The 144,179-nt window shown below is 40.8% G+C and overlaps 2 protein-coding genes across 8 annotated transcripts in view; one reads left to right on the forward strand and one right to left on the reverse strand.

Moving 5' to 3' along the window:
* Window positions 1–642: 642 nt before the first annotated feature.
* Window positions 643–80,382, reverse strand: Pias2 (protein inhibitor of activated STAT 2). Of its 7 annotated transcripts, none has more exons than XM_075968232.1 (16): window positions 80,204–80,361; window positions 68,047–68,152; window positions 67,899–67,939; window positions 49,060–49,534; window positions 40,434–40,518; window positions 33,874–33,924; window positions 33,680–33,770; window positions 28,404–28,538; window positions 25,966–26,071; window positions 25,206–25,279; window positions 21,366–21,526; window positions 20,586–20,719; window positions 18,425–18,596; window positions 10,277–10,416; window positions 5,534–5,571; window positions 643–2,925 (listed from the first exon to the last, which is right to left on the reverse strand). In XM_075968232.1, the coding sequence occupies exons 4-16, from the start codon at window positions 49,529–49,531 to the stop codon at window positions 2,746–2,748; spliced, it is 1,839 nt and encodes a 612-aa protein (XP_075824347.1). In that variant the 5' UTR covers window positions 49,532–49,534; window positions 67,899–67,939; window positions 68,047–68,152; window positions 80,204–80,361; the 3' UTR covers window positions 643–2,745. The 7 variants fall into 7 exon arrangements, with proteins under 7 accessions (XP_075824347.1, XP_075824345.1, XP_075824343.1 ...); XM_075968230.1 differs by having other exon boundaries at window positions 643–2,928; window positions 80,204–80,335; XM_075968228.1 differs by lacking the exons at window positions 67,899–67,939; window positions 68,047–68,152 and having other exon boundaries at window positions 80,204–80,372.
* Window positions 80,383–95,762: 15,380 nt separating this feature from the next.
* Katnal2 (katanin catalytic subunit A1 like 2) overlaps window positions 95,763–144,179 on the forward strand; it is a 52,994-nt gene continuing 4,577 nt past the window's right edge. The window contains exons 1-13 of the mRNA XM_075970806.1: window positions 95,763–95,888; window positions 106,059–106,129; window positions 107,368–107,534; window positions 109,077–109,122; window positions 115,458–115,572; window positions 116,311–116,409; window positions 119,050–119,148; window positions 119,334–119,411; window positions 122,453–122,551; window positions 125,100–125,163; window positions 125,273–125,391; window positions 130,063–130,154; window positions 135,170–135,280. Coding sequence (XP_075826921.1) covers window positions 95,838–95,888; window positions 106,059–106,129; window positions 107,368–107,534; window positions 109,077–109,122; window positions 115,458–115,572; window positions 116,311–116,409; window positions 119,050–119,148; window positions 119,334–119,411; window positions 122,453–122,551; window positions 125,100–125,163; window positions 125,273–125,391; window positions 130,063–130,154; window positions 135,170–135,280 — 1,211 coding nt within the window. The 5' untranslated portion in view covers window positions 95,763–95,837. The remainder of the gene's footprint in view (window positions 95,889–106,058; window positions 106,130–107,367; window positions 107,535–109,076; window positions 109,123–115,457; window positions 115,573–116,310; window positions 116,410–119,049; window positions 119,149–119,333; window positions 119,412–122,452; window positions 122,552–125,099; window positions 125,164–125,272; window positions 125,392–130,062; window positions 130,155–135,169; window positions 135,281–144,179) is intronic.

Consider the following 144,179-nt stretch of genomic DNA (forward strand, 5'->3'; position numbering starts at 1 on the left):
TGAATCACATTCACTATCTCTGATAGCATTACCATGGTTTTATTATAGTATTATAGAACGAATAAAATACTAGGCCATACATTTAAATTCACCTGACCTATTTCATCTGATCTTTAGAATTATCCTAGGACATATACCAAATATTTTTAATTTGGGGGCCAAAACGGAAATAAAATCTAAAATTGATTCTTCTGGGGGTCAGAAGGCTAGCTAATGAAAGCAGTCCTCATGAATATAGAGAGAGCTCTGTGTAGCAGCTACATTGTCTCAAGTTACCAAAGCCCTTCAATATTTCTAAGTGGGGAAAAAAAGATAAAGATGAAAATGGAGATTGGCCAAGTGACCATAAGCATTAAGCACAATTCCCTAGGTGAAGATATCTGAAGATAATGGCCACATGGCTGACACCTTACAAACACCAGGATGACCTCTTTATTCTATCTGGTTAAACAGAAATTTGCATTAATAAGACACTGCTAAGCAGCCAGATCTTCCTAAGAATGTGACATTAAGGAGAGACTGGCTTTACAACCACAGAGCCAGGAGCGGAAAGAAAAGTACATACCTTTAAAGATACCTGCAAAGTAAGTCCCAATATCAATATGAAAAATTTTTAAGTCTATTTTAAAGGTGCTAGTCACCTGAGATAAAGTAAAACTTTTTGTAATTTCATTAAACCCCCGAAAATGAACACTACAACTGTTCCTGTGAAAACGACAAATGTACAGAGGTATTCATAATAAGAACTAGGTAAATAATTTCTATTACCATCTTCGTTACTAATAAGACTTCATTGATTCATTGTAAGGGAGTCTTTGATACTCTAATGGGTAAACAAAATGGTAACAACTCTGCATCATTTATTAACAAATTATACTACAGAAGCCAGGCTAGGCTACTATTTCTGATTACAGAGGTAACAGAAACTGCATCTGTACTTACAGTAGCAACATAAAGTCCTACAAGAAGAAATTCGCTATCTGGACTGGCTAAGAAAGTAAAAGCCAGGGGCCATAGGGTCAAAGTACCATTGCCTACTGTGATCACAGGGGCTGTTTGAGCTTTCCTTATCTTTGATGATACAAAAGTCCTATCAAAAGGAAAGAACATAGGGTGCGGGAGGCAAGTAAGAAGCAATATGGAGAACTACACAAGCATTTTGTACAAAAAGTACACAAAGGCCACGAAAACTTGAAAGATTAAAACACCAAACAGGGATAAGCCAGCTCTTTAGAACTGTACCAATTCTAAAGTAACAAGTCCCTGTCATGAGTGGAAGCAGAGAGTCCTTATGCAGAAACTTATTTGAGAAATTAAGAGTAGCCACTAAAAAAACCTATGCGTTAAGTTAGACATAGCACAGGTAGAGAAAGTACTACATCTTTGAGAACTGAAAATTAAGAAACCCAAATGACGCGAGCGGAAACCAGGAATGCTGAAAGCTTCTACAGTGAAACCCAGTTTTCTGAGTGACTCAAACACATTGGAGGCACAGTACTTTCCAAAGTTCACCCAGAACAGTCACATGAGAGGTGTGTTTTAAAGGCAGCATTAAGTGGAATTTTGGGCCCCTTTCCCTCACTTCAACTCAAACATCCCTAATTTCTGTGTCCGTGTCTTCACAAAAAAGACTTCATTTAAAAAAAAAAACAGGAATATTAGATCTGGTATGACCCTCCATTGACTTTTCTTTAAACTTGAAAAAAAAAAAATCACTGCTGAAACTGAAATTACATTTGAGGAATTATGATCAAAGACTTTAAATATAATTTCTATATCTGTGACATTAAAATGTGAAAAGTTTCAACCAACAAAGTATTCTGTATTAGTATATAAAATATATGAAACAAATTAAATTCATAGGAAGAACTTAGTTATTTCCACTTCTAAATAAGTTCTGGTTCCTCCCAAGTATTAAATATTTCTGAACATTGTAAAGAAAATTCTACCAGCTATTCCAGTCTTAACTTGAGCACATTCCATCCAAACACTGTATACTTTTTCTTTCTAAAAAAAAAAGTCTCAAGATTGTAAAAATTCTAGAATAAGAATGTATAGTAACCAAAAATAACACATTATATCATAGGATAAAATCTGCCTAGTGTTCTTAAACATAGTAACTATAAAGAGCAACCAAACCTCAACACTTAACTCTGCATACACCAGCATATAATGTCAAAGTATAAATGACAAGAGAAAAACACAGAACACAAATACCATTTTCTTTGATGCTATCATGAAGAGTGGTGAACTGAAAGAAGAAAAGTGGAACCAAGTTCTGGCTAGTTACTGAAGCTTCATTACTTCAACAAAATAGAACACAACTCTATAGAAAGTATTCATTCAGCAAACATGATTTCTTCCCTTCATTCTGGATTAAACAGAAGTGGCTGTTATTATAGATCAGTGATTACATTTTCTTTTAATTAGAAAAGTTTAAGTATTTACATAACTTTATTGCTGTTTATTGTAACAAAAAATTGTTTGTAGAATCCATCCAGTAATGTAGGAACTGAAATCCACTGCTCAAGAAGACACCTTCATAGATGATGCTCAGTGTACGGCATAAGAAAAGTCCTTGCTTGCCATCTGGTTCTTGCAGGAGTCATCTGTGTTCATTTCTCAGAAAGCAAAGAATCCATCTGACATTTCAATAAATATTAAATTGCAAAAAAATAGCTTCCATGGACTAGATATCCAAGAGTAGTTCTGATGAATGATTCCCAGAATCAAGTATGGCCGCCTTTAGTCCAGTGAGATGATGTCAGGGATGTTACTTCCACTGCTGGCTATGACCCCTGTGTCGCTCCTGCTGCTGGATGAACTAACATGAGTACTGCTTTCATGGGGGCTGGTGGTGGTGACGGACGTACTGCTTGTTGTTAAGGGTGAGGTGAGACTATCCAAAAACATAGGAGGACAGTACTGCTTGAAACAAACAATGATGCTGATGAGGAAGAGGCTACATTGGTTTAAATAAATAGACTAGAAATTGTTAAAATACTTAAAAAGGACAGGTACAAAGTTAAATCCTCAGGGGATTTAAAAATAACAAATTTTGTATTTAAATAAAAGGTGATAGGGGCTTAGCTATTTTATATTCATGAATGCCACACATTTTTAATTGTCTTGAATGTGTGGAACTTGTTTGTTGGCCATATACACAGGGAAAACGCAATGTCAACCCTTACTGAAATCATTTCATGTTAAATACTGACACCCCCAAATTATGACTAAAACTGACCTCAAAAACAACGTAATAATTGAAACAAAGTTCACTGATTTTTCAAAATTTAGAATCAAACAGACCCTTTAAGAGTTATGTTAAGAGCAACAAGCTGAATGATGGCATTGGAGTCGGCTTTAAACAAAGACAGCAATACCTGTATAATTAGCATGTCAACATTCATTCTGAATTTGAGGCTATATGGTAGCTAATTATCACAGGATGTTGAGAGAATAATATCACAACCACAAATTTAATATTCCTTATAACGCTTCTTAAGATCCTTCTCCAAATATTCTTATTTCAAGTACCCTTCCATCTGGATAGCGGATTCACATAAAATACAAAACCTGAGCACAGTAATCTAAAATCATAAGGAATTAAAATAAGAGCTAACTGGAATTTTATATTTCACAATACGATGTTTTACATGAGGCACAACTGCACTGACTTTGGTACAGATAATGTCTAATGCTATTAAGTTTGTCTTCAGTTAGACTACAGGAAAAAAAACCAACAAGGATACATAACATTATGTATCCTCTATATCATTTAGACTTTTAGAGACAATGAGTTATGGATAGCAATTCAAAACTAAACTGTTCAGATTACATGGTTTTCAAGGCGCATTAAAAGAAGAAAAAGAAAACAGCTGAGAGAACAAGTAAAATTGAGGCTGCCTATCCATTTATTTATTTATTCATTCATTATTGATTGATTGATTGTTTTTTGATTTTTTTTTTCCAAGACAGGGTCTCACTATATATCTCCGGCTTTCCTGGAAAGCACAACATAAGCACTACATAAACCAGGCTGTCCTTGGACCTCAGAGATCTGCCTGCCTCTGCCCCTCAAGTGATGGATTAAACAGGTGATCCACTATGCCCGACTGAAGCTGCCTTTTGACAAAGAAAGTTACTGGTTTTTCAGATGGATAATTCCTGGCTTGTCTATAAAATTAATGCCACCCATGAAAAATTCGACAGACATTCATAAGAAGCTCTGAAAGTGAAATTGTCAAGTATTAAAAATTCTCTAAAATCAAGTTAATTATATTGAAACTGAAGAAAAATATTTTAAAAAAGCCTAGATGATTCCATTAAAATCTGCTACCATTCAAGCTTGTTTTTTCCTATATCATAGCACTACTCTGTAAAAATGCTAAAAGGTGCCATCCTGTTGCCAATGGACTCTGTGCCTTGAATAATTAAGACTTGGGTTGTAGCCATTGCAACTTTTACTCTAGATCCCTTAAGTATATACCTGCAAAAGGATAACAGGAATTATGGAACAACATGGAGATGTAAGAGGAAACCTATGGATTCTATAGTCAATAGAAGTGAAGTCACTCTCACCTTCCTACCAAGTTACCAAATAAATCAGTTTCCCACTAAGCATATAAATAAAACTATGAAATAAAAACCATGGGTTCCAAGATTATTTTTCTTTTAAACCACTGTTCACATAAAAGTATATAACTCTCTTAAGCTTGAAGAACTTACGTCCTAGAAAACTATGTAACTTCCCCTGTAAGGTCTTACTCATAAATAAAGTCAGGATGAGAAGAAAATCCTCAGTCCGTTTATATCTTGGACTCAAATTTCCTGTGTTGTTTGTGCAATCAAATGCAGATACTGAGGAGATAGGAGGCTCATACTGGACCTGCAGTTAGTCAACTCTGAAATTGCTGAGACAGGGACAATTCTTCCACCCCTCCCTAGGTACCACTCAAGTGCTTTCTTTGGCTGTTCCACCTCGCCCCTTTCACTTTCTGTGCTTTGTCTCTGCTGTTAACGACTGTCAGCAGAATCCATGCTCACCATGCAGTGACTGGAATTCTGGGATACTCCTGGGATCTCTTTCCTTTGATTGGAAACACAGCAACTTTCAACTGAAGCCTTTTCAAAGCCTGACTCTGTCTTTCAAACAATGATCCAGTCTCAGTCAGTGATCCAGATCTGATGAACTTTAGTTGACTGTTGTATGTAAATCTTTTAATGTGTAAAGCCTTAACTTCTCATGCATTTAGTATTGCTGTCCCTCATTCTAATCACTTAAGCCCTTGTAAGAAAGATCAACTGTTTGTGATAAATAAAAATAGAAAGTTAAGTAATAAGAACAATAAAAAATAAATTGAAAACCAGTAACTTTATTCCTTCGAATAAAATCGTACAATTTTTCTATGGTACTTCCTTTCTGTCCACATGAGAATCAACTGTCCTGATTTTATGCAACTGGTCATTTTCAGTTAGTATGACATAATCAAAAACGAAATACAAATTAGTTGCTTAAATTCAGGATACATACCTGTGGATCAACTGGAATAAGGGAAAGAAAATCCAAACCTAGAACAAAAATGCTTTGTTAATAGTTGTCTCAATTGTGGAGACAAGAATTATTTCCCAAGATCATTATAAGCCAGGGAACATCTGTGGCAAATGCTCACCTCTCAGCAACACTGAAGTTCTATAATCATAATTGGTGATATCTAATGCATCTAAAATGAAAGGTGAATATATGCTCTAACCAAACAACTGGAAAAACTGCCTCCTGACAACTCAAAAGCAACAGTCCAAAAATTTCCAGAGTTGGGCTAGTTGACCAAAATCTTTTCCTTTTGTAACTTAATATAGCAAGAAGCAATAAAAAAGAAAAACATGATAATTATCTTTGGACCATTAAAAAACAACATACTTAGGTTCTTATGATACTTCACATTTATTTTTCAGAAATACACGTTAAGTGCGAATAATACCAGTTCTTTAACAGATCCCACATCAAGAATTCTACAGAGTATAATGCTCTGCACAAAGCAAGCACTTGGGAACTGCTACTCACTACTAAACCAGTTAACACCCATTACATCCGCACTCAGCCAATGCAATTTCTAAACCAAGGAACTGGAAGGAACTCTACAACTGCATTCTGGAAATAGAAATGTGAAAAAGAAGTTCCTTAAATAAATACTCAAGTAACAGTAAGCTATAGGAAAAACATTGTCTGAAAAGTTTACCAATAATCTTCAAAGTAAACTCTGAAGACTTCCCTGTGTGATCAAATGCTTCTAAGTTATTTTAAAACATTTTAAAAAGCACATCCTGGACAGAGGCCATTAAGTTAGGGCAAGGCTGCCCAGCAATTTGGAGGCAAAGACAGGCAGGTCTCTAAGAGTTCCAGGCCAGCCAGGGCTATACAGTGAGATTCTGTTTCAAAAAGGACAACAAACAAACAAACAAACAAAATAGGCCAATGTCTATTCAATTCCATAAATATTTATATGCTGGCATTTACTATACCAACCACATGGAGTGAAATTCTAATATAATACTATATCACTATGAAAATAGAGATTAGTAAGAAAGATAATGGACACATTTAATAAAAACTATAAACAATTTTAACTAAAAATATTTAAAGTGTCGTTATTTCCTTATTTACAAATGAGTGTATTTTAAACACTTATGATACAAGCAGTAACCCCAGCCACTGGGGAGGAATTACTGAAACAATTTCTAAAGCACATTTTAAACTTATTAGTATAATCTGTTAATTAGCTACATAATATAGAACTTTAAACTGATGAACCAAGCAAGCCACAATTCACTATTGAAATAATTTACCCATTAAAATGATAACCAGAAGGTGATATATTTAAATGAGAACACTTTAAATTATTTAATAAACCTCTCTGCTTTTAAATAGGAATTCAAAAATGTCTAACTTTTTTATGCCTTCTGAAAGTTTTATATGACCAAGTCATGGAATATCATTTAGTAAACCGGGTTGATTTTTATTCATTGTTGCTCCAAGTGGCATAATAATTTGTTCAATTTTAAAATAGCTCCTACTTTTTCAAGACATTTTAAAATCTATTTATTGAGTTTGTCCGTGAGTGAATGTGTGTGCAAGAACCCACAGTGTTCAGAAGAGGGAGCACTAGATACTCTAGGGCTGTAGTTAAAGGTGCTGGTGAGCTGCCACATGGGTACTATAAAATCAAGTCAGGTTCTCTGTAGGAACAGTAAGTGTTCTTGTCACAAAAGGTCCTACTCTGTAGCACAGGCTGACACATGAACTCACTCTTTCTTAAGTGCAGGGATAACAGGCACAAGTCACCATGTCTGACTTTCCATTTTTACGTTGATTACTCAATCTATTTTAATAACAAGCTAAAAAAAAGCTAAAGAAAATACTACCATTTCAGAAGATGTACCACAAATCGAAACAAATTATTTGAGAATGCTCACTTTCCCCAATGTTCAACTGTTGCCACTTCGTGACTCTAAGTGGACATGAAAGTTTGATAAAATATTACTACCATCTCTGTGCTCTCCTATTACAGAATGTACACTGAGCGCCAATGGTTCCCAATATTGGTTATTTCAACCCAGCTTTCCAGATGGACTGACATTTTTTTTTTACTGGTTCCGCGTGTCCCAGCAAATGCAAAATCTACTTTTAAAAGTTTTTAGATGAATTTGATGTATTTGTTTTAATGTCTTACCCACAGATAACTAGACTACAACTTACACATGCCCATAAGATGTATAAACATTTTCCTAAAGCTTCGTTAAAATTCAGATTGCCTTCCAAGAATCACAAACTCCAAAAAGGGTTTAATGTGAATATTCCTCAATGAAAACATTCCCATGTAGTTTGAAAGTTATCCCTACTAATAAAATAGGCTATCATCATTTTTATCATTTAGGAACATCATTTTGCATATGAAATGGTTTCAACAGTAAAATTTTGCTGCCTTGTTAGGAATACTATTTTCTTATTTTATTATGTTTCAATTGTAGCAACATATTGACAGTTTCTTTTTTGTCCTCATTTTAGTTGAAAATGCTGTTATCTTTAACTAATAAAAAAAGATGCTATTAAGAATGCTAACAATACAATTTATGCTTTCAATTAATACTAATAAAATTGTAATTTTTAAATTTTAAATTCATTAATAAAAAGAGCTGATCGTTTACTTGTCCCCTCATTGACAAACACACAATTTTTCCTTACTTGATCCATAAACTTCACAAAGAATAAATGCTACATGGTTGAATATGTAAAAGATTTTAGCACTTTAAAATTTAATCATACAACTTTTGAGCACCATTCGCACCTGACAATATGGCACTAGCAATAATAAGGCAGACATATTTTTCTTGAAATAATCAAGCTGTTTTCCACTCCATAAATACAAATTATGTTTTATTTTGTATTCACTGTTGCACAGTATCAGAAGATGTTCCAAGCTGCACTTCGTTATTAATATCATTTCTTCTTTGTTCTCCTGCAGATTCAGAAGATTCAGATTTATGATGTTTAAAAAGAATGTTAGAATCTACGAAAACTGTCTTCTCTCCATTCTCGTTGTTCTACTTAAATTTTTACTATAAAATTATTAAATTTAGCAATAGCGAAACTGTACATTATGACTAATTACATAAAAATTATATAGCAGATCACTAATTACCAGAAAGTGCATAGACAATAAAACAGGAGTAAAAAGCTAAACTTCTTACATGTCTAATTGCTATACAACTTTTAAGAACTAACAATTTTTCCTAAGAATAACTTGTCCTATTCTATTTAAGCTTTTTCAAATGTTAAGAATGTTTTTCGGTGTTTAACCAGATTATTGGTTTATATTGGTCAATTATCAGCCTTGAATATAAGTGTGATTTCCACAAGCTTAATTTTTTTTAAAAATATAAAAGTCATTTTAGAAAGACATACCACCACAAAAAAATTCACTTACGCTCAAAATCAGAATATTAATTCTCCCAAATTTAAAGAAACCATTTAGACTCCCATGATATGCAAATTAGCGGGACTAGTGATTCATACCCTTTTTTTGGTATTTCAACGAAATAGAGGTTCGTTTTAGTAAATGGAAATGTTCACTATCAAAAACTAACTTTCAGCTAAAGGTCTCAAGCAAATCCTTTAGAAATACATACTTCTAAGACATATGAAGACAATGAACATTCATTCGTCAGTTTAGCCAAGGTTCCAACACATTGATTATTAAGAACTCTATTGTGAGACTGTGAACCCTCACATCTTTGTCCTAGCAGTCTCTGCACACAATGAATATGTTCTGACTGGTCTTAGATAGTCTCACAAGGAATGTGAAAAGTACAAAAATCACAGGCTACAAGTGAAGCAAACATATGTTAATCTCCAATGTCCTTTGATGGTTTTTAAAAGACATTTTTGGTATTATTTTTCATCTGCTGTTTTCCACTAAATTTTATTCAGATAAAACTAAATTCAAGAGAAAAAACTGTACAAGAATAAAACTATCAATTTAAGAATAAAATAAACCAAAGATCAAAACCAACTTAAAAAAAACAGGAGCAAAGTGTATTAAATTAAAATTGTTCATAGATAGAAGTCATAAATATATGATATACTAGTTCTAACTTTGCTCAGCCTTGACTGACAAAAGATATTAAAAGAAGCATCTTAGCACAGAGGAAGGAAGAAAAAAGACTGGGAGACTGTGGTTAAATTTTATATCATGGTCTTGGCTGCATAAATTCTTGTACTAAGGTAATTAAAGCAAATTTGAATTGCTAACATGTGATGATTATACATATAAAAGTATCTCCAAATATTAAGACCTACTTTAGAGAAATACATGATTAACCCCATCCTTACAGAAAAGAAAATTAACAAGGTGAAGATCACTAAACAAAAATGGGCCCAAATGTATAGAAGTTTTGAAGAAAGCCTTTTAAGGAAACTCTGTCCCCTAAGATTCCAAGAAAAAGCCTGGGTACAAATTTTCTTCAATTTTACAAAAACTTCCTACTTTACTTCAATATATCCTATCATCAGAAATCTATAGATTCTCATTAATTAAAATAATAACTGAATATAACATACTAAGACAGAAATACTTCTACATGAGGTCTTGAAGTTTTCTTGAGCATTTACATTCAAAATTAATTTATTTATATGTATATATGTGTACACACACAAACATATATTTGTTGTGTTGATTAAGATTAAAAAAATCAAAGGAAAGAAAAGTTCTCCACATACCTGGCAAATCTGATGACATGCTTGACACTGGCGTATGGTGGAATGGTACTGAGTAGTCTGTTAATGAAGGTGGAATAGCAGCAGGATCAACCGAAGTCACACTGGGCACCCTTACAGAAGATGGCTGATACATGAGAACCCTGTTTTAAAAAAATATGGGAAATTTCAAATAACCAGGCTGTTAGTTCACAAGAAAAAAGAGCTAAACTACTGGGCATTCTCAGATGTATGATCACTTAGTCTCAATCATTCACTACATAATACTTCTCTATCCTATTTTCTCTTTCCTAACACCCTTCATTCTAACATGAATGCATCTTGGTTCTAAACACTAACTGCTGGTGTAGGAGCAAAGTGGAATTAAAATAGACCAGAAAACAGTGGTTCTCACTCTATGGAGGTCAAATGGCCCTTTTCACAAGGGTCACATAGCAGATACTCTGCATACCGTTATGATTTATTTAATTATGATTCAAAACAATAGCAAAATTGGTTATAAAGTAACAACGGAAATAATTTGATGGTGGGGGGGTCACAGCATTAGGAAGGTTGAAAACTATGCTGTAATAAACAGTACTTTAATTCAAAAATAAAAAAAAATACATTTTCTGCTAATATATACATAACATATATATATATAGATAAAATAACTGGTCTATAAAGACATTTAAGACTGTCAGGTGGTGGTGGCTCACACCTTTAATCCCAGCACTTTAGGAGGCAGAGGCAGGTGGATCTTTGAATCTGAGGCCAGCCTGGTCTACAAGAGCTAGTTCCAGGACAGACTCCAAAGCTACAGAGAAATCTTGTCTTGAATTTTCCCCACAAAAAAAAAAAAAAGAAAGAAAGAAAAAAGAAATTTAAGATTAAAATAGATGGCAATTAAGGTTTACTTAAATTGCTGGGCACAATGCACATGCCTTTAATCCCAACATTCCCCAGTATAATTTACATAGTGAGTTCCAATCCAGCCAGGACTACATAGTGAGATCTTGTCTCAAAGACAATACAAAACAAAACAAAAAAGAAATAATAAAAAGATTTTAAAATAAGAACACCTTTATGAAAATACTAATACCAGTTCAATCAGTCTCTTCAGTTTTAATTATCTAATCAATTTCAATTACATAATTTGAAATCTAGATGTGATCTGAACTAAATTAATTGATTCTAAAGCTAGCCAGTCTGGTGGTGCAATGATACAATCAGAAATTAAGAGAAAATGACCAGTCTTTGGGATTTAAGATCTTTATGATGTCCAGAAATAAAAATGTTGGCTACTACTGTGATATACTGCCACTCTACTTAGAGTACCTATGCCTCGAGGAGTTATTCAGGATAGTACAAACACAAATCGAGCACACAACAAATACTTTACAATCTACTTTATACAAAAATATACATACTATATAATTAAGCAGTATAATTAATAGTTTAGCCTATGTTTGAAAGTCTAGGCTTACAGAGAGATTTCATTCATATTTACCCAATTTTTTTTCTTAGCTTGGAAAAGCCACAGCAACATTATGAACTGTTTACAATGGAAATGGGTATTTTAGCAACAAGTATGAAGATATGAAAGGGAGTAAAATATCTAAATTAGCATCCCACAGCTGCCAGTTAACACCAAATTCAAAATTAGTATGAGGATGAAGGCAGCACAATTCTCTGGGCAGGGAATGCACCACTACAAAAATCTAAACACTGACACAAGTCTGAAACCCTAACATTAGCAGTAATTGAGATGCAAACATCAGAAGTTCAAGGTCAATGCTTTCCCAAATAAACAAAACAACAAAACAGGAGGGAAGGAGCAGAGAGGTGGGGGCAAAAGAGAAAAGGCAAGGGAAAAAAAGGAAAGAAAAAACTACAACTTCTTTAGAAACTTTATGGAAAACCATGGTGACAAAGTGGGACTAGGATGATAATCCGGGCATCTAGACTTCTATTTCCATAGCTGAAACACGTTTCAACTATCATACTTGCATGATTCTTCAGTCAAATTTAACCAATAAACTTCTATAATCTTGACTTAGTGTGAAAGCCTTAAGTAGTTAGAATACAGTTAGACAAGAGTCCAACTGGTTTGTGTCATGATATAAAGACACTAAAACCTCCCTAGCTGCTACTCCACATTTATTTGTCAAAAACAGATAATGGAAATGCAAAAAGAATACATACATGATTATATTGATAATTATGACAACGGCAAAAAAGGTGGGTAATAAAGGTTTTAACAGTTCAGACATTCTGTAGGGCCATATTATACAGGCCCATATTTCTACATTATATGGCAGCAAGAATTTCAGGCCACAGTTTGCACCTGCCACACAGAAGGACCTACCCTTTCCAGACAAACTGACACCATCCTAAACAAAGGGTCAGGTTAAGCTAATGTAGCTCTGCTCCTTTTTTGTAAATTTGGGAGATTGCCTGGGGAAGAGGTATTAATTTAGGGACATTAGATATGGTGTGTGGGGGGGGCATTGGTTTTGATTAGATTTGAATGTAACTATGTCCTGGTTAGCCCACCTGGGAGTAAGAAAGATTTAATTTATTTCATAAGAACACACAATTATGAGACCATGGCTATTTTAGAGACACTCTGGAGTTTTAGATAAACTTTGAACTTTTTAAGTCTTGGATTTCTTTAAAACCTGGGACTTTTAAAAGTTTGAGTAGGGGCTGAAAGGATAGCGCAGCAGTAAAAAAATCTCTGGTCACTCTCCCCCCAAATACAGCTTGATTCTTAGGGTCATGATAGCTAAAAACTGTAACTCCAGCTCCAAGGGATTCTGGTCCTGAGATAACTGCCTGCATACAGGGCATAGACATATATACAGACAAAATAACCACACACACATAAAACAAAATAATAAAAATTGGATTATTTTATTTTGTGATACTACAGTAATGTCATCTTGGGAACAGATGGTTGTGTTTGAACAGTGGTGTGCTTGTGTATCAGGATGACAAGGGATCAAATGTGCTGGTTAGTTGTCAACTTGACACAAACTAGAGTCATCTGAGATGAGGAAACTCAACTGATAAAATGCCTTCATAAATGACCTCTTATATGAGGGCACAATACTGAATGATCACTATGGGAAGGCCCAGCACTGTAGGAGGTACCACTGCTGGGAAGAAGGCCCTGAGTGGTGTTTAAAAAAAAAAAAAAAAAGGCAGGATGAGGAGGTCAGAGGAGCAAGTCACTAAGTAGCCTTCCTTCCTCCATGAAATCTGCCTCAGTTCTATCCCCAAGTTACTCGTTGAGTCCCTGCCCTGACTGCGATGGTGGACTGTGATATGAAGCTCTACTCTGAAACAGGCCCTTACCCCTCTACGCTGCTTCGGGTGCTCATCACAGTAAAAAGAACCCTAACAAAGACAAGTGTTTTCAGTGAATAGGCACAACAGAAATAAGATGAAGTAGTAAAGAGGAAAGAATTAAGATAATGCCTATGACCTGAAGAGGAACTTAAAATATTGATTAATCTCACTGTCTCACGGTATTGCTTTCTTAATCATAATTTTTAAAAATGTAATCTAAGTGAAGAAAACCTCATTTAATAAAATGTCTCCAGAAAAAAAGAAAGGAAGGAAAGAGGGAAGGAAGGAGGAAGGAGGGAATTAAGAGACACTATTTTAAATGTACAGTGTGTTGACTGCATGAAGCGTGAGTGCCTGGTATCAGTGGGGGCCAGAAGAGGGCATCACAACATCTGCAAGTGGAGTGTTACAGTTGTGAGCCAACATGTGGGTGCTGGCAAAAGAACCCAGTTCCTCTGAACAGCAACAAGTTTTCTAAACCATTAAGATATTTCTCTACAGCCCTCAGAAAATGAAATTTTAACTCAAAACAGCAACTACTAGTGATCAGGAAATTTTCCATGTATTACTGTTCTACTGATCTGGACTCTGCTAACTGTCATATAAAGAAAAATTCAGTCAATAGTTTTCTTTAAGAATCAGAATAGTTCTGGGGGCTGGAGAGATGGCTCAGTGGTTGGTCTTCCAAAGGTCCTGAGTTCAATTCCCAGCAACCACATGGTGGCTCACAATCATCTGCAATGAGATCTGGTGCCCTTTTCTGACCTGCATGCATATATGCAGGCAGAACACTGTATTCAAAATAAATAAATAAATAAATACATCTTTTTAAAAAAAGCAATCAGAATAGTTGTGACCATCCCCTTTTTTGGCTTAATATCATCAGTCCTAACAATATCCACTCATCCATCACATTCCAGGCTTCACACTACTCACTTTCCTGCTGCTTCCTCTAGGCTGCATTCATGGGCATTTCTCAATGATCAACACTGGCTAAAATACTAAGTACAAACACATGCCCTAAATGGAACAAAACTGGTACGGTATGTATACTATACACTGTTTCTTTTATTGAAGCAATCTAATAAGAACTCAGTTTAAGCAGAGAGTCTATCATCAAGTTTATCAGGACACACTTACTGAATACTTTTAAAGCATCTGTTAACTTAGACAGCTGTCCTTATGACAAAACCAATCATCAATGTAGTTTCCAATGCTAAAGAACTCCTAGAAAAAACTTTACTTATCTCATTTTAATACATAATTACTAACTTCCTAAGACTGAGTTCAGAATTCTCATTATATGAGTTCATTTTTTGTGTGTTAATGTGCAAATGTGATTTAGGTATTATGTATTAGGTATTTAGGATTATGTCAACTTTATGAAAATAATCAAGTGGCTGAAATTTAGACTTTTAAGATATAAACTTTCAAGTATCCTTAATATAATTACAAATTTTCACCTTATATCTACCCGTGTTGTGTTTTTCTTTTCAATCTCCATAAAGAGTCTTAATATCTACCTCTGTGGTATGTGACCACAGTATAAACTATCTCTATTCTGATGCATAAAGTGGTCATTTTGAACCTCTCTCACCTCACGTATGTGCTATCCCTCCAGTCTCATGTCATCCTCAAGTACCGGGTTAGCAGAGTACAGGACACATGCGGAAGACCGTTGTAGAATAAAACCAGGCACCGTCTATAATTGCTTCAATTTATGAGTCAGAATTGCTACACAATTTTCAGTCACACATGAAATGAACCATAAGACCTGTCACTCAGTATTCCTCATCTTATAAAGTACAGTTTCTTTAACTACAGGTAATGTCCCCAATGGGCTTACAGGCAAAGGTGTCTGAATAAACACCCAAAATTAAATTTGTAAATAGATCATAATTCAAGGTGTCTTTGGCAATAGTCACCCACGTCCCACCATGTGACTCCATTTAAACCATTCTTAACACAAATACACATGCTATGCACTGCACATGCAGTTAAACCATTCCAACATGACAGCTGAAATGCCTTGGCTCAATTTCATCACTATTATGACCTGCCATGTTTTTACTGTACATATGAGTTTTCTACTGTTACTAGAATAATTATGAAAAATAAAACTTAAGTTCTTTATGTCACCGTTTCTCAGGATATAAGAAATTATAACATCTTTGGATAATACTGTATTACACAGTTTGACTTCAAATATTTCTTTTAGAGTTGCCCATTTGAGGTTCATTTAAAAAAATTATTAAATGAATTTTGAAGTATGATTAGGAAAATTTTCTCAACAATTTCTGAACTGTTCCTTAACATACTAACATAATTTGATGCTATGTATTTAATGTGAATGAATGTTCTTGGCACTGATTATAAAATTAAAAGTGATCAAATCTAAAACATGTTAAAGATGTTCTATACTCAGCAACACCAAATATTTAGCCAAAATTTAGTGTGTTTGTGTATGTACTCAACTGTGTATATGTAGAAGTCAAAGGCAGTTACCAAGATGTACTCTTCAATCTTATTTTTTAGAACAGGATTTCTCATCCAACCTGGCACTCACTGATTCAGCTAGACTGGATGGGCAGCTAGCCTCTGTTATCTGCCTGTCCATCCCCTCAACTCTGCTCTGAATCACAGACGCATATAGATCAGAAATTTACATGGGTGCTGGGGACCTAACTTCAGAATCACAACCACAGAACCATCTCCTTGGCCAACCATTTAATTCTTTTTTTTTTTTTTTAAGATTATTTATTGTATACAATGTTCCTCATGCATGTACACCTCTATGCCAGAAGAGGGCACCAGACCCCATTACAGATGGTTATGAGCCATTATGTGGTTGCTGGGAATTGAACTCAGGACCTCTGGAAGAACAGTCAGTGTTCTTAACCTCTGAACCATCTCTCCAGCCCCAACCATTTAATTCTTTATGTAAAAGAATACTACCTCACTAGTATCAATGTTTCCATTTTTAATAAATGGTAGTTATATATATACTAAAGAACTGCTTCTAAATAAGTTTATGACTTAGTATAAGTAAATGATGTGCATACTTAGTTCATTATTCCTGGGATCACATAACAATTTCTCAGGCAAAAACTGATCATGAGGGGCTGGAGATGGCTCAGCAGTTAAAAGCACCAGCTACCAGAGGACGCAGGTTCAATTCCCAGTACACACATGGCAGCTCACAATTGTCTATAACTCCAGTTCCAGGGAATCAGACATCATCATGTAGACATGCAAGTAGGTAAAACATCAATGCATATAAGATAAAAATAAATCACAAAAAAGCCAAAAGAAATATTTTAAACCTTGAATAGAAAAACATGAATAGAATTTTAAACATGAATAAGTATGAAACTCTTGTAACTATAAACATTTAGTTATACTTAAAATGATAGGGTAAAATTTGGAAATACTTAAAACATACATTGATTCTACACTTCAGTAAGCATTTCAAAACTGGATCCTCATTTGTTTATCATCTGATCTTCAGAAGTATCAAAGAAATTATGCAAAAAACAGCAATAATCAGTTAATATCACTAAAAAATAGTACATAGTTTCCTCACTTTGTGTTAAAAATAAAAACTTATTCTAATTAAATAGGTAAAAGAAAACATAAGCCTGTGTTCTTCATAGTGTGATATATAAATCAAGTCCTAAATATGAATACTTTATTTTAGGATTTTTGGGGGGCAGGAGCCTAGGTTGGTCTTAGATTCATGGTGATCTACCTACCGCAGTCTCAGAAATGCTACTATCACAAGTATTAGCCACCATACCAGCTTAGAATAAGTGCTTTAATAGCACAGAAAGCAGCTCAATAGTTTTAAGCTTAACATTTTTTGTTTGTTTGTTTTTGTTTTTGAGACAGGATTTCTCCATATAGCTCTGCCTGTCCTAGAGCTCATTCTGTAGACCAGACTGGCCTCGAACTCAAGAGATCCGATTGCCTCTGTCTCTCAAAAGCTGTAATATAAGTAGAAAAATTGACACTGCCTACATATAGAGGAAGTGCGATAACAAACAAGTGAGGAAGTGGGGTTTGCACACTGGAAATATGCTGAAACTGTTTTGGAGTACTGAACGTACAATGATATGATGTATGCTGAAGATGGGTAAAATTTTGTTATTAAAAAGATGAAGAAAATACTAAATAGGCTGAGGACACAGTTAAGACTAGCTGGGCTCCAAAGGTCCCAATACCTTCCCCATATTAGTCACAGAATGTACATGATAAGGTGCACCCATATGCTTGTCCGTATTTTGATTTGTAAAGTGGAAAGGAAAGATGATGAATTTTCCTTAAGGAAATACCATGTTCCTGACATGATGGCCAGGTTATTTTATAATCTCATGAAAACCTAATAGTGATTCTTTGAAGCAGGTATTTTTCCTCATTTTAACAGAACAGAAAGTGGGTAAAAGTCAATCAAGGAATACAACCTAAATCACCTCACAAGTATACAAGTGCCAGAAATGATCTGTCCTTCCAAGCCTCCTGCATCTACATTCCATTATACCAACATCCTTACACTGGACTGAGATACCAAATCATACAAGTGGGTTCAAGAATATAACACAAGGTATAAACACTTAAATTTCCACTTCCCAGAGACGCTGAATATTTCTATCAAAGTTTGATTTCCTGTAAATAATGTTCTTACTTGAAAATATTTCAACTATACCAAAAACAGATGAAAATTGTCTTCGATAGTGACTCTGCACAGACATATTTCAAAGCCACCCCAAGAACAACTAGTTTTAAGTGCAATGAACAATAGTGAACTATAAACTGACGAACCCTTTGGTTGGACTGCTTTGTGTTTCTGACATAAAGATGCATTTCCTTTTGGCAGGAGGGTCGTCTTCTTCATCAGAAGAGCTCTCTATTGTTAGATCAATAACATCTATCTTCTTCTTGTTTGCATCACTGGATATAGTCATTGAACAAGGTTTACTAAAGACACTTGTACCTGGAGGTGGATCAACAGGAAGAAAAAAGAAATATCAAAGATAAAACACAAACGAGCTCTAAGTCTTAAATGCCTACATATATACATGATAATACACATCCAGGGAAGCCGTTTCACTCTAGTAGGGACAGAGTCCAGGTGCCTACCTTGTCTGTTAAACATTTATGTCAAAGTCAGGGCCATTCCAGACAGAGATCAGAGCCTCCTTCACAGTACCCTTATTCTCTCCAGGACTATCAGTAGGTTAGTACAGGGTCTAGTACTGCTCACGCTGTCTGTCTGGTTAGTAATTATTATACAGACCGACCTTAGGGGTTAGGGAACTGATATCATGCCATGTGACAACAGTGTAGAATGTGCACAGTCAGCTGTGTGTTGTTATACACATGTGGCACCATTAAGTCAGAGACATCTGGCCTCGAGTATGCAGTATCAGCAGCTGCATATTTTTACATGTAGCATCACTGAGTCGGAATCTGACATTTCAACTATAGCAATCTTGCTCATATTTAAAAAAAAATCTCAAATTAGTTACCTAAGTAACTGATATGAATCATCTAATCATCACCCATTATGTTAATATAAGCAGTCACGTTTAGCATGTTATGTAACGTTACACCCTCTCATCTATCAAAAAAAAAAAGGAAGAAAAAGCATCACATACTAATCAATAAAACTGTGTCTGCACACTTTTTACATAATAAGGGCAACCCTGGCAATCTAACCCCTAAGAGATCCGTGACGATCATAAGAGAATAACGAACATAGCCATAAAGTCTCTATTTCTAGTATTCAGAAAATCTATTACTTTTTTTTTTTTTTAGAATTTCAACACAGAAAAAAGTCAAATGCAATGAATTCAGAGGTTGAATGTATGCGTGGACTTCACTTCCTCAAACTCTTTCAGTGTGTCCTTTAGTGCAGGTTAGAGTAGGAGATTAAAAACAAGTGCACACGCTGGGTGACTAAAGCTATGAAATCCCTCTACCAAAAACAAAAATAGAAGAATTTGTTCAGTAACAGCTAATTCCTGACCACTGTCTTCACACTAATAAATAATACGTAACCTCCCTAACCACACTGGCTTCTGTACAGATACAAAAAACAATGTCTAACTTTTCTTGTTTGTTTCTCAAGTATGTATACATAGTATGCATGTACACATATGTGTGTCTGCACATATGTGAGCATGCATGTGAAAGACAGAGGTTAATATGAAGCCCATTCCTCAATTGTTTGCTATTTTATTAACGCATATAGACTGAACCAATTTGATTACTTAGTCTAGTTCAATGGTTCCCAACCTTAATGGTTCCTAATGCTTTAACACAGGTCCTCATGTGGTGGTGACCCCCAACCATAAAATCATTTTCGTTGCTATTTCATAACTCTAATTATCCTATTGTCATGAATCATAATGTAAATACCTGTAAACTTTGATGATATTACACAGACTCAAAGGAGTCTTGATCTACAGGTTGAGAACAGCTTTCCTTGGGGATTCCTGTCTCTGCACTGGAATCATACTAGGCTTACACATGGTCACCCAGCCTTTATGGGTGCCCAGAATCTGAATTCCAGTCTTCAAGCTATATCCAAAGCTTCCTAACTTTAGATACCTTTACTTGTTTTGCACATAAAACACTATTTAGAAGCTGGTAAGATTTGTTTTTTAATTTTTTATTGAGAAAAAAAAGTTTCCGCCTCCTCCCAGCCTCCCATTTTCCTCCCCCTCCTCCCGCCCTCCTCCTCCTCCCCCCACTCCTCTCCCCCTCCCTCTCCAGTCCAAAAAGCAGTCAGGGTTCCCTGCCCTGTGTAAAGTCCAAGGTCCTCCCCCCTCCATTGGTAAGATATTTTTAAAAGAAGAAAAAGAAGGGCGGATGGCCCAAAGATAAAGCTAGCTAATTAAACCCTAAAAATATTCTTAGTGGTTAAAGTTAATATTTAATAATTTGCACTTCTTTGGGAACTCCTGCTTACAGCACATACTTTCGATTTTTGTACAAGGCTGGCTGGTTACTTTCATAGCTTCTTTCTTGGGTCTCATTGGACACCAAGAACCATCTTCTTGAAACTTGATCTCATCTACATCAGAACAGTCACTGAGAATTTCCATGAAAAGTCTGTAAATCAATTAGAAGTACATACATGTCATAATAGTCAAAGATGGAGTAAGAAAATAGTATACACTAAAAACAAAGTAATAGTGCAAAACTTAAAAAAAACTTTTTTGGAACTCCAATTACTTTACACTTTATGACAATTACAATTCCTATTTATGGGAGGGAGGCAAAATGATGGATAGACGGATGGGAGGGTGGATGGATGGACAGATGAACAGGAATAGAAATCAGGCCTATTACTGCATATGATCATACTTAGGCACACATATATACACATAATTTAAAAAGTAAAGCTTTACTAAAAACACTTATTAAAAATCAGTTCATATAATTTGCCCAATTCTAAAACAAACAATATAAGAAATAACATTTAGAACTTAACTCCTGAGTCAAAATAACCTAAGCACAGCCTTAAAACTTAGCAGCTATATAATGTGACGGCATTAACCACTTGCCCTATTACTACTTAGTGCTTTGACTTTTTAAGACAGCGTCTCATTATACAGTCCTAACTAGCCTTAAATGCAGAGATCTGCCTCATCAGCAGGCTGTGTTTTGTTGTGTGTCATCCCCGCCCCCTATTTTTCCACCTATTTCTTTTTTGAGTTGTTTGGCCACAGTTATACCCATAGATACACTTACTTACCCATCTAAGATTAGACTTTCATAGGCAGCCTTTTTGTCACAAACAGGACAAATCCAGGTAGGCTTCTTCTCATTCATTTGAAGATAAAGGGCAGCATCAAAACACTGCAGATGTGTACAAGTCACTGCACGGCATGGGATTGTCAGCCTCATTTTTCCTAACTACAAAACAGAGAACACAACATGAAAATGAGCTCAAATAGGACAAGAAAGCCTTCAGGAGAAAAAGGGTATTCATAAAGGTCTTAAGAACCAACCTAAATTTGTTTTCATAAAGATATTTTTATAGTTTTATTAATGGGTAATCTCAAGATTTCTGAAAGATCATTTCACTTTAGTAATGTGCAAGTCCAAAGGCAGAGAAAGACACACACCAAAGCAAAACAAAACCCAAGCCTGCATCTTACCTGGTCCCTAATCTCTCTATTAAGGAAATCACTGTTAGACATTTCTTGCATGCCCTTTCGTGAAAGTTCTAAGCAGAAATCGAATATATATTTTACAATTCATTTTCTCACAAATGATGGTGCATTTTACAAAATTTTGTACCTTACTGTTACCCATGAGCTACTACATAAATCTGTATAAAAAAGTAACCACTAGAAGTTAGAGAGCAAGATCAATGGTTCAAAGCACATACTGAAGCTGAAGTGTCCTTAGTTCACCTCCCAGGAACCTCATGAGGTGGCTCACAACCACCTGTAACTCCAACTCCACATGCCTCTGACCTTCATGGGCACCTGCCCTCATGTGAACAGGAACACATGAACACACGAACGAACACACACACACACACACTTTAGAAAGTAAATCTTTTTTTAAGCTACTACAATACAAAGACATCATGGTTTACTTAATTAGTACACTAGTGGTGCAGACACTTAAGCGTTTCCCACCTTGTATCGCCATGATGTTATAAATTAAGTACCTCAAAATGAAATTATTTTTGGATCAAAAAGAATTATTTGTGATCTTTGAACATTGACAAACTACCTGAAATAGAGTAATCTAATGATTTGTAAAAATCATACATTAACGGGCTTGACTCCATTCAACCATTATCACCAGTGTTAATGAATGTTTGATTTCCACCAGTCTGGCTGGTAAGAAATACTTCAAGACAGTTATGAACTACATTTCTCTTATTTTCAGTGTGAACTGAAGCTTCTTCTACTTTTAAGAGCTATGTATGTTTCTAAGAACTCTCTATGCACACTCTTTACTGATTTTTTCACACAGTCACTAAACTTATTCAGAGCTCTTTACATATAAGCTTCATGTGTAACATAAATTTCAAATATTCATGAAAACTTTTACAATTTACTATTATATAATCAAATGTGTCAATTTCTAGTATGTTTCTATATAGCTATATCTATATTGCTCTGCTTACTTCTTAGAGAAGAGGTCCACTGACACCCACACCTTCATTAGACCAGGTGAAGTTTCCTTTTATAACCCTTAAGACCTTCCCACATGTCATTACAGAAAACATCTCCATTTATGAGCAGTTCTAACAAAGGATAGTATCTGTGTCTATTCCTGTATTTCCCCAGTGCTGGCTCAATACCAGCTCAAAGTGTTCTTGGTGTTTGTTGACTAGGTAATAGAATGTATAAGACTAGAAAGGAGACAGAGAAAACAAGGGCAGGAGAAAGGATTCTTAAAAAGTTAGTAACCTAAGCCAGGCTGTGGTGGTACACACCTTTAATCCTAGCACTTGGGGGCAAGAAACAGGCAGAAGGGTCTCTGTGAGTTTGAGGCCAGCGTGTCTACGGAGTGAGTTCCAGGAAAGCCAGGTATACATGATGAAACCCTGTCTCTAAAGAAACAAAAAAGCTAGAGACCTCACCATGTAGAATTAACCTGAGTTTAACAGAAAATCCAGTCTGTTCTCTTAAAGCATGCATTTCCTTGTTCTTTCTTTGAAAACAGATTACCCCTTCGCTTTCCAGACTCTACTAAAGTTAAGAGCAACTCATAGTCCAGGAGCCACAAACTTTGTTTCTATTTTGAGCTAAAGCTGTAAATATTACAAGAAACTACAGATAACTAGACTCCTGAGAGAGTCTAGTAGAGTCTAGTTAGTAGAGTTACATGCATATCCAAATGTTCCTCATTGCCATAATGTACCTCTAGTTTTTATAACATTAAATAGAATCCTGACCTAAGAATTTAATCCCTATATTTTCTGATTTTATTAAATTTATGTCCTACTCAGAATCGAAGCTGACTAGATATATAACATTTTCAAGTATAAGATAAACAGTTATAAGAATTTTTCTAAAACCAAACTATCTCTGCAATCTTAGAAGGAATCCCTGTATTTATGTAGTACTGGTATAGTCTCTGGAATAGTCATATTCAATTTAGGAATCCTGCATCAATATTTCTTTACACTATTTGTGTGTGGAAAAAGTCATGAAAATAAGCTGAGTAAGTTATACTAACTTACTCAACAAAACAGACAGAAAATAAGACAGTGTAACTACTAATACATTTTGATAACTGAAAAACAGTTTTTAAAAAATGGGCTGGAGAGATTTTAAAAAAACAAAAAACTGGGTGTAGTAGCATGTTTGTAATCCCAGTGCTGGGGTGGCAGAGATAGAAGATTACTGGGTTCACTGACCAGAAACACTGCCCAGCAGGCAAATACCAAGTCCCAGGGAGATCTTGGCTCAAAAACTCAGAATAAATAGTTCCTGAAAAAATGACACCTTAGGCTTAGGTTGCCATCTGGCCTGACATGAAGATAGACATGCTCGCTCACACACACACACACATACACACAAACACTTTCCAAAAAAGCTTCATAAAGATAAATAAACAAACAGCATTTATCAAGACAGCAGAAAAAAGCCTATTAGAAACCAGTGCATTGACATTTTAGCCCAATCTGGCAGCAATTGTTGGAAACAAAATTGGAAGGATGACAGTTCTATTTGTGACCCTTTGATTTGTGTTAACTATGCTTGACCAGGATCCTCATCTACAAAATAAATATAATGCTTCACTCACACCTTGCTCCAACATTTACATGTTACAGAACCCAACAATTATTTTCTTCCCTCTCCCTCTAACATAACTTCTCTATTAAATTTTTACAAAGCACGTCTTACAAAGGTAGCAATCACCAAATGTTATCTAAACTACACTAGAAAGTCATGACTCACAGCTTTTCTCATAAAGATCTTCTTGTCTGAAAGGCTTTCTTCCACACACTTCATTTTACAGAAGCTTCAGCCACATCCTGACACTCCTCCACCCCCTTCACTTATCACTACATGTAGTCTGCCTCTTTTGCATGGGATGTGTTCTCTAACTAGACTGTTTTCTCAGTTAGCTCAGTGCCAACCACACATTACGCAGAGGATCTCAGAGCGACTGAATGATTTCTCACCTTACTCTATGTAAGGAGATAAGAAATAAAAATTACTGTGTAACTTTAAGAGTGTACTAAAAAGACAGTCCACACATCCTAACTCATTAAACCAAGACCATCAATTAGCATTTATCAGACTCTAGTAACATTGCTATTTATAGTATTACATGCATTCTGATAAAAACAAACTCTTAATATGCAAACGAAGCTGCATTCTTTACATCATTAATTATGACAGGTTTCTGAGCCTAAGGCTTCTTCTCTTGTAAGTTACTGCTTTATAATTGCTTAAGATACAAAATACCCTAACACATACTCATGAAGATATCTAATAGAAAAGGCAAAAATTTAGTATTCTATCAAAATATTCTTTTATCTATACCCACCCTAACTTTATAAGATAACTAGTCATTTATGAAATGCAAAATGATCAGAATATTTTGTCAGCTTACTTACAGGACACATCAAGGACACTCGAAGACTAGTTGTAGCAATTTCACTATCAGGATCTGCAGTAAGTTTTTCTTTAACTTTAAAAAGAAAATGGTATTAAACTTAGAAATTATGATAATATTAGAGAAAAATTACAGAAAATATTTGAAAAGTTCCAACCCCCTTTGAATAGGTGAAGAAAGACAAAATGTTGACTATTAATGTAGTAAAAACACAACCACATTTCCATTATTAGATTAAGGAATCACCAACAGGTTAAACTCTGTATCACATGCTGAATTTTTAAGATTTTAAAAATTAAGGCCATTGGGAGGGAAGAGTTACAAACAAAAAAAATCATTGTTTTAGGATTTAAGAACACAATTAGGAAAGGAATAAGGAATGGAGCAGGGGCCTGAAATTTAATGTTTTCCAACACATACTCATTACATTTTTATTAGACTGCATTAGCTGTTTCCAACAACTGGTAAACTTGCAGACAGAAAAGCTATATTCTTTATTTCTTCTAACAACTGATAACAATGTAATAATGTGTCTGAGGTTTCTTTCACTAAGTAACTAATTCAAGTTACTTGCTACAATCACACGAACATATAGACTATGCATGTGGGGGTGGGATGTGTCTGTGTATACATATATAGTGTATATATGGTATGCATGTGTATGTATATATTAGTGATTAATATTACTGTATATTGTTATGTATGTAAGGACTTTCCTTCATCAATGTGTCTCATATGTTTAGTCTTAAAACATTACTTACTTAGCGCTCTGGAATGATCAGGATTCCTAATACCTTTCATTTTTAATCTCTGTAATAACATGGCTGATGTGAGCTGTCGTACAAGATATACAGACATGGAGTAATTCTATAAAAAAGAAAATCTGTTTTAAGGACAAGACAGTTTTTTAAAAACTTATATAAAATACAAATGGAAGAAACTCCAAACTCTACAGGTAACACTCAAATAACCCCCCAAAAGAGAGTCAGCAACTGTGACAGGAACAACATCAACTAAGCATTTGGGGAAGCACTGTTTTTTCTCACTGTGAAATTACATTCCAGTCACTTGTCATTTTAAGACTTCCATGAGTGGTAAATAGCGTGGACAAGTGATTTCAGATTATGTTTTCTAACTTAGCAAAATGAGTAGCTTGGGGCCACCCTGAGAACATTCCCTCCCATGGCAACTAAAATTTTGTTTTTATTTACTAATGTAACAATGCTTGCTTTCATACTTTCATTTGAAAACGGTTCACATTGCATAAACCAAGTTCAATGACAGTGTTCTAAATTAACACTTCAAATTTAGAGTGCTAAAGTTCTAATTCTTTCAGAAGAGACTACCTGTTACATGACTTCAGGCAAATTACACCATAAAGTCCATATTAGCTTTTTCTGAAGAAAAGACTAACAAGTTAACTCCACTGCTAAGGAGCATTTTACTAAGGAAGGACAAATAAAACACAAAAACAAATTACAAAGATAAAAACCAGGAGCAGAAAGCTCCTATGTCTGATTCTAAACCTAGATATTATACAAAGAAACTGCTGCTAACTATTTATACAGGCCTGAGGGCTAAAATACTCTGCTCTGCCTCTTCACTGCATAATTCCACTCAATTTCACAATGGAGAAACCATTAAATAATTGCCAAACCAAATACTTCTAAATATTTTTGATGTTCTTTTAAGTATCCAAATTCCAACAGCATTGCTTAAATTTTAGGTTCAGTGATCACCTTAATTAAAAGTGTTCCCATTATACAACAAAACTAGGATGTCTGCAAATTTATTTAAAAATTTAAGTTATTTACAGATCTCTAATTACCTTTGTAGCTAAAATGAAACAAATAAAAAAAAACCTACAATAAACATAGAGCTCAATTTCTGGCCATGATACAGGAACATCACATTTTATTTCCATGAAATGGGAATACGACAGTTAATACTCAAAAATGTTTCTACTGTCTATTGTATAAACAATGAACTCAATACAAACTGTCTGCTTTAGCCAATATCATAATTGATATCTTCATTTTGAGACTGAGCATCAGTAGAAAGTCATGCTCATCAACCTGAAGCAATTCTGATTATTTTATGACATGGTCTGTATCTTATCTGACCTACTAGTTGCTTATTTAAAGGCAAGAACAGATACCTGATTTTTAGTGCTTTTTCTTTTGTTTTTTGAGACAGGCCTTGGCTGGCCTGGAGCTTGCTTTGCAAACGAGATCTGCCTGTCTCAGACTCCTTAGTGATGGGATTAAGAGTTTGCACCACCAAACCAGTCTAAGAAAAAGTTGGGGGGGAGGGGCTGGAGAGATGGCTCAGAGGTTAAGAGCACTGGGGGCTCTTTCAGATGACCTGGGTGCAATTCCCAGCACCCACATGGCAGCTCACAACTGTCTGTAACTCCAGTTTCAGGGCACACAGGGGATACAACACCCATGACAAAACACCAATGGGAAAAAAAAAGCTTCTAAGGTTTTGGTTTTTTTAGACAGGTTTCTTGAACTCACAGAGATCCACCTGCTGCTGCCTCCCAAGTACAAGGATTAAAGATGTACACCACCAACCAGCTAAGAACAGGTTATTAACAGATCATTTTTAAGTATGAGTACTGTTAACCATTTCCCACAAAGACCAATAAGCTGTTTTTTGATCTTCATAAATACATTTTCAGGTTATAAAAATACTTCTTAGACACATACCAAGCTTAAACTAAACCACTATTTGAAGAAATATAAACATACATATATTTTCACTGTAAAATGAAAACCAAATTCATGAAATATTAAAGTTAATCTCCACATTATCATCACTGCATAGAAAAAAACTGCTTTTCAGAGGTTATAGTCGGAAAACAGAAGGAAATAACATTCTTCAGTTTCAATGTGAAGCATCCCTCATCAGCCCACGTGTCTGAAGCTTGGTCCCCAGGTGGGAGTGCTGCTTTGAGGCTGTGGAACCTTTAAGGGGTAAAGCTGAGATACAAATCAAGGAGCTGCTTTTCCACCACACCATGGTGAACTATATCAACTCCAACTATGAATCACAATACGCTTCTCTTCAATGAAGGTACTTTTATCAGGTATTTTCAGAGTAACAAGCAATCACTATACAAAGCTGGCATCCTAAAAAAAGAAATGAACTCCCAATGAAGACACGCTTTCATCCTACCCAGGAAAACAATTCTTACCTTTCCAATTTCTGATGCCCAAGAAATAGAAATCTGATTTGGCACAGCTGAAGACAATCTAACTAAAGATGTAATATTCAAGGGACGTCCAGGGCGCTTCTGTTCAATCCCATTTTTAGGTGGTGGTGCATAGCCCTATAACAAAAAATTAATTCTAAAGGTTCTGTATGACTTAACCATTTTCTTCAAGATACAAACAGGACCTTGCTTAATTTTTGTTATTATTTTTATTTTGTCTTAGATACAAATATACCAGAAAAATAAAAACCCATATTCCACCATTTAAATTAATGTTGACATTTTGGCATACTGGCTAATGAATCTTTTTACAGAAAACCAATCTATACAGATAAATTGATACCTCAATAATAGCTCATCTAAAGGGGGGCTGTCTCCTCTTGCCTTATATTCCGCTCTCTACCCAGCTATATCACATCCTGTTTTCGCCTCCCAAGCACTGGAATTAAAGGGGTGAGCCACCACCACTTAGCTCTGTTTCTCTTTTAGATTGATTCAATCTCATTTAGCCCAGGGTTACCTTGAACTGCCTCTGTCGGAGTGCTGGGATTAAAGGTGTGCACTACTGTCTGGCCTCTATGGCTAACTATGGGACTAATTCTGCACTCTAATCTTTGATAAGCTTTATTTGCTACAGTACAAAGTATCACCACAGGTTTCAGCCATGTTGAATTGTATACCTTACAAAAGATAAAATTCAGACTGGTACAAAAGCAGAGCTACAGAATATACCCAAGTAAAACAGATCTTGAGAACATCCTTCACTGTGTCTTGTCATGGCACAGGTGTTGGGTTCACAGGGTCCATGGAAAGAAGACTCAGAGATACCTTAAGAATGAATTTAGCAGTTGGAGAGATGGCTCAGCGGTTAAGAGCATTGCCTGCTCTTCCAAAGGTCCTGAGTTCAATTCCCAGCAACCACATGGTGGCTCACAACCATCTGTAATGAGGCCTGCAGGAAGAATACTGTATGCATAATAAACAAATAAATATTTAAAAAAAAAAGAATGAATTTAGCATCTCACGGCTGTAGGGAGATCCCGGCTCTAAGGACCGAAACACTTTTCCTTCACCCAAAGCATTACTATTGTCCTCTGTATTTACACTTTAGCCAGGTGATTTTCATATGCTCAAAATAACCTGGCAAGCTTCCACAGGGAAAATGCCAAGTGTAAATTCCCAATAAAGGAAGGTTTCCGTTCCCAACCAACTTCTGCATAGGCTTTGTATCCTTTGGAACTTTCTCAGACAAGATTCTCATAGAGCACCAAGAGAAATAAAAATGTATCAAAAGATAGATTAGGGCTAGGTGTTAGCACTCTGGAGCCAGAACAAAGCTGTTGGCTCAATCAACAGTATTGCCTCATTCTCTCCAGTCTGCGTAAGGCTCAGCTTTTATTTCTTTAATCATTTCTAAAATGTAGCATCTGTAGAGCCAAGAAGAATCTGAGGCAAGTGCTGGAATCTGGCACTGGAGTTCCAGGCCATTCAATGTGACTTGCCCTATGTGAAAACTGAAAACTAAACCCAGATCTTCTGCAAGAGCATCAAGAGTTCTTAATCACTGAGTTATCTCTCTAGTCCTTGGGTTTGGACTTTTGGATACAAAATTTCATAGGGAATGTTGTGTCCTTCTATGGTACCACATCATGAAGCAAATGAAAGCTACTTGTCCCATTTTCAATGATTCATCAACCCAAGAACTTTAATCTGCACAATAAGATTTCCCATCAAGGAGGAAATTTCTCCCTCAAGCTGCTTTTACCCAGGTGTTTATATTATAACTGCAACAGGAAAAGAAACTCAGACTGTTGGTGAGTTCCAGTTTAAGCAAGAGACTTTGTCTCTAAAAATTAAATGGAGAATAGAGGAAAATATCCCAATATCAACCCACACAGAAATTTAAAAATTAAACATGTAGCCAGTGCAGTAGATAAACACTTGCTGTACAAGTATGAAGACCAGAGTTCTGGTCCCTGGAACACAGGAAAAAAACAGGCTGGCATGGCAGCCTCCTAGGATCACAACACTCAAGAGGAGAGACAAGATTCCCGGAGCAAACTGGCAGGAATTGGTAGCTCTGGATTCAGTTAGATGCCCTGCCTCCAAACATAAAGTAGAGAGTGATCAAACATGAACTTCAGGCCTCTACATGCATAAACATACATCAGTCTGAACACATGTCAACATGTGAACATAAAATACTACATACTTGCACATAACATATACATTTAAAGAAAAAAAATGAAATCATCTTGAAGTGGGTAAAATAAAAGTGCTTTTATCACGTACTTGATATGTGGGAGTTTGAGGACACAATACTATCAAAGCAATTAATATTTCTTATTCCATTTACTTTGTGCATGCAATATAGCAGCCATCTGCAATGGGTCTACAATGACTGGATATTGTAATAGAGACACATATGTAAGGACTTATGCTAGGTCATAGACAAGTTATGTTCAAATTTACCATGGAAAATTCCATAATCCTATCAAGATTATCCCTGCAGGATCTGTTTTCAGCAAACTGAGATCAAGGCAAGAACAAGTCACAATCTTTTGTGCCCTATTAATGCCTTTTACAATAAGGTTAAGGTCCCACAAGCTCCAGAGCTCAATTCAACCCCCTGCATCTTTGAGGCTGTAGTATGCTTACAGGATTTGATGAACCTCAGAACCCTGCTAAGTACAAAGAGACACTACATTTCATTATCCCAATGACCAGTAATTGGGGAGCAACAGGTATTTTGAGCAGTTTTTCATCAGCTCCATGTGAGCTTGTCATCTGTTCCCTAAGATTTTTCACATATGGTGACACACATCTGTAATACTAGAACTCAGAAGACAGGCAGGTAAATTATAACTAGGACAGCCTAGTCCACATACCAAGTGTCAGGCCAATCAGGTCTCAAAATAACAAGAAAGAAACTTTCATGAAGCGTGTGGAGTTGATGCAAAATGCCAAGCACCTGTTGCTTTCCCTCTTTGAAATGTGTCTGTCTTTCTCCCAGTAGTCACATTCTTCCTGATAGTATCCCTGGCTCAAGGGTGAGTGTCAGACTCTTCAGACAAAGGGTGCTGTATACAGAATTGCTATCTACAAACAGCCTAACGTAAGGACTTAACAGTCGTTGGTGTTTTAGGGCAGACATCAACATTGTCTTAACAATGTCATAGGAATACTCCAAATATCTCATTTATTTTGTCTCAAAATGTCTAGAAGAGTAACAGAGACATGTCATAGTGAAGTTACAGACCTCATCCATTTAAATACTAAGCCAAAGCATGGTACTGACTGGGCCATTCAGAGTTTTGTGAAACTTACACAGATACACTACAGAGCCATCACAGTTACTATAAAAACGCCAACAAGTTTAGGAAGCTCTGATACACTGCAAACAAACTCCATCAATGGCAGTCATATCACAATGGATAGGATGAGACTGAGTCTATAAACACTCAAAAAGGCTCCACAGTTTTATCTTTCTTCAAGGATAGTAAAAGAACTAGACAATGAAGAGTCCAGCAATCTTAGCACATACTACGAATTAAAAAGTAAATGTAGGGGGAAAATAATCACATAAAGTATGCACAGAATCGTCCTATGATTTGTGATTTTGCCAGGCTTCCTTTTTTCAAACATCCAACCACCCAACTGGTCATCCTTCAGCTCAAAGTAGAGGGGCTTCCTCCCCTGATTCAGATGTTTGTGCAATACACTCAGAAAAAGATAACTCTTCTGACTGTTAATGCTGAAGTCAGAAATCCAAGAGGCAAAATGTCCAATTGGGTTTTCGAGTCTCACAATGTATCCCAGACAAGCCTTGAACCTTAGATCCTTCTGCCTCAGGCTTCCACATGATGAGATTCCAGGTGTGTTGCCATGTCTAACTCATGGCTTTTGAACATGTACAGATCATGTAAGGTAAGCAATCCTCCCAGACGTGGGGACCCAGATCCTTTAATTTCCCCTTTTGTCCTCAAAGGACTGTCTCAGGCTTCAGTCTCTCAAACTTCTTCTACAAGAGTCAGTTACTGGTATAGTTGTGCTTAAGCTCTGTAAAATTAATTGAGTAGGCCAATAAATGTATTCGTCAGGTAAATGAGCTTGCCATATAAGACTGGTGATCAGAGTTCAATCTCTATAACCCATATAAAGATGGAGGGAACTTAGTCAAAACTGTCATCTGACATCTACATGTTCACCATGGCACTCCTATGGAAGCACATGCGCGTGCGCACACACACACATAAAATTCAAGGGACAAGTAATTTTTCAGGTCCCATATCAATGAATAAGACAAATGGCACACTTAGCAACTATGGAAGGTTGGTTTTCTTGGGGGTAGAGGGTAGCTTAGGTCATGAACAGTAATAAGCACTTGGTTCTTGGAGAACCTAGAATTCCGGACTGCACTGTATGACTTGCTCAGCTACTCAAAGGAATTACTCACATAGTCATTCAAAGTCAAGTCTCAGGCCTAGCAGGGATGTCACATAGCTTCCTTGTCTTTAATAGCTGCTTTTGCTGAAAAGGCAACTTGGAATAGCAGTGGAGTCATGGAGCATTTCCATGACAACAAATGTACACCTCTGCTTTGTAGTGCTCAATAACTAGGCATCCCCCCCACTCCTGAATTACAGTATTGGTAGCATTCTACATCCAATTTAGTCATGTATTCCAGTCCACAGTGGGAAATAATACATAGTACAGTTCAACAACTGAAGAGTTATTTTAAGACCCAAGGATTTGAACATTCCAGTAATCTCATCCAGAAACATGCTATCCAAGTTCACACTATATATATTCCAGAAGTTGCTTCATTGTTAGACAACAAGCCGCCAATCAATTATTCATTCCCTGGGATCCGAAGCATGATTCCTTAGGATCATCAAGGCCAAGCTTAGAATCCTGGATTCTGTTGCTATTTCTGCTTTCCTTGATAGACTCTACAGGCCAAACACAGCTAATCCAGAAATTCACTACAGCATGTTTTTGTATGCTCAAGTGCCCAAGTTCAGCAGTTAGATATGACCCGAGCCAGTGAAAACTTGCTTGAATTCTAGAACATTTCAGGCTTATCCTTTTTAATCTTCCTTAGGCCCCCAGTCAGCCATTTAGTTATCCAAGAAGTTACAAGCATGTCTCTAAAGGTGGCTAGAAATATTAATTAGTACCAAGTTGTCACTGTTCCCACCCTTGCCAGTGTTTACACTAAACTTACATAAAAATCTGGTGAACTGAAAGCAACTTACAGGCAAAGGGAAGAGTTTCCCATTTACTTTTATACATAAACTATTGGGATAGTTATCTTCTTGAGGGCAACTGGTCTCTGCCAAGCAAAGTCTGTATTTAAAAAAACATAAATAAAAAATTGTTAGGGAACCAAAACATGCTTACATGTTTAAAATTCCAATGCACATAGCAATTAGGAAAATATCAAACTCACCGAAGCTGAACTTGGACTGTATAATCTCTCCTGCCACCTGGCAAAAAATCCCTATTGGCAAGGGGAAAAAAAAAAAAAGAAAGGGAAAAAAAGAGGTTAAAAAAGAACAATAAAATTTCACAGACCAAGGGCTGAGGACATGACTCAGTAGGTAATGATTCAGATCCCAAGCACCCTGTTAAAGCTGGGGTGCTGTTTCAACAGTGAGCAACTACACCTACCCTATCCCAACCCTTGCAGGGGGCAGGATTTATGGAGACAAAATAATCCCTGAGACTTGTTGCCCAGTCAGTATAACTAGAATAACAAGTTTCAGGCTCACAGAGAGACCCTGGCTCAAAGAACAAGGTAGAGACAACAGAGGAAGAAAACCAACACTGACCTCCGGCAACCACACAGATTGTCATGAGTGAGTTCATGGGTGATCATGTAGACACACAATTTTTTTAAAAAAATATTCAAAATGACACTAACCAAACAAACAAAAACAATGCAATAATTATAACTCCTACTTACTAATCATTCTTCACATCAGTTTTGAGGTATATTTTCAGTTCATGGGAACTTTGGTGATAAAATATTTGCTTTAATACATAACAAATTTAGCCTGAAAAGAACATTCTAGTTTCTGGAGATATTTACCGAATTAATCTATATGCTTAGTTGTTCTTCACCTTGATTGAACATTCTAACCACTTGGAGACTTTTTTGTAGACTACAGTTTCATTCATCAGGTAATTCTTATTGGCTTGAGTATATCATAGCTTTTAGAGCTACACAGGTGATTCTAACATAGAATTAAAACTAATGCCTACAGTTTCAAAATGATAAGGGTAATTTCATAACCATGTATCAAACCACAAACACAGAATCTTTTATTATTTCTGGAATATTTAGTATCAGAATGGAGTCTAAACTGAAGATGAACTGTTATTTTTTAGGAAACGATTAATCATGCAGAATATCAGGTCTTGTCTCAGACCTATACAACTAGAATCTGCATTTTCACAAGATCTCCATGAGCTGGAGAGATGGCTCCATGGTTAAGAGCACACAATGCTCTTCCAGACACCCAGATTCAATTCCCGGCATCCATATCAGATGGCCCACAACCACCTAAAGCCCAACTCCAGAGACTTCCAACTCCTCTGGTCTATGTCGGCACCTACACACACATACTTAAATCAAGAAAAAGAAGAAAACAAAACAAGATCTCCAGGTGACATGTATGCACACTACAATTCAGGAAGTATCTTTCCTTGCTGGATTTCTTAGGGTTACTGTTGCTGTGATGAAACATCACAACCAAAAGCGATTTGGGGAGGAAGGGGTTTATTTGGTTTATATTCCTGACCCATAGTCCATAGAGAAAAGTCAAGGCAGAAACCAAAACTGGGCAGGAACCTTCAGGCAGGAGCTGATGTGATGCAGAGACCATGGAACAGTGTCATTAATTAAGAAAATGCCTTACACTCTTACCTACAACCCAACCTTGTGGAGGTATTTTCTCAATTAAAGTCCCCTCCTCTCGGATGACTCTACCTTGCATAGAAAAACAAAAAACGAAAAACTAGCCAACACACATGGTAGTATATGCCTGAAATCCCAACACAGAGGTATGAAGATGAGAAATCTAAAGTTATCCTTAGCTAACCATCAGCTTTGGGTCAGCCTGGGCCTATATGACACCCTGTCTCAAAAGAACACTTTTTAAATTCAATATATAAAATCTGATAAAAATGAAGTATCACTTTTAACCATTGTTCTACATGTTGGATTGTACCAGGAAAAATATTAGAGTAGTCCTTTAGCCTTCACCTTGCTCGCTATTTTTTATTCTGTAGTTCCCTGGAAGGCACAGCAGTAACTACTTAAACTCCCTAAACCCATATTTTCTGACCTGAGGCAAAAGAGTCAACCTTTCTATATTCGATGTCTTTACATTTAAAGACAGAAAATGACTACATCACTTCATCAAGTTACTGTGATGACTCAAACACAGTCATTCAAATAAATGCCTGGGCTTAAGGTGGGCACAGGAGAGTAAGCAGCTGTCTCCTGTTCCTGCTGCTTCCCTTTCTTCCAATGGCCTACATCTTCCTCAAGCATTTCTTCAAAATATTCCAATATTCTATATATTACTGACCCCTTCTAAGCAATTCTTGATTAAATCATTCAAATATTCCACTTACTCAAGTCAAACAATTCAGTCTTGGACCTGAAGATTCAAAGGCAAATGAAACAGTTATCCTTAAAGATGCATGCTAGTAGATACAACCAAAATAAAATGTGACAATTACTACAGGAAAAAGGGAAATCTGATTTGTCTTAAAAGATCAAGCTACGTGCCACAACCAAATTAGAACACATGACTGTACAAGAATAATTCTCTTTCTGTTTAGTGCTTCCAAGCATGAGGGGATTCTCAACCAGAGACAGACTGATGGGAACTTTGTGAGGTTGGGAGCACATGAAAAAGAAATACCAAGAGGCGACTGCAGAAAGGCACAAAATGCACAGCGCTGGAGGAGAGAAGACTGGAAGCCATGCCCCAGCCAAGAGAGGGAGGGCACAGAAAACAGGTGAGAGGAGCTGCAGATGACAAAATACAAAGAAGTCCTGCAACACGGGTTTTTAAACACCAAAGGGAAGAAAAAAAAACAGATTTTTTTGATTACATGGTTACTGGGGGCTGGAGAGATAGCTCAAGTAGCTTGCAACAACTTACAACTGTGCACATGCAGGCACACACACACACATACTAACTCAGTAAAGCTTCCTAAGACACAAAGATTAACAGTGATCGTATCTCCTCACAGCCATGACTAAATTAGTTTTTTTAATATAACACCTTGCAGTGCCAATGAAAATTTTATTTAAATGATTCAGTTCATTAACAAGACTGCAATCTGCCATTAATTCCAACATTTAAGAGGCAGAGACAGGTAGATTTCTGTGAGTTCAAGGTCAGTCTGGTCTACAGAGTGACTTCCAAGACAGGCAGGGCTACAAGGAGAAACTATGACTCAAAAAACAAAACAAACAACAAGACCGCAACCAGACGTGAAAAAGTGATTATGTCATTCCATATCTCACCTTGTTCCTAGCAATCACTCAGTGTTGACCTTAAGCAAAGATTTATCACTAGATAGATGTTAACGATACATTTTTATATAAAATGTACTTTTTTCTTTGTTGGCTTAGTAATATCTCAAAACTATTACAAACCAGTTTATTTATGTAAACATTACCCTGTGAAACCTTAAACTTTATAGATTATAAAATCTTGAGGTTTTTTTTAAGATATATAATTTTGTAAGGCGGTGGTGGCACATGCCTTTAAATCCACTTGGGAAGCAGATGCAGGTAGATCTTTATGAGTTTGAGGCCAGCCTAGTCTATAGAGTTCTCGGACAGCCAGGATAAACCCTGTCTTGAAAAACCAAAAAACCAAAAACAAAAAACATTATGTAATTTTAATTAAAACACTATGATTAATCATCAAATCTACACACTTTCAAATGTTAGGTGGATATAATCACTTAGAAGCTCAACAATGCACACTTACATAATAAGGACTGAAATATCTGTCTATAAATACATATATGTTAAGCACAGAATTTCCCAAAGTTACTTGCTACAGTATCTTTTCTCTTTTCTTAAAAAAAAAAAAAAAACTCATGCTAACATCTCAAAAACATTCTTAAGGAAGAGGTAATAAAAGACCTCTCATTTGATTTCAAATTTTCCCTCTACTTTTCCCGATGGCCCCAGGACATAATCTAACCTGCGAACCCTCAGTTCTCTAATGCTCAGTCTTTTAAGAAGGCAGTTTTGGTGGCTGCTAGTGCTGCCCTGCAATAGAGCACTTTCTTAGCCACCTCTGAGGTTCCCTAGTGCCACAAGGGAAAGAAAAAGGCCATGAATAATGTATTAACCGCAAAAACAACTGTCTACTTTTCTCACCCTTTTAGAAAAGGTTGTTTTTCTGAGTATTTTGCCAGCACTTATGTAGTGTACTACTTGTATGCTTGTAAGGCACCAGAACCCTGGAACTGGAAATGCAGCTGGTTGCGAACCTGGTGAGAGCTACAAACTAAACCTGGGTTCTCTGCAAGAGCAGCAAGCTCTGAACCATTGTGCATTTCCCGAGGACCTGCAAAATGACTCCCTCTTTAGCTGGAAATGATCGTACTACAGATTTCCCTTCTCTTTCCCTTTTATCTCTTAAGTGCACTTTTGCAGAGAAAGAAAATGACTTTGAGTTTCTTTTCACCTAAATTAAATGCCACAGGACCTCTTTTTTCCATCCAAAACTGACAAGATTAACAACAGTATTTCTCCTGATTGGGGGTATTTAATATTTAGGCCAGGGAGGGTGACTGCACAGCTAGTTTTTCCCTCAACTATTCTGGGTTTTGTGGTTTTACTGGTTTGTGGTCTTAGGGTTTCTATTGTGCTGATAAACATCATGACTCTAACAATCTGAGGAGGAAAGGGTTTATTTCAGCATACAACTTTTTTTTCCCTCACGTAGGATGGGTAATGTGCCCACTTCATAACAAGGTTTAATGGGCGGCATGCTCATGAACCATGAAAGGATCCAGCATATAACTCTTTTTTTTTTTTTTTTTTTTTTTTGGATTTTCGAGACAGGGTTTCTCTGTGGCTTTGGAGCCTGTCCTGGAACTAGCTCTGTAGACCAGGCTGGTCTCGAACTCACAGAGATCTGCCTACCTCTGCCTCCCGAGTGCTGGGATTAAAGGCGTGCGCCACCACCGCCCGGCTCAGCATGTAACTCTTAAGTAACAACATTTCACTATTGAGGGAAGACAGGGAATGAACTCATCAGGGCAAGAACCTGGAGGCAGGCAGTGATGCAGAGGCCAGAGAGAAGTACTGCTTATTCAACTTGCTTTCTCACAGTACCTACAAACTGCACCCAGGGGTGGCACCATCCAGAGAAATGGCTGTCCTGAATCAATCAGCAATCAAGACAATGCATTGCAGGTGTGGTGGTTTGAACGCTTCAGTCACCAGTTAGAGGAACTATTTGGGAAGGATTAGGAAGTGCATTCTTGTCAGAGGGGTGTGGCCTTGTTGGAGAAGGTGTGTCACAAAGGGTGACCTTAGAGATTTCAAGACCCTGCGTCTGCCTCCCTCTTCCTCTCTTCCTCCTCCAATCTCTTTGCCTACAAATCAGGCTACCAGTTTCTGCTCCAGTGACTAGATGCTTCCTGCCATGATGATCACTATGATCACTGACTAAACCTCTGAAACATAAACAAGACCCTTTTAAAGCTGGCTTAGTCACGGTGTTTCACCACAGAAACCCTTAGGCCAATCTAGTGGGACTTTTGAGTTCTCTCTTCCAAAATGACTCTAGCCTGTGTCAAGTTGACATAAACCTGGCCAGTACTTTTCTTTTTAAGACAAAGTGTCAGTATGTAGATCAGGTTGGCCTTCAACTCACAGAGATCTGTCTCCTGAGTGCTGGGATTAAAGACAAGTGCCACCATGGCCAGTTCAGCTTTTGTTCTTAACCAAGAATCATTAATGTTATTCACATTTAGTCTCAAAAATGTTTGTTTAGTTACTTTATCTTTGGGCTATTATCAAGTTCATTTTTACTCTGAAAGAGAATCTCCAGTAGCCAAAGTTGGCCTTGAATTTCTAATCTTCTTGCCTCTACCTCTGGAGAACTAGGCTCACAGGCATGCACCACCATGCCCAATTTTCACAAGATCTTTTATTATGCTGACCTATTTGTAATAAAATTTCCCTTTGAAATATTGAGGGTGATAGGAACCTTTGACCAGCACACAGAAGTTCCAAGGTTTGTTTCCAAGCACCAGAAATACAAATAAAACAAAAAAATATTCTGGCGTATGTGACTAAAAGATGCTTGAGGTTTAATTCAAAGGTTACAACATTTTCTAATATACAGTATCTACTACTTGACTAATCTTTGTCAAACTATACTCATATTAGTTAAGAAATAGTCCAATTGGGACTTGGCAACATGGCTCAGTGGCAAAGGCACTGGATTCTAAGCCTAACGATCTGAGTTCAGTTCCTGAAGCCACATAACAGAAGAGAACTAATTTGAATTCTTGATATTCTGACATCACACATGTACCATGGCATTTACCACAAACACACACACACACAAATAAATGTATAAAAAAGTTTTTTTTAAAAAAAAAAGTAATAGTCAACCTTTATAGACTGAAATGTGAGCCCCCAAAGTTTATACATGGAAGTCTTCACTCACAATGACTGTATTCGTAATTGTCATCATCGATGCAATTAAAATTCTTAAGGTAACAGACATGGTATCATGACACTGTCATGTTGCATAGTGGAATGCATTACAACAGAAAAAATTCATGTGTGACACAGGAAATGTATAAGCTCCAAGGAAAGGCTTTTGGAGTAACAAAACATCAATACCTCAATCTTGGAACAAACTTCTATTTAACTCACCCAGTTATTAAGATAACTCTAGAAGATACACACATAACCTTTGAGAGAAAATGTATTTAAAATATTCATCTTACCTTGATATGCATATCTCTCTAACTTGCTGAGGTGTCAAAGCAAAAATAAAAAACTTCTCTTGAAACCGTTGAATACTGCTTTGAACTGAGGAGGGAAAAAAATTTATTAGCAAATAAGCACCTGAAATAACCAGGAACTTGAGAAAGTGTTGGCTAAATCCTGAAATGTTCAAGGTTAAATTTAACACTCTAAACTTCAGTATTGTGTGAAATTGCATTCATATTTAATTCTAAGTAGTTATCCAAATGAGCTTACTTTTAAATACTTGATCATTCAGTATTCTAAAACATCAAGATGACATTTCATTCCAGACTATCTCATGAGAGTCAGAAAAACTCTCTCCCAGTAATGCAATACAAAAAACTGATGTTTTGAGTAATTTCTTTGTTGTTTCCTATTTCAGTACTTTATATTTAATTACTCACAACAAACAAAAGAAAATCCAAATTTTCAGAACTTTAGGTAAATGTGGTAAATAGCAATTATTGCTTATAAAAGATAACCTTATAAATTGCTTATAAAAAAAGAATTACATGGCAAAGTCACACTGTTAAACTACATTATTAAAGGCTAAAATGTACTGATAACTTCACGAAGAACTGTAACATGTCAATACTGCTGAATTCATTATTCACTGATGTTCTAATGTTCATTATAGGCACGGAGGCACATAGCTGTAATCTTAGCACTCACGAGGCTGAGGCAAAGAGATCCTGAGTTCAAAGCCATCTTGGGCCATATAGTGAGTTCAATGCTACAGAGGCCCTGTCCAAAAATAAATAAATAACAGAGGCCACTGACACATAGGAAGGGGAATTGACCATAAAATACTGCAACATCACCCAAGAGAAAGCAAAAGTAACTTCTGTATGTTAGTGTTGTAATTATCCCAGATCATGAACAAGGTGACAACTAAAATGTCTAAGGTCAAAAGGCCCTCCTTGTCAGTCATACCAAACCAAGAAAAATACTAACTTATTGAGTAAAAAACATGCGCACCTTATTGCAGAATTTATGCTTCTTAGAAATATAATAATGCTAATTCATATTTTCTCAGACTATCTCTAAAATGAGGAAAGAGAGGGGCTGTTTAAACATTACATGTGAAGCAGCTTTACATTACACGATATAATTACAGGACATAAAACAAAGTAAGAGTTTCCACTTCCTCAGTTCCTTCTTGCTCTTCTGTCCCTTTTGTATGGTTTTCCCTTTTCCTCTGTTAATTGTTAAGTTCATCCACGACCTCTTAACTATCAAATCTAATACAATAACCCATATTATGATATTGTAAGTGACCACAAAGTGATTAGAGGCTATAAAATGATTGCTTAGTACACACAAGGCCCTAAGCCTAATCACTATCACAAACAAAGTGAACCAAGTAAACACATACAGTGTTTTCCATCTTATTTAATAGGATAAGCACTGGGTTTCTCTAGTCATAAACCTGAAAACATATAACACAAGTGCAGAGTGCCCAAAAACCAACAAAGTAAAAATGAGGTGTGTGCACGCACGCATGCAAACACACACACAACATAAAAGTTTAAATCTTTCCCAATTAATATGAGAATTTTTTTTTACTTTTTATGACTGTTTTATAAACCAAATGTGAAACACATGTGAAGGTGTATATTTCTGGTAATCTGTATTAAGTCCTTGAGAGAGAGGGATGGAGGAGGGACGGAGGGGGGGAGGGAGGGAGGGAGGGAGGGAGGGAGGGAGGGAGGGAGGGAGGTGAGGGATCTGTCAAGATGGTACAGTTGTTAAAGAGTGCTCGAAGTTCTTACAGAGGACCAAAGTTAGACTTTTAACATCCACATCAGTTCCAAAAGGTCCAAGACCTCCTTCTCACTTTGATGATACCCGCACGCACTCAAAAAAAGTAAAATTTGGGCCAGATGGTGGACACCTTTAATACTCAAAGGCAGAGGCAAACAGAACTCTGTGAATTTAAGGCCAGGGCTACATTGTGAGACCCTTGTCTTAAAATAAGTAAATAAATGAAATGTTTCGACGAAAAAAGCTATTGTCTGTTATATGCATTTTGCCACCTACTTGACAATAATGACTCTGGCTTGGTAAAATATTTATAGATAAAAAATTCGCATCTTAACATACCTTGTTAAATATTCTAAATAAAATATAAAGTCTGTTATGCCATCCAGTTCATTCTCTGGAAGTATTATATTGACATATTGTATTAAGCTGGCTTGTATTTTGGTCAAGACTGCTCTCTAGAAGTTGTACTCAGGTTGGGAGTGGTTTGTAAAGAGATGTAATAATTAGTTTCACTAGGAGCTGAAGAGATGGCTATCAGTTAAGAGCACTAGTTGGTCTTCCAAAGGACGGGGGTTAAATTCCCAGCATCTACATAGAGGTTCAACAATCTGTAACTCCAATTCCGGGGGATCCAATGGCCTCTTCTAGCCACCATGAGCAACAGGTATGCATATGGTACACGGACATAAAACTTTAAAAAATTTTAAAGTCTGATAGGTAGATTTGTGGCTCAGTTTAGGCTAACCTGAAATAGTGAGTGAGCTAATGTATTACATCATCTAAGACTGTGCTTGGCTTCCATCCCCATCAATCACTACACCTGTCAAAGATCACTCTTTTGTTCTTTATTAGAATGTATCTCTGAATCAAAAGTAAATGGGTGTTAGAAAGAAGACATGGTGAGGTCCTCCTAAAATTCAACAATGAAAATAAAAGTAGCCCAATTCAAAACTAGGCAAAGAATTTGAAAAAACTTTTCTCCAAACAATGTACACTATAGCTATTAATCACGTGAAAAGTTCTCAATTACTACTCCTAATTAGAGAAATCCGAGTGAAAACTTTAATTCTATGCTACTTTATATCCATTGTGTTGGCTACTATCCAAAATAAAGCACTCCTCCCAAAAACCAGAACATTTTGGCAAGGGTGTAGAGAAAATTCTCATGCAAATCTGAGTTCACAGCAGAGCAAGAAAGTATACTTGTTGTGGAAAACAGTACCGTAATTGCCTAAAAATTAAAAACAATTACCATATAACAATTCTACTTTTGGATAGAGATACTTATTGTCATGTTCATGAAAGTATTATTATTCATAACAGCTAAACTGTGAAAGCAACCCCATGTCCAGACAGACAAGTGGACAAGAAAAAGGCAGTATTATACAGTGGTTTGCAGCTTCAAGTGCTAAGGACAAGTATGGAGGACATTATATTAACTGTGAAATAAGTCAAGTACTTACATGAGGTACTTATAGTGAAAATCAGATAAGAAGGCAGAAATGTGGCTGTCAGAAGCTGGAGGAGAAATAGAGAATGACAGCTCTATGGGCTCAGAGATTCAGTTTCACAAGGTGAAAGGAAATAGAGATGGCATGCTGATGAGTCACACGAGAATACACTCTGAAAGCCAGGTAGTTGTGGCTAAGCCTTTAATCCCAGTACTTGGGAGGCAGAGGCAAGCTGATTTCTGTGAGTTCGAGGCCAGTCTGGTCTACAAGAGTTAGGTCCAAGACAATAGCTACAGCAAAGTCCTGTCTTGAAAAACCAGCTGAGGAAAAAAAAAAACAAAACACTGCTTGAAATAAAAGGTGGTATTAAAGTTCAAAAGTTTATAAAGATGCACAAAGGCTAATATTTACATACAATGGTAACTGGAGAAAATAAGGCCATTATATTATCAAATGCTATCAAAGTATCAAATTATATTTTTGATAATTTGGTTCTTCCAAACAACAGATGTCATCACTCTATTAATAACCAACCACTAAAAAAGTCAACTAAAGAGGCCAAAGAATTGAGATTTCTTGTATCTGAAAAATAGTAAAATGACATCAGAATTATGAAAAGAAGGAAATAGCTACTAATAGTCCAATTCCAGAAGTCCTAATCTTGACTTCGGTATTCTTTATCTTCCAGAGTCCTGTTGTTTGACGTCTTCATCCCTGTCACTGCCCGTTCTTACTGACATCACTGCTCATGTCTACCACGCCATCGAGTTCCCATGAGAACATGCGTGGAGTTAGTCCTCTTCAGCATGAGCTCCATCACCATTCCTCTGCTATAGGCTCCCAAGTCTGAATAAGCCATGTCTAAATTCCATTCGATACAGCCCTCCATCAACAACAATCTTGGCTCTTTTCCTAGCAAACCTGTACTTCACAAGCCTCCTAAAGCCTATTTACTTTCTTCACTATTTGTTTTTACAATTATCCACTACAATTTCAACTTCTTTGATTAGTAAAAGCTCTCTCCTTTCTTGACATAAATTCCAATTGTGTGTGTGTGTGTCATTACAAGTTTCCTCAAGTCTCTATAAGAAAGCTTAGTTGAATTCCCCATTAGCTAGGGCAATACAAAATCTGAGCATAATTTATAGTACTTAATCATAACTACATACTCAGTTATTACTCTGATCTGCTCACTTTTCAGTTCTGGGGATCAAATTTAGGGCCTCACATATGCTAGTCCTTGAACCCTAAGTTCCAGTCCAGGACCCTGCTACAGTTTTACACACCCTCTCTGACATGTCTTGCTGTGTAGTCCTTTTGCCTCAGCCTCTCAAATTATAGGAATGTATACCTTGCCCGGCTTTGTTTTTCCTTTTTCCCTATTAATAACTCCTAAACTACATAACATTCTCCATAAAGTCATCTCGTATTTCTTCTACCTTTCCTACGATTAGACTACATGGCCACCTCCAAATTAATATTAATTATCTGAGTTATTAAGATGTTTGTGTTTTTATTTATTCAAATAATTTAAGCCATTCATTTTAATGGATTTAACATTAATGAGCATAACACTTTATATTCGTTTGATCATACTCAGGAGCTTACTGAGCATATCCTAATATGAAAGACTTAAAAGATATGAAAAGAAGCTAACCTACTAAAATGACAATCTTTGAGATTAGCAAGGATTTAAAAAACAGTAATACAATGTGAGGAACCAAGAAAAACAATACAAACACATGCTGTTAGAAAAAATAAATTAGCACAAAGCCTTTGAAGCTGTTACTAAATTTCACTGAACATCAAAAATTTAAATATTCATGCTCTTGGGCTCAACTTTTCATCTAGGCATTTTTAAATCTTTCATAAATATATATACTCAGAAATATAAGTAAAATGCTCAAAGATGATATGTATATAGAACTGTAGGAATAGTGCCTGACATTTCATATACTAAAATATTCTAAGTGAGCAAAAACTGTAAATGTACACCAGACTTCTGATAGCACCAAGGTAACAGACCAACTATAATTTAAAGACAGAATATACACTTCCAAAAGCACTAAGAGACTGTCCTGGTGAGAATCTCTATAGGGCAGGAGTCACAGCTATCTAAAAAAGAATAATAACCCTCCTCAACAGGAAGACAACGCAATGGCCCTACAACTGCAAGTCTTTTCAAATAGAGAATAGGAAAAAAAATAAACAATACATTTAGACATGGCCAATTTTGAGATGTCTCTGCCTGAACCAGAAATGAGATCCTAGGAGACCTTCCCTTCCTGTGTTTCTGATGTTTATCATCTGAGAAGAATGGAAGAAAAGGAAAGTAAGTATTTGTTTATGGAAACAGTAACAAACATGAATACAGAGAAACATATGAACAGATTATTTTAGCTTGAGGATAACGATAAACAGATTATACACATTTCTAGCATTATAATCTGTTTATGAGCAAGATACAGGCTTTCTTAACTACTTTCCAAAATAAAGTATCTCCAGCTGAGCATAGTGGCACACCCCTTTAACGCCAGCACAGAGGCAGCAGTAGGTGAAATTCTATGGCCTTGAATTCTAGAACAGCCAACGCTACTTTGAGAGACCCTGTTTCAAAAAAACAAAACTTGGAATGCCCAATATAAGTTTATTTTATTAAGTTTATTAAATAGAAAAATAAAACCACTTTCCTGGACAGATGGTGGTGGCATAAACCTTTAATCCCAGCACTCTGAGTTCAAGGCTACCCTGGGCTACACTAGGTGATCCAGAGAGAAAAAGCCAGGTGGTGGTGGCTCACACCATTAACCCCAATACTTGGGAGTCACACACCTAAAGGCACTAGGAAGGTGGAGACAAGAAGGAATATGGTTGGGAGGCGAGAGGAATATAAAACAGGAGACAGGAGCTCACGGCATTCAGTCTGAGGATTCATGGAGACAGAATTTTGCCTCCCTTCAGTTTGAGAATTCAGTAGAGGTAAAAAGTCTCTCTAATGAATGGTTCCTTTACTTCTCTGACCTTTCAGTATTTACCTTAATTGACTCCAGGTTTTTTATTAAGACCAATTAGAACTAGTGTTACAGGCATGTGCCACTCACTGTATTCAGCTTTCTGTTACAGTGTTTTGTTTGTTTCTATTGTATATGCACACAACAGAACACTTGTAGAGGTCAGATGGTAACTTGAAAGGACCAATTCTCTCCATCGTGTGGATTATAGATATCAAACTTGTGTCTTAAGGTTTGGCAATAAGTGTCTTTGATCCACTGAGGCATATTGCTTTCCCTCTAACAATAATTTTCAAAATAAAAAGTTTAAAGAAGCAAGTTTTCATATAAAAATTTCAAGGATATGTATTTTTTGTGGTGTTGGGCATTACATACATCTGTATGTGTTCACACCCATACACACAATCAGAAACAACTTGCGCTAGTCAGACATCTACTATGTGGGTTCTAGGCATCTCGGTTCAGGTTATGAGGTTCCACAGCAAACACCTTTTACTCTCTGAGCCATCTCACTGTTGTCAAAGATCTGTTTTTAATAGCATTAATAATGGCAAAAAGGCCAATGAGTTTACACAATTTAAACTGTTAAAAATAAATAAATGAAACAAAGTAAGATACCAAGTAGCCATCTTGGTCTGTCAACAATCAGACCATCCTAACCTCATTACCAGTCCTGTCTGAAGACTTCATCCTGAGTCACCAAGATATATTGTACCACCTACATACATACAAAATAACAAATAAATACCCTTTCCCACTTTAGAAAAATATGTATAAAAGGCTTTTTTTTTTTAGATCAATTCTTTTAATTATGTGTACGTGCTTGTGTGTGGGTATAAAGGTGTGCAGGTCACCTGGAGCTGTATGTAGTGCAACTGCTGTGAGCCACCCTGATCTGGAAACTAAACTGCGTCTTCTGCAAGAGCAGTACTTACTATTACCCACTATGTCATCTCTTCAGCCTCTAACAGATAAATATGTGTTAGGAAAGCAGCTGAGAACTACATTAAACAAAAGTTAGAGCTCTGGAACACCATCAAAAATATGATAGAGACATTATGGCCTTAAGTCTATTCCCAATTCACACAAAATTAAGACATAAAAAGAATATAGGAGGTAGTTCTAGCCACAGGAATTAAGAGGGCAGAAGAATTAAACAAAAGACACACAAATTTGAAAGAAAAAAGTTAGCCAGGTGCAGGGATAGATCTGTAATCTAAGTTCTTGAGAGGCTGAGGCAGTAAAACAGCATTCCAGTCTAGCCTGGGCTACACACTAAGACTCCAAAAGGCAAACAAACAAAACAGTTGAGGATAAGCTCTATATTGGCTTTTAACATCCCTCCCTACTCAACTCACACACACACATACACACACAGCTCTTAAAAATTAGAAAGAAAAAAACTAAAGGACATTCAAGTGATGTATGTAATATTTTTACATTAAATTTCAGACATGACTACAATAATTCTTTACTTGTACACTTAAATATTCAGCAACAATACCTCAATTTTTTAGTTCTAGTTTGTTCTAATTTAGTTCTAGTTTAGTTGTCTCATTTTGCCTTTGACACGGATCTTACTACGCAACCCTGGTTGGGCCAGTACTATGTATCCCAGGCTGGCCACATTCTCAGCAACCCTCTTGTCTCAGTTTCCCAAGTACTGGGACTACAGGCATAAGAAACATGCCTGATTTTTTTTTTGTATTTTTTTCAACATTTATCTACATTCACATGTGCCAATGCAGGCAAGGGCATATAAGTTAGAGCAATACCTCTGGTATAAGTCATGTGTATGTATGTCTAAGATTTTCCATCTCCATTTCCCATTTCCCTGTAGGAACACAGAGATTACAGAAGCATGTGTCATCAAGTCTAGATCTACATGGGTTCTAGGTATACACACTCAGGTCCTCAAGCTTACTGCTTTTATGCACCAGGGCATCTATCTCCCTAGTCCCTTGATTTTGGGGATGGGAGTGATTTTGTTTTTGCTTTTGAGATAAGGACTTACTATGTAATCCTGACAGGCCTCAAACCAAAAGATCTCTTGGGTTACTGAAGACCACCATGCGTGGCTATCAGCTCTCTTTAATATTTGTAGCATTTATTTATCTGTGAGAGCGTGCAAGCTGCGATACGCGTATGCAGGATCAGAGAACGTGTTCCAGGAATAGGTTCTCTCCTCTCACCCTGCGGGTCTTGGTAACTGAGTTCAGACTCTCAGACTGGGCAGCAAAGGTCTTTACCCCATGAGCCATTTTACCAACCCGACGGTATTATTTTTAAGGTATTAATAGAAAATCATTAATAAATAGTTGGAGGCTGATTTCTTTAAAACATTGTTTAATTATAAAGTAATTTTTCTTAATACTTACCTAAACTTGTGGGCTTGATGAGAACATCAAGGACATCATAAAAAGGCAGGTTTTTTAACTGCACATCAGGATGGACAGGAGGAATGGGAGGAGATTGCTGCTGCATCTCAAATGTGGGCTTAGTGTCCTGAAGCAGCACAGAACCAACAGGAGATGATGGTGAATGAGGTGTAATTGAAGTAGAAGGCAACGAGTGGATTCCAGCCACAGCCAAGTCAGGTTCTACTGGTGATGAACTACCATCCAAACTGAAAACTGATGATTTGATTGTGGATAAATCAGAAAGTCCTTCAAGTGTCCGTGGGTATCGGCGTCTATATAATTCTCGAATTTTAATCTGAACCGCAGGGCTGCAGCCACTCTTCAACAAATGCAACGCCCTCATCAGGAGGTCATGTTTGCGCCCACTTTTATTCCGTCCAGCAAAGCCTAGCAACACTTGTAACTCAGAAACCCTAAAACTAGAAACCATATTCTAAAAGGGAAGAAAAAGAGAAAAAAAGACAAGTCATCATCAAGTATATTTTAAAAACCCATTAAATCATACTGTAAAATAAGATTTTTCCTGATAGTAATCAATACTTACATATACCACACCACTTAGAATACTAAGATTCAAAAAGTTATCTTCTCTTGAAACTTCCATTTGAGTTATGTTAAATCAGATTTTGTTTTTTCTCTTTATGTTGGAAACCCACTCTTGGTTTTAATAAACATCTTATTGTCAGACTATGCTCCACTATAAATACCTATTTGTTTCTTCACTATAAATTCTTTAGCCAATGACAATGTTCTTTTTCAAAACTGAGACCTCATAATATAAAACAGTATTTGTACAAAATTGTTCACTAATTAAACAAACAACAAGCTGGATTTTTATGTAAGATAAAACTTTTAGTGTTGCTTAGTAAATCTACAAAATCCAGCTGTAACTGGTATCCAAAGCCAATGCACTTTTAACCCATATTCAAATATTAAGGAACAGACAATTTTTTTTTGTTTTTTTGTTTTGTTTTGTTTTTCGAGATAGGGTTTCTCTGTGGTTTTGGAACCTGTCCTGGAACTAGCTCTTGTAGACCAGGCTGGTCTCGAACTCACAGAGATCCGCCTGCCTCTGCCTCCCAAGTGCTGGGATTAAAGGTGTGCGCCACCACTGCCCGGCTGACAAAATATTTTTTAAAGAAACTTTAAAATATTAAGAATAAGCCAGACTGATGACGCACACATTTAATCCTGGCACTTGGGAGGACGAAGTGCTGTGGAACAATGGTTTTACCCTGTAAACATTTGTTTCTTGTACTGGCTTAATAAAAGGCTGATTGGCCAGTAGCCAGGCAAGAAGTAGAGGCAGGGCAAGAAGAACAGCATAATTCTGGGAAGAGGAAAGATTCAGTCTGCAGTTGTCACCCAGACACAGAGGAAGCAAGATGAGAATGTCTCACTGATGAAAGGTACCAAGCCACATGGCTAACACAGACAAGAATTAAAGGCTAATACGAGTTATAAGAAGCCTGATCTAACAGGTCAACCAGTTTATAATTAATGTAGACCTCTCTGAGTTTCTTTGGGGCTTGTCGGCTGTGGGACCAGGCAGGACAGAAATCTCAGTCAATAAAGAAGCAGGCAGATCTCTGTGAGTTCAAGGCCAGCCTGGTCTACAAAGTTAGTTCCAGGACAGTCAGGACTACACAGAGAAATTCTGTCTCAAAATACAAAAATAAACAAAAAAATAAAACATTAAGATTAAAAATCACATACATCCTATTTAACAGTCATCCTTCAAAAATGATTAAAAATTCCAACTTGGTATTCAAATGAGAATAAGATCTCTACCAAGTAAGGAGCAGAGTAGATAGAATTCTTAAAAATCAAGAGTAATCTCATATACTTACTGATTCATACTTGAGTGTAAAACAAACATAATAAGCAATTCCTGCTTTACATATCTCAACTATTCAGTCACTAAATCTAGTAACTACTCTAAAGCTCTGCTACCTTTTAGGTCTAGCTATGAAGTAATGCTCAGTCAAATCTGAACAAGAGGTAAAGCACAGAGGTGAGATTTACCTGTGGCACACATGAATCATCTTCAAGAGAAAGGAAGAAACCTGAAGCCACCCATCCAAAACCTACTCTCTGGAGACCCTCGTCTCTCTGTGGCTTGGGGTCTTTCCTATCCTACCTCATCAGTTAGGCATGAGACAGCCTGGATTCCTTTCTTGCAAGACTAAAGCTCTTAACCCCAGGGGGAAGGAAGTACCAACTAAAAAGACGACAGGGTTAAGAGCTTAGAAATAAGAATGTGGAATCACAGGACTCTGAATTGTACAAGATAGTATTTACATTGAAAATTCTGCAAAGACAATGGTGTAAGGGTCTAGGAGACCCAGTGGAAAATCTGGAACCCGAAGTCTACATACAGGCGACAGGGACCAAGACTCAGAACCATGGATTCTTAGACATGGTTTGGTAATTAAGAGCACTGGCTGCTCTTCAGAGGATAAGGGTTCAATTCTCAGCACACACAACAAGCAGGTCACAGGAGATCTCTCTCGGCAGACACCTGCACTAATATACACATAGCTATTTACATATCTGTGTAGTTAAAAATAGGACTTTTTAAAAGATGCTCTCTTTTTTAACTTGGCTTTAGCAGCAACTTTCATCCAGGTACTTTGGGAAGGGAGTGTAGTCAAGTCATCAGAGGCCTCAAGGGGTAAGGTTAGCCTGCTGTGATAGTAGCTCACGAATGGATTTTTGGCTATTTTTCTTCACCAATGTTTGATGTGTGTATCTTTAGTATACTCTTTTAAGCTGATTTTTGTTAGCTTTTTATTCTTATTCTACACTATGTATTTGGCTTCTACTTACTCTGAAAAAAGTAATTTCTCTACAGAAAAATATTTGATTTTGTTTGTTTTTTAAAGATGCACAGAACTAGGGATAACTCAAGAGCAAGGCCTTTAAAGTCCTATTCACAAGACCCTGGTTTCAATCTGCAATACCAAAAAAAAAAAAAAAAAGGAGGCAGGCAGGTGGATCTCTCTGAATTTAAGGCCACACTGGTCTACAAGGTGAATTCCAGGGTTATATAGAGACCCTATCTCAAAAACCAAAAGCCACAAAATACAACAAATTACAAAGTTAAAACTAGGAATATAATCCTATAATCCAATCTAATCACATTCAGTTAAAAACGAACTATAGAAAATTTTAAAGCTGTAGTGTATATGAAGACAAGTTAGACGCACCACATTAAAAAATATCTCATTAAGTAGGAAAATATTCTAGTTATCAGTAATCATCAATACACTGTTTTCTTGAAACTTTCCAAGTGTTAGTTAAGTATGAGACAGAACTAACAAAAAGTCTGAAATTTAGGTAAATTCTAGTTGATTAGAAATTGATACACATACAAAGCACGAACACATAAAGTAAAAGTAAACCTTTACAAAACAACATATTAGATTACAAAATCTATAAAACCCACAGCTCTAGACATCTCTCTAAATGTTTATCTATAATTATAGAAAATAGTTCAAGAAACAAATGGTATCAAAATCAACCCAAAAGCAGAGGAATTGAAGGATAAAGCAAAAACAATTAACTAGAAGACAAAATAAAGTCAAACCCAAGAACAAAAAAGTAAACAAATGCATATTATTATGAATAATAAAAAGGCCAGGCATGATGACACATTCCTTTAAATCCCAGCACTCCAGATGCTGAAGCGGAAGATCTCTGTGAGTTCAAGGTCTTCTTATCTAGTTCTACCACAGCAAGAAATACATAGAGACCCTATATCAAAAACAAAGTGATGATAGTCATGATGATGATGATGATGGTAAAAGAAACTGAGCATGGTGATACATACCCGCTATCCTTGTAATATAGACATTGAGGCAGGAGGACAGCAAATTTTGAAAGCAGTGTGGGCTATGAAAGCTACTCTTCCTTAAAGAAAAAAGTACACGCAACAAGAACTTTTCAAGTTTCATGCCTAATACTCCAACATTGAGAAAGTTGAAGCAAGAGTATAATCTCAAGATCCAAGGTAACAGGGTGAGCTACAGAGTATGTCATGTACACACACACACACACCACAGAACAGAGTCAAGCTGGAGATAGAACAATTGCTTATATGTACACTGTCTGAAGGAGGGAAAAAGGGATAAAAGTACTTTACTAGAAAAACGTAAAATATGTCATCTGATTCACTAAGAGGTAGTGATATTTTGTCTCCCACCTCCATCTATAACATACACAGACCAGGCAGTTTAGTGAGTAAATCCTGCCAAACCTCCAAGGAAAAGAATAAATCCTATTTCCTGGACTGGTCAAGAAACTGTAAAGTTAATATTGAGCACATTTTAGCACACACAGTAATCGTCTCATTCTTACAGGGGAACTAATATATAGCAGAGAGACTATTTTAAATAAACATGGGTCAGGCATTGGTGGCGCAAGTCTTTAATCCCAGCACTTGGGAGGCAGAAGCAGGAGGATCTTCGTGAGTTTGAGGTCAGCCTGGCCTACAAAGAGAGTTCCAGGACAGCCAGAGCTGATAAACAGAGTAACCCTGTCTTGAAGAAGGAAGGGAGGGAGGGAAATGGAAAAGATGCTGAACTATGTAAAATATTGATAAAACTTCAGCAAGTGGGGGTTATGTGTGACACGACCTTTTCTGTCTTTCATGAGAGACAGAAACAGGTGTCTCTCATCCCAGATAGGGATGTACAAATACCAACAAAGTAGAATTTGGTGAATCAATGACCTTTATTGTTATGGTTTTGGTCCCTTTAAGAGACAAGCCACACCCATTCCCCTCCCCATCGGCTGAGGCAGGCTGATCTTCAGCTTCCGGCCTGAGCTCTTTCTCTTTTCCATCTTCCTCTCAGAGAGGCAGAGGCAGCTTCGCTCCTGCCTCTCTCCCCACTTCTCTGCTCTGCTTCCCCCCTTCTCTGTCTCTTTCTCCTCTTCTCTCTCTCTCTCTCCCTCTCTCTCCGTCCCCCACTTCAACCTTCCTCCTCCATAACCCCCTGAATAAACATTCAACCTCACCCTGCATGTCGTGTCTATCCATGTTTCTGTCTTCTGCCCGCCCGCCATGTGTCTCTCTACCTGGAACCAGCCATTGCTTGGGGACCAGCAGCCGTCTCTGCCTGGGGCCCACTGTCTGCCACCACAGAGCCCACCGCCTGTGGGACCGGCAGCCACTTCTGCCTGGGACTGGCTGCTCCCAGAGCCCGCTGTCTGCTGCCACATGGCCTGCTGCCACCACATGGCCCACTGCCACCATTTGGGACCTACAGCATTTCTGCTGCCTACTGCCACCAGAGATCTTGCAGCATTTTTAAAAAAGAATAACATTTATTGGTTACCTACACAAGTATGGGTTAGGTGTTGCTTGAGGAGAAGAAATGATTCTAAGACAGCTGTATCATCAAGGCCCATACTAGCATGGATGACAGCTCACAAAAGCTGGGAAGCCTGGAGCACACTGCACAGCCTGTAGGCAGCTCAGCAGGTTAAGAGTGTCCTTTCTCGTCTAAACCTCTTCCAGGAAGATGGTCTCATCTCAGTCTGCTTAGCAGCTCAGTTTCCTTTCCTCTAAGAGGGTCTCTCAGATTTTATGTTTACTCTGTCAGGGAAAGACTTGGTGAATCTGTTCAGTTTCAGGAACATCCTGAAGCTCTTTTGAGTCTTATGCCTTTCTACTTAAGGAGCTCCGATGCAGAATGGAATGTTTCAATCCCGGAGAAAATAGACAACAGAGATGTAGATCATTCAACCAAACTTTCAGGTAAAAGTCTGACAAAACAATAGACTCACAAACAACTTTTTCGTTTCCCAAGATGAAGCACAACAATCTACTTGCTATGGTTTTAATTAAGTGCCATCCAAAGCCACATATTCTGCCTTTTCCTGTGGTTGGTCATCAACTGGGTCCTGCTGAGCTTATTTGTCCAAGCTTGGAGGGAAGCAGGAGGATTAAGAAATGGCAGGTAAAAAATGATAAAGATACAAAAGAAAAAACAAAGAACAGAGTAAGAGTCTGGAGGGCAACCCAGTGAATACCCCAGTCCAAAGAGGAGGGAGAAAACAAAAGACTTCTTTACCAAGAAGCACTGAACAAAATAATCACCTTCTCAAATACCCAAAGCAACAAGTAACCACACCCTAGATCAAAACGTCCTGTTAGTAGCCACGCCCTGGGTCAAAATTCCCAGTCAATAACCTTGAAGAAGCAGAACAGGCCTGACCTCTCTGACCTTGTGGAAGGAATCCTTGTCTGTGGGCTCACTAGCCAAGATGATACAAGAAGATGGTAATTAAGCCTTTAACAAGTGGAGGGTTGGTGAAAGGTTGGGGTTGAGGCCACTTTCTTTCCTGGCTGCCATGATGTAAGCAGCTCAGCTTACACACATTCCCTGAAATGATGTTCTTCCTCACAAGACAGAAAGAAGGTATCAAGGAACCACTGAGAGAAATCTCTAAAACCCTGAGCTAAAATAAATCTCAGGTTGATTACCTCCACTATGAGTATGACATACACAATGACATTCTTTCAAATAATTAAAAATGATTATAGTTGATAATTGTTTAAACTGAGTAATAAGAACAGACACTTTGCAGTCTTTGAAAATGCAGGAATGTTTCCTGGTTTGATTAAGCATGTCAAAGTTGGGACAAGACACACAAATGCTATTAGTTTCCAAACTTTTATTCAAATAAATAAAAATATTTATATATTTTAAGATGGGGTAAAAAAGTTTAAGCCAAATACCAATTCATATAAAAGGAATGCAGGCTCTTTGGAGAAAATGGTTCATTATAGGTACTACAGGTTTTGGTTTAAAACTATACAAAATAAATTTACAATATTTTACAACATTTTATCATACTAGAAAACAAAAAATTATACAAAACTGAGGAGATATTATTAGGACACAGAGTGGTCTCAGCCAGAATGATATAATCTGAGAATTGGAAAAGAGTAATTACACTGGGTTGAAACATTATATATACAATAAAATTTGCTCATAATGACGCTTTAAAACCTCACTGATTTCCTTTAGATGACATGAGAAATCAAATTATTCTAATGCTTATGAAAACCATTTAAAAAATTTACTGTTTTAAGAACGAAAGCCAGAAGACTTAGATAAATGACAGAAAAGCATCTGATAAAATTTTATTTATTCATGATATAAAAAACTTTAATTAGGTAATGAAAACCTTGTCAACTGTCAACATGATAAATGACATGAGAAATCAATAGCAAATATCCTATTAAAGATGAAACAATGAATCATAAATCTAAGGCCCATAAAATGAATATTATTTTGTCATTAAACATTATTCCATATGTAGGACCAAGCCACAACAAGCTCAATAGAGGTCTGAGTCTCAGTAGTTTATCCTAAGGCAATACCTGCTTCCAAGTAAGACCACAAACTGAGCCTACCCAGGCATCACTCCAGAAAAGACCATCCAAAGGAAATTCCTAAAGTTCCAAATGTTGTAGATAGGATCACCTGCCAGCACACACCCATCGCTTTTAACCAGGACACCCCAAGACAAATGTCAATCAGGATTGAACCGGTCACCCCACACACTGCTAATATAACTTTTCTGGGTTTTGCCTTTAAATAGTGTCCTCTAGAAGGGCAGGATACCTCCTCTAGCTGCTGTGCTGACGAAGTCCCTGCCAACTTGTAACATACACTATAAACCTTGCTTTTGCATTTCAGTGTGTCGGTCTCCCAGGTGGTCTTTTGGGGGTCCCCACAGACTGGGCATAACACATATATTCTAGGTAACATAACAAAGCAATAAAGTCTTTAAAGTAGGAGCTGGAAATGTAGCTCATGTAGTAGAATGTTTGCTTAGCATGTATGATGCCCCAAGGTTCCATCCCCAGCACTGCATTAACTAGGCATGGTAGCACATCTGTAATCTTAGCATTTGGAAAACTTCATGGTAGCACATCTGTAATCTTAGCACTTGGAAAACTTAAGGCTGTAAGACTCCCTCACAAATACAATCAAAAATTTTAAGAGAATAATAGTAACTAAAATACAGCAATATGTAGCAAAAAATTATGGACATAGCATGTGGGATTGCTAGGGAGGCAAGGCGGGGTTCAAGAAATTAACATAGGGGGCTGGAAAGATGACTCAAAGGTTAAGAGCATTGGCTGCTCTTCCAGAGGTCCTGAGTTCAATTCCCAGCAACCACTTGATAGCTCACAGCCATTTATAATGAGATCTGGTGCCCTCTTCTGGCATGCAGGCATACACCTAGGCAGAGCACTGCATATATAATAAATAAATTTTCAAAAATAAGGAAATTAACATAGTATTGCATTTTAACAGCTAAAAAGAAAAGTCATGTGAACACAATCAACACAGAGAATTATTAACAAATTCATGGTTTTATAAAGGAGGAGTGTTCTCAAATGGGTGTGTGGTGCATGACTGTAATCATGGTGATGGAGGCTGAAGCTGAGTCAGCAAGACTGTTACAAGTTCAAAACCAACCTAAAATACATAGTCTGTATCCAGCCAAGGACATACAGCAAAACTTCGTCTTAAAAATAAGAATAGAAGGGCCGGGCGATGGTGGCGCACGCCTTTAATCCCAGCACTCAGGAGGCAGAGGCAGGCGGATCTCTGTGAGTTCGAGACCAGCCTGGTCTACAAGAGCAAGTTCCAGGACAGGCTCCAAAGCCACAGAGAAACCCTGTCTCGAAAAAAACCAAAAAAAAAAAAATAATAATAATAAATAAGAATAGAAGGAAAGTACTCATTTGAAAAATAGTACTTTATACAAATAGAGGGTGTAATGGTCTGTCCTGTCCCCCACAAACAAATGGCGAAGAAATCAATCTATTCCAGTTTACAACATAGTTTCAGTAATCAAGTGTAGGCGTAAGTCGCAAACAATGCCACACCAGTTTGGAATTATGATTAATATGGTGATATTTATTTAAAGGGGAAAAAACTTACAGATCACCGTCCCAGACAACAGCCCTCTGTGCAACCAGGAAGGGAGTCTAGTCACAGGCGGAGCAGGAATTGAAGAGAGCGAGGAGAGGGAAGTGGCCGCTTTTTTAAAGGGAGAGAGACCACGCCCCAATGGGCTGGTATCTCAGCGGCTATAGGCTGGAGGAGCCGAAGGACCTCCCGCAACAATCAAGATGCAAGATTGAGTTGTGAAACCCCAAACAGAAAGAAACACAAACAAGCCTAAGTTATTTTTGACAGTAGTGTAAAAACAACTTAATGAATGGCATTAAAGCAATTGGACACCCATAGATAGCTTCAAATAGATCACGTCTGTATTTATTTGCAAGAACAAAACCAAATGACTTGTTCCTTGGGGGGTGGGGAAGGGAGGAATCTTCAGGATCTAAGTCAGTATGACAGTAAAAAGCAAGACACATAAAAAGAAAAGTGACATATATCTTAATTAAGGGATCTAGCTTAGGGTGGGCAAGAGACCTGAACCTAGAGGGGCTCCCAGGTGCCCAGGGCAGTGAGGATAAGAAACCTGAAATGGCCCTATCCTATAACCACACTGATGAATATCTTGCATATCACCATAGAACCTTCATCGGGCGATGGATGGAGATAGAGACAGAGACCCATATTGGAGCACCGGAATAAGCTCCCAAGGTCCCAATGAGGAGCAGAAGGAGGGAGAACATGAGCAAGGAAGTCAGGACCACGAGGGGTGCACCCACCCACTGAGACAGTGGGGCTGATCTATTGGGAGCTCACCAAGGCCAGCTGGACTGGAACTGAAAAAGTATGGGATAAAACCGGACTCTCTGAACAATGAGGACTGATGAGAAGCCAAAGACAATGGCACTGGGGTTTGATCCTACTTCCTGTTCTGGCTTTGTGGGATCCTAGCCAGTCTGGATGCTCACCTTCCTAGACCTAGACCTAGATGGAGGGGAGAGGACCTTGGACTTTCCACCTGACTGCTATGACTGTCTGGAGAGGGAGGGGGTAAGGAGTGGGGGGAGGGGAGTGGAGTGTGAGGAAGGGGAGGGAAATGGGAGGATGGGAGGAGGCGGAATTTTTTTTTCCAAGAAAAAATAAAAAAAATCAAGATAAAAAAAAGAAAAATGACATGCTTGACTTCACCAAAATTAAAACTTATGTTTCTCAAAAGGCCCCTTTATAACAAAGAAAAGGCAGTTATCGGGCATGGATAAAATATATGCAAGCTACATATCTAATAAGGGACTGGAATCTAGAATATACTTAGAACCATTATCATTCAAAAGGGAAAAAAAGGGAGGAAACAATCCAATTAGAAAAACTTCAAAAGAAAGATATTCCAATAATAAGAACATATAGGCAAAAAGGCACATAAAAGTTAACATAATTAGCCATCAGGGAAATGCAAATTAAAACCTCACTAGCACATCACTTAGATACCTACCAGAATGGCTAAAATGAAAAAGTATTAACACCAAATGCTGGCAAGAAGGCAGAGAACCTGGATCAGTCCATACATTGTTTGGTAGGGATATAAAATGGTACAGCAACTCTAGAAAACAGCTGAGCAAGTTCTTTAAAAAAAAAACAAAACCTACACATACTATAGCCATAGACCCATCAATTATAATCTTAGGAAGAAAAGTGAAAATTTATGCAAGTACACAGATGAATTATGATTAAATCTTTATAAAACTTTCATTCATAATAACTATTAACCCAGATGTCCTTTAACAAATGACTAAAACATTGCAAAAAATACATACCCACAACTACTCCTTATTTAAAAATAAAAAAGAATGAATCATTTTTTGTATATTATGGACCAGATGACACCCAGAGAATTAATTATGAAAGAGCAACACTGGGGAGATATGACTCCATGGAAAAGCTGCCACACATGAATGACTCAGAAGGTGGAGGAGACAGACTCCACAGAGCAGGCTGTCTAGCATACTGGCAAAATTTGAGTTTCATTTGAGATCCTGCCTCAATAAGATTGAAAGAATTGAGAATGATTCCTGACACTAGTCTTGGGCTTCCATATACATACAAATGCATGGACACAACACATCTACACAAAGAAACAAGCTGGGGAAAGGAAGGGCAGAACCCAATAAGCAATTTATGATGCATAATTATATAACATTTTATATTTTTTATGACTGGTGGTGGTAGGCAGAACAACATGGGTACTGGTAACAAAATCCAGGTCCTTGATAAGAGCAACAGTCACCCTTAATCACCTCTCCAGACTGCATGTAATGTTAAAAATAAAATGAACCCAGAAATGAAGAACTGATTGGTAGGTCTCTGAAATTAAGGTTTAGGAGTTAATGAGTAGGAGAGAACTAAGTGTGGCTATCTATAACATACTAGGTAAGACATCACTGTTTTGGATTTTTTTTTAATGTTTTAGGTTTTTTGTTTTGTTTTGTAAGATAGGGTTTCTCTGTACAACAGCTATGACTGTCCTGGAACTCACTTTTTAGACCAGGCTAGACTTGAACTCACATAGATCCACCTGACTCTGCCTCCTGAGTGCTGGAATTAAAGGTGTGCACCAGCCTGTGAGGTATTTTTGTAATGACTAAAAGAACACCTCACCCTAATAACAACTGGTTTATAAGTCGTGCCTATGCCAACTGTAATGCAAGCTGTTACCAATGAGTATATTGCATGAAGATTACATGGTGCTGGGAATACAGCTCAGTAGGTAGAGTCACAGCAGGTTTGAAGCCAGCCTAGGATTCATTAGACCCTGTCTCAAAGAAAATACATAAACTAGGCAGTGGTATCAAAGAACTTTAATCCCAACACTCAGGAGGCAGAGGTGGCCTTGTCAAAAAAAAAAAAAAATCCCTGAGGGTAGGGCAATAGAGACTGACTGCCTATTTTAATTTCTGTATTCCTGTGGAAGAAGAGAACAGAGTACATACACCAAAAACACTGCAGTATATACACACACTCATAAAGTTTTTGTAAAATGTAGCGGCACTATTAGAAGGTTCAAGTCAACCACTGGGGTGGGAGTCTTTGAGAGTTCTTATGCTCAGGATACTGCCCAGTGAGTCAGTAGACTTACTGATGCCTACAAGATGTAGGACTCTCAGCTACTCCTCCAGCACCATATCTACCTAAAGCTGCCATGCTTCCACTATGAAGACAATAGACTGAACCTCTCAAAATGCAAGTAAGCTACCTCAATTAAGTATTTTCCTTAGCAACAACAAAAAAGCTACTCAGAACAGTTACTGTGGTCAGAGTGTCTCTTCATAGTAATAAAAACCCTAAGACAGAAATTAGTACCAGGAGCGGGGTATTGCACTGATAGGCCTGACCATGTGTGTGTTTGAAGGAATTTGACTTTGGTACTTTGGGATTGAAAGTAGTAGAAGGCTTTATGCCATCATAGTAGAAGTATGGAAGACAGTGAGTGGTGTTAGTGGTGTTAGAAGTTATTTGAACTGTCAGGAGCTCATTCAAGAGATTTCAGAATGCCGGGCGGTGGTGGTGCACGCCTTTAATCCCAGCACTCGGGAGGCAGAGGCAGGTGGATCTCTGTGAGTTCGAGACCAGCCTGGTCTACAGAGCTAGTTCCAGGACAGGCTCCAAAGCCACAGAGAAACCCTGTCTCGAAAAATCAAAAAAAAAAAAAAGAGAGAGATTTCAGAGAAGAATTTTAGTATGTTGTCTAGAGATCATTCTTGTGATATTTTGGTGAGGTACGTGGCTGCCTTTAGACCTTGTCAGAAAAGTCAGTCTGAGGCTAAAGTTAAGAATTTTGAATTCCCTTGGCAGAAGAAATCTCAAGACAGCCTAATATAGACTCTATCGTGTGGATTTTAGTGGTAAATCTAATGAAGTTTTGTAATGAAACAGAGCAAGCTGTGCAGGATAAATTACAAAAGCAAAATTTTGAGGACAAAAGGAGCATGAAAAGTGGAATGGAACTAAGTCCAGTGTTCAGGGAGATAAACAGATTAAGAAATGAAATGAAGGGAGTGGTGACCTCAAGGCAAGATTCCACCCAGCTAAATTTCCAATTTGTGAAAAGAAAAGGAAAGTTTAGAGTTGGTGGTGCACACCTTTAATCCCAGCACTGAGAAGGCAGAGGCTAGTGGATGAGTTTGAGGCCAGCCTGGTCCAAGATCAAAAACAGTCAAGCTAAGGCAGTGAAAGCTGGTGAAGATGTAGTTTAACAAGAGGCCCATATTCCAACCACAGTAAGGTACAAAACTTGGCAGCTTTGACCCCTTGGTCATGACTTTAGAGTTAGAATGAAAGAAACAGGTTATGGAATTTAAAAAAACAAGCTATGGAATTGAAAAGAAACAGGTTATGGAATTTGCTTCCATTCCTAAAGAAAGCTGCATGTGTTTGGGGTGTTCCAGAATGGAGGAACACCTAGTAGAAAAGGCATTGTGTGAAGTTATGAAATTGCAGCCTTGGAAAACCCAATATGTCAGAGATGCCAGTCATGAGATACCAGCCCAAGAGAAAGAAGTGTATTGCAGTCAACAAAGCAAATTGATGTTAGATATTTGAAGACCATTTCAACATCAGACATGAAGATATAGTTTGGAGCTTGTCCAGCTGGTTTTTGGTCTTGCTTTTGTCCAGTATTTCCTTGCCATGCTACCTATTATGTTTTGAAATGGTAATAAATATCCTATGTCATTATATGTTGGTGATCTGCTTTTGCTTTTACTTTTTACAGGGGATTACAGTTAAGAGACTGTCTTGCATCTCAGAAGAAACTTTGGACTTTGAAACAAGTTTGAGCCTGTTGTAGACTGTGGGGACTTCTGAAGTTGGTCTGAATGCATTTTTTTGGTTGTTTTGTTGTTGTTGTTTTTGTTTTTGTATTGCTATGGCTATAAGCCTTTAGGGGCCAGGGAGTGGGATGTGGTGGTTTGAAAGAAAATGGCCCACAAAGGGAATGGCACTATTAAGAAGTATGGCCTTGTTGAAGGAAGCCTGTCACTGTGGAGGTGGGCTTTGAGGTCTCTTTTGCTCAAGTTTCCCTCAATGTGATTTACAGTTGGCTTCTGTTGCATGCAAAATGTAGGACCCTCACTATTTCTGCAGCGCCACATCTGCTTGCATGCCTCCATGCTCCCCACTACGGTGATAATGGACTGAACCTCTTAAATTATAAGGAAGCCACTCCAATTAAATGATTTCCTTATAAGACTTGCTGAGGTCATGGTGTCTCTTCAAAGCAATAAAAACCCTAAGGCACTGACCTAAAGAAAAACACCCAGCAAAATAGATTCAAGCTCTAATGTGATCAGGTGGTGGTGGCACAAACCTTTAATACCAGCACTCAGGAGACAAGAGGATCTCTGAGTTCAAGGCCAGCCTGGTCCTCAGAGCTAGTTCCAGGACAGCTGCAGCTATTACAGAGAAACACTGCCTCCAAAAGAAAAGAGAAAAGAAACAAAACCGAGGGCTGAAAACAAAAAATAGAAACAAAGAGAATACAAAGAATCAATGAAGCAAAGTGTTGGTTCTTTGAGAAAATTAACAAGATAGACAACCCTTACCCAAACTAACTCAAAAGAGGGAGAGAGAATATCAAAATTAACAAAATCAGAAATAAAATGGAGGATATAAGAAGAGACACTGAGGAAATCTAAAAAACCATTCTTCAAAAACCTATACTCCAACAGACAGTGGTGACCCACACCTTTAATACCAGCACTCAGAAGGCAGAGACAGGAAGAACTCTGAGTTCAAGGCCAGTTTGTCCAAGTTCCAGGACAGCCAGGGCTACACAGAGAAACGGTCAAACAGAGAAACAGAAAAACAGACCAAAAAAAAAAAAAAAAAAAAAAGCCTGTACTCTACAAAACTGGGAAATCTCAAAGAAATGGGTGGATAACTTTCTTGATAAATACCACTTACCAAAATTAAATCAAGATCAGATAAAAATTCAAACAGACCTATAACCCATGAAGAAATGGAAAAATTAAAGGACTTCAAAGCAAAATAATAATAATAATAATGCCCAGGGCCAAACAGTTTTAGCACAGAACTCTATCAGACTTTCAAAGAAGAGAGAGCTAATACCTCTTGTGCCTATACCACAAGAACCCCAAACAAGAATACCAAACGCTTGGTCCACTATCCAACACTCCAGCACAATGGGTGGAAGAGAGCAGCCCTGAGCATTTATAGATTAGGGTTTATATAGGGAAAAACCACAAGGGAAAATCACAAGTGGGTCACAGCCTTCCTTGTCAGAGGGTCTTGGGGTAGCTGACATTTAACCTGACCAGTTACAGTGAGGGGAAGTACAGAACTAAAGAGTAGTTAAAAATACATCAGGCATTGTTGAGCTGTCATTAGCCGTGTGATTAGTGGTCATCAATCATACCCTCATCTGTCATACCCAGGTGGTTCGACTTGTTTTAAGAACTTGGGTGAACTTGGGATCTTGGAGAGTGTATAGGAGGGGTGGTCTTCGTTTAGTTCAAACTTGACCCTCCCATACCAATACTCCTCAAATTAATCCACACAACAGAAACAGAAGGAACATTGCCAGATTCACTTTATGAGACCACAGTAATCCTGATACCTAAACCACATAAAGATTCAACAAAGAGGATCATAGAGTAGTTTCCCTCATGAACACTGATGCAAAATAATACTGGCAAAGTGAATCCAACAACACATCAAAGAATTCATCCACCATGATCAAGTGGGCTTCATCCTGAAGATGTAGGGATAGTTCAACACAGGAAAATCTGTCAATATAATCCACCATATAAACATACTTAGATGCCAAAAAAAGCCTTTTACAAAACTAAACACCCCTTCATGATGTAAGTCTTGGAAAGAGTAAAGAACATACCTCAACATAATAAAAGCAACTTTCAACAAGCCTATAGCCAACATCAAATTAAATGGAGAGAAAATCAAATCAACCCACTAAAAGCAGAAACAAGACAAGGCTGTCCACTCTCTCCATATCTATTCAGTACTTAAAGTTCTAGTTAGAGCAATGAGAGAACTAAAGATCATGGGGATACAAAACAGAAAGAAGTCAAAATATTGTTATCTGCAAATGATATGATAGTATACATAAGCAACCCCAAAAATTCTATGAGGGAACTCCAATAGCTGATAAAAAAAACTTTCAGCAGGGCTGAAGAGATGGCTCAGAGGTTAAGAGCATTGCCTGCTCTTCCAAAGGTCCTGAGTTCAATTCCCAGCAACCACATAGTGGCTTACAACCATCTGAAATGAGGTCTGGTGCCCTCTTCTGGCCTTCAGGCATACACTCAGAAAGAATATTGTATATATAATAAATAAATAAATAAATTAAAAAAAACTTTCAGCAAACTGCTGGATACAAGATTAACTCAAAAAACAAGATATTAGTAGCCCTTCTATATACAAATGACAAATGAACTGAGAAAGAAATTAGGAAAACAACCTTCACAATAGCCACAAACAATATAAAATATCTTGGGTTTAACTCTAAACCAAGCAAGTGAAAGATTTGTAAGATTAAAAGCTTCAAGTCTCTGAAGAAAGTAATCAAAGACATCAGTAGACAGAAAGATTTTCCATGCTCAAGAATGGGTAGGATCAACGTAGTAAAAATGGCCATCCTACCAAAAGCAATCTATAGACTCCACTTAATCCCCAGTAAAATTCCAACACAATTCTCTTTTTAGAAATTTATTTAACTTTATTTCATGTACACTGGTATGAAGGTGTTAGATCTCATGCAACTGGAGTTACAAACAGTTGTGAGCTGCCATGTGGGTGCTGGGAATAGAACTCGAGTCTTCTGGAAGCGAAAGCAGCCAGTGCTTTTAACCGCTGATCTCTCCAGCACCCCACCCCTCAACACAATTCTTTATAGACCTGGAAAGGATAATACTTACTTAACTTCATATGGAAAAACAAGAAACCCAGGATAGCTAAAACAATCATGAATAATAAAAAGAACTTCTGGAGGTATCACTATGCCTGAATTCAAGCTGCACTACGAAGCTATAGTAATAAAAACTGCATGGTATTGGAATAAAAGCAGGCACACTGATCAGTGGAATCAAATCAAAAACCCAAACATAAATTCATAGATCAATGGACACCTAATTTTAGATAAAGGAGCCAGAAAGACACTATGGAGGGGAAAAAAGCAACTTCAATAAATGGTGCTGGTCAAACTGGTTATCTGCATATAAAAGAGTGAAAATAGATCCATATCTATCGCCCTGGATAAAACCCAAGTCTAAGTAAATTAAAGACCTCAACATAAAACCAGATACACAGAACCTTAGAGAAGAGAAAGGGGGGAATATCCTTGAAAGAATTGGCATAGGAAGCAATTTCCTGAACAGAACACTGATAGCACAGGCACTAAGATCAACAACCAGTAAGTGGGACATCATGATACTGAAACGCTCTGGAAAGCAAAGGATGCCATCAAGAGGACCAAACAGCAACCTACAGAATGGAAAAAGATTTTCACCAACTCCACATCAGATAGAGGGTTAATATCCAAAATATATATAAAGAAACTAGGTTATCAAGAAAACAAATAATCCAATTTTTAAAATGGGTACTGGGGCTGTAGCGATGCGGCAACGGTTAGGAGCACTGGCTGCTCTCTTCCAGAGGACCCCAGTTCAATTCCCAGCACCCATATGGCAGCTCACAGCCATCTAAAACTTCAGTCTTGGGGATCCAGCATCTTTACATAGACATATATGCAGGCAAAACACCAACAAACATAAAATAAAAATAATTTTTAAATGGGATACAAATCTAAGCAGAATTCTCAATAAAGGAAACCAAAATGTCTAAGGAACAAAGAAATGCTTGACATCCTTAGCCATCAGGGAAATGCAAATCAAAACTGCTTTGAGATTCCATATTACACTTGTCAAAATGGCTAAGATCAATAACACAAGTGACAGCTCATGCTGGCAAGAATGTGGAGCAAGGGTGAACACTCTTTCATTCCTGGTATGAGTGCAAATTCATACAACTACTATGGAAATCAATATGGCATTTTCTCAGAAAACTGGAAATCAATCTTCCTCAAGACCAAGTTATACCACTCTTGGACATATACCCAAAGGATGATACATCCTACCACAAAGACATGTGCTCAAATATGTTCATAGCAGCTTTATTCATAAGAGCCAGAAAATGGACACAACATGGATATCTCTCAACCGAAAAATGAACAAAGAAAATGTGGTACATTTATACAATGGAGTATCATTCAGCTATTTAAAAACAAATATGGCATCATGAAATTTGCAGGCAGGCAAATGGAATTAGAAAAAACATCCTGACTGGGTAACCCAGACCCAAAAAGACAAACATGGTATGTACTCACTTATAAGTAAACAGTAGTCAATTATAATCATGCTACAATCCACAGACCCAGAAATGCTGAGTAACAAGGAGGGTTCTAAGAGGACATATGAAACTCCCTGGGAAGGGGAAACAATAGATTTTGCAGGTGAACTGAAAACAGGAGAGATCAGGCAGAGGAGGGGAGGGAGTACAGGATTGAGGTGGAAACCTAGACCAATAGAAACTCTCAGTATTCAATAAGGGTGACCCCAGAGAGGGCTTCTAGTAATGGAGGAGTCAGAGCCAAAATCGGAAATTCTCTATACCAGGCAAGGCTCCCAGAGGTGGAAATGGGACACCAGGCCAGCCACAAAACCTTCAGCATATAATCTATCCCACCTACAAGATGTACTGGGAAAATAGACACACAGAACATTGGGGAATGGCCAATAACTGCTCTAACTGCCCACACAAGAGAAAGCCCATGCCCAACACTACCTGGATGACCAGAAATGGGAGGCTGGATATAGCCCAGAGACCTATGATGAAGGAGAAAGAAAAAAAAAAAATCAATAGAATGATTCCTAACAATATCCTTATATACTCATAGATCAGTGCCTAGCCCAATCGACATTAAAGAGACTACCTCTGGCAGCTGATGGAAGCAGATGCAGAGACCCACAGCCAAATTAGGAGAGAGAGCCCAAACTGAAGATCTCCATCAGGTCCTTCCCCTTGGTGCTTGGGGAATCCTGTGGAAGAGGGAGAGGAAGAAATGTAGGAGCCAGAGGGGTCAAGGATAACAGGAGAGAACATGGCCCACAGACTTCAACTAAGTATGGCTCGTAGGGGCCCACAGGTCAGTGCTAAATACTCTGCCTATATGATATGGTTGTTAGCTTGATATTTTATGAGGCCCCTGAAGGTAGAAGTAGAGAATGTCTCTGATTCTTTTGTCTGCTCTTGAGACCTTTTTGTTCCTATTAGATTTAATGCCTGTTATTAAAAATCATACTGCTCTGTATGAAAGAACAGCTTCAATAGATTAAAAACTTTCAAGAGAGATCATAAAACAAATATTTTGATAAACTTCCATAAATGATCAAAGACCAAAGCTAACAATACAAATAAATGGCATTGAAATTGAGGGTTTGGTAGACTGAAGAGTAAAAACAACAATCATTTAAACAAAATCTTAGCATTCAGTTTAGCCTCTTCAGAAGGTAAATGTTCAGCTTCCAGGAATTGGAACTTTATCTCAGGTAAAACAAAATGCAAGATGGGTTGAGTGTATAGGGCCAGAAGGACAAATAGGAAAATTAAAACCATATGTTGCTAACATCGCAATGGATTGTGGGGGAGAAGGACATGATTTTTACAGCAATGGAAAACACAGATAAACATTCCTCCAATCTCAGAAACAAACCATAAACTAACATGTGCTTCTGATAAAAAATATTAAAAGGGATTATCAAGGATGTACATGAGCAGGGCATAACAGCTACTGGTGTATCAAATGGTTAACTGAAAAACCTGTGTAGGAAGAACAATGGCCTTTGACCTCAAAGAAATTACAAGCATTAGAACAGCTCATACAGGAGCAGTTAAATGCTCAACATATTAAAGAATCAACCAGTCCTTGGATTTCTCCTATATTTGTTACTAAAAATAAATCTGGAAAATGAAGAATGTTAACAAATTTAAGAGCCATAAATAAGGTGATTGAGCCAATGTGCTCTCTACAGCCTGGAATTCCCTTGCCTTCTTTATTACCTAAGGGATGGACTAAAACAGTGATTGATTTTAAAGACTGTTTTATTACTATACCTTCACAAGAACAGGATAGAAAAGTTTGCCTTTCATAGTGTCTACTTATAATAGTTTCCAGCCTGTTAAAAGGTACCACTCGAAGATTCTTCCACAAGGAATGTTAAACACTCCCAATTTATTTCAATATTTTATACAATAGATGTTAGAACTAATTTGTGAACAGTTTATTCAATCTACACTGTATGGATGCTATCTTATTGGCTGATTCAGAAACAGGTAATTTTAGAAACAATTTCTGAATAAGTGAAGAGAATTTTACCTTGTTGGGGATTATAAATTGCTCCTGAAAAAAACACAAGAGATCCTATTATTTAAGATATAAGGTAGATTTACATAAAATTAAACCACGGAAAGTACAAATCAGAAGAAATCAATTACGAACTCAATAATTTTCAAAAATTGCTGAAAGAGGGGTCTGGAGAGATGGCTCAGAGGTTAAGAGCATTACCTGCTCTTCCAAAGGTTCTGAGTTCAATTCCCAGCAACCACATGGTGGCTCACAACCATCTGTAATGGGGTCTGGTGCCCTCTTCTGGCCTGCAGACATACACACAGACAGAATATTGTATACATTATATATATAATTGCTTAAAGATATTAACTGGCTATGGCCCACAACTGGATTTATAACTCAAGAACTAAGTCATTTACTTCAAACGTTACATGGTGATAAGGACTTAAACAGTCCAAGAAAACTACCAACTGAAACTCAGAGAATTGGCTCTGGTAGAAAAAAACAAAGGTTGTGCATGCAGGTCACCTAGATCCAGAGCTTGTCTGCATTGATTACTTTACCCTCTACTCATTCTCCTGTAGCAATTCCTATGTAGGGAAAAGATGATATCTTAGAATGGATATTTATCACATAGAGTAAAAGCTTAAAATTCTGTTTAAAAAAAATGGTTTCTATTCTGAAAAGAAAATTGAGACTTTAACAAAGAGCAGAAATAGGCCCAGCAGAAATTGTAGTACCTTTAATTAATGCTGAAATTGCTTCATTATGGGCAAAAAATGAATATTGGCAAAGAGCTTGCAGTAATTTCTAGGGAGAAATTAGCAACAAACATCTCAAAAGCAAGAAACTTCAGTTTGTAAAAAGAACCAATTGAATTCTCCCCCATATAGTAAAGGTAACATCAATTTCTGGAGCCCCTACACTCTATACTGATGCAAATAAAACAGGAAAGGCAGGTTATGAGTCAGGAAAATTAAGAAAAGTGGCTCAAAACCCTTGATTCGGTTAAGAAATCAGAATTATATGCTGTTCTCATGGTGTTATTAAACTTTCCAGAACCTTTTAATACAGTTATTGACTTTCAATATACAGAATTGTTTTACATATTGAAGCTGCTGAACTTATTCCAGGTGATACAGAATTAACTTTGTTCTTCCTCAACTTGTGGCCCTTGCTGAGGCCCATGGCCATGGGTAGCTCAGGGCCATGGCTGCTGCTCTCCAATGGCAGCTACAACAGGAAGCAGAAGACTTTTACAATCTGTATACTTCAGTGATTGACCATTCTGTTTCAAGATCAATCCTCCCCTCCAGAGAGACAAATGAATGAATATATTTTCACACATCTGTTTGAATGCATAAAATACCTACCACAAGGGCAGCAAGGCCAGAGACCAAAATTCTAAAACAAAGGAGTCTACAACGTTGAATCTTTGGACTTTTCCCCAGAGAATGGGGAATAGAGAGGTTGAGAAGTCAAGCAGGTCACATATGGTGGCACACACCTTTCTTTAATTTCAACACTGAAGAGGCAGGAGGATCTGTAAGTTTGAGGTCATCTTGGTCTACACAGCAAGACCTTTTCTCAGAAAGAGCTCTAGAGACAGACAGACAGATAGACACAGAGAAAGAGATATACCAAGCGAGCATTGAGATGAAGCTTCTAGACATTCGCTCAGTTATGAATGAGAACAGTAAGGACTGAGTTGCTAAGCTATGATACTCAGTAAGTTAGGTTTATTAAATGCATTTACTTGATTATAGAACATACAGAAAGCATAAAGGTAGCATAGATTTTTAATTCTTTAAAAAAGACTTTCAAGCCGGGCGGTGGTGGCGCACGCCTTTAATCCCAGCACTTGGGAGGCAGAGGCAGGCAGATCTCTGTGAGTTCGAGACCAGCCTGGTCTACAAGAGTTAGTTCCAGGACAGGCTCCAAAACCACAGAGAAACCCTGTCTCGAAAAAAAAAAAACAAAAAAAAAAGACTTTCAAATATTTTTAATTATGTGTTTGTCTGAGGGGGATATATGAATATGAGTGCAGGTACACATAAAGACCAGAGGTTTCAGACCCCCTGGAGCTGAACTTACAAGTGGTTGTGATCTGCCTCACATTAGTGTTAAGAACCAACTTGGGTCACCTGGAGAACAGTGCACACTTTTAAATAATGAGTCGTCCAATAAAAATTTTAATTTTTTTTTCAAGTCAGGGCTTCTCTGTAGCTTTGGATTCTGTCCTAGAACACACTCAGTAAACAAGACTGGCCTTGAATTCACACAAATCCACAGGCCTCTGCCTCCTGAGTGCTGGATTAAAGGCATGCACCACTCCCGGCCGGAGAAATTTTTTATTTTATATATAATATATTATGATCAAATTCTTTCCCTTCTCATAAATCCTCCCAAATCCCTCTCCAACTCCCTACCAACCCAATTTATGTGCTTTTCAGTTAAATTTTTTAAAAAACCCATTTTGCATTGGTCAACTACTTCTGAATATGAGATCTAATGTGGGTGGTAGACCCAGTGACACTCCACTGGAGAAATTGATTTTCTTTCTACAATTGTTTTTTTTATTGATATTTATTGAGCTCTACATTTTTCTCTGCTCCCCTTCCTGCCTCTCTCCTCCCCCTTCAATCATCCCCCAAGGTCCCCATGTTCCCAATTTACTCAGGAGATCCTGTCTTTTTCTACTTTCTACTTCCCATGTAGATTAGATCTACGTAAGTCTTAGTGTCCACATTGTTGTCTAAATTCTCTGGGATTGTGGTTTGTAGGCTGGCTTTCTTTGCTTTATGTTTAAAAAATACCTATGAGTGAGTACATGTGATAATTCTTTTTCTGTGTCTGGGTTACCTCACTCAAAATAATGTTTTCTAGCTCCATCCATTTTCCTGCAAAATTCAAGCTGTTGTTATTTTTTTCTGCTGTGTAAATGTACCACATTTTCCTTATTCTTCAATCGAGGAGCATTTAGGTTGTTTCCAGGTTCTGGTTATGACAAACAAAGCTGCTATGAACATAGTTGAGCACATGTCCTTGTGGCACGATTGAGCATCCTTTGGATATATACCCAAAAGTGGTATTGCTGGGTCTTGAGGAAGGTTGTTTCCTAATTTTCTGAGAAATTACCACACTGATATCCAAAAGGACTGTAACAGCTTGCACTCCCACCAGCAATGCAGGAGTGTTGTTCCCTTTAGCCACAGTCTCTCTAGCATAAGTTGTCATCAGTGTTTTTGATCTTGGCCATTCTTACAGGTGTAAAATATAATCTCAGAGTTGTTTTGATTTGCATTTCTCTGATGACTAGGGTGTTGAACATTTCCTTAAGTGTCTTTCAGCCATTTTAGATTCCTCTGTTGGGAGTTCTCTATTTAGGTCTGTACTCCATATTTTTTTATTGGATTATGCGATCTTTTGGTGTCCAATTTTTGAGTTCTTTTTTTATTTTGGAGATCAGCCCTCTGTCTGATGTGGGGCTAGTGAAGATCTTTTCCCATTCTGTAGGCTGTCGTTTTGTCTTGCTGACCATGTCCTTTGCTTTACAGAAGCTTTTCAGTTTCAGGAGGTCCCATTTATTAATTGTTTCTCTCAGTGTGTGTGCTGCTGGGGTTGTATTTAGGAAGGGGTCTCCTAGGGGCTGGAGAGATGGCTTAGAGGTTAAGAGCATTGCCTGCTCTTCCAAAGGTCCTGAGTTCAATTCCCAGCCACCACATGGTGGTTCACAACCATCTGTAATGGGGTCTGGTGCCCTCTTCTGGCCTGCAGGCATACACACAAACAGAATATTGTATACATAATACATAAATAAATAATAATAATAAAAGAAGTGGTCTCCTGTGCCAATGCGTTCAAGTGTATTTCCTACTTTCTCTTCTACAAGATTCAGTGTGGTTGGCTTTATATTGAGGTCTTTGATCCACTTGAACTTGATTTTTGTGCATGGTGGTAGATATGGGTCTATTTTCATTCTTCTACATGTTGAAATCCAGTTATGCTAGCACTACTTGTTAAATATGCTTTCTTTTTTCCATTTGATATTTTTTGCTTCTTTATCAAAGATCAGGTGTTCGGAGACATGTGGATTAATAGCCAGGTCTTCTATTCAGTTTCATTGGTCCTCCTGTCTGTTCTTATGCCAATACCAGGCTGTTTTCAGTACTGTAGCTCTGTAGTAGAGTTTGAAGTCAGGGATTGTGATGCCTTCAGAAGTTCTTTAGTTGTACAGGATTGTTTTGGCTATCCTTGGTGTTTTGCTTTTCCATATGAAGTTGAGTACTGTTCTTTCGAGGTCTTTGAAGAATTATGCCAGGATTTTGATGGCACTGCGTTAAATCTGCTCACTCAGGTAATATCTTTTCTTGGGTCTCTGATGGACTTGAAGATTTTATAGTTATAGTTTTCTTTGTTATCAGATTCAGAAAAGAAATTCATTAAAGAGGTATAAAGTGTATAATATTGAGAGACACTAAAAGATAAGTTTTGGTAATACAAGTTAGAACAGAAACTGAATTAAGTACAACCTTTTGAACTTATCAAGATAGGATAGATAAGGAGTCTTTTCTCTGAATTTGTCAATTGCTAACAGACTAAACATTGTTGATGTATTTATTGTCCATATGTAGTTATTGTACTTACTGAATATAGTTTTCCTTATAACCTTTTATTTTAGAGAAAAAAGGGGGAAAAGTGGTGATACTTTGGTGATAGTTTGTACTCTAATAAAGCTTGCCTGATGATCAGAGGGAAGAGCTAGCCACTAGTTAACCACAGAGGTCTAAAGGGCTGTACAAACAGGAAATGTTATGACTGGGTAGAGAAAGGAATATAAAGCGGAAGGAGACAGCAGTTCAGTCCTTTTCGGCTGAGGAGTTAGAATGTAAGAGTTGGATGTGACTTGTTCCTTTCTCTCTCTGATCTTTCAGCATTTGCCGATATCCGGCTCTGGGTTTTTACTATTGAACCAATTAGAATTGTGGGCAACAGAAGTGTGTGGCTGGGAGTGGGCTTTGAGATTTCAAAAGCCTAGGCCAGGGCCACGTGTCTCTCTCACTTCCTACTGTGTATCAGCATATAAAGTTCTTAGCTCAGCAGTTCTCAACCTGGGGTTCAAACTATCCTTTCACAGGGGTCATTAAGATTATTGGAGGGCTGGAGAGATGGCTCAGCGGTTAAGAGCATTGCCTGCTCTTCCAAAGGTCCTGAGTTCAATTCCCAGCAACCACATGGTGGCTCACAACCATCTGTAATGAGGTCTGATGCCCTCTTCTGGCCTGCAGGCATACACACAGACAGAATACTATATACATAATAAAATAAATAAATATTAAAAAAAAAGATTATTGGAAAACATAAGATGTTTATTATCTGTAATAGTAGCAAAATTAGTTATGAAGCAGCAACAAAAATAATTTTATGATTAGGAAGGTTGAAAACCACTATTTTAGCTACTGCTCTAGCCTATGACTGTCTGCTTCCCACAATAATAATGGACTACCCTCACGAACTGTAAGCAAGACCTAATTAAATGTTTTGTAAGAGCTGCTTTGGTCATGGTGTCTCGTCACAGGAATAGAAGAGTAACTAAAACAATCTTGTAACAAGTTAATTCACAAACCAGTTGGACATTCCTTCAATTATAACAAAGATGCTTTAAGTAAGCATCTAGGGAGCCAAATAATTTCCCCAGCACATGAAAGCTTCTTAAGTCACACTATCATAATCACCTTTGACTACACAAGCCACCTCTTCTTCTCAAAGAACTTCTTTCCTTTCTTTAACCCTTCGAATGGTTTCCTATATCAAGTCTGTACCATGATTCCAAAGCCCTGGCTCTAGTTCAGAGGACTCTAGTCAAAGCTCTAGATTCACTAAATTCTCTCAGAAGAACAGAAGAAAACTATACTGATAACCTCCTAGTCACTTTGGACTGAAAGGCAAAACACAGAGCTGCCATATTCTGTGGCACACATATGTCACTAGCTCTATCACTGTCTTGTCTGCAGCTACCTTATCAAATGATACCTCTCATCCCTAACCCTTTACCAAGCCTAAAAAGTGGTAATGACAGGTATAACTAAACCACACCAGGGAAGATCTTTGTTTCCAGTATAGGCACAGAATCAGTCCTACGCAACAACAAATGCTACACTGATCCTCAGCAGCTAAACTGCAGTATCGAAATCAGTCTAACATATCTCCCACTGCCAAGAAAAAAACCAAAAAGTTAATGCCCATAATTTTGCATGGTCCTATAATTTGTCATTTTGATGAACAGAATATAAACTGGACCAGAAACTATCATCTGAGAGTCATCCATATTTCTTCCCGTTCTTTTTTTTTCATGTTTCTCTTCTTTTTTAGCCTGCTCTCCAGTTTTCTTTCCACTTTTATGTTACAAAATGGTGGTGTTTATCATTTAATTTATTCTATGAATTTCAGTGATTAGGAGTTCCACTTAGACCCAAAGTCACCGGGACAATAAAATCTAACAGAACTTTGAAGTCAAATAACTGCTGTTTCAAATTTGATTATTTCTACTCTCAAACTGGGAGCTAGGTCAAAACTTTATCTATGTTTTACTTTCTTCACAGAATTATGAGAATAACAGTGTATACATGAAGTATCTGAACCAGAGTTCAGCACATACAGGAACATACTAAAATGGATATGTGCCATCATCATCACTTTTTGCACTAAGAAGTAGGATAATGTGTCTGCCCTAAGCAGCTAAGGCAAAATATAGCAGATAATCTTCTAGCATCTACTCAGCCTGCAACCTTCCTTCCTTTCCTCTGAAAACCCTCAGAGGCCAAATCTCTGGTGGTCATCTGCTGTGGAACTAAACAGCTGAGGGACCAGGTGGGACAGAAATCTCTGTCAACAAATGGCGCCAACATGGATAACTGCATCCACATAAAACCTGAGAGTTTGGGAAGTAATTCTAACACAAAAGGACAGTTAAGCACAGCTTCTTGGTAGCAGAATCTTCTCATTTTCTTGCCACTTGCTAGAGGCAAGTGGGTCTCATTGAAGAGAGGCTTCTTGACTCAGCTTTAGCCGCAAAAACCTTGCAGCTCTTTAAGAGGCTCTGCCACAAAGTACTTAAATGGTGTTTATAAATAGCTGTCAACACATTTCTTGTTGGTGGCAGGGACCTTGAATCTCCAAAGAGCTGTGGCTCCAGCCAGTACCTCCGCGAGGCTAGACTCTCAGAAAGATAAGGAATGGGTGGGCTCCAGTCATCAAAGTCACGACTTTTATCCTAGCCACATCTCTTAGCAAATTAAAGACTCAAGTGGTCAGAAAAAGAGAGCTATATCATAAAGATAGATTCAGACTAAAAAAAAAAAAAAAACCTCTAAACAATTTGGAGTGTGTTTAAAAATATATGTAGGCTTGGGAGAGAAAAAAATGATGAAGTCTTAGAAAAGAAAGAAAGAAGGAAGGAAGCAAACAAGGAAAGAGAGTAGTTCGGTGTGGTGGCACATACCTCTAATTCCAGCACTTGGGAGGCAGAGGCAGGCAGATCACTATGAGTTCAAGGACAGCCTGGTCTATAGAGAGTTCCAGGACTTCCAAAGATGCAGAGAAACCCTGTCTCAAAAAGCCAAAATGTAAAATTTAAAAAAAAAATTGAGTTTAAAATAAAGCCACATAAGGATGGATAATACACAGAGTCTGGATACTGTATGTTATTGTGTTGTCTTTGAATTGTTTGAATGTTGAGGAAGGAGAACAGCTGCTAAAAGACATTTGATTATAAATGCTGCCTGATTAATCTAACATATATATTTTGAAAGTGCCTTGACTTCAAAATTTAAGTCAAAAGATATGTTACTTTGGAAAAGAGGTTTGCCACACAAAACGAGAGGCTGTGGATTCCTTCTGGGTTAAGAAAAATCAGATTTGATCAAGGAAGACCCCCCCTGAGAAATCTCCGACAGGAACAGATGGCCCAGATGTCTAAGTTCTACATCCAGAACACTTTCAAGACTGCTGGCTGAGAAGACCAAGTCTCACAGAATATTCCAGTCAGGACTTGATCATAATTCTAAATTTTCGCCAGGCGGTGGTGGCACACGCCTTTAATCCTAGCACTTGGGAGGCAGAGGCAGGCGGATCTCTGTGAGTTCAAGGCCAGCCTGGTCTACAAGAGCTAGTTCCAGGACAGGCACCAAAAAGCTACGGAGAAACCCTGTCTCGAAAAATCAAAAAAAATAAAATAATTCTAAATTTTCTTTAGGTTCCCATATGATTATCAGCACCCCTGATCAGCAGGAAGTAGCCTGGAAAACTCCACCCACGTTCCCAAAAAATATCTTTTGGATATTTATCTTTGTTTACAGTGTTGGTTACAAGTTATAATGGATAACAGTCTGGGGGAAAAAAAACTAAACAAGGAAGATTAAATTCAAAGTTCTTGCTTTAGAAAAAAGGGGGGGATGCTGTGGGACAATGGTCATGTACCCCATCGCTTATATTGTATTGTTTTAACAAAATGCTAATTGGCCAGTAGCCAGGAAGGAAGTATAGGCAGGCAGACCAGGAAGGAAGTAGAGGTGGGGAGACAAGAACAGGAGAATTCTGAAGAGAAGAAAGACTCGGTCTGCAGTTGACAAAGAGGAAGCAAGATGAGAATGCCTCACTGATAAAAGGTACCAAGCCATGTGGCTAACATGGACAAGAATGATGTAAGAATTAGTTAATAAGAAGCCTGAGCTAATAGGCCAACCAGTTTATAATTAACGTAGACCTCTGTGTGTTTCTTTGGGACTGAACAGCTGCAGACCAGGTGGGACAGAAATCTCTGGCAAGTCATTCTACTAAAGTGGAGGGAGCCAAGAACATTATCTTTTACCAAGCACAAGGAGATACAAACATCAGGTGATTCCAGTGATGGGAAAGTGAAGCTTATCCACAAAACAAAATGGAGAAGAGAGAAAAGGGGGCCAGGCTGTGGTGGCACACGCCTTTAATCCCAGGCAGAGGCAGGTGGATCTCTGTGAGTTCAAGGACAGCCAGAGTTGTTACACAGAGAAACCCTGTCTCGAAATACAAAAGAGATAGAAGAAGAAGAAGAAGAAGAAGAAGAAGAAGAAGAAGAAGAAGAAGAAGAAGAAGAAGAAGAAGAAGAAGAAGAAGAAGAAGAAGAGAGAAAAGGGATGCTTTGGTTTGCACTACTTTCAAGGTCCTGGTTCCACTTTGATCTGAGTTCTGATGCCCTTTCCACCCTACATGATTAAAGTTAGTTTCTCACTTTAACCAGTGACATTTCTAACAGCTTCCCACAAACCAAAATTAAAAACAAACAAAAAAAGAAAAACCTCCCATCCCTGGAAGAGAAAATAAACATGTTATTGAGATGGCTCAGAGGTTAAGAGCACTGACTGCTGTTCCAGAGGTCCTGAGTTCAATTCCAGCAACCACATGGTGGCTCACAGTCATCTATGATGAGATCTGGTGCCCTCCTCTGGCATGCAAACATACATGGAAGGAATGTTGTATTCCTTTTTTAATATTTATTTATGAATAAATAAATCTTTAAAAAAATAAGATAAAAGTTAAGGCAATATTGCGGGGCAAAATGAATCCAGAGTTTGGTTTACTGTCGTGAGGCACGCTGTTTCAGGAGCATCACTAAACACAGGAGAGGTATGGTTCAATTATCCTTCACAATCACGGTTTTCTGTATAAACTGATAGGGGCTACAACATGGATTGCTAACTTTTTACTGGAAAAGTAGTTCATTTCTGAAACAGAAGGAAAATGGCAGGTGCTGTACAGTCCCTCACATTCTTTCTTTTGTTGGTGTCCAACCAGACTGCATCCTTTCCCCACAAATAACAGTCTTACAAAGCAGAACAGTTTACCAGTCAAGTAAAGTAATCCAAACATCACCCATGGCTAATTTACCCCAACTGGCTGCAGATTTAACTTCAAATCCAGACTTACATGTCTCCACTTTAAAACACAATTAAAAAACAAACAAACAAACAAAACAATCAGGGTTTCTATCTGTAAACATCCCACATATGTCGTAATTCAGGGTTCAATCCTGGTTTGGCTACGAATAAGATTTCTCTGAAAATCAGTTTGTTGGAGGGAAAAATCTTTTTTCTGTGTAACCTCCAGCCTCTGTTTTAGACCCCGACTATAAAGGTATCAACAATAAAGTTATGACCTTGTTCGGAGGCTAAGAAACAGTTTTTCCTCAAGAGCAAAAGGAGCGCGCGAACTATATGACAACACGGACCCTGAAGATACCTTACCATGGTTACAAACCAAGTAACCGGTCTAAGGCCAACTACGGAAGGCGATGTTCCCAAAAGAGCGCGCTTCTCCCCAAGCCGAGGAAGCGCCGGTGGGAGGAAGGGGCCTTAGCTCGTGACAGACCTGCCTCGACCACGGCGGGGCGCGGAAAATTCCTAAAGGCGACCGCACGTTTCCGCAGGCGATCTTCACCGGTGAACGGCGGCCACGCAGCCCCGGCGGTCGCCGCCGCCCGCGCCCCGCCGAGCCAGTCCGCCGGCCCTGGGCCGCCAGGTGCGCGGCAGCCACCCGGGGCCAACCGCCCGCCCTCGCCCGCTCCGTCCCTCCCTGTACAGCGCCCGAGGATGCGGCTCCGCCAACCGGCCGCACGCGGCGCCGCCGCGCTGCTGCTCCCGCCTCCCCTCCCCCCCGCCCGCCCGCCCTGCGGCCTCCGCTCCCCCCCTCCCGCCGCGACGCTCACCCTCAACTCCTCGAAATCCGCCATTTTATCCCGCCCGCGGGCGCCTCAGCCGTCGCCGCTCCTCCGCCCGCTGCCGCCAAAGACACAGCCGCCGTCTCCTGCAACATCCTGCACTGGGGCGCCGCTCTAGACGCCGCGGCCGTCGCCGCCGCCGCGCCGCCACCACCGCCGGGCCCGTCACGTGACCTGCGCGGGCCCCGCCCCCGGCGCGCGCAGGCCCCGCCCCTCGCGGCGCCCCCAGCCCACTGTGCGCGGTCTTCCGCCCGAGCGCCCCCCACGCGCTTCCGGTGGTGGCCTGTCCCCCGCTGAGCGTCGCCGGCCCGCGTTTTCCGCGGCCCCCTCCTCCCCTTTCCTCTACGCAGGGACGCTGGCCGCCACCGAGGCTCGTGGGAGCGGGCGGAACCGCGGCGTTCTTCCCGGACTTGGAGGAAGGCCTTGGCCGAGCCAGTGGCAGGGAGGAAAGAGGTGGCGGGACTCACCGAAACATTCGGGAAGATTCATTCTCACTGTGCTCTTCCCAAGGTGTCTGAGAACACTGGAAGCAGCCTCAGTGCCATCCCCACAGTAGCTGGGGTGGGATAATCCAAGTATGGGTGATGGGTAAGCCGTTGTTCTAAGATAATGGTGCGCACTAATAAGAATATTTTTGTGTTTTGTTTTTGTTTTTGTTGTTTGTTTCTGAGACATGCTATCACTGTGTAGCCCTAGCTAGGTTGGAACTCTTGTAAAAAAACATGCTGGTCCCCAACTCAGAGAGATCCACCTGCATAAGCCTGAACCTCATTTTGAGTGTGGGTGCCCCCACACCCAGCTGGATAAGACCTTTTCATTTCTGTCCTTAAACTGTTCACCTTGGCTGCTTTTTTATTTTTTCCTACTGACCTTGAACGGAATGTCAATGGCCAGAACAAACGAGTTGAAAGATTTGTAGGGTGAGGTTAGGAGAAAAGTGAAGCAAGAGTGCTCCAGAGAACCATGATGGAGTTGAAAAGTCAGGAAACTCTGATAGCTGGGGGACAAATGAAGAGAGATTGCTAATGCTCCCAAACATGATGAAAGAATGGGGGGAAAAAGATGGGTACCTGCCTGCTCTTGGGAGGCTGGAGGAGGAGGATCAGGAATTGTTAATGTGGCCTCGGGTGGCAGAGACAGGTGGATCTCTGTGAATTGGAGGCCAGCCTGGAGTACTATGTGAGACAGTGAATGACAATGCCGAGTCAACTGTCTGGAACACACAGTTCAGATTCCATTGAGAAGACTGGTGGAAGCCCCTGTTTAACACTGCTCCTAAGAAGGCTTCTTGTCATTTGCATTCATTTTCAAGTGTGGATCCCTGGGCAAAGAATTCCTACTCTATGCAATCTTGAGTTCTCAATTGCATACTAAGCCCTTCCTTCGCCCATTTTAATTCAAATGTCTTCTTGAGGTTAGGTCATGTAGCTCAGTGGTAAGCTCTTGTCTAGACAATTAGGCTCTGACCTCCCATTCTCCACCACAGGAAAACAAAAAAACTAAGTCCTACAAAGCCTCTTCTTCAATCCTTACCCACAAGCTAACTGAGCCCAAGCCTAAACTGAGTAAGGTATCTGTGTGCCATGAATAACGGGTTCCAGTCAATGGAAAGTGTGCAGCTGACTGAATAAGGTGTAAAAACAAAAAGCTGTGTCTTAGTCACTTCTTAGTCACTGCACGTCTATTGCTGTGATGCAACACCATGGCCTAGACAACTGGTATACAATAAAGCATTTAATTGGGAGCTTGCTTACAGTTTCAGAGGTTAGCCCATTATCATTGTAGTAGGGGGCAAGGCACCTTGCGGGCAGGTGCTGGAGCAGTAGCCAAGAGGTACACCCTGATCCATAGGCGAAAAGAGGGCCTCTAGGCTTGGAATGGACTTTTGAAACCTCAAAGCCCAAGTGCTGTTGGTTGTTTTCTACTCTTTTGGCTCTCTGGAGGAGAGGGGGCTATGACTCAGCTCCCAAATAAATACACAGAGGCTTATTGTTTCTTATTAATGACTGGCCTTAGCTTGACTTGTTTCTTGCCAGCTTTTCTTGACTTAAATTATCTTGTCTTTTGCCCATGGGCTTTATCTTTCTCTATTCCTGTATACCTTTCTTTACTTCTTTCTCTGTGACTTGGTGTGTAACTGAGTGGCTAGCCCCTGGAATCTTCCTCCTTTTATTACTCCTCTCTGACTCCTAGACTTCCCCCTTCCAGACTTCTCATATTTATTTTCTTTCCCTGCAAGTCCCACCAGTTCTTTCTCTTGCTTTGATATTGTCCATTCAGCTCTTTATTAGACCAATCAGGTGTTTTAGACAAAGTAGCACAGCTTCAAAGAGTTAAAACAAATGTATCATAAAACAGTGTTTGTATCATTAAAACCAATGTTCAAAGCATAACACATCTTAAAATAATATTCCACAACACCAACTTCCAATGACACACTTCCTCCAACAAGTTCATACCTCCTAATCCTTCTAATCCTTTCAAATAATGTCACTCTTAGTGACTAAGCATTCAAATGAGTCAAGGGGGGTTATTCAAAGCACTACATTCTACTCACTGGCCCCCATAGGCTTGTATCCATTTCATAATGCAAAATTGCATTTAGTCCAACTTCAAAAATCCCTGTAGTCTGTCAGTCTCAATATTATTTAAAAGTCCAAAGTTGAAAGTTTCTTCTGAGGTTTATGCAATCTCTGAATTGTGATCCCCTGTAAAGTCAAAATAAAAAAACAGATTACACACTTCCAACATATAATGGCACAAAATATGTATTACTATTCCAAAAGGGAAGAGAGTGAGGAAATACTGGACCAAAGCAAAATGAAACCAGGAGGGCATACTCCAAATTCTGCATCTCTATCTCTGATGTCAATGCACACTTCATATCTCCAACTCCTTTCAGCTTTGTTGACTACAACATACTTCTCTTTCTTGGGTGGGTTGCACATCCTGTTAGCTCTCCTTGGCAGGTATCCCATGACTGGTATCTCCAATACCTTGAGGTTTTCAAGACAGTCCAGTCTTCACCTTCACAGTTTCACACAATGTCTTCTCTGGGCCTCCTTGCAGGGACACCCCAGACATGTCTCATCTCCGCAGCTCTCCTTAGTCTCAGAGGGAGATTCCACAACCCCCTTCTTGAATCTTTAACTCTATAGCTGGAACCACATGGCAGAAGCTCTGCTGTTTGCTGGAGCTGGCCCCTCACTTTTCACCAGCTTTCTGTTGGTAGTGGTTTCCTTCACTGCCTAAACTTCTCTTTTTAATTCCATTGCACATCTTGGAAGCTTAGCTGGGCAAGGGCTTGTACTGAGGTTAAACTTTCTTTATTTCATTTAGCATCATGCTTTTCTTTCAACTTTTTATCTCCTCAAGCACTAGACTTAGCTTCATTACACTTTCTCCCGCTCCTTTTCTCCCCTAACTACATTTGTATTTCTTTGTCCAGCTTACTCCTTTTCATCATTACAGGTCTGCATAAGAATTACTAATAACCACAGGACAGGGTCAATACTAAGCTATCTTGAAATCTCCTCTACCAAAGCCATTAATCCAAAACTTTTCAATTTAGCCTCAGGCAGGTTTTTCAGACAAGGACAAAAAAGAAGCCACATTCTTTGTCAAAATATGGCAACAATGACAATGGTCTCTAGGCTATCAGTTAAGGATCTCTGTATAAGTGGCTCTGGTACACAATAAAGGGGGCATTCTTGGGGCATTTTGGCATAAAGGATGACCTTTGTCTCAGTCTGTGAGCCTTTATGTGTTTCAATATCCAGCCCCTTGCCATTTTCACGAACTGTATGGTCGTGGATGGAGCGCAGACGGGCGTGGTGTGCTACATTTAATGTCTTAAAGTTCTGGTCAGTAGAGTAAGTTGGACATGTGATTCCAGCACGAGCTGCCATTGGGCATTTCCAGGCTTAGCCTTTTAGATCAAGTGTGCCTTATGATTGGCTGTCAGGGAAATTGGGAGGGGTCAATGGTTAGACATGAGAGAACTTTTAGGCAGGGAATACTTTGCTAAGGTTCAAAAGCCAACCTTATTAACAGGCCTCATGATCAGAAATGACAGAAAATGAGAATTGCCTTTGCTGGTACCTTTCTTTGAGTGTTTTGAGTCTCATGTTCATTGCTACCTAAAAATCCCAGAATGGGGAATTATCTCCCTGAAGCAGATTAGGATGCCTTTCTGAAACTCCAATAGTCATGTGATAGCCACTTAAAGGAAAGTCTTAATGGTAAAAGGTATAAAGCACACTTGTTACTTTTCTTCAGTGTTGTAAGTTGTTCAACTCTGATTTAGATCTGTGCGTCTCACTTGTCCAAAAAAGAAGGGAGGTGGGATGGGTGGCAGTGGTAGTCCACACCTTTAGTTCCAGCACTAGCACTTAAGAAACAGGAACACCGATGTCTGAGTTCCAGGCCAGCCTGGTCTACAAAGCAAGTTCCAAGACAGCCAGGGATACACACAGAAAGCCAATGATTGCCCTTGGTAATCAATCCCCCTATTTCCAGGTAGATTGGACAGAAGGAGAATGTCTGGGTGGTGCTGTGGTAATGGGAAAGGATCAGATGCTTTAAGCCCTAGGGAGTCGACTTGAATCCACCTAGAAGAGCATTTTGGCAGGTCCAAGTGATGCCTGACGGTTCTACAGAGTCTGGAGAGGGAAGTGTAACAGCCGGGTACTGTAGGACATGGCAAGCATTGCAGCTTTCTCAGGTCACCCAAAGATGAACAACACCCCCAGGTCAGCAAGAAGTAGTCTTGAGAACACAGTGTCCACATCCCCACCTCACCTGCTACCCCTTTCTAACTCCTCACCTTTTTTGTTTATTGTTGTTTTTTAAGACAGGGTTTCTCTGAGTAATAGTCTTAACTGTCCTGGAACTAGCTCTTGTAGACCAGGCTGGCCTCGAACTCATAGAAATCTGCCTGCCTCTGCTTCCTGAGTGCTGGGATTAAAGGCTGAGCCACCACCTCCTAGCTCACCTTTTTATAACAAATAAAAAAGGAGGGATGAGCCGGGCGATGGTGGCGCACGCCTTTAATCCCAGCACTCGGGAGGCAGAGGCAGGCGGATCTCTGTGAGTTCGAGACCAGCCTGGTCTACAGAGCTAGTTCTAGGACAGGCTCCAAAGCCACAGAGAAACCCTGTCTCGAAAAACCAAATAAAAAAAAAAAAGGAGGGATGTTATTATTCAGGCATCTGTACTGGCCTGCCTTTGGCATTCTCACAGGATACATCCTCAGCTGTGGCCTGTGCACATTCACTATGTTCCCTTTTAAAAGGTCCCTGCCCTTGCCAGGCAGTGGTAGCGCACGTCTTTAATCCCAGCACTCAGGAGGCAGAAGCAAGCAGATCTCTGTGAGTTCAAGGCCAGCCTGGTCTACAAAGTAAGTTCCAAAGACAGGCTCTAAAGCCAGAGAGAAACCCTGTCTCTAAATAAATAAATAATAAATAAATAAATAAATGAACCCTGTCCAGTGGTGACACAGCCTGGTCTACAGAGTGAGTTCCAGCACAGCCTGAGCTATTACACAGAGAAACCCTTCCTCGAAAACTAAAAATAAATAAAATAAATAGATAAATAAATTAAAAGGGCCCTGCCCACCTCCCAGCATTCGGGTGGCAGAGACAAATGGATCTCCGTGAGTTCGAGGGCAACCTGGTCTACAAGGGTTCCAGGACAGCTAGGGCTACAGAGAAACCTTGTCTTGGGTGGTGGAAGTGGGGGGGAACATCAGGACACCTTCCACGTTATTTCTGTCGCATGGTGTTTTTCTCTCACCTGCCGGTCTCGCTGTGTAGCTCTTCTGGCCTGGAACTAACTATCCTAACTATGCTGGCATTGAACTCAGAAAGATCCACTTGCCTTTACCTCCCTCGTGTGTGTGTGTTTTAATTTTCTACTGCATTTTTGTTTATTTATTTTGTGTAGGTGTGGGTGACCATATAACACATCATGTATGAAGAGGTTCGAGGATAACTGTGGGTATAGGCTCTCTTCTTCCACCATGTTGTGATTTGGATTGTGATTGACAAATGTCCCTCATAGCCTATGATATTTAAATACTTGGTCACTAGTTGGCATCCATGCTGGAGAAGCATAGTTGGTGTGGCCTCCCTGGAGGAATTATGTCATGGCTTCGAGAGTTTAAATACTCACACTATTTTCACTTTTCTCTTTCTTGCTTCATACTTTATTGGGTCTTACAACTTCAGAAGAGTGCATGGCTACTATGGCTGGGAGCATGGCAGCAGGCAGGCAGGCATGGTGCTGAGAGCTTGCATCCTGACCACAAGTATGAAACAAAGAGAGTTAACTGGAAATTGTGTCAGCATTTGAAATCTCAAAGGCCACCCCAGTGATACACTTCCTTCAACAATGCCATGCATCCTAATCCTTCCAAAACAGGTTCACCAAGTATCCAAACATAAGAGTCCATAGGGGCCATTCTCATGTAACCACTACAGCTACCATGCCTAATACTTGCTTCCATGCTTTCCCCACCATGATGAATTCTTATCCTCTGGAACCATAAGCTAAATAACTCTTCCTTCTCTAAGTTGCCTTCATAGTGTTTGTTATCACAGCAATATGAAAGTAATTAATATATACCATGTGGGATCCAGGGATCAAACTCAGCTTGTCAGGCTTTGTGGTAGATGCCTTTCCTTTCCTGTTTTGTGTTTTTGTTTTTTTTTTTTTTGTGATATTGATAGAAGAGTCAGGGTTAACTGGGAAGAGGGAACCACAACCAAGACAATGCCTCTGTAAGACTTGCTTGTGGGCAAGCCTATGGGGCATTTTCTTGTTTAGTGATGGATTTTGGAAGTCGGAAGAGCCACCCAGCCCATTGTGAGATGGACAGATGGCCTTGGATAGTATTTGAAAGCAGGCATAGCAAGCCATGAGAATCAAGCCAGTAAGCATGGCTTCTGCATCCGTTCCTGGCTCCAGGTTCCTGCCCTGAATTCCCTGGATGATGGACTAAAAGCCGTAAGATGAAATAAATTCCTTCTTTCCTAAATTACAAAGGTCATGATGTTTTAGCAAAAGAGTAGAAACCATAACTTTTTTTTTTTTTGAGACAGAGTCTCATTATGTTGCCTTGACTGGCCTGGTGTCCTCCCTCTGCAAGTATGTACTCTTACCCACTGAGTCATTTCTCTAGCCCAATTGCCATATGCCTTATTTTTTTTTATTGGGTGCTGGGAACCAAACTCTTATATTTTTGCTTGTGAGCCTAGCTTTAATGGCTGAGCCATATCTCCAGCCCCTACCTTACTTTTTTAAAAGTTATCTTGTTTGTTATATTTGTTTGAGACAGGGCCTTACTCTGTGTACTACTCTGGCCTAGAACCTGTTGTATAAACCAGGCTGACCTTGAGCTTACAGAGATTCTCTTCTGCCTCTTGAGTGTCAAAACTAAAGGTATACACGACTATGTCTACCTCTTACCTTGATTTGTTTGTTTAAATTTATTTAATTTTTATCTATTTATTGTGTGTGTGCACGTGTGCATGTGTATCTGTGAGTCAGTGTGCACCACGTACATGCAGAAGCCCAGAGAAGAATATCAGATGCCCTAGAACTGGAGTTTCAGGTGGTTGTGAACCACCGTATGGGAGCTGAACCAGGATTCTCTACAACAGCAGTAAGCATTCTTTTTTTTTTTTGGTTTTTCGAGACAGGGTTTCTCTGTGGCTTTGGAGCCTGTCCTGGAACTAGCTCTGTAGACCAGGCTGGTCTCGAACTCACAGAGATCCGCTTGCCTCTGCCTCCCGAGTGCTGGGATTAAAGGTGTGCGCCACCACCGCCCGGCAGCAGTAAGCATTCTTAACTGCTGAACTGATGTAGGAGTGTCATATATCAATCTGTTGATTTCATTGGTTAAGCAATAAAGAAACTGCTTGCCCTGATAGGTTAAAACATAGGTGGGAGGAGTAAAAAGAACAGAATGCTGGGAGGAAGAGGAAGTGAGCTCAGAGATGCCATGCTCCCCTCTCCCGGGCAGACTTGATAGCTCTGCTCTCTGAGGCACTCACTCGACCCAGGATGGATGTAGGCTAGAATCTTCCCGGTAAGCGCACCTAGCGGTGCTACACAGATGATTAGAAATGGGCTAAATTAATATGTGAGAATTAGCCTAGAAGAGGCTAGATAGAAATGGGCCAAGCCGTGTTTAAATGAATACAGTTTGTGTATTGTTATTTCGGGCATAAGCTAGCAGGCGGCCGGGGTGCTGGGGACGCAGCCCCGCCGCTGGTATTACAACACTGAACCATCTCTCTAGCCTCTCTTGCCATCCCTTAGTGTAGGAGGTCCTTCTGTTTGTGTGTTTCTTTCATTGGTTAATGAATAAAGAAACTGCCTTGGGCTTTTGATAGTGCAGAACTTAGGTAGGTGGGGAAAACAGGACTGAATGCTGGGAGGAAAAAAGCAGAGTGAGAAAGAGAGCTGCCATGGAGCCACCAGAGTCAGACATGCTAAATCTTTCCCAGTAAGCCACTGCCACGTGGTAATATACAGATTAGTAGAAATGGGTTAAATCAAGATGTGAGAGTTAGCCAATAAGAGGCTAGAGCAAATGGGCCAAGCAGTGTTTTAGTTAATACAATTTCTGTGTGGTTATACCGGGGCTAAGCTAGCTGGACGGCTGGGACAAACAAGCAGCCTCTACCTATAACAATCCCTCCCTCTTTTTGTTGTAGAGTTTAACTGTTTAGTCCAGGCGACCTCAAGACTGACAGTTTTCCTGAATTCTGGGTTTGCAGTCATGAGCTACCATGCATGCTTACTCTTTGCTTGTTCTCTACCTTGATCCACCAAACTCATTCTCAGTAGCCAGAACAGTAGTCTATCAGTAAATCACATCCAGCATACCCTTATTTAAAACTTCATCAGCTGCTTAGCCATGGTGACCCATGCCTTTATTCCCAGCACTCGGGAAGCAGAGGCAAGCAGATCTCTGTGAATTCAATGCCAGACTGGTATATAGAGTGAGTTCCAGAACAGTCAGGGCTGTTACACAGAGGAACCCTGTCTCGAAAAAGCAAAAATAAATAAATAAAAAACAAGAATAAAATACATCAGTCTGAAAAGGAGACTCTAATTCTCTACCACAGTCCTTTAGTTCAAAGTTCCATTGTCCTCTTTACTCTGTGATTATTATCTGTCTTCTTCCACTGCTTTATTTTCTTTATGAAACAAACCACTATCTTAAGTCATATTAACTCATGGATTACAGGGGTAATAGTCCTAGCATCTGGTCCCTGCTAGAAAATAAGTTTCATGAAGGAAGCTTTGTCTGAGTCCCTTTGCCAAGAACATTGATTCATAACAAGTATGAAACAAATCTTTTTTAAATGAATGGATAAATGGATGCTATTTTCACTTAAAGGAGAGAAGACATAAGGCATGAGTTTCATCTGGAACGCAAAATGTAAGAGGGAAGGAGGGGAGACAGTGGGAGAAGGGAGGTCATTTCTGTAGTAAACATGATCTAATAAAACACAAAGGCTGAATATAACAAGGGAATCTACAGATACTAACAGTGGCTAAGATCCACGGAGAACTATGCTTAGGCATTTCCAAGCATTAGTGCCAGATACTTTTAGGTTTGAGGGGACTCATCAGGGTTGCTCTTCCTCCAGTAGGCTCTTACAGACCTATTTCTATTATGAGGTCATACACTATAGCCAGGGTTGATCCATCTGTCAGCCGGAGAGAGACATTCCATGTCTTCTAAGTTTGAGCTGAGTGTTACACTGCTGAAGAGGATTTAAAGTGAGTCATGCTAATGGCAGGACACTTCTGAGTGACAGGAACAGCTGTTGAAGCTGCTCTGGTCACAACCCTTTTTGAATTGTGTTGTTCAATACTTTCTGGCATAATAATCCAAATAACCACAGTCGTTTGTTCTACTAACATATACTGCTCTCTCTCTCTTCTTTCTGCTACACAGAGAAAAGAAACCCTGTCTTGAAATAGGAAAAGAAGAAAGAAAAACCCCAGGTCATGCAAGCAGCCCAGAGGAGGGAGACAAGGAAGAGTTAAAAAAAAGCCTCAGAGTTTGAGTTAACCTGACTGGGTGGGTAGCCACATGGTGGACAAACACGCGTGCACACATGGCACTGAGGAGAGCTCTAGAGAAAGAGAGAAATCCAGACCAATTAGAGTTCATGCTACACTAGACCATAGTGCAAGTGCAAAGGGTAAGTCTCCGGAGCGGGTTGGGGGGAGGCGGGGAAGGAGGGGTGTGGGAGAAGGGCAATGGGAGAGGGAGGAAGAAGCAAATGAACCATCTCCGGAGCCAGGTCATGCTTGCACATGGCTGCAGTACTAATACTCGGCAGAGTTGCACACTTGAGGCAGAACACTGAGACTGAGGCCATCTTTTGTGACCTTTTGTGTTCCAAGCCTTTCCAGACAACACAAGTAGCAAATTGAAAAGGAAGGAAAACAACTGAAGAGGCTTCTGAGGGGGCATGAATTCTAATTGGTCTTTATAATAAAAACTCGGAGTCAGATATCCAGGTAAATGCTGAAATATCAGAGAAGTAAAGGAGCCATCTACTAGAGAGACTTTTTAACTCTACTGAATCTTCAAAACGAATGGCCAAGACCCTGTCTCTACGAATCCTCTGACTGAATGGACCTGGGATCCTGTCTCCACCCACCTTATATTCCTTTCTCCACCTCCCTAGTGTTGGGATTAAAAGTGTATGCTTTTCAAGTACTGGGAACAAAGGCATGAGATCCCAAATGCTGGGATGGAAAGTGTGAGCCACCATCGCGTGGCCTCTATGGTTGTCTAGTGGCTAGCTCCACCCTCTGATCTTCAGGCAAACTTTATTTGTTACAGCACATAAAAAAAAAATCATCACAATCTAGGCTGAATTCGAACTCAAGGAGGTGCTCTAGGTTCAGCCTTCTGAGTGTTCAGACAGCAGGCATGGACCACCACAGCCAACTCATGAGTGCTATTGATGGTTTCTAGAATAGCAGATCCCAGTGTGTTTCATTTTACTTTGCCCGGATCCTCAAGAAAAAATGCTATGGAATCAATCACTGTCTATGCCACAAGAACTTTACGTATTTCCTAAATACAACTCGAAAATTAAATTACTGATTTACCCATGGGCTGAAGACTAGATATCTTTTTCAAAGACATGAAAATGACATTAATCTTGTAGGTCTCCATTGGAGCACTTGGGCAACCACAGGAATTATCAATGAGAAATATTATTTCAAAAGAGACTTTTTTCTTCTGATCAGTAGTTCTGAAAAGTGCTTAAAATACGGAGTAGACCATATTGTAACCAGAGGTACAGCTATCCAAGCTTTGTTATTCCAATTACAGAGCACAGAGATTTAAGAAAATGATGAAGGGCCCTAGGAGGTTTTGAGTGGGAAATAAACATTGCTTTCTTCTTTAGTCACCAGTCCTTAGCCCCCGAGAGGAGCGGCAGCCTGTCCTTTGAAGTTTTAGGCTAGGCATTGCCTTCTGTCTACACACTGAAGTCCTGGATGGCATCCTTTCTGTCACGAGCTCTTGGGTTTAGCCACTTTAATCACTGTGACTTTTCTCAGCTGAAGTTTCTTTTGCGAGTAGTGCTATGAGGACTCAGTGCCATTCTCCCCAGAGAGCGATGAGTAGCCAGACCAAGCAAGAGAATTGTCTTTATAATGATTCTTTATTAGTGGCTTCTATATCCACTGCATTAAGGGGGTCCACATGCTTAGTACGCATGGGAGGACCGTGATAGGCAACACACAAACAATTCAATATCGCAATTATTAATCCTACTAATCCTAATACATAAGACCAATTCCTCACCTCCATTTGGCTTATCAATTATCCATAAAACACTTCCTAACATTAATACAACTTGTCAATTAACATTTCCTAATCTTACCAATTATCCATAAAATATCTCTTAGCATTTCGCACACTAAACACACACATTGATACATCTGTGCTCTTCTAATTATCATTAATGCACGAATCTCGGATTTACAAAGTTCCATACTTGAGTGTAAATACAACCTGACATTCTCTGTCCTAGGCTATTGGTATCGACTGGACACAGAAGGGTGGGGTTCTTCTCGTGTGGCAAGATTACTTTTGTTATACCAAAGTTACTGGATGCAGCCTTCCCATCTGGCAAGGCCAGATGGGTGTGGAAGCCTCTAAGTGGGCAAAATGTTCTCTTAATATTTCTCCTTAATAATTTTCTACTTCACAGTTTTCTTAATTTTCTATTTTCTATATTATACTTACACTATAGATTTTCTATTTTACCTACACATTAGATTCCCCTTTTTTTTTACTCATTCAGAGGGATCTGTTTCCATGCTCATTACACTTTCCCAATAAAAGTTTGCTTCATCTGCACTGAGAATCACTTTGTTGTTTGTTTAAGACAGGGTCTCACATAGACTGTTTTAGACACTACCTCTCTGTGTAAGCAAAAGTGACCTCGAATTTCTGTTTCAGCCCCCTGAGTGCAGGAATATGAGCATGCACTACCGGGCCTGGTTTATTCAGCTCTGTGAATTGAACCCAGCTTCTTACTTACTAGACAAGGCTCTAGTAACTGAGCTACATCCCAGCCTGATAATTTGTTTATATAACCACCTTTATCAAGAATCTTAGCTTTCCTTTAATCCCAGCACTCGGGAGGCAGAGGCAGGCAGATCTCTGTGAGTTCGAGACCAGCCTGGTCTACAGATCGAGTTCCAGGACAGGCTCCAAAGCCACAGAGAAACCCTGTCTCGAAAAACCAAAAAAAAAAAAAAAGAATCTTAGCTTCATTTTCTAGACAACTTGCTTCAGCTTTTACATCAGGCTTTTGCTTCCCTGGAAATTCTTTCTAAGAATACAGGAGGCTTTTAAACGATATTTATTTTAATTTTACGTGTATGAATGCTTTGCCTGCATATATGTTTGTACACCACATGCATGCAGTGCCCGTGGAGACCAGAAGAGGGCCTATCAACCTCTGGAAATGGAACTATGAACAGTTGTGAGCGTGTGTGCAGGAAACAGAACCTAGGTCCTCTGTAACAGCACAAGTTAATCCCTGAGCCTCCGTGTTTTCAGGAAGTGAGCTGCCGAGTAACACTTTCAGTTTCCTACAGAAGCTTCCTCTTTTCATTTACAACTTGGCTAGCCTGTGTAAAAGCTCTACCTTTCAGCCAATCTTGTCCTCATTTGTTAATTCATTTGTTTAGTTCTACTGGGGATTGGATTCAGGGCTTTCACAGAAGCTGGGCAAATGTTCTATTACTGAGCTAGAAGACCCAGCCCATTTTGACTTTTGACACATCTTCCTCATTTAATCATTACAGCCTTCTGTCTCTTGGACAGTTAGAGGCCATTGTAGCTTGTTAATTGGCTTGGCTTTAATATCATTGTGTATCTAGGAATCCATAGGCCAATTAGTAGGGGACAGTATCAGTGCACGTACCACATACCAATTTAGTTCATTATCTTCTATGGATACAGTCGGAGATCACCTCCAAGCAATTATAATAGTAACATCACAGACCATTAGTCACAGGTCATCATAACAGATATATAATAAAGAGAAAAAGTTAAGTGTCATGATAATTATGAAATGTGGCATGAATATAGCAGATGCTGGGGGAAATGGGACCAATAGTTTCCTAGCTGTAGGGCTGCCACATCTTCAATTTTTAAAAGCAGGGCTGAAGAGATGGTGTTAACAACACACACTGCTCTTGCTGGGGACCAGAGGTTAATTTCAGCTCTCACAGCACCAGCTCACATTTACCTGTAACTGGTTTCAGGGGATTTGACATCTTTGACTCACTCACAGACAGATACATACACTTATATAACTAAAAATGAATGCTTTAAAAACACCGTTGCTCCATAGGGCAACAAAGCACTGCACAATTGAAAGACCCTACAGACCCCCTCCTCAAAACCCGCAGCTAGCATGCTCCGGGGGGAACGTCCTGTTTGCTTTAAAAAAATTCTCTGGATCAGCAGCCAGCCTGCTCTCATAAGAACATCCCATGTGCTTGAGAGAGCAGGATGTCTATGAGATAGGAAGACTGCAGGGCAGGATGTCAATAAGATAGGACATCAACAAAGCAGGTTGACTGCAAAACAGGATATCTATGAGATAGGAACAGTCATGCCCCCCTCCCCCCGCCTCATTCCGATAACCACGCTTTTGCTTCTGTAAACTTGCTTTTTGCTCTTCCCTATAAAAAGCCCGCTCTCCAGTTGGCAGGCGCGTGCTGCCCACTGGTACCTGTGTTTACTCAATAAACCTCTTGCTAATTGCATCCTGTGGTCTGGACTCGAGTGTCCTGGTTCTGGGGACTTCATTGGAGGAAAAGGTCCTCTCTGAGGGTCTTTCACAATAAAATGTGGTAGGACTCCAAGACACGTAGTGCTTGGAGATGTTAGTACTTCTAACATAATGGACATGGGCACCAGCTTTAAACAATGACAAATTTGAACAAGAAGGCTGGGTGTGGTTGCTAATGCCTGTAATACCAGCATTCAGGAGGCTGAGACAGAAGGACTGCCACATGTGAGACCCTGTCTCCTGATCCCAACTCCCCCCAAAAGATAAGAGTATAAAATCATTTGTTATTGAATTTTACAAATAGGAAAGAATTAAAAAAAATTCAGGGGTAGAATGTGTTGAGAAGTGTGTGGGAGATGAAGTAATGAAGAAAAAAAGACTAGTTATTCCAGAATGTTCATAGTGACTGAGAGGCGACTCATTCAACAGTTAAGAAGGCAAGCTGTTTTTTGTTTGTTTTATTTAAGATTGAGGACAGTTGAGTACTTTATAACTGAATGAGAGAGAATGGACGAAGAAGGCAGGAAATAACAAAGAAGGGAAACTCCAGGGGATCAGATGCCCTCTTCTGGCATGCGTGGGCACCCTCCGGCAAATAAAATCTTTTAAAAAATGTTCTACTGTATTAGCTTCGAGAGGTGGGTATGGGGGAAAGAAAGGAAAAAAAGGAAGACAGTGAGGCCATAAATGAGTTAATATATTAAGAAAACGGAGGGAGAAAAATTCCAGAGCCCACGTGTGTCCACTCCTACGGATCTCGGGCTGATGCAAAGACGGAGAGCGAAAAGCTTGGTGCACGGTTGTATTCCTGAAAGCCTCTGTATTGGCAGCCTTCCAGCCTGGGGCAGGATTTCAAAGAAAAGCTGGGGGAACTCCCTAATCTTTACCCTTTGAAGCGGAGGCGTGTGTCAAAACCTAGCCATTGGGCCACAACAGCCTCAACAGCTGCCCAGACCAAGGGCAAGTGCGAATTGGAAGAACCCAAACAATCACAACGCCCGCCCCCGTTCTCTACCAATCACAACCTCTCAGTGTCTTGATTGACTGGGCTCGCGCAAACGCTCTGGATCAAACGTTTCCTGCAACCTTGACTGACTCGTTAAAGAATCCGTCTGAGGCCGATGATTGGCTGGGACGTCTGGATCCTGGCCAATCCCGAAGGGGGCGGGCTGGTTGAGCGTCGGATTTCCAGCTGCTGTCCTTAGACACGGGGCCGCTGGTGGCGGGCTTCTCTTCACTCCTCGTGGGCCCTGACTCAGTGTCTAATGGAGCTTTCTTATCAGACTCTCAAACTCACGCACCAGGCGCGGGAAGCGGTAAGGAAAGCTTTCCCAAAAAAGCAAGACCTAGGATCGTGCCAGAAACTCTTGTTGCAACAGGCAGATTCGCTAGTCTTCGGTTGCTATGGTGACAGAGGCGGCTGCCCAAGCGGCGCAAGCGCAGTGGCTCTACTTTTCCCCTGTTGAAGGAGGCTGGGTTTGAAGTAGTGATCCCGGCAGGATAAATCTAGGATCGAACCGGGTCGGTTTGTTATTACGGAAACTGAATTTTAAGGGCCAGGTTAGGCTGCTTGTGGATGTGGGTTTGGACCTGCGCAAAAAGAGACTGTTAGGCTGGGCGTCGAGATGCACGCTTTTAACGTTAGCGCCCTGGAGTAAGAAACAGGCTAGTAGTCTTAACTAGTGCAGTTCAGCCAGAGAGGATGCATACTGAGACCCCGTCTCAAAAACAAAACAGAAAAACAATAACAACACAATGACATTGTTGAAAGCGCCTCCTCCACCAAAAGGAAAAAAAAGCATTGACCTGAAGGTAGAATTCTAGGTTTGGGCGCTCAGTTGTCATTACCAAGGCTAGAGCTTAGAGGCACTAATTCGCTGCTCCCAACCCCCTTCGGGGTCTCCTTGTGAAGTAGGAGAATTGGCTGTGATCCTATTCACATGAGGGTTTTGTGAATTTACAATACTTCCCATGGTTTCCTGTGGTCTGGGTCGTCTGCTACCACCAGCAATATTTCCACAACAATGAACATGAATTGAAAGCTTACCGTAAATGCAGGCACTGGGCGTGAAAACAATAGTGGGTACTGGGGGGTCTGGGCGGTGGGGGGGGGGCGGTACTGCGGGTGCCGGGGCAAAATGAATAAAATTAAAGCTAAGAAAACAGGGACATCTGGCGCCTGCTCGGGGAGTCAGGATGGGTCCTTTTTATTGATAGCTTTTAAAGCTCCACAGGTGACCACTCCATTGTGTAGCTGAGGCTATGAATCATTGCTCTAGAGTCTTTTTACCTTAAAAAGATATTTGTTATTTTTGGATATGAATATTTTGTGTTTGTGCACCACCTGTGTTCGGTGCCTGCAGAGGCCGGAAGAGTGCACTGGAGCCCCAGAGAGTGGAGTTACAGACGGTTGTTAGCTGTGCTGGAAATTGAACCCAGATCCTCTGGAAGAGCAGAGCCACGGTTGCTCTTCTTCAAATTATTATCGTTATTATTTTTTACCCGGTTTCCCCTCCTTCCTCTATTCCCAGTCCCTCCCTCCCACTTTCCCTCTGCCCCCTCCCCTATCCACTCCTGTATTTCAATTGAGATAGGGCAGGCCTCCCATGCATATCAGCCAAATATGGCATATAAGACTAGGCACACACACACACACACACACCTTTCTATTAAGTCTGGGCAAGGCAACTCAGTATGAGGAATAGGGTCCCAAGAGCCAGCAAGAGAGTCAGATACAGCCCCTCTTCCCACTGCTAGGAATCCCAGTAGAAGACCACGCTACACCACTGTCACATATATGCAGAGGGCCTGCACAGTCCCATGCACCCCATGGCTGTTGATTTAGTCTCGTGAGTCCCTATGAGTCCAGGTTAGTTGGTTCTCTCTCTCTCTCTCTCTCTCTCTCTCTCTCTCTCTCTCTCTCTCTCTCTGTGTGTGTGTGTGTGTGTGTGTGTGTGTGTGTGTGTGTGTGTGACATCTTGACTCCTCTGGCAGTCAGTGTTCTTAACCACTGAACCATCTCTTCAGCTTTTCTACCTTTTGAAGTGCCAATAATACCACACACACAAAACACACATCCTTTTGTTAGGCAAGTTCTAGAAAGAGTCAACTGCCCTTGGAAGTTTAAACCCACTCCCCACTGAGCCTGAACTACCTGCGTCAGAATCAGGCGCACCACCTCACGATAAAGCCAATTCTAGGGCTTCAATGGGACTTGCCGAAACAAACCGAGATGGGGCTTGTGAAACTGGCGTCATACGCACACGCCAAACTGCTTCGAAAGCACTCTGCTCAGTGGACCCGTGTCTTAGAAAGATGCTGCTCAGAGAAATGATGCTGAGTTCTTGATACAGCCAGTGGGGTAGGCTAGGTGTCTCCACTTGTTCAATAGCTGACTTACACCCTCCCTTATCAACACCTCTACCTTTTCCATCTTCCTGACTCTAAGATCGCACCGCAAAATACACCCAGTTATCCTAATCAGAATCCTAGTCACCCACAGTTTCACTTATAGAGGGAAAAACATCACCAAATATTCTTTATTCTACCTCTGTAACGTATCTTTAGTAGTTCCTGTCACCACCCCCGTTCTGATGCCCAGGGAGCCCTCACGACTTCCCCATTTCGGTAGCCTTTTATCTTTTCTCTGTTGGGTTTGCCTCTCCCCAGTCTTCATTGAGTGTTACTCTGTTGATGGGATCCTTTTAATGACTTTCCATTTCACTTGGAAAAGCAAACCCAAACTTTGACGGAACGTACAGAGCACTACAGTAAGACAGAGAACCGTCTGTCACAGGGTTTTTCCTCACTACCTTCTGCTGCGTCTGCCGCAGCAGCAGATGCCTTCTTCCTGATCAGACATATTTCCAAACTGCATAGAGTTTGCACATTGTGATTAATGTATTACCTGTTGTCTGTATATAATATACTTTCAAAAACGAATTTTCTGAAGCTTAAAGACAAAGATCCGAGTCTTTTTGTTTGTTTATTTTGTTGTTTTGTTTTAGGCCCTAGATGGCGCTAAAGCAGTGTTTAGATGAGCTCAGGGGTAAATGGGTCAGGATTGTCAGGATTGTTTTGCTTAGGGGTCCCGAGGAGGGAGAAGATAAAGCTGGAGGAGGTGCCAGGGGAATTAATTCATTATAAAGAGAACTGGCTGTCCACGGGATTTTCGGCCCCCTAATTCAGATGCTGTATTTGGATTTCCAGAATGTTTCCTTTAAGATAAATGTCTTGTGTGGCCCAGGATGTTCTCAGATTTGCCATGTTATTTAAACAAAGGAATCCATGCCCTCAGTACTGAAAAATAATGTAGCATAGTTTAAGACACTTTTCTCTTCTCACTCCTCCCCTTTCTCTCCCCTCCTTTAGGAAGAATTTCTTTTTCTTTCTTTCTTTCTTTTTTTTTTTTTTTTTTTTTTGGTTTTTCGAGACAGGGTTTCTCTGTAGCTTTGGAGCCTGTCCTGGAACTCCCTTTGTAGACCAGGCTGGCCTCGAACTCACAGAGATCCTCCTGCCTCTGCCTCCCGAGTGCTGGGATTAAAGGCGTGCCCCACCACCGCCCGGTTTAGGAAGAATTTCTAATGGATGAGTAATCTAGTGACGACTCTAGGTCTATGGAACGTGCCCGGGTTATGTGCAAGCACTGTTACATAAGACGTTGGAGATGCACAGGTTCTGCCATCTGAAGGGGGTCGTGGAGCCAGTTCACCCCAGGACACCAAGAGATGCCCCACCCTCCATCCCAAAGTGTCTGTGTCTGTGTGTGCAAGCATATATGTATCTTATAGGTTTTGATCCTTTGGAGAACCCTGATAAATACAGGTTTGTATCACAAGATTCTATGAAATACTGATGCTGTTGGTGACTTTGGGTGGCAGATTTTCTCTTACAGTATTTTAAATTTAGTGTTTCATTAAAATTAGGCTATATGCAGGGGCTAGGGATCTAGCTCAGTTGATAGAGTGTCTTCGTAGCATGCATCTCCAGCACAACATGGGCTGGGTACGACGGTGGATGCTTGTAATTTTAGATAGGCATTCAGGGTCATCTTTAGCTACACAGTGAGTTTGATATCAGCCTGAGGTACCTGAATGGGACCTTGTCTCAAAAAAGAAGAAAGAAACTAAAATAAGATTACATCCAATTTGTGTACCTCTGCCAGTTTTTTTTTTTAATTTCTTTCCAAATTGAATATAAGAACCTCTAAAATGCTCTGAGACCAGGCAGGTTGTAATGAGCAATAGCATAGGTGGTTTAAATGTGAACACACGATTAGAAACAAATAATGACTGGACTAACGTCCAGGAATGTGTACACACACTCATGTGTACACTCAAGATGACTGGGACATGAAGCCAGTCTTCCTTTTTCTCATCCAATCCCAGCTGATTGGAAGAGGCCCTTCTCCTAGGGCTATCTCTTCTTTCTCATGTACTTTTTGAGAGGTTTCTGCTTTGCCTAGAATGAGCCTTTTGTATTAAAATTTATTTAATATCTGTTTAGCTAATAGATTAAGCAGTTGACTAACTTTTAAAATGAGTGTTAAATGCCTTAACTTTTATTAATTGCATGGATCTCTAAAAAACAAGTAATTGAAAATCTAATTACCTCAGTGTTTTCCTTCAAAGAACTGAGGCTTATTAAACTTTAAATGTTAAAACATTTAAGCATCTATTGAAATACCAATAGCTATAAACAATGTTCAGTTCTAAATACTAATTAAACAAGTTCTAAATCACCATAAAGCTAGGCTGAATTGTAAGTAACTCATGCTTTATGCTCTGCTCTGTCCTTACACAAGGAAGATTAACTACTTCAACGCTGACCACTGCTGCAGCGTTGTGGACATCTTCCAAGACTCTGTGGCTTTAAAAGCTGCGCGCTGGGATGCACAGCTGTGATCCCAGCACCCTGGAGGCAGAGGCAGGAGGGCTGCTGAGAGTTCCAGGGTAGCCTAGGCTACATATAGTAAGTCCCAGGCCAGAATGGCCTATTTATAGCTAGACCATGTTTTAAAACAAAACCAAACAAAATAAAAACCCAGAACATAAATAGATAAAGTGCTGTGTTAAACCACATTCTACTTGTAAACCTGGACTAAGAAAGGGAGACTTAGAGAAGCCGGAACACTTTGCCAACATCATGCTGTACTCATGGAGATGTATTACCGTCACCGTGAATATCCAGGGTTTGTATTAAAAACATCCTTACTGGCTTTCTTTGGCACAAATAACTTATTTTGGGGGGGCAGGGGGAGAGGTGAGATAGGATTTTTACAATCAAACTCACTCTGTAGATCTTGCTGTTCTCTAACTTTGAATGATCCTTCTTCCTCTGCCTTCCACGTACTGGAATTATTGCCACAAACCACAGTATGTGGCTGGGTTTTACTTCTAACCACCAAGAAATAAAAATCTCATCACCCAGATATAACCTTTTTTATATTTTATTTTTTGTTATGTGTATAAATATGTGTGAGTGTGTGCGGGTTTGAGTGCAAGTATTCGTGGAGTCCTGAGATCCCATGGAGTGGGACCTAAGCGACTGTTGGCGCTGGGAACTGAACTAAGGTCCTCTGTTAGAGCAGTGCATGCTCTCACCCATGGAGCCACAGCTCCAGCCCTGATTTTATTCTTATCTATATGTATGTGTGTCTGCTGTGTGTGCAGATGCCTGCAGAGGCATAGGACCCCAATAGCTGTTGTTCTAGGTAGTTGCTAGTCACCCAGTCAGGGTGCTGGGACCTCAGGTCCTCTGGAAGAGCTGTAAGTGTTCATAACTTATGAGCCACATCTCCAGCCCTACCAAGATATATATATATATATATATATATATATATATATATATATATATATATATATCTTAAAAGGACTTTTAAAAACTGGTTTGTGGCTGGGCATAGTGGCACGCACCTGGTAACCCTAGCACCTGGGAGGCAGAGGCTGGCAGATATTTGTGAATTCAAGGCCAGCCTGGTCTATGCAGAAAGTTCCAGGTCAGCTAGGGCTACAAAGTGAAACCTTATCTCAAAACATTGGTGTAGCCTTCTACTCTGAACTGTGGTACTGGTCCCTGAATTAGCTCTCTTGCTGTAAGGACCCAAATTTGATCCCTAGTACTCATATAAAGAGAGGAAAGTGGTGGTGGGTGCCTGTAATCCTAGAGCCGGACTGGCAGAGACAGGGGGTTCCCTAAACCTTGTTGGTCAGTCAGTGTAGCCAAATTGACAAGCTCCAGCTTCAGTGAGAGACCCTGTCTTAAAAACAACAACAGGCAGAGCTGGAGAGATGACTCAGCAGATAAGAGCACTGACTGCTCTTCCAGAGATCCTGTGGTCAATTCACAGCACCCATATTCATGTGGCAGAGGTCAATTCTGGCTCTGTGTTAAATACAATAAGTCTCTTTCCTGGATTCTGGAACATTCTAGTTCCAGTTTTAGAACTAGAACATAGTTCTATTGTTCCGTTGGGGTGTGCAGCCTTTGAAATTTAGGAAGTTTCTTGGCAGAATCAGGGAGTAATTGGAAAACAAACAAAAACAGATTAGAACCTATGGGCACAACTACTCAAGCTTTTAGTTGAATATTTGATGTGGGGGCTGTAGACTAGAACTATAATAAAAAGCATTTGAAAGAAGAGATGTGTCCTTCTTAACTGTTTGTTTTTGAGATGGAAAACTCAGTGCAAAATTTAGATATTATTACAGAGATTGAAACAAGCTCATGCAAATTAATCTCCACTGCACCCGTAAAAGGAAATTGAAAGTGCTAATGCTGCATGTGGTATACGTACAGTAGCATTTCCTATGTATCTTTGGGGTCTGAATCTGGGAATGACATTCAATGCTTCCTTCTCCTCGGGCTACAGTATCATAGGATTCAATTTTGAAGCTGATAATGGAGCATTTTGTGGCACAATAGCCCACAAAGGAAAAGGAGGAAGTAAACAGCCAGATCATTGAAACAGGCAAACAAGACCCCTACATTAGATGCTCACTCCTGGGCTTCTTTTTGTTCGTAGACAGAAATTAATTGAGCATCTAATTGTGTCCATCTCTGGGGCACACCCTCACTTACACTTTCAATTGACGATTTGTTGGTGGTTCATTATTGGTTTTTAATTCAGAAGATGATTTTCTATGCTAATTTGAAGGGGATGAACAGGAAGATATTGTAGGCCTGGCAGACTTTATACCATCAATTTAAAATTTTGTGAGGCAGGCATTGTGGCTGGGGCTCATAAGCAGAGGCAGGGGGGTCAGGAGTTCAAGAGCAACCTGAGATAGAGAACAAGTTCCAGGTTTGTAATGGATTATTAAAAATGCTGCAGGATCCCCGGTGGCAGCAGGCAGCAGAAATGCTGCAGGTCCCCAAGAGGTGGCAGCAGGCCATGTGGTGGCAGGCAGCAGGCCCTGAGAGCAGCCAGTCCCAGGCAGGGATGGCTGCAGGTCCCCGAGCAGTGGCTGGTCCAGGGCAGGGAGACACGCGGTGGGCAAGAGACAGAGACATGGATAGGCACGCCATGCAGAGTGAGGTTGGATATTTATTTAGTGGCTATAGAAGGGAGGGGAGAAGAGAAGAAGAGCAGAGAGAGAGGGAGAGAGAGAGAGAGAGAGAGAGAGAGAGAGAGAGAGAGAGAGGGAGGGAGGGAGGGAGGAGACACAGAAGGGGGAAGGGGAGAAGTGGGGAAAGGCAGAAACTGCCTCTTTGAGAGGGAGATAGAAAAGAGAGGGAACTCAGGCTGGAAGCTGAAGATCAGCCTGTCTCAGCAGACAGGGGAGGGAGTGGGTGTGGCTTGTCTCTTAAAGAGACAGAACAGATCATTACAAGGTTAGCCTAGGCTTTTTACAGAAGAAGAGCCTGTCTCAAAATTACCAATAAAAGAAAACAAATGGGGGTCATATGAGCAAGATAAATTGTGGACATGTATAAAATAGTCAACAAGATAAATTCCAGCGTGCATTTAGCAGCACAAGGGGGCATTATCAAGGAGAGTGACCTATTGCATTGTTAGGAGCAGAGTGTATAAGCAGCTTGATGCAAATGAGGGTCCTAGATTGCTTGGGGCATTGTTAGGAAAGGAGTGTGTGCCTAACCCAAGCAGTTCTAGGTTCTAAGTCATCACTAAGCTTGACTGCCTCTAGGAGTTCCTAGAGGGAGGCCATGGGGCCAGGAGAAGAGTGTAATAGACCCACTTACTGTCTGATGTGTTCCTCAGTGAGGAGAGTGACAAGACATTGTTGGGTATTTATAAGCATATTAGTCACTTTTCTGCCGCTGTGATAAGACATCATGACCAGTTTGAGTTCTTCACCTACTGACGTCTCCCTAGCTTCCTAGTTTGCATTTAGAAGGAAGGAAAGTTTGACACATGCTACAAGGTGGGTGAACCTTGAAGACCTTATACTAAGTCAAGTTTACCGAACACCAAAATACAGCTATTGTACAAGTGATTCTACTGTGTAAGGTGTAGACCACAGAGACTAGCACCAGACCCTGACAGTAAGGGACCCAGGATAGGCAGGGTCACAGGAACAGAAGGCAGAATGGTGGCTGTGGAGGCTGGGGAGGATAGGGGCGGGGAGCTGGTGCTTAATGGGCAGTGTCAGCTGAGGGAGGCGAGAGCACCATGAAGGTGGCGGTGGAGAAGTGGTGTACTCAGTGCCTCTTCCCTAGACACTTACGTCTATTTTACTACAATAGAAAGTCGCCCACAGGGGAAAAGGGAATGGGCTTGTGGCTCCAGCCTGTAGTTCTAGTTCTTGGGGATGGGAGACAGGAGTGTCAGAGTTCAAGGTCATCCCGCAGCACTTAGCAAGTCTGAGTCCAGCCTGGGTGATAGCTCCAAAATGAAAAAGGAATAAAGCACTACTGCTTTTTGAATAATTAATTATATGCATGCTTTTATTTTATAACATAATTTTTTAGAAAGCTATGAAGGTCATGTGTGTCATGAGTGTTTGTATATAGATTGATATTTTGACACAGTGTTTTCTGTAGCCCAGAGTAGCCTCGAACTCCCCATGCAGCCGAGGATGATCTTGAGTTTATGACCCTCTTGTATTCTGTCTTTTAATTACAGGGATTACAAACATGTAATCCAGTTGTTTCATCCAGTTTTAGGTTTAAGGCAGTGCTGGGTTTGGGTCCAGCTCTCTGTGCATGCTAAGCAAGGACCCTGCTAACTGAGCTACATCACCAGCCCATGTACACAGATTTTATGACATAATTTGGATTACATAGAGGCCATTTACCCTCCCCCCACCTACTTCTTATCTTTGGTCTCTTTAGATAAGGATAGCTATTTTTAATTAGGAGAAGTGCTATTGTAGATAGATATTTAGAGAATACACCAGGAAAATTTGTAATCCCAGAGTACTAAATGTGCACATTGGCACTACAAATAAAGGCACAAATTCATCCAGCTTGGATGATGGCCTTGTCATGCTGGAATTTCCCTTTCCTGACTCTGTTCTGCTCAGTGGCCTGGGCTCTTGATCTATGGTCATGGCTTGGGGAAACCCATAACTGAGTTGGTCCAGGAACTGGGTTGGACTCTGAGTGAATTAAAGATATATTTTCATGTGATGTGTGTTGTCAAGCTGATTTCTAGGTCACAAGTTTATTTTATTTTTAAAGTGTATCTTATCATTTTGTTTGTATGGGTGTTTGCCTGCATGTATATCTGTGCACCATGTGCATGTAGTACCCCTGGAGGCCAGAAGAGGGCATTGGATCTCGGGGATTAGGGTTTGTGAGCCCCAACGTAGTTCTAAGGAACAAACAACTATCTTCTCAGGAGAGCCATTTCTCCAGCCCCCACAAGTTTATTTTGTAACCACGTTCCTTGACCTGGTATAAGTAGCAGGGGAACGTGTTGTGATTTCCGCAGGTTACGGACCCTCACCCATGAAAGGTGAGGAACGCGGGCAGGAGACAGATTTGCCATGCAGAGTTTGAGTGCGGAGTTTATTGAGATAAAGGAATGGGGGAGAAGAGAGAACGGGAAGAGAGACAAAATGCTGCCTCCTCAGAGAAAATGGCAAAAAGGAAGAAAGAGGGAGTGGGAGGTCTCTTAAAAGGGACCTTTTTCACCTGCGTACAGACTAGGACCCTGGGCTGGTCAGGGTACTGCCTGGGTGCATCCTGCCAGATGTCAGGGCAGGCCAGCATAATGCCTGAATCCTCACAGTATGCATATTTATTTCCTTCTGGTTTTAGACAATAAAAGCCTAGCTAGCTTGGCAGTAAGTTCAACTTGTCACATGAAGTCCTAATTCAAGTCAGTGTCTCTTAAATCTACTGACTGAGGAAGAAACAGGCTGCGGAAAACAGGCTTTGCGCAGCCTCCGAGACCACAGAGGCGGGCCAACCTTTCGGTTAGGCTGCTTGGTTTTGACAGCTCGCCATTCCTCTAAGCCGTTATTTCTATAAAGCACTGCTGTGTCTTGCTGTCCCATCTAAATTTTCCTTTTTGTTTACAGTATGAGATGAGAACAGAAGCCCGGCGGAAAAACCTTCTCATTTTGATTTTGCATTATTTAACACAAGAAGGGTATGTTATCACAGTCGTTTATGGTGATGCCCCTCGCTCTGACCCTTTGAAAGCAGGGACCAGACATTACTTTTAGAATAGCTTTGTGTTTACAGAAAGATGAGCAGAAAGTATAGTGACTCCATATATACTCTCTCCCCGTCTGTTTCCTATCTTACTATTACTATTAATAATATTACTATTATTATACTATTATTATTTGTAGTGTTGGCAGTGGATCCCACAAAGCACTCTACAACTGAGCTCCAAGCCAGTCCTTTATTATTAACATCTCGAGTTAATTCAGTTGATTTGTTATAACTGGCGAGGCATGCACTAATACAATGACATTCTCCTAGTTCATAGTTAACTTCATGGCATTTTACGACAGCAACAGAAAAGTACCCAAATACACACATATTTAGCAAAAAATGAGGAAAGGCAAGCCAAAGACAGTTTCTTAGTGGACTGGCTTATTTGACTGTCAGCACTTTCTTGTTTTTTTTTTTTTGTTTTTTGTTTTTGTTTTGTTTTTCGAGACAGGGTTTCTCTGTGGCTTTGGAGCCTGTCCTGGAACTCGCTCTTGTAGACCAGGCTGGTCTCGAACTCACAGAGATCTGCCTGCCTCGACTGCCAGCACTTTCAAACTAGTTTTGAACAATGGTAGCATCACTAGATGCCCCCAGAAGCAGGTGACTTCCAGACAGCACTGTTGTGAATGACAGTGTTTGGATACATTTAACATGTGGTGCACTTACATGTCTGTAATGATAACGTTTGGATACATTTAACATGTGGTGCAGTTACATGTCTGTAATCTCAAGGCTTCATGGGCTGTCACAGAAGGATCATGAGTTCTAAGACAGTTTGAGCTATTTAATGAAACTTTGTCCCTAAAACAACCACTTGAAAACAAACAACAAAACCAAAGCCACCAGCAAACAAAAATACCCCTCCTCAATACAACAGCATTAAAAAACCTGAACCACAGACAGAATATTGTATACATAATAAATAAATAAATAAATATTTAAAAAAAAAAAGAAAAAAAAACCCGAACCAGAAAACAAAATCCAACACAAACCATAAAAGCCTATGTAAGGTTCCTTATCTAGAAAAATCTCTTCCTCGCCAGTTTTTCTATGATGTGCTGCTTACAGTCTGCTTGTTCTTTGTGTTGATCCTCTTTGAATCTGCACCCTCTGTTTGCTTTTATCCTTACACCCGACTTAATCTTTTCTCTTCTGTACAACTGCCAGCTATATCGATACGGCTAAAGCACTGGAAGAAGAGACTAAGCTGGGGTTACGGCGCTTTGAAGTTTGTGACAACGTTGACCTAGAAACAATTTTGATGGAATATGAGAGCTATTATTTTGTAAAGTTCCAGAAGTACCCCAAAATGGTTAAGAAGGCGCCAGAGACAGGTACATAGTTTTGATGTATATCAGAAAGGACATCAGAATGGTATTTCCAGTGCCCACATCTGTAATCCCAAACTCAGGGAGGTGGGGACCTAAAGATCATAAGTCTGAAGACCAGCTTGGCCTATCCCTCCCCCTAATCAAAGGTGTTCCTTCTGTGCCTAGAAGAGTAGACCAGAAAGATCTGGAGCCCATCTCAAACCCAGAACTGGCCATTCAAACACAATTGCCTGGATTTTTTTTCTGAGACAGGGCTTCTCTGTGTAGCCCTGGCTGTCCTGGAACTCACTCTGTGGACCAGGCTAGCCTCAACCTCACAGATATTCATCTGCCTCTGCCTCCCAAGTGCTGGGATTAAAGGTGCATGCCACCACTGCCCTGCCGATTGCCTGGATTTTGACATCCGCTAGTCTTTGTGGAGTTTGTTTGAAGACTGTGTTTTAGGGTAATGAGAGCAAAGCCCCAGTGTATTGAAGGAGCTCTTTAGAAGAAAGCCAGCATTGACTTCTGGAGTGATGGAAAGGGCTGTTGGAAGACGATAAATGACAGAAGACGTCTTGTTAGGAAGACCTATTATCTATCTTGAAAATAACATGGAAATGAGTATTGGGGAAGCTAATAGCTCATGTATAGATAATGAAATGCTTTTGAAAGCCATCAATCCAGATGGTGATCAATATAATGCAAAGACCCAGGATAGGTCAGCAGTCAAGGAGGCTTTAGCCGAGGGCCTAGGTTTGTAGTAACATTGACTTAGAAGTCTGTAAGTAGGGGAAGTAATTACAAACCGAGGGAGATCATTGTCCTGTTTACAAGGCACTTGTTAAGCCACAGACGTTAACATTTCATGTAGGGACCAGGAAACCAAGAGGAACGTCAATTAAAAATAGCCAGGACCAAATCTAGACTTGAGGGAAGGTCTGCAATTTTAATTTTCTTTCTTTTCTTTTTTCTTTTTAAAATTTTCTCTGAGCTCTCTTCCAGTGAAGGGTTCAGAGCTCAGATTGTTTGGCTGGTTGTTTGATCTGGGCACTGGCTCCTGCACAGAGAGACAAGCCCTGTTCTCAAGGAGCTGATTTCTAGGTGGACTGTCCTCATCTAGCCTGGCACCCGTTTTCTCCTGTGAGATTGAGCACAGTGGCTTAATTCGAAAGGTCAGTTGGCAGAATTTAACTCAGTCAATGTTCCTCTCAGACTCATGCAATCCTGGAGTGCCATGTGACCCAGAAAACAGTGACAAATTCATGAAATCTCAGTGGAGTGGCCAGCCTTAGAGGCGGCCTGTTGTGGGCATGGCCCACATGTGCGGCCACGGTGGTTTTACTGAAGCCTGGGTCTCTCTCTGTGTGGCTCCGAATGCCTGAGAAGCTGTGGTCCCTTCTGCTGTCCGGGGCCTTCACTTCTAGTTAGAACAGCTGTCTGTGGTCCGGAGGCTGAAGCACACACTGTAGGACCATGTAAGAGCACTGCGAAAGAACAATGTACCTAAAAGTTTGCTTGCTCTCTCTTAAGACTAAATTCTCCCCCATGTTTGTTTTTCCACAGCAGAAAATAATTTACCACCAAGAAGCGGAGGGAAGAACAACAGAAGGTAAAGTGATTCATGATTCGTCATCATCAATTTAACTTTTTTTTTTTTTTGAGACAAAGTCTCTCTATATAGCTCTGGATGTCCTGGAACTCCCTCTGTAGATCAGGCTGGCCTCGAACTCACAGAGATCCGCCTGCCTCTGCCTTCTGAGTGCTGGGATTAAAGGAGTGCACTGGCATGACAGGCCTGATCAGCTTACCGCTTAAGAGTCTGCGGGATCTCTTTCCTAAAGAGTCTCCAGTGCAGCTCCATGTCTGCTAGCAATACCAGACTGAGGTCATGTGATCTTGGAGTCCCCTCTTGTCGCCACTGCCTGGACTTGAGCCAGCGTCTTCAGATTCTCCCGGGGTCACTGCACATTTCTCTCAATGCTATCCAGTCTTTCCTGGCCACGTCACTTCGACAGTCCGGGTCTTCAAGGTTAAAAGATTGACGCCCAGTTTCCACAACGTCTTTTTATGAAGATGGAGCAAGCTTCTGGTTTATGTCCCAGGGTTGGCTGGCTTGGGGCAGCAGAGACTGTAGGATTTTGTTAGTATAAAAAAATCCAAAAGCTCGGGGGCAGATGAAAGTACAATTCTGGCAGGAACTACACTGTATACTCAGTTTATGCCATGAAAAAAAATCATTTTCCAAATCTTAGAATGTGCCAGAAAAAGGAAACTCAGATTTAGGTAAGTTATTAGGTCTTGAGAGGTGTGCATTCTGTGTGTCCTTTCAAGGGCCTCAGTTCTGCGACTTCAGTTCCCTGTATCCAGCCCGATAAGGAAGAACCAGAGTCCTCCAAAGGGCTCTTGGCATCCTCTGTAGCAATGGCTGGCTGGAGTCCATGCCATAACAGCGGCTATCACCATCTTCTGCCCGAGCCACCACTGCTTTGCCCTGTGCTTTAGGGACAGTGTCACTGCCTCGATGGGGTGCTGTTGCCCCATTCATGGTTCCCGTGAAGCTAGTCGGTCTCTGCTGATGCTAAAACAGCTTGTGCATAACAACAGCGAGGGCATTTAATAGGCCAGCCGTGGCACGTCCTTGGGCTCTGCTTGTCTTTCAGTGCATTCATGCCTGCTGTGTGCTCAGGGCACGTCACTTGGGGTTTCCTCAGCTCTTCTGGGTTGATGTCTGTGTGTGGCAAGCACAAGGGCTGAACCCCGAATGCTTAGTCAGGGAGGAGAATTAGGAAAGCAATGGGCAGTGTTTCTGGCCACTGTGGGCTTTTTAAATTTTATTTATTTTTTTATGTGTGTAAGTGTTTTAGCTGTCTGTAAGGATGTGCACCACATCTGTGCAGTGCCCACAGAGTCCAGAAGAGGGCCTTAGATCCCCTGGAAGTAGAGTTACAGGCAGTAGTGATCTTAGTCGCTGAACCATCTCTCCAGCTGCTCTGGGTGCTGTTTTATGCCAAGATGCTCACTCAGTAACAGGGTGTGTCATTGGGTTGACTTCCAGTTGTCCAAGTGTTCTTTCCTAATTTTGTGCCTCGCACCAGAGATTTCTCCCAGTTATGGATCTGCTGATAATCCAAGGAAGGGAAGTTAGCTAATGAGACAGGTGACAGAATTGGGGTCCCAAAAGGCTTGAGAATTTGGGGGATTATTTGAAGGTGTATTGCTTTTGTTTATGCTGCATTTGTTTAACTCTGCGAAGCTGTGATTCTTTGCCTGTCTAAAACACCTGGTGGTCTAATAAAGAGCTGAACAGCTAATAGCGAGGCAGGAGCAAGGATAGGTGGGGCTGGCAGGCAAAGAGGATAGACAGGAGAAATAAGGAAGAGGGGAGCAAGAGAACAAAAAGGAGAGGACATCAAGGGCCAGCCACCAAGCTACACAACGAGCCATTGAGAAAGAAATAAAGAAAAGTATACAGGAATAGAGAAAGATAAAAGCCCAGAGGCAAAAGGTGGTCAGGATAATTTAAGAAAAGCTGGCAAGAAACAAGCCAGACTGAGGTCAGTCAATTCATAACTAAGAATTCATAACTAAGAATAAACCTACATGTGTGATTTATTTGGGAGCTGGGTGGAGGGCCCCTCAAAAGCCAGAAGAATCAAACATCACACAACAAAGAATTTGTGGGATGGGCCTAAGACAGTGGAATCTGATAGAATAAAGCTCAGGCTCTAACAAGTCCCTTCCCCACTGCAAGATCAGAGACCTAGAAATCAAGTTAACAGTATGTTCACACAATGTACCAATATTTCACAACAATGCTGGTGCTTACATTTAGGGTAGGTCTTCCCTTCTCTATTGAACGTCTCTGAAAACAGCCTCACAGACATGCCCCAAGGTGTGCCCCATTAATGCCTTCGGCATTTCTTTTTTAAATTTATTTTATGTTTATGAGTGTTTTACCTGCACTTGTGCAGTGCTTGCAGAAGTCAGAAGAAGGCATTGACTCCTCTGGAATTGGAATGACAGACAGTTATGAACTGCCATGTGTATGCTGGGGAAGGCCATTAGCATTGGTCCAGCCCCTCACCAGGTGTTTCTTACAGTCCAACCAAGTTGACAATCATAGCAAGAGGTTAGACCTTCTCAGTAGAATTCTCTTGAGCACAGGACTGATGGATAAAGTTAAGGCTGAAGAAGTTTGATTCTATATTCAGAAGAATTTTATAATTATTGGTGTTTTTGTCGTAAGTCATATCAAAGCAAACTTTATGGTTCATTTTGCTCTTGGCGGGAAATCAAAATGGGAGGACCAGAGTTCTGGACCTTTGAGAGACCCAAATGGATGTTGAGACGCGTGTGCGTGTTGAGTGTGTTACCTATAATTATATTTAAACCAACCCTATTAGTAGAATTTGCATGTATGAAATGCTTGATACTCATTTTATGATTATTTCATTTTTGTCCCAGCAAAAAGCCTGAAGGACAGATTTTCTTTTTTTTTTTTTTAAATTTTTTTATTGATAAAAGGAGGATAAAGAAAAGAAAAAAAAACAAATTTCCACCTCCTCCCACCAGCCTCCCATTTCCCTCCCCCTCCTCCCACTCTTCTCCCCCTCCTCCCACTCTTCTCCCCCTCCTCCCACCCCTCTCCCCTTCCCCCCACTCCTCTCCCCCTCCCTTTCCAGTCCAAAGAGCTGTCAGGGTTCCCTGCCCTGTGGTACGTCCTAGGTCCTCCCCCCTCCATCCATATCTAGGAAGGTGAACATCCAGACTGGCTAGGCTCCCACCAAGCCAGCACATTGAGTAGGATCAAAACCGCGTGCCATTGTCCTTGGCGATGGACAGATTTTCTAATGTCTAGGTTAGAGATGAAAAAAAGATGCCCTAGGAATGTTCCGTGTCCACTTCTCATGAGCTGAACATTAGGGTGTGGACATGGTAGTATTGTTGACATGGTATTTATATTAGAGATGATCAACTTTTCTTTTCCATAATGAATTGAACTGAGGCAGAAGCTGTCTGAGATCATTTAGAATATGAGAGTCATTCCTCTAGTGACCCTACTGCAGATATCCTGCAAAGAGCTGAGAGGAGAGAGCAGCTTAAGGCATCAGAGCTCATGATGGCCTCTCAGAAGGTCCTGCGAGTCTGACCTTGTCTTTCATTGCAAAATGCAAACATCCCAATACCATTTTTTGCCTACTGATGAGGATGTACTGAACGGATTAGTTCTGCCCTTGTAGTGATGTGTGATGCACACTCAAGCGTGTGCGCTGTGACTCTTATGACAACTGCAGACTCCCTTTGTCCCCGCCACTTCTATAAACCCCATCTCTACCAGCTACTCTTCTGACTTCCAGTCCCATCACTGTGTTTTTCCAGACAGGAACATACTGATGAGAAATAATTTTACAAAGATGAGTGATTTGTGACAGTAGATATAGACTTAAGTTTGCTCTCTTTCCATAGTGCGTGTATTTGTGTGTATCTGTGTGCAGTTACCTGTAAAGGTCAGAAGAATGTGTCAGATCTCCTGAAGATGGAGTTACAGGAAATTGTGAATTGCCCAATATGGGTGCTGAGCCCACGCTCTTTTTTAAAAAAAATATTTATTTATTTATTTATTATACAATATTCTGTCTGTGTGTATGTCTGCAGGCCAGAAGAGGGCACCAGACCCCATTACAGATGGTTGTGAGCCACCATGTGTTTGCTGGGAATTGAACTCAGGACCTTTGGAAGAGCAGTCAGTGCTCTTAACCTCTGAGCCATCTCTCCAGCCCCAGCCCATGCTCTTAACCACTGACACTATAGGTCCTTTGCTGTTTTACACAGAGGAAGGATATTCAGTGTACAGGGTTACAACTCAGACAGAGCCCTGGATCTTCTGGCGTTTCATAACATGAGAGGACAGACTGTCTCCTCCCGCCACCCCTGGGGTTTCCCTGGTCTGATGCTTGTGAGGAGGGTGGGGGATGTTAGCCCCGGGAGTATTCTTCCTTAGCAGTGGTTCTCAGCCTTCTCATGCTGCGGCCCTTCAGTCAGCGACTCATGTTGACGTGACCCCAATCATAAAATTATTTCACTACTACTTCATAACTGTAATTTTGCTACTGTTATGAATCGTGATGTAAATATCTGATATGTGAGATATTTGATATGTGACCCCTGTGAAAGGGTCATTTGAGTCTCAAATGGGTCGGGACCCACAGGTTGAGAACTGCTGTTCTAAAGCAATGTTTGTTGTTTTGTTTTTAAATTTTTTTTTAAAAAAATCATTCATATGGGTGGGTTTTTAAAAACTAAAGCAACCTGCCAAGCATGGAGCCTCTGTGGTGTGACGGAGAATGGAAGAGGGTGGATTGGGGGTCCCTGGGAAGGGCAGGCACTCCAGCTTGGTTGAGAGGAGCCCAGTGAGTAGTCAGGAGAGAGCTGGAGCCAAGTCAACTAGGAGCAAGTACATGGTGCAGCCGCACGATATGCTGTGTGCAGAGACTCACTGTGCTGTGTGCATAGAGCCTCACTGTGCTGTGTGCATAGAGCCTCACTGTGCTGTGTGCAGAGACTCACTGTGCTGTGTGCAGAGACTCACTGTGCTGTGTGCAGAGACTCACTGTGCTGTGTGCATAGAGCCTCACTGTGCTGTGTGCAGAGCCTCACTGTGCTGTGTGCAGATCCTCACTGTGCCGTGTGCATAGAGCCTCACCGTGCTGTGTGCATAGAGCCTCACTGTGCTGTGTGCATAGAGCCTCACTGTGCTGTGTGCATAGAGCCTCACTGTGCTGTGTGCATAGAGCCTCACCGTGCTGTGTGCATAGAGCCTCACTGTGCTGTGTGCATAGAGCCTCACTGTGCTGTGTGCATAGAGCCTCACTGTGCTGTGTGCATAGAGCCTCACTGTGCTGTGTGCATAGAGCCTCACTGTGCTGTGTGCAGAGACTCACTGTGCTGTGTGCATAGAGACTCACTGTGCTGTGTGCAGAGACTCACTGTGCTGTGTGCATAGAGACTCACTGTGCTGTGTGCATAGAGCCTCACTGTGCTGTGTGCATAGAGCCTCACTGTGCTGTGTGCATAGAGCCTCACTGTGCTGTGTGCAGAGACTCACTGTGCTGTGTACATAGAGACTCACTGTGCTGTGTGCATAGAGCCTCACTGTGCTGTGTGCAGAGACTCACTGTGCTGTGTGCATAGAGCCTCACTGTGCTGTGTGCATAGAGCCTCACTGTGCTGTGTGCATAGAGCCTCACTGTGCTGTGTGCATAGAGCCTCACTGTGCTGTGTGCAGATCCTCACTGTGCCGTGTGCATAGAGCCTCACTGTGCTGTGTGCAGAGACTCACCGTGCTGTGTGCATAGAGCCTCACTGTGCTGTGTGCATAGAGCCTCACTGTGCTGTGTACATAGAGACTCACTGTGCTGTGTGCAGATCCTCACTGTGCTGTGTGCAGATCCTCACTGTGCTGTGTGCAGAGCCTCACTGTGCTGTGTGCAGAGAGCCTCACTGTGCTGTGTGCAGAGACTCACTGTGCTGTGTGCATAGACTCACTGTGCTGTGTGCATAGAGCCTCACTGTGCTGTGTGCAGAGACTCACTGTGCTGTGTGCAGAGCCTCACTGTGCTGTGTGCATAGAGCCTCACTGTGCTGTGTGCAGAGACTCACTGTGCTGTGTGCATAGAGCCTCACTGTGCTGTGTGCATAGAGCCTCACTGTGCTGTGTGCATAGAGCCTCACTGTGCTGTGTGCATAGAGCCTCACTGTGCTGTGTGCATAGAGCCTCACTGTGCTGTGTGCATAGAGCCTCACTGTGCTGTGTGCATAGAGACTCACTGTGCTGTGTGCATGCGTCTTTCGAGAACTCCCTTTAAATGTGCTACATTAGTTATTTACTTACCTAGAATCAAATGGTTAGAATATGTTTGTGAAAGTTTTTGTTTCCTTCTTTAGGGTGACAAATGACAATTGTCAAAATCTCCCCAAGATCTGTCAGCAGAAGCCACGACCCAAAACCTCAATATTGAAGACAGGGGACACCAAATCTGTCAAGGACCATTCTAAACAGGTCACAATGACTGCTTGATGTCGTAATATCACACTTGGCTGATAAATGGCCCCAACAAAAATAGCTTATTTCTTTGTTGTTTTTGAAGTTCTCTTTTTAAAATTGCTGTATGGTTTAATTAAACTGTAGAGTTCCCTGAATACTGTAGATGTTTTAGTATGTTGGAAGAAAATCCTAGATTTGCCAGCTCCTTCTCTAGTTTCAGCTCAGGGTGAGGGAACTGGATGGTTTGGGGCTGGCTGGTAAAATCCTCATACCTGAGAGAAGTACAGAAAGGAGGTCTTCCCATCCCAAACGTGTCCTCCGGCTCCCCAGTGTGGTCCAGGAGCAGTCTAAGATACAGCTGGGCCTCGGCACCTCCTGCTGAGCTTCTGCAAAGCATGTAGGGTTACTCCTCACCCCTACCTCAACACTAGACTTTCTAGAAGGGAAGGCAGCAAGAAAAGTGGCTCCCGCCTCAGGAGATCTACGTCCAGAACCTTCTTATCTAGAGCAAAACATTCCAGGTTTTAAAGAGCAAGGGACAGTGGAAATCAGGAAAAGGAACAGCAAAGGTTACTGCTGAGGACAAGTGGGATGGGAAGAAATGATCACGGGATTCAGTTGTCTTGAAGAGGGTTATGTGCCCAAGGTAGAAGGGAGGTGATGTGGGACAGGTGAGTTCCACAGGGGATGGGCAGTCAGAGCCTGGGTCTCCGCTGCTTCCACATCTGGCTTCTCATGGTCCTTTTCCTCCAGGAGAATGTCAGTAATGCTCAAGTAGAGAATGCTGGCTTTGGCCTAAACATATCAAAAATCCAGAAGAATGGCACAGAGGAAAAGGCCCATCCACAAAGAGTAAGTGGAACTCAGGACCCTAGGGTGGGACGGGGGAGTTTGTTTCTCTCTAGAAAAAGGAAATCACATAATTTGTGCCAAACATGACCATGGCAACAAAAGTATGAAAGGTTGGCTGTGGGGTAAGAAAGGAATATCCCAGGAGGACCAGAAACCCGGCATGCGATTCTGATCTGCCCGCTCCTTTCTGGAAGGACCTTCTAGAGTGATCCTTCTCTAGGGATCACAGGCTCCTCGTTTGCAAATGGACATTCAGAAGAGAGAGGGTTCTTGTCAGCTTAAAAATTCAGTGATCAGCAGGGGTGTAATCAGGTGGTAGAGTGTTTGCCTGCTGGTCACAAAGGTCTGTATTTGCTCCCTCCCTGCTATCAGAAATGTTAGGAGAGCACAAAGAGCCCCGTGTTGACAAAGACAGACATTGGTGTGCTGCACTAGAGTGAGGACAGCCCAGAGGGCCCCCGCTTGTTTGTTTATGACCTTGCCAAGGGTAGTTGCTTAATGCCCTTCTGCTTAGAGGCATGCTCCAGACTTGAGTACAATTTATTTGTGATCCATGAAGATTAGTTGGTTTAGAGCTGATCCTGTGCTTACTAGATATTTCTGCTCCCACTTTCCTTCCTCCTCCTCCTTGTTTTTTTATTTTGTTTTTTGAGATAAGGTCTCACTAGCTGGCATAGAACTTACTTTATAGATTAGGCTGGCCTCGAACTCACAGAAATCCGCCTGCCTCTGCCTCCCGAGTGCTGGGATTAAAGGTGTGCACCACCAGCTATTTCTTCTTTTTTTCTGATGAAGCTCAGGTCTGGCTTTGTAAAAAAAAAAAAAAATAGTTTCTCCAAGAGAAAAGTCCCAAATGGGGTGGATGCAGCAAAGGTAGGGGTAGTGGACCCTTTGGCAAGAAGAGTACATGTTCCTCCTGAGGGACCCTCCAGGGTGTCCTTCATTAACTTTCTCCTTCAGCCAAGATGTTGAACCATGGGTTGCTGCCCTACACACAAACTGGTGGCTGTGGTGTGTGCTGGAAAGGCTACCAGGCACACCAAGCCTGGGGACTGCCTTCCCTGGTCTGCATGGCTCCCTGGAGGCCTCAGGGAACTGATGAGGCAGGAGAGGATGCATTTGCCTTCCCCCCAGAAAATGCTCCCTTGTTAGTCCTCAGTGCCTTCTTCAAATTCTGAGTCCCCTGTGGTGTACCTAGCCATGCTGTGGCTTTAGTCTCTTGTGAATGCCTCACACTGATGTAAACGGTGCCTCTGCGTGAGTCACAAGGAAGGGGCCAGTTAACCCAGCACTTAACCTTTGAAATAGTCTGCCCGTAAATTCTGTTTCTAGCAGAAATGGCATTGTGTAAAATGTAGATAGATTTTTTTTCCCTCCTAGATTTTCAAATGTTCATGGGTTGGGTGACAGTGCCTAGGTGGCTTCCCCTACGAGGGTTTCTCATCACTGTGTTAGGGACTCAAGCCTTGGATTCTGACGCCTTCCTGAAGATGTCAAAAGTATGTTGTCCTTTGGAGTACAGGCTGGGGAGTCAGTTTGCCCAAGCCCAGAGTGCTGCAGTGGTCAGGTTGTGGTAAAGCCTTATGTTTGTTTGTTTTTGAAATCTGTAAAATGGAAACCATAGCACTGCCTGCTTTAACTGTGAGGTTGAAAGGAGAGCCCATGTCTTCGCTGCCGCACAATAGACAGTCGGTAAACACGGCTGGTTGCAAGTGTGTCTTACCTGCGCCGTTGACTTCCTTTCTCGATCCTAAGGGAAACAGGACTAGAGCTTGGAAGATTATATTAGTTACTCTTTCTATTGTGACCAAATGACTGACAGTGGCAGCTAAAAGAAGGGAGGATATGACTCCCTGCTTTAGGGGATGTCCATCATGGCTGGCAAGGCATGGCAGGGTGTTTGTCTGTGGTAGTGAGAGCCTGAGGTTGAACTCCTTCCCTGGTGTCCAGCTAGGATACAGAAGCTAGACTAAAGTTAGAGGTAAGTGTAACAACCATCAGAGGACCTCTGGCGGTAACCTAGGTCTGCCAGGCAGGCAGCAGTGCCTCCCGTGCCAGACCCATGCCATTAGGACCAGATATTCAGACTCATGACATTTCAGAATCAAACATAATAGCAACCATCTGGGTTTGAGTCCTGGCCTCAGCCTACTGTTAGGCTTGTGGCCCTCGGCAAATTGTTTAACTTCCCCAGCTTCCCTTCACAGAAACAAAATTAAAATGTCACTCACCACTGGCAGGGGTGGCCTGAGAACCTTGCCTACCTGTCTTGTCCCAGGCCATCCTCCACTGAATGAAGCATGCAGTCAGCACACGGGCCTGTCTTTATCTGCATCCCAGTGGGTTCTTCCTGAATATCTAACGTTTTAAAGGAGTGTGGTCAGACATGCCAAGTAGCCACAGAAGGAAGGAGATGCTGAGTGTCAGGGATGAAAAAAGTCCATGAATTTTACTCATCTAACTCCATTCTGAAGAATTAATTTAGTTTTGTTTTTCTACATAGTCCTGACTTCTGCAAATCATCTTATTCAGCAGTAGTTCAGCTTTCCCTTGAGATGAAATCTGCCTGCCATACACCCAGCTCTAAGACTGCTCTGCTCTTGTGTGTTTGTGGCTTAAATAACCATTGCTCCCTTTTAGGGCCAAATCATTGACTTCCGGGGGCTGCTCACAGATGCTATCAAAGGAGCCACCAACGAATTCGCCTTGAACACTTTTGAATGTAACCCAGACCCTTCGGTAAGTGATTAAACCACCCAAATCTCGTGGAACTTCTAGGAGTATCACTCCGAGTCCAGAGAACTGTGAGATCCGGTCAAAGGTCATTGCAACCAGTCACCGTTAGTTTCTCCAAGATCCCACTTTCCTTCCTACATCGCGGCGGAGCAGTTTTGTAAGGCCAGCCTTTCTGCTCCTCTCCCCAGGAGCGGCTGCTGAAACCTCTGAGTGCATTTATTGGCATGAACAGTGAGATGCGAGAACTGGCAGCCGTGGTGAGCCGGGTAAGATCTGCTGTTCAATTCACAAATTTATGGAGGCAGACCAGGGCTCCTGGAGCATTGTGGGCTGCTTCTTTTATTAATAACAATAAATATGATCATTTATTTATAAAGTGCCCCCACTTGCAGAGGCACTCATATTGTTTAGAGGCACAATAATGCATGATAAATAAATTATAGAATCATAAAATTACAATAGAAAAAGCCCACCATCCTACTATAGGGGCCAAGAAAACAGACAGCAAAAAAGATGCAGAGAGGGACGGACAGGTGAAAGGCTTTCTGGCGGGCTCCAGATCAGGGGAAAGAGGGCTCTAAGAAAAGCTCGGAGCACACGTGTGTTCTGTTTAAAGAGCCCCAGTCTGAAAATGCGGGGTCTGGGAGTGTGATGGCCTCACTTGGAAAGATTTTTTACCACTAGGCTAAGGATACTTCAAGCTTGCACCGTGAAGCTAAGGGCGGTGAAAATGAACGGCCGGTGATGCGGCCCTGAAATCCTTTGACCTGCACTTGATTTCTGGAGCCTTCTCTTTCTAGCTGGATGGTTTTAAGCAAGCTTCTTAGGTTGAGAATAGATTATTGATTACAGATGACTTTTCTAATTTTCACTGATCTCAGTTTAATTGAAGAGGGAAACTGAGGTAAGGTCAAAAAGATTCTTTAAAAAAAAATCCTCCGAAAAGCATACAGTTGCTGAGCTGCAAGGGCATCCGCTTCAGAGGCACTACCAGAGGCTGCTAAGGACCTGCAGACAGAGGCAGTGACTCCACCCAGGCTTGCCTCGAGAGACTCTGGTTGGGTGGATGAGTGCATCTGGGGAGCAGCAAAACTGGGGTGCAGAGAGGGGCAAGATTCTCCACCCTGAGCAGTATCCAGGATGGAGAATTGGGTAGAGAGATGAGAACCCTGGATTAGCATCCCTCTCGGGGCTCAGGTCATCCTGTGTGTTGAGAAGCAGTTTCAGTGAGGCGGATGTAGTAAAGTGATGGAGAAGAGAGGCAGCTATGAGGTTTCCACCAGCGAAGCAGGGTAAAGAGTAAGGCTGCCAGGATGCATGAGGAAGCAGAGGCTGATGCTCCTCATACCCCCCAAATCTGTAGTCTCCTTCCTGTCTCTACAAAAGGATAGCATGAAGTTCAGAGTAGAGAACAGAAGTGACCTGCAGGGATCCCACACTCCTGAGGAAGGGGACACAGCCCCTTCTTGTATGTTTCCAGTGATGGGAAGATCATTTGCAATGACAAATGACTTTGGATGTGTACAAGGAAGAACTTTGGGTTGGGAAATTAAACATCACCTGTTAAACTCAGTGTCACCTCTAGACTGCGGAGGGAAATGCACTTATCTACAGATTGTTCAAATACCAAAGTAGATGGAGCCTCATTGTGTGCCAAGATTCCTAAGAAAGGCCTCAGTAAGAGATGTTTGCTCTCCCCAAGTTTTGGAAGCCTGAGTTGGGTGTAATATAATCTCCATCATCTCACACTCAGAGGATGAAGCAGGGAAACCCAGCCACACAGTGAGTTCCAGGCCGGGGTACAGAGTGAGGCCCTCTCTCAAAACACAAAATATGGAAGACTGGGTCTTTTATCCACTACTCTGTCCTACAATGGACAATATACATCACGTATGACCCAATCATTTCTAATAAATACTGCGGTGGTATTTTGTGTTTTAGCAAATAAAGCTTGCCTGAAGATCAGACTCTGGAGCTAGCCATTAGTTAACCATAGAAGCCAGGTAGTGGTGGCACACACCTTTAATCCCAGCACTCTGGAGACAGAGACAGATGGATCTTTGTGAATTCAAGGCCACCCTGGGCTACACAAGATTGATGTAGTCTAAAAGAGAAAACGAGCCTGGCGGTGGTCGCTCACATCTTTAATCCCAGGATTTGGGAGTCACAGGCCTTTAATCCCATCATTGAGAAGGTGGAGACAGGAAGGGGTATGCCTGGGCAGAGAGAGGAAGATAAGACAGGAGGAGACAGGAGCTCAGGGCATTCAGTCTGCGGATTCATAGAGACAGGATCGCCCTTTGGGTCTGAGGTTGGAGTAAGAACTAGTGGCTGGAAGGAAAAGAAAGAAAAAAGAATTCAAGCTACAAAATACTTCTCAGTAAAGTGGAACTCCTGGTGGGGAGCTCTGGGGGGAGGGTAGTAGCCATAGGACCATAACATTTTTTGCCATTTTAAAAACATACTTTTATATGTTTGAAACATGTGCACATAGCACGTATTTGAAAACACACACACATACACAAAACAAGTAGACAGTTTCCAGACTTGTTCTTTACTCAGGATGACATAGGAAAGGACCTTAAGAGAAAGTAATACTCCAGACATTGTTTGCCTGAAATAGCTCCGATGGAGAAGGGCCCAGAGCGACTGTTCAGAGGCGTCTTGTGAAATTGAAATTGGAAAACTGTAAATTAGTAATCAGTAAAAACGACTTAATTGATTGCCCTGGGGTGGTCGCTACAGGGCTCTCCCGTAAGAGGGGAACTGCGTGCGCACTTGGTTGTTGGCCTCCTCGAACGCTGCAGAAGCAATCGCTCCAGCTGGAAGCAAGGAATGCTCACTAGGGAAAAGGGAAATTGGTTTCAGGGGAACGTAGGAGAAGTCTCTGTTTGCAACAAATTAAGAAAGTGTTTGCCAGATCAAATAGCTAGACAGATGCCCAGCTATGGTAAGGATATGTTTTTCACTAAAATTTAGGGTAATTTCTTGACTGTGGTCATAACGCAGCACAGGTTGCTATAGGCTGATGGTAGGTGTAGCTCACTCTTATACCCGCCCCCCCAAAGTACCATATTTTACTATCAATATCTTCTCCAGGGAAAATCATTGACTATTTTCCCATCTCTTTGGTAAAGTAACCCCAACTTATAATGTATGCATAGGTCTACATTATAATACTCGGGAAACATTTTTTTTATCATCAGCACATTATATCCTATTAAGTCAGGTGTTCTGTGCTGTCGTGTTTGTTCCAGAAGTGGAAGAAAACGTCAGTTTTAGCAAAATAATCAAATGCATATTGCAGGACATTTATCTCCATAACCCCAACATAAAGTGGAACGATATTATTGGACTGGACGCGGCCAAGCAGTTAGTCAAAGAAGCCGTTGTGTACCCAATAAGGGTAAGTATGGGAAGCCATGTTTCTGATTGCTATCAACTAGACAAGCTGTGTCAAGAAAAGACGGTGTGGTGACTTTTCTGTCTGTAAGGTAGCCTTTTGACTGGGCCACCCTTGGTCAGAGCTAGAGCATCGCGCACAGTCTGTGCTATACCAGCTTAAGTCTGTTCCTGTTGCAGCTCTTGCAGAGGGAGGTTCCCAGCACCCACATCAAGTGGTTCACAGCTGCCACTACAGCTCCCCATGAGTTATAATACTATGACTCTAGTTCCAGGGCATCCACTGCCTTCTTCTGGTCCTCAGGCACTTGTATGTTACTTGTGCATACTACCACAAAATAAAAATAAATCTTTCTAAAAAGTCACATTCTATATTGGTTCAAAGTGTCTGCGCAGTGGTAACTGAAGACCTAAGACATTGTGGAATATAGCTTTTCAGATGCTAAACACTGACCATTAGCCTGCCTCCCTAAGAGTGTGCTCCCTGTCACAGACACATCTCCCAGGAGAGGCCTCTCATTTGTTCCTATGGATCTGCCTCAGATCTAAGCCCCCCCCCTCCCCGCAGTTGCCATCAGGGGCTTTGCTCGGCTAGACAGACAGTCCCTTCCAGGGCTGTGACCAGCAGGGCCAGCATGCTGTTCTCATCACCTGCCTTTGACCGTTTTCTACACACCTCACGAAACAAACTGACAGAAGAAACAGCACACTTCAAGAGGGGTGAGGAGACGGTCAGAGTATCGCAGAGTGTTTACTATCTGACAGGCCACCCTGCCACTCGGGGCCTTAAACAACAATCTTTGGGACAGAAATTCGCTTGTCATTCTGTGGGTGGGCAGTTTAAGCTGAACCCAGCCAGGCTGCCTCATCTGTCTCCACACAGTATCATTTGCCTGGCGTTCCCACATACCAGCCAGGGTGACTGGGAGAATTGGGGGAACAGTTGGGATAATGGGCAGTCAAGTCTTTTCAGATGGCCAAATCCTGCAACAAGCAAGTTCAGCCTTGTTCGCGGGTTCTTAGAGAGAGAGAAGAAAGATCATGTCCTAACGTGTGAGCTTTTTCATAGCCCCCCTTCCATTTGTTCATCTTATAATTCTTTTTTTTTCTTTTTAATATTTATTTATTATGGATACAATATTCTGTCTGTATGTCTGAAGGCCAGAAGAGGGCGCCAGACCTCTTTACAGATGGTTGTGAGCCACCATGTGGTTGCTGGGAATTGAACTCAGAACCTTTGGAAGAGCAGGCAATGCTCTTAACCACTGAGCCATCTCTCCAGCCCCCCATCTTATAATTCTTTAGCATCCCACTGGGCAAGGTCAGAGGGCCAGGAACCAGATACAGGTGGTGGAGAACTCCACTTTCTTCTGTGAGAGGCTACTATACAGAATTTGTATAATTTGTGGACTATAATTTCCTAAGGGCAAGATTACAATTCATTAAAATAACAACAGCAACTGTGTATTACTACCTCTGAATCCATGAAGCTCTTGATTTTGCCGTACTTTCATTCCAAGGAAACAAAAAACATTAAATTCAGATTATCTTTCCCTCCCTCCTCCCCCTGCTTGGGTGGGAGTAAGAAATATATTTATTCAGAGCTAAGAGTGAAACCATAGCACAAAACTTTTGGGAAGGATAGAGCACTTTATTGGCACCCTGGATATGCTGTTTTCTCATTATTCTGGGGAACAAACCTACAGTGTTTAATGTGGTCGGCAAGAGAATCTACCACGGAGCTACAGCCCTCCCCTGTTTCTGGATGTGCTATTTATGTCCATGGCATTATACCCTTCACAGGCGATGGGAGTGTGTTTGCCATTTCCCCTGTCCTCCACCAGTCCTGTACAGTTCCTACAAGGTTTGAACTTGAGCTAATGGAAGAGACCCAACTGAAATCTGGTAGCATCCTCTGAGGCTACCCCATAGAGCTTCCCATGGGCACATACTTTTATGGGTTGTTTCTAGGACTTATCTTGGATCTGTGTCTTCTTTATGATTTTTAAAAAGGAGATGAAGGCTCCACATGGAGAACATAGAGGGAAGGAAATTATATGCATAGAAATAACTATTGTCACTGGGTGATGGTGGCACATGCTTTTAATCATAGCTCTCGGGAGGCAGAGGCAGGTGGGTCTCTGTGAGTTCAAGGTCAGCCTGGTCTACTGAGTGAATTTCAGGACAGCCAGGGCTACACAGAGAAACCCTGTCTTGAAAGAAAGAGAGAGAGAGAGAGAGAGAGAGAGAGAGAGAGAGAGAGACAAGAAATAACTATTGCCACAGAGAAGAAATACTGCATATACCTTTCTTTTGTGTGTATATATATATATATATATATATATATTGCTTTTAAGAAGCCACAAAAATTAAGTCAGACATTTTTACCCAGTGTGAAAATGCCCCCGGGACAAACAAGATCCACACAGAGGAGCAGACCTTAAAAAAGTGGGGCTAAGCCTTAGAGGGGCTGTTTTGCAGGAACTCCTGCCCTGCCTGCTAAGAATGTGCAGGTTGATGTATTCATGCTCACCTTGTCTTTGTTCTCCAAGTACCCACAGCTGTTTACAGGCATCCTGTCCCCTTGGAAAGGTCTGCTGCTTTACGGCCCTCCAGGTAAGCACATCTTTTGGGAACGGAGGATGTCTGCGGGAGCCTGGCTGCTGCCCGGTGGTGAGGCAAGGAGCAGTAGCACCTGCTCATGGTCATCCTCTTGTGTCCCTAGGTACAGGAAAGACACTGCTGGCCAAAGCCGTGGCCACTGAGTGCAAAACGACTTTCTTTAACATTTCTGCCTCCACCATTGTCAGCAAGTGGAGAGGAGATTCAGAAAAACTTGTCCGGGTAGGAATTCTTAAGATGCTTAAAAATCAGTTTTCTGGAATACCAAAGTACAAAATTATGCTAGAGTGTGTTGGTTTTAAGGTTATATATATATATATATATATATATATATATATATATATATATATATATATTTATGCTAGAGTGTGTTGGTTTTAAGGTGGTATGTATGTTAGCCTTGGCTTGGATTGTGACTCCCCAAAGCCCAGGAAGTGGATTGACTGTCACATGTGGGTATTAATCATAGTGCCACCAGCAAAACATGGACTCCCTTCTTCTGGAATTTTACCAACAGCTATTTTTTGATTCACACAATTTAGGACTAAAAACGAGAATAAAAGTCTCTAAAGTGGCCTACTGTTTCCTCCACTCAAGAACCATTCATTATTAAGCATGTACAGTTTATCCAGTTAACATTTAGTGTGAGGCCACTGCCATGTGCCAGACCCTACACTAAGCACTCTGTGGAGGAATTGAAAGACGTAAACCTTAATTATTCTTTCAGATGTTCTGAGCAACTTTTCTTCCTCTGCTCATGGCCTGTACAGTGTGTTCTCTCCTTGGAAGGCTGTTTCCGTCTTTACAATATCTCGTTCCTGGTCCATGGCATCTCTTACACTCTAACATTTTGCTGTATCTTCCTGTCACCCTAAGAGAACAGCTGCTGTGATGTACACCTCGCCATAAAGGGGGTCCCTTGCCAGGAATCCCGTTAGACTGCTTGCCTCCTGTAGAAGGACTGATAAGTAATCAATACTAAGTAAATGTAAAATTACTTTCTGAAAAGAAATCATCCTAAAATATTACTCTGGAATTATGGTCCCTCATAAAGCTAATTTCCAAATGATCATAGACTGCTTAGAAGACATAATGGGATATTTTAGAAGGGTTGGTGAAAAAATAAGACCATACCTATTATTTATTACTTTGCTTTGACCATTCATTCATTCATTCATTCATTCATTTCTAAGGATTAAATGCAGACATTTGCATGTCAGGCAATTACTATAATACCAAATTAGCCCTTAGCCCCTTGTTATCGTTTTCAAGTTGTTTCAAATGTTTATGTTTTTATGGATTTTTATCACTCACTCAGCATTGTATTTCTTTTCTGTTGCTCTGTTTATTTTAGTGGTACTGTTTTGAGACAAGGCCTTTTTCTAGATGTAGCTCAGACTGGCCTTGAACTCATGATCTGTCTTTTGGGATCACCTTATTGTCCTAGGTGCTGGAATTATAGATCGTGTACCACAGTGCCTGGATCAAGATGAAATCTATGAAAATATTTATCTACACTTTCTCCTTTGATCTTTATCCTGGGGCTGTCTCAGACCAGATCCCCAGGTACTCCTGTTTATCTGCTGTGTAGGGATCCCTAGGGTTCTGGTCAGTTCTGTTTCAAAGGGCTGAGGTTCAATTAACTACAGTCATTATCAGCCTAAAGCTCTTTGGGATATGTGTGTGTGTGTGTGTGTGTGTGTGTGTGTGTGTGTGTTTAACTTCTGTGTGTTGAGTAACAACTCACAAAAGACGCCCTCCCCTGAAGAGTAGAGATTTGTGTCCCGTCACAAAAAGTGTTTGGAACCATGAGCACAAGACACTGCAAAGCGTTTCAAGAAAGTTCCCTGACTCCCTGGACAAGCCCTAAGTGGACAGACATGTACATTTAGACACTTCATGATCGTCCTAACAGAGATGGAGAGAAAATGGTTTCTTGTTTAGTGTTGAATGTCCAGAAATGCCAATCACAGGAATGTTCCTTCTTTGTGAGTATTTTTTTAGCTCAGTTTTTTTGTTTTCTGCTTTAGTATCATTCCAGGAGTGAGGCAATCCTTCCTGTCCCAGGTCTCCATCTCCTTCACCACATAGTTAAAAGAATCTAGCTTTATGGAAAATGCATGAATGCGTACATTTCCTTGATTTGGGATCTATGAACTCATATTCTCAAGGTCACACGGCAGGCCCTTACTGAATGAGCCACCCCCCCAGGCCCCTAATTTGAGCATTTTACAAGTTACTTTAGAAGATACTTATATTTCTTTTTTCTTACGAAAAATGCATTTTCACTTAAATATTTGAAAAATATTCAAGAAGAAACCGGAAACCTCTGCCAACCTTGAAGGGTCTTATTTCCTTGTAGAAGTAATTTTTCCTGTTCTGTGAGATTTTGGGAAGATCCTCACCTGGGGAGGTTTAGTCATTCAGTCCACCCCTTCCTGTAAAGGTTTTTAGGGAAAGCAAACCCTTTAGGACCTTCCCCTCAACCAGAAAAGCATTTTCTCCCATTTGTTTCTCTTTCTATTCCAATTAAGGAGTTATTTATAGGGAACCTTTGGGCTGTGAACCCCCCTCCTCTCCTAATGCTCCTGCCTCTTAGGAGTTGAGCACTATTGAATAGCTGAGTGATCTCTTTAGCAAATGCATACACCTGTTGATGGTTACATCTCCCCCCCACACACACATGATTTAACTTCCTCCAAGCGCCTCTGGATATTTTAGACGAATGCTTCTAGAAGCACTTACCAGGATTCTATTTATTCTCTGGGAATGGAAACTCAGTATTTTGAGCAATATGGAGACCTAAGCCCTAAACGCAGTTAGTTTTTCTAACTTTATGTTGAAGAGGCCCTTGGTTTCCTACACCTGAGTAACCTCCTTAAAACTGTGTGTAGTGATCTAGGGGTCTAATATCCTCTTTTTCATTGAGTCGATTGGTGTTTTGTAATCGCTTTTAAAATCAGGTATAATTAGGCTTCTCTTCCTGTGACAGGAAGAAAAGTTACTTGTTCCTAATTGGCTAGTCTCCAGTGTATGGGAGAGGTGTTAGTGATACGCTTCCCAGAATGCTGTGTGTGTGTGTGTGTGTGTGTGTGTGTGTGTGTGTGTGTGTGTGTGAACCAGTGTGTACTCACCCAGCTGAATACCGAATAAACAGTTCTGCCCAAGTGTCCACCAGTGAGCTTTGGAACATAGATGACTGACATAGAAGTAAAGACATCTGCATCACCAAAAAGCCCACCTAGCTCAGGTGATGAATCATGGAGGATGCATACCTGGTGCTCCCTAGACAGCTTGCAGGGAGTTCCACCAATCACAGAATCTCCCCTCTGTACCAGCTGTTCATGCTTCTACAACCATGGGGATCACACTTGTAAGTCTTGTATTTCAAGAGTTCCCAGAGCCTTGTAAACTCCTTTTACTACCCTAGCCTGTAAATTCCCTTTATTCCCTGAGCCTTTTCAATTTTTGTTATTCCTTGAGTCTTGTAAGTTCCCTTTACTCTCTGAGCCTTGTAAGTTCCCTTTACTTTCTGAGCCTTGTAAGTTCCCTTTATTTCCTGAGTCTTAAAAGTTCCCTTTCCTTCCTGAGCCTGTAAATTCCCTTTTACATTCCCTTTATTTCTTGAGTCTCCTTAGCTTCCGTCCTTTGTCTAGGAGGGGATATTTCCATTAAAGGAAACATCTACACACAGTCCTTCTCTTAGTTTTGAGAAGGAGCAGGGGTTATGAACCAGGATTCTGTGACAGGGAAATGCTGACTCATCACCCTGGACTCACTGAGTCACGGGATGTGAGAGATTTCCTCAGAGAGATATCCTGCAGCTCCTGAAAGCCACACGGGAGCATTTCCCTCTTGTTTATCCTGTGATGCTTTCCTTATGCTCAGTGACATGGAGAATAAATCCCCATGGCAGCTGAAGAATCTCTGCTTTTCTGTTCATCGCTGCTGCATTCTCCAGTCAGCCAGTGAAGAATTGAACATGGCGCTCGAGAGATCGCTGCAGGATTTAAAAAAAATAAAAGATTTAGCTCTTTATACTGCTCCCCGCCACTATATCTCCCTATCGAGTTCTTTATTTTGTTTTTATGTCTGTTCTTTTGCTGGCTGCTTTCTTGTTCTTGTTCAGTCTGTCATATTTTACTCTGGAACAGAACATCTTATTCCGTCAAGAACTGCCTTTGGGAATCTGCTCCTCTTGTATTTGAGAGGCAGGGCAGGAGGATCCCCTGAGTTCACCAGCCAGTCTGAGCTATACTGTGAGTTCCAGTCTAGCTGAAGCTGTTTCAAGACAAAACCCAGCAACAATAGCAAACAAAAGGGAAAAGATGTACAAAGAACCTGATCCTAGCAAGCAGTGTTGAGGTAGAGCGGGGCCCTGTGGAATCACGTGGGGAGCAGAAAAAGACATTTTCAGTTTGTTGTCCATGAGTGTCCTTTTCCTGACTTTCTTCCTTCTGAGAATAATCCTATTTTTCCTAAAGATGAAGGAGGGAAAGTTACTACATGATTTTATGTATTTTATGTTTATGTCCACATGGAGAATGTTATTGGCAGGTGTCCCGAGGGTTAACAAGGCAATTAGGAGCTTGGGAACTGAATTTTATCTCCAGCTCTCATACTTATCATTAGGAACCTTGAACTCGCCGCCCACTCTCTATCAACTGATAAATGGAAAGAATTAGACCATCCATCCCCCTAAGGTGGAACTCGGGAGAAATAACGGCGATGGTTATAAAGTTGCCCCCAGAGTACTGATATAGAGCAAATGCTTATTATTACAGCAATTCTAAACTTTTAATCTGGGAACATTTGAGGGCTAAAGTTGACATGTATGACGAAGACTAACTTAAGAATACATATTTGACCCCGCTCTTGCTTTTCCCCACTCAGGTGCTGTTTGAACTTGCCCGCTATCATGCCCCCTCCACGATCTTCCTGGACGAGCTGGAGTCTGTGATAAGTCAGAGAGGCATGACTCCTGGGTAACAGACGGTTTGGGTTTGGGTTTTTTTGGCCATCATTTCTCCCCTTCGTAAGTGTGTGTGATGGTCGGAAGCCCATCGATGTTTACCAGCAGAATGAGCCTATTAATAAGCCCACAAATTTTCTGCAGACACATGGAAAGGTCTTTAAATTAGATCCTGTTAACTGAGTAGCTGATTTAAATAGTTTTTATAACCGGAGGAAACACCATCCCCCCTTTCCCACAGAGTGGCTTTCAGGCCTGAAGATCATCCAGCCGCAGGATCCCAGGCTGCCACGTTGGCCTGGCTGCCTCAAAATAACCTCCTCTGGAGCCGGAGGGCTGCCTGTGGGGACTGGGGCTGGAGGGCTGCCTGTGGGGACCGGGGCTGGCCCATGCAGCCACAGGATCAGCCGCTTCTGCCTTACATTCTCTGGAGGCAGAGGAACCAGTGATTTTTGAACATCTGTCACATGCATTATTTCTAAAGATTAAGTGTCCGAAAATGTCCCCAGAAGGAAGGAGCGCCTCTCAGTTACAAATGCTTTCTGGTTATACATTCAAAAGGGCAAATAGGGCTGCTTGTTTGCTTGCTTGATTTTGTGCATGTGTGTGACATATGTTGTGTGTGTGTGCACATGTTTGTGCTGGTGCTTGTAATGTGTGTGTGTATGCACGCGTGCGCGCGCATGTAGGTCAGAAGTCTCTTTCTGCATTGTTTTTGTTTGTGTTTTTGAGAGAGAATGTGCCCCTGTGTCTGGCCTTTCACGTGGATGCTGGGAATCAAAGCTTAGGTCCTCAGGGCTGACATTTACCAACTTACCTATCACCTCAGTCCCCATTGTTAAGTTTTAAAAATTTATTTTAAAATATTTCATTAATTGAGAATTTTATACAGTTTATTTTGCACACATTTGTTCTCAGTTACTCCCTTTAATTTCCCCAGATCTTCACCACCTTTTTTTCCCCTTTTTTCCTGAGACAGGGTTTCTCTGTGTAGCCCTAGATGTCCTGGAACTTGCTTTGTAGACCAGATTGGCCTCAAGCTCAGAGATCCACCTGCCTCTGCCTCCCGAGTGCTGGGATTAAAGATGTGCGCCACCAGTGCCTGGCTCGTGTCTTTATTTTTTGAAAATTATTTATTTAAAAATTCATTGACTCTGACTTGTGCTGACTATATACTTCTGGGTGTAGGGCCATCCATTGGAGCATGGTCCACTTACCAGGAGCCACGCCCTTAAAGAAAACTGACTTTCCCTCCCCTAGAAGCCATGGACGGTCCGTAGATCCTCAGTTAGGAGTGCGGGCTCCATGCTAGAACACTGATGGGCTGGCCCTTGTGCAGGTCTGGTGAAGCACTCAGAGCTACTGAGGTCTTGAGTGTAGTGGTCCTGTCATGCCCAGGGGATGCTGTCGATTCCGGTTCTCCCTGACCCCTTCCTACCCCAGCTTCTGAAATGGTCCCTGAGCTTCAGGAGAGGAAGGCTGTGACAGATCTGTCCCATTAGTGGCCGAGCACGCTACAGCCACCTACTCTCTTCACTTTGACCCGTCTGAGTTTCTGCATTAACCACTGTCTCGCCCAAAGAAACTTCTCTGAAAGAATATGAGAGCTCCACGAACCTATGGGCAGAGAGTTAGGAATTTAGAGTGCAGTTTTACACTATGCCCAGTTAGCGAAATCATAGTAGTAGGTTGACCCCTGGGGTCTATAAACTCCCCAACCTTGGGTTATTGGCTGGATTTGTAGTACCAGGCATGCACTTTCTCCAGTGAATCAGAAAGCAGTTGGTTAGCTCCATAACATTTGTGTGACTATTGCCATATCCATTATTACTGCAGTTTACAGGGGTCATAGCTGGATAAGACTGTTGACTCCCAAGCCAGACATAGTGATGCACGCCTTCAATCCCAGCACTCAGGAGGCGGAGGCAGGCGGATCTCTGTGAGTTAGAGGCCAGCCTGGTCAATATAATGAACTCCACATCAGCCAGAGATACAAAGACCCTGTTTCAGAAAAACAATAACAACAAAAGACTGTTGACTCTCCTCCCCTAGCATCCTGCATAGCACCCTCTGGTGAGTTACCCAGTAGGGAGGAAGCTTCCTGGTTAATACTAACATGATTTCTCAATATCCTATGACCAATGTGTGTGCTGTCTTCAGCAACAGGGTCTTGCAATCAAGTTCTGATGGGCGCTCAAGAGCAGTATCGGTAGCCCTTGTTTTGGGTTCTCTAGGACACCCCTGACCAATGATAGAGGAGAGGAAAGTCTGGGGCTTTTTATTTGACAACCTACAGATGGGTTCTGAGATGAGTTTAATTCCTCCAATTAAACTCTTGTATGAATTTGTGTGTGTGTGTCTGTACACATATGTATGTACACACATGCATGTGTATACACACATATGTTGTGTATATTTTGATTACATTCTGACAATAAAGTTTTATTTGAGTCAGAGAGTGGAGCTAGCCATTAACTGACCATATTAACCATTGAGGACTGATAGGAGACAGGAAGTAGTAAGGCAGGGCTTAGGATCCCAGCCCTTTTGGATGGAGGAGCAGAAGAGATAGGAGATCTCAGGTGGCTTCCCCTCTGCTTCTTTGTTTATTCAGGCTCTTACTGATATCAGATATCTTACTGATATCCGACTCCCAATTTTTATTGATAAAGAATAATTAATTAGATGCATCACACATATATATAAAGCATAAAATAGCTTTCCCAAACATCCTTAGAGTTCCCATGTATCATAGACTGGCATTGAACTCACTGTATAGTTTAGGATGATCCTGAACTGTGATTCTCCTGCATCCGCCCCCCAAGTGTGGGAGCACATGTGTGGGTGCCCGTGCTGGGGATTGAACCCACGGCTTTGTGTTTGCTAGGAAAGCACTCTATCAACCTGATTGGTTTGTTATAATCAGAGATACTTTTTGAAACTTTTATTAAATTTGGCACCTCAATCTGGAAATATAAAAAACAGGTGTCTGGAAAATTTCTGTGTAGCTCTATTTACTAGTGACCTTTAATAGTCTGTTATCGAGACAAAGCCCAGGCTAATAAAAGGCAAAGATTTGCTTGTTGGAAATATAAAAGTAGAATTAGAAAATAATTTGTGAAATTTTACCCAGTGGAAACCAATTTCCCAGCAGGAAAACAGAGGAACAAGGCTGCAGGCAGGATGGGTGGGCTTTACGTCTGACTGACATGGGACATGGACCTGACCTTATTGTGCCTTGTCAGACCCCACTGCAGCCCTCTGCCTCGCTGCATCAGCCTGACAGGAGCAGCCAGCTGCACCCCAGCCACAGGCCCCTGCGTGCTCTCACTGGTCTCCCCCTGCAAAGACAGGCCTCTCTGGCCTGCCTCAGGGGTGGCCTAGATTTGGCTAATTTGGTTCTTCCTACCATCCCTGGTGGCAAGTGCTTCACCCAGGTTCTCCTTGAGTTTTGGGGTCCCTGTATGGGACTTGAAGATCCTAGCTTAAAACACAAAGACAACGAAGCTGAGCATGATAGCGCACACATTAACCCAGTGCTCAACGAAAGAAGCTGAGCATGGTAGCACACACCTTGATCCAGCACTCAAGGAGCAGAGGCAGAGGCAGGCAGATCTTTGTGGATTAGAGGTCAGCCTGGTAGTGGGTTCCAGGCTAGCCAAGGCTATATAGTGAGACCCTATCTGAAAAAACAAAAACAGGCACAAAAAAAAAATAGGACAACTGTTTTGATGTCTTCTTGGGCCATATCATGCTAGTTGTGCATAAGTATGGACAATTACATTAAGATTAGCACATGCGCACATATCATGCGTAATTGTGGGCAAAGGCTATGTGAACATGTCATTGTAGAGTGGGAGTCTTTTCTCTCAGAAAATATCTGGGCCTTGAGAGGTACAGATTCTAAGTCACACGCAGATGGAGCACCCCAATGTGAAAATCCAGTACTTGAACAGACCTGTTCTGAATCTTTGTTAGTGCTGGCAGACAATTAAAGTGGGAAATTCCACCCAGGAAAGTTTGTTTAATATGTGAAAGTATAAAATATCATATAAATTACCTTCAGGCTGTGTGAGAAGGTACAGATGAAATATGTATGAAACTTCATGCTTAAAGTTGGGTTTTCCCCTAGTATGACTCTTTATGTATGTGCAAACATTCCAAAATTCAGAAAAATCGGAGTCATCTGGGATAAAGAATACTCAGTCTGTACTCAGGATGGGTTGCTTCCACACATGTGCACGAGAGATGGAGTGTTGTGCACACTAAAGAAGACATTTAGTCATTGTTCTTTTAATTAAATCAGTGTGAATGAACAGAATCTGCCGAGCATGCTCTGGGTGTGAACCTAATGCAGGTTGTTCGGATCTCGGTGCCTTGCTCCTTCAGGTGGAAGGGACCTGGGCAATGGTCATGGAGGCAGAGAGGGCAAATTTGCACAGAGACCAGACGCTAATCTCTGTCATTATTATACATTTCATTAGGAGAGGATGAAGCCAACTCAGTGCAGGGATTTTATAAACACAAATGCACACATACACAGGAATAAGAAGCATGGACATTATGTGAAGCCTGCTCTATAAATGGGTTATTCTACTGTGCCATTTCAACTCAAGTCATTAAACTTGATTTTTATAAGCCCAAGCTGGCTGAAGCTATGGAACCTGGGCTAGCTGCAAACTCACGGCAGTTTTCCTGCCTCAGCCTCACCAGTTTCAGGCCATGCCACACCTGGCAATTATGGCATTTTAAAGGGTTAAATAACAAAGCAGGTAGACATGTTTAATTTCACCATCCTTCTATCATTTTCTTTTAGTTCTATGTCAACCTTCACTTTTCTCCTAAATATCATCACCGTATGTATTATTTACCTTTTTATTATGTGAAAATAAAGCACCTGAAATGCCCATTTATTTGCTATCAGAATGGAGCCTGTTTTTCGGCCACAGGGCAATGCTGTGAGTGCCACTCACGTCAGGAGGGCAAAGGCTCTGCCAGTGAGGGCCTCCTATCTCCTTTTCTCTGCAGGGGAGAACACGAAGGGAGCCTCCGAATGAAGACGGAGCTCCTGGTGCAGATGGACGGGTTGGCCCGCTCGGAGGATCTCGTGTTTGTCTTAGCAGCATCTAACCTGCCCTGGTAAGGCATCAAGAGAACACGCCACACACGTCACACGCATTTTCATGATCTACTGAATACTGATAAAAATTTCAGTGAGAGCTGTAGGAGGAGGCATTGAAGTCACACACAAACTGAATCCCTAGTGGATGTGGGTGACAAGGAGTCAATCTCCGTGACTATAAAGACCAGTGTGAAAGTGGGCAGCGCCAGTCTCAGGGTCTGGGCCCTGAGCTGTACAGGAGTAGAGGCGAGCTCATCAAGAGGCGTGCATGCATTCATCTCCCTCTGCTCCCGGCCGTGGCTCCTGCCTCCTGACTGCCCTTTAGTGATAGACAGTAGCCTGGAGTCGTGAGCTAGACAAGCCCTTTCTCCCTGAAGTAGCCTTTGTCAGTTTTTATATCATTATTAAAGTAGCAGAAATTAGGATATAGGAGGGACTATAGGTTTTTTTGAATCAGGCAGAGGTTTGCATAGCCCTATAAATGCTTAATATCGTTAGTTCTCAAAGAACATTTCAGAAATAATGGTTTGATTTTTATTGGTATTAAAATTAAAGTTTTTTAAGTTAGGAGGAAAATTCTATCTCTAATGCCATATAGTAAATAGAAAACTAAATAATCTCTAATTGAAAATATAATCTACTCTCAGAGTTTCCTATTCAAACTGTATCCCAGAGTGGTTTAAGAACAATTCTAGAAGAATTGGGAAATAAGAGATGTTGATTAGGGGAAAACAATATCTACTCAGAGAATATATTTTAAAAATGTTATAATGCTCTTACAGTTCTCAGAACATTTTCATATTATTATTTTTTATGTCCTAGACAGGGAAGGAGATGCATAAGAAAATATTCTTAGAGGGTGACCAAGGTCATGAAAGGCAAATCAGCCTGTGGGCAACAGCAGTGAACAGGGCTCTCTCACCTCACCCCATACAGCAGCGAGCAGAGGGGGGCTCTCTCACCCCACCCCATACAGCAGCGAGCAGAGGGGGGCTCTCTCACCCCACCCCATACAGCAGTGAGCAGAGGGGGTGCCCTCTCACCTCACCCATCTCCTTTTTCATATTTAGGGACAAACAGAAAGCTCCTTCAATTATGCTAATCCTCTGGGTCCCAAACAAGAAGGGACGGAGACCAATTTTAGGCAATGTGTGTGTAAGCTGTTCCTTTAGATACGTTCATAGTCTGAATCCGGCCCACCTCCCTGCACATCTGTAATACATGTTCTCTTGTGCTCAGATGACTAGCATTTAACATCTGAAGATCTGTTTATGCACAACGCTAAAAGTGGAGTCCAATAGGGAATTGAGATCTCAGTATTTGAATCTTTGGAAGTCATTGATTGGTGTGAAGCTTCCACATGGGGTTGCAATGGCTAAAGTCACGATGGGGTCACCCAGGTTAAAATTCCTTTCAGCCAAACTGGGACAGTTGTTACTTAACCTTCTAAGAAATCAAGAGAGATAACAGGACAGATTCCTAAACAGGCCAGTTTCACATAAATGCTTCAAGGCTCTGGGTTGTACCCTTTGCCTTGCCACAGCCAGACACAGCAACCCAGTAACTGGGCCTTGGCCAGGCAGTTATTATTATTTTTTTCTGTTGTTTTGTGTCCTTATCCCCTACTTTCCAAGGATTGCTACTTTCAAATGGATCCAAACTGCTTTTGCTTTTGTGCCATTGTTCTGCGGCCAGGTGGCTCTGGGTGTTTTCTCTGGAGGGTGTGAGGTTGTGTGGCTCCTAATACAAGTGTGCCAGGTCTGTACCTCGAGAGACTTACACACACATTCTCCAGAAATATGGAGAGCTCTCCCCTTCACGTGAATTCAGTAGCTCCTGCAGTGTTCTGTGCGATTGATTGGCTGGGGTCAGCTGTTGTCTTGGTAGTGTCTTCCTGCTCTAAGTACTCTAGGCTAAACATGGGGCTGATTCAGTTCAACAATTTTCTTCAAATGTTACCTCGGTATCGGCAGCATCACTCTGCATCGTATCCCGAGGTGAGCATCGTCTTGTTTTCTTGCTTTGGGCGAAGCCATGATTGATCTGTGGGTTCAGGCGTATTGGTCTGGTTCCTCTGTGGAACATCTCTCTGGGTTTAGCATCCCCCATCAGGGTTGCCTTGGTGGTTAAGAGTACTTGCTGCTCTTACAGAGGACCCGGGTTCTATTCCCAGCCCCCATGTGGTGGCTCACAACCATCTGTGCTCCGGTCCTGGGGGATCCAGCGTCCTCTTCTGACTTTCTCCTATACCAGACACACGTGGTTCATAAACATACATGTAGCCAAAACAGTCATACACATAAAAATATGTTAAAATGGTATTAATGAACCTTCAAAGCTATTCTTTGTATTTTGATTAAAACTCTCTGACCTATAACTTTAAACTGAGCATGCTCAGAAATGTGGACCTTAGCGAGTATACTCAGAAATGTGCCTTCCCCTAAGCGTGCTTTCCTCCTTGCATGTGTGGGTGGCCTGGATAAAACTTTCATGTTCTGCTCAGGAAGAACAACACTTTGGAGAAACCCTGGTGCACTCTTGCTCTTCCTCCCTTGCAATACTAGCTCTATCTTCTGTTGGCTTTGTACTCACCACGACATGACCCATTGCTGGAGGTGATGGTTTTATCATTGCTTCTGGTCGACAGCCAGAATCACTCTCTGTAAGGGAGCTGTCCCTCATCCCATGGGGCTGCTTGGTTACCCCAAAATGTCGACAAACAGGTGTCACCACTAGCAGTGAACAAGCACCTTTCTCCACTTCTCCAAACTGAGAACTACACACGGCGTTTTGTGAGTGATTGCCTTTCTGGCTTTTGTTTTGGTATGATCTTATTTTACAGCCCAGGCTGACCTTGATTTCCAGGTCTTCCTGCCTCTGCTTCCTGGCTGCTGTGATTGCAGGAATGCTGTGTTGCCTCTGGTGAGTTCTGTGAGTTCTGAAAAACACTTTCTTGAGCACATGCTGCACAGCTCATGGCCAGGGCTTCTAAGTGGTCATGCCATATCATTGTGCTGTTATGTTTTCATTGTATTATTATTATTGTCATTACTATTTGTATCATGTAGAAGAGATGAAAGCCAGGTCTTTGTATGCCTATGTTCTGAAAAAAATGCATATCTGTTATTACAGGGTGTAGCAGAGTTCTCTAGAGGAAAAGAACCAATAAAATGTATGTGTATCACAAAACAGGATTTGTCCTGGGCCCAGTTGGACACACCTATAATCCCTCCTGAAGCAGAAGCAGGGGGATCTTCATGAACTCCAGTCAGCCTGCTCTACATCCTGAGTTCCAGGACAGCCATGGTTCCATAGTGAGACCCTGTCTCGAAAATAAACACGAAAAGAAACCAAAGGGATGTGTTTACCAGAGTGGCTTCCAACTGATAACGGCTGGACAGTCCAACCCTGTGACTACCACTCCATATTTTACAGAAGCAGTCTCACAATCTTGCATTTATCTCTTACACCATAGAAACTGTTCTGTTTGAGTTTTTTTTTCTTAACAAAATACCAGAATTTCCTGGAGATCTTTCCAAATAAGGCCACAAATTCTTCCTTACTCCCTTTATAGCTACATAGTCCTCCATTGTGAATCTCTGAAAGTTTATCTAATCTGTCATCAGCATGGCAGCAGGGTTGTTCCTCTCCTGCTATTGCAGACAGTAGGGCAGTAAGAAGTGGGCTTGGATAGGCCACTTTTTGTTTCAACCAGTGTAGCTTTGGGATAGGTTCCTGGAAGGAAACCCACCAAGTCAAAGGGTAATGCGCATGGGATTATGGTGTAGCCGCCGAATTTCCCTCCCTAGAGGTTGTGCCGTCGTGCGGTCCCACTAGTGTCTTGGTTTCATTACTTAACATTATAGTGAGAACATTTCCAGTGTCATTAAATAATCCTTGAAAATTGGATTTCGTAATAGCTGCCCAGAATTCCCACACGTGGGCTATACCATCATTTAATCATTCCTTTCTGTCCAACATGTATGACGTTCCCAAACTTTATTCCTAAGTAACAGGGAAATGAGCTTCCTTGCATAGAAGCCTTTGTGAACAGGAGGGAGCAGGGAGAGAGCTCAGTCAGGAGAGCACTCATAATCCCAGTGCGCGGGAGGTGGAGACAGGTGGATCCCTGGGGCTTACTTACCAGCCAACCAAGACTACTTAATGAGCTCCAGGTCAATGAGAGACTCCCTCAAAATGGGGTGGGGGTTGCGCCTGAAGAATGACACCCCATAATTGTCCTCTTGCCTCCACACATTACATGCACCCGCAGCACACATGAATGTACACACATAAACCAGTGCACACATGCACAAAACAGCACCTTTGGGTACAGTTCTGGTTGTTATGAAAGATATCTGGAGTGGAATTACTGGATGAAAGGGCTTTGTATTTTAACTCCTTTGTGGCATACTGCCAATCCCTTTATTAAGGAAAACTTCTAGGAAGAGGGAATATTCTTTTTTTTTATTTTTTTTAAGAGGGAATATTCTTGATGAATAAGATTTTCCTTGGCTTCAGGATCTCATTTCATCCAAGCAGTCTAGCCTGGGAAAAGAACTAATTCAGAACAACCATGTGAGGACTTGGTCCTGAACATCAAATTCCTCACAGTTGGGGCGGCTTTCACCAAGAGCATCATTCTGGCATTGGCAATTCTTTATCGCTGTCTCAGCAGTGAGCTGGCTTATAGCTTTTGCTCACCTGCCTTGGCTGGTCTAGAGCATGGGAGAGGGCAAGAAGGAAGCAGCAAGAAACCGATTCTCTGTGTCGTCCGATGTGTAAGTGAGCAAAGAGAGGCATAAAAAATGTTGTACATTTAATATTACCACTTAATGTAATAGCGATGCTAAGAAACTTAGCATAATTAGGGCTAATTTGACCTGCCTTGATTGTTGCGTATTCACAGGCTCAGGCCTAGCGGTCCAGAGGGAATGAATGCTGAACAGGGCTATTAAGGCAAATTCCATCTAGAGATGTCTACTTAACTCTATGGTAGCTTGTACAAACGAGGTGGGGGGGGGCTGTGAGTGGTATGCGGACTCTACTGTCTCCCTGCTGCTTGCTGGTGTTAGGAAGCTGATTCAGGTGCTAACTGTGTCAAAGTATAGCATACACAAGTGTTACAGATTTACATGTTTTCTGTTACATGTAATTTTATTAGTGGTTTATTCATTAATGGTAATTTATTAATGGTTATTTTGTAATTTTATTAATGACATAGATGCTATCTATTTATGGGAGTCATGCATTGGAACCCTAATAGAGAAAATTTGACTGGGGTTTTGAGCCACTCTGCCTTAATTTTTCTCTTTCTTTCTTTCTTTCTTTTCCTTTTTTTTTTTTGTTTTGTTTTTCGAGAGAGGGTTTCTCTATAGCTTTGGAGCCTATCCTGAAACTAGCTCTTATAGATCAGGTTGGTCTCAAACTCACTGAGATCTGCCTGCCTCTGTCTCCTGAGTGCTGAGATCAAAGGTCTGTGCCACCACCATCCAGCTTCTGACTTAATTTTTCTTCTCAGTTTAAGATGTCTGGGACGATGACAATGAGGCCAATAGTTTTGAACTATCCATGGAGACTTTCTCTCCCCGGAGTGCAAGGCAGAGACTCATTTAGCTGATGACTTCCATTGCTAACAGGGAGGTATCCTAGCCTACACTATCATAATGGGCGTGTGTTCTTCAACCATATAGGGCATTTGCTTTATGTTGTGAGCCTTGGCTCTACCTCTGAGGAACCCAGGCTTTCTTGGTTGCCCCACATGAAGCCTTTACAACCTAATCCTTTTGCAACCAAGAGGCAAATAGCCCAAGTTCCCTATAATTTCAACTTTATCTATCCAGTCTTGACTTTGAGCCTCTTTAATTTTAGCATTTGGGAATTTTGCTTCTGCCTCCAGGAGGGTTCCACTGTGCATTCAAAAAGTACTTTTTATATCTACTTAAGACAAGATTTCTGATCTAGTTCATCTGTGGTCAGAGCCATCAGATCTTCCCCCTCAGTTCCTGGTATTGTGTTTTGAGGTGGGAGTAACCAATGGGAAACGTGAGGTGATTTTTACCCCTATGAAGTGAAACTTCTAGCTCACACATGCGTACAGCAAAGACTGCGCTGCTGCAGCTCCCTTGCTCCATTCTCTGGCCTCTCGGATAGGAGAAGCCCGGATGTGCATCTTTCAGGTTCTTTTCAGAAGCACTGCTGTGGGAACCTGAAGGATTAGTCCTGAAACTTACAATTACCATAATCTTCCCTGAGAATGATAGTACAATCCTTGCCTGGTGATGGTGGTGCACGCCTTTAATCCCAGCACTCAGGAGGCAGAGGCAGGTGGATCTCTGTGAGTTCGAGGACAGACTGGTCTACAGAGCTAGTTCCAGGACTGCTAGGACTATTACACAGAGAAACCCTGTCTCAAACAAAACAAAACAAAACAAAACAAAACAAAACAAAACAAAACAAAACAAAAAAAACAACAAAAAAGGAAATACAGTGCTTTGTTCCCATTGCCCAAGCCGGTCCAGCTTCTCCCTATTAACCTAAACCAATGATGGCCGTAATGTTCTAATATTCAACAAAGCACATCATGCCCTCTATAAATAGCTCAGGGAGTTTAAGAAAGTTGGCATTCACCCACCCACCTGAGTGGGATTTCTTGGAAACTTCTCAGTAATCTGCATGATGGAGGAATCCAAGACATACTGTCTGTGACATTTGACCTCTGGAAACTAGATGGGACCGTCTCTCACTTGTATTCATATAGCCATGAGCTGGAGATGCTGCCGGGACCATGTGAGCTGTGCAGACAAAAGAGCGGTCTTGCTCTGAGTTTAGGCTGCCTTTGAACTTGCTCTATGGATCAGGCTCTCTCCCACTCATGCTCCGCCTCCCTCACCTCACAGGTGCTGAAATTATAGGCAGGTGTGCACCACCAAACCTGGTGTATTTAGTAACTTTTATGATAGACATTAAAGCAAATCAAAAGCCTTTACTGCATACAGAGAACTTGCTCTGAATTTGAGGCGGTGACTTCCCTTTTGACAAAGTGGGAAGTTCCTATAAAGAAAATAATACGAAGATGCCAGCAGCACCCCAGTTACTGCCTTCCTCCCTTGTAGTGTACCCAGTAAACACACACACACACACACACGCACGCACGCACGCACGCACACACACACATACACACGCACGTCAGAACTAGAATGGAAAATGGATCTGTCTGGGGACATGTGTAAGCAGGTGGCCTTCCATGTGGGGCTTACTGTTGAAGACAGAGCTTGAAGCTCTCGCTGCCCATGAGCTGTCAATGCTGGCTCCTCAGCCTGTTCTCCCAGGCCTGTCATGACCGTCTACTTCATGGTGGTTATGGATGGACGGCAAAGATTTGCCTGCTGAGTGGACGTTCACTCTTCTGTTACTGTACCCAGACAACTTGAACTTGAAATACTGTAACTGTTGAAGAAACAAACTTGTATTGTGCTTGGTTCCCTCATGTTGTAAATTTCGGAATGATCACAGTTCCAGGGCCATGCAGTATGGCAAGGACAAAGGTCAAGGCCTGAGGAGGATGCCTGAAGGTCTGATCTAAGGCATTATGGCCCTTGGTAGCTCTCAGTGTGGCCAGCAGTATATAGTGTTTTGTGTTTACAGCAGGCAGGGGTCCTATGCACCTCATGCTTACTGGTTGATCTGACCACTGATGAGCTACAAGTACTGACTAACCAGGAGGAGCGAGTCATGAGAACACAAGTAACTAGTGTAAAATCTAAGTGCAAGGGCCAGGCGGAGTCTTTTCTGGTGGCCACAAGTTACATTTTTATATAAATATATTGGCATAAAGAATGATTTCTGGGTACATTCCATTTGTCCTTTGCTTCCTCCCTCATATGATTCTATGATTATTGATGTCGCTAAGAGTGCATCCATCAGGCCTGGCTGTCGGAGAGTTGCACTTATTTTGTACCCACAAGCAGTTTTGAGGTAAATCTCTCACTTTAGGGCATTAGTTGATCAATATAGACATCTATATTGAATAATTGCTTTCCCACCCCCACCATGTGATCCTGTTGTCTTGATCTTCCTCTAAAGGAGCCGCTCAGGATGAGCTGTGGACATGAATTAGGTACTGTCCAAACCAACACTTGCTTGATACCCTCAGATGTACCATTCTGTCAAATTCTTCTCCTTGCATATATGTCTTCTCTTCTAGAACCTTCATGCCAGGTCCTGTGCACCTCGTGTGCAGAGGGGACCCTGAGCTCTAGCCTCGCCACCCTGGTGGTTCCCTGACCTTCTGTGTCAGATCCTCTGGTGCTTGGATCCTGCCCAGCTTTGCTTTGTTTTGTCATTTAGACTTCACTTGTTGAAATTATCTAGAGTGCTTGATCAAGATATAGATTTTTTTATTAGAAATATTGTTTTCTCGGAATTTTAAAGGCCTTGGTCTCTTTTAACATCTCCCATTGCTATGGATAAAGTTTGTTGTTGGTGTTTTTAATTAGACCTTATCTTGTTTTGCTGCCTAAACTTGCTGTGTAGCTCAGGCTAGTCTTGACCACTTGATTGTCTCCCTTCAGCTTCCCACATTCTGGAATCACAGCTATTCACTGCCGTGTGCGGCTTGAGAAGTGTTATGTCTAATCCATTGTATGTCACTTGTCTTTTCTCTCTGGAAACTTTTGCCACTCTGTTTTGTTCTTGGTCTTCTGAATTCTTACCATGAGGCAGCTTGGGAGTCCGTGGGTAGAGAACCACGCCAGCCTCAGTTTCCCAAGTCATACTGCCAGTCCTGAGTCATCAGCAGCTCAGGAGAGCTACTTACCCTTTGAAAGCCTTTCTTTCCTCATCTTCATAATGCAGGCGACAATAGCACAGCCTCATGGTGTTGCAAGTGAGTTAGCATCTATAAAAATGCTTGGA

The sequence above is a fragment of the Microtus pennsylvanicus genome, chromosome 4 (genome assembly GCF_037038515.1).
Source record: "Microtus pennsylvanicus isolate mMicPen1 chromosome 4, mMicPen1.hap1, whole genome shotgun sequence".
Classification (NCBI taxonomy): domain Eukaryota; kingdom Metazoa; phylum Chordata; class Mammalia; order Rodentia; family Cricetidae; genus Microtus; species Microtus pennsylvanicus.

What these genes read in the sequence shown, in the direction of transcription:
- Pias2 (XM_075968227.1), bottom strand. Translation starts at nt 80,227, where the DNA reads ATGGCGGATTTCGAGGAGTTGAGG. An exon ending in GAGTGTCCTTGATGTGTCCT is followed by an intron (nt 21,527 to 25,205) that starts GTAAGTAAGCTG and finishes TCTGTTTTGTAG; the next exon opens with TTAGGAAAAATGAGGCTGAC. An exon ending in GAAAGTCTAATCTTAGATGG is followed by an intron (nt 20,720 to 21,365) that starts GTAAGTAAGTGT and finishes ATTGATTTACAG; the next exon opens with ACTTTTCATGGAAATTCTCA.